The following is a 144,179-nucleotide window of genomic DNA, read 5'->3' as shown; positions in this document are numbered from 1 at the left end:
AGAATTTACAGTACAGAAGGAGGCCATTCGGCCCATTGAGTGCACCGGCTCCTGGAAAGAGCACCCCACCCAAGGTCAACACCTCCACCCTATCCCCATAACCCAGCAACCCCACCCAACACTAAGGGCAATTTTGGACACTAAGGGCAATTTATCATGGCCAATCCACCTAACCTGCACATCTTTGGACTGTGGGAGGAAACCGGAGGAAACCCACGCACACACTGGGAGGATGTGCAGACTCCGCACAGACAGTGACCCAAGTCGGAATTGAACCTGGGACCCTGGAGCTGTGAAGCAATTGTGCTATCCACAATGCTACCTTGCTGCCCTTGGTGAACCAGATGGGTCTTATGACTGTATGATAATTTCAAGATTATTGAGACTAGCTTGTATTCCAGATTTATGAATTGAATGGAGTTCCACCTCGTGAGATTTGCACCCATGTCCATTGTGCATTAACTTGGGTCTCCGGATTACTCACCCAGTGAAATTACCACTGTGACACCACATCCCACGATTCGTTCCGTTTTCTGTGTCAATTGAGTGGGTGGGTTAGTAATGCAATTTATATTGAAGGAAGACTTCTAGGAGACATCTGAGCCAGTGAAGATGGAAACGGTTCAGCCTTTTCTGCCGTGCGTATATTGCTCATGCCTCATCTATTTTAGAGGAGCATACTGAGGACAGCAACTTGGTAGGCTCGCAGTTTGGTATTCTCCAGTTTGAGCCACTGCGCCACACTACTCCACTCCACACACTATCCCAGCATTTGCAATGCTTGTGTCAATTTAAGTGATTGTCCATCAACAAAGAAAGGGACAGCTGTTGGTACAGGTATAAAATGCTGGATATCTGAAATGAAAGCAGCATGCTGAAATGACTCTCTTAGATAAGCAGCATCTGTGAAGAGAGAAAGCTTGATCATGTTACCAGTTGGTGAATTTTCACTGAAACTGGGGAAAAAGCTATGTAAAGGGTTTTGAGTGGGGTGCGGTGCAAGAACAAACATTGTTGTGGACAGGAGATATTAAATGACGAGGTTCTATTGTGCAAGGTCAATGGGAATAGGGCAAGGAAAGAAACAGAGAAGAGGTATCAATGGAAGGATCCTGATTAGCTGCCATCCAAAAGTAAATAAAATGGGAGGAACTAATGAGTCCAGGGGGGGAAGAGTGCCAAAAGAGGAGGTATTATTCTTTGCTTGAATTCCGCTTCTGAAAGGGTCAGAAGAAGCCAGGTAGAGAATTGAAATGACAAGCGACTGGGAGCACAGGGTCATGCTTGCCTCCCCAATGTAGAGGCAACCACACCTAAGTAGTAAATGCAGCATGCTAACTCACTCCTTCACCTGAAGGATTGTTTGGGGTGTTGGACAGTGAAAAGAAACAAGATAAAAGGGGCAGCTGTTATACATCTCCTGTGCTTGCCATAGGGAGGGGGGTGATGTTGAGCATGGTACATTGGATGTTCTGAAAATATCCCAGGCAACAATAGTTTACATTGAAGACTTGGGTTTTGAGGATGCTTCTGAAAGTAGAGAGAAATGCAAGCAAATTGAGGATATTTGGAGGATGCTGACAGAAACAGCATGAAGTCCCATCTGTGAAGGCCGTCTGCTGCAATCTTTTCTAATCATATGCTGCAACAGGACCGAGACAAGAGAGATTTGGAGAGGAGGATTGCTACTTTGAAACTGGTGGACAGAAAGGAAATTGGGCTAGGGCTAGTGAAGATGGACAATTGAGGGAAAAGTAGCTTTTGTTTTAAAGTACTACCAGTAATGTCATAACTAACAGGACTGTAAACAATAGAAAGCAGAAACAAATGAATATGAAATTCAATTTGGCAACGCTATTTTATTTTATGATTTCAAATGTAGTGCTATGAAATGTAAGTAGTCGACCTACAATTGTAGAAAGCAAATGTAATTTTTTTTTTTTTTTTACAATGCTATACGACTGATCTGATATTTTACGCTCTAGATTATTTATGTCATTCGAAATCCAAAGGACGTTATTGTGTCTTTATATCACTTTCAAAATTATGTGACATGCTTGGATACGCCATCAAGTTTTGAAGACTTTTTGAATCAATTCTTAGAAGGCAAAGGTAAATAATTCTCATTCGCCCACTAAATGGTATTTCTTGTTTGTTTGTTTTTTATCATGTCAGAAATTGTGGATTTGACTGATTCACGTTTTGCATGCCTCTCTGACTGCTTTTTGTTGATTGGCACTAAGAGTAGTGGGACAATTTGGAAGTAGCCCTTGTACATTCACAGGAAATGCCTCACATTCTTCTGCTTCCAAAGTTGAAAAAGCCAGTCATGTTGAGAGCTTTTTATTTGCTATCAGTCATCTTTAAATGTAATCCTTCTCACGGGCAGCACGGTAGCATTGTGGATAGCACAATTGCTTCACAGCTCCAGGGTCCCAGGTTCGATTCCGGCTTGGGTCACTGTCTGTGCGGAGTCTGCACATCCTCCCCGTGTGTGCGTGGGTTTCCTCCGGGTGCTCTGGTTTCCTCCCACAGTCCAAAGATGTGCAGGTTAGGTGGATTGGCCATGATAAATTGCCCTTAGTGTCCAAAATTGCCCTTAGTGTTGGGTGGGGTTACTGGGTTATGGGGATAGGGTGGCGGTGTGGACCTTGGGTAGGGTGCTCTTTCCAAGAGCCGGTGCAGACTCGATGGGCCGAATGGCCTCCTTCTGCACTGTAAATTCTATGAAATCTATGCCTTTTCCCTTGCGCACGTGCCGGTTGTACCCATATGATTTGAACATTTTACCTGCAGTCCGGTTTGTATGCCGAATATTGTTAAAATGATCAATTATTAAAGGTGGTGGACGAGATTCTCCGTTTGCCGACGCTGAAATCGCAAAACGCGATTGAGTGGAGAATGGGTTCCGATGCCAAAATCACAGCGGGCACTGATTTGATGCCAAATTGCGATTCTCCAACACCTCGTGTGTACCGGAATGCACGTACAGTAAACACCGTTTGCATATCGTTGGCAGGCCCGACCTGGTATTCTCCAGGGGCCTCCGTGATTCTCCTCCTCCAATGGACTGAGTTCCAGACGGCATGGTTCACTTGTGCTTTTAACAATCATGTGGTAGCTGATAAGGAAGAGAGAGGAAGTAGGACACCGAGACGAGCATCTGTGGGCTGCTGGACCGGACACTGGCTGGAGTGGGGGTCCTGCAAAGACCAGGGGAGCGGACCGACGGGGAGGAAAGAAAGTGTACAGGATAACCCCCCCCCCATGGGACTGGGGCGGTGCCCAGGCACGGACAGCCATGACCGCTGCCATCTTTCTGCGCATCCACTGACCACCCACCTTGGCCCCTGGTTCTGCAGAGTGACAATGGCCGTACGGATGCCCCCCACCTTCCCCGCACCGCACCTGATCGGAGTATGCGAGACAACAGCCACTCCCAGTGGCCATCAAGGCGATTGTCACCCTGAACATTTGCATCACCGCGTCCTTCCAGGCACCAAGTGGGGACCTGTCCGGGATCTATCAGACCTCGGTGCGCAGCTGCATCTGTGCCGTCACCCAGGCAGCTCAATACAACTAATTCAATGTGGACCTAGCCCACCAGGATGCCTGGGCAGTGGGGCTTGCCGCCATCGTCGGGTCCAGGGGTGATCGATGTACCCCTATGGGCACCTGCAGATACAGGCTGCTCTACACAAACCGAAAAGGGGCGAGGGGGGAAAAGAGAGAGATAGCTGAGTATGTCCAGGGTGGAGTCTCTTTTCTCTCTTTCCTTTCCCCCCCCCCCCCCAAAACGAGACTGGGGCAGTGCCAGGCACAGACCGCCATTGCTTCAGCTGATAAGGCAACCATCTTGCTACGCACCCCACTGACCACCCACTGTGGCCCCTGGTTGAACAGGGTGCCACCAGCCTTCGTGGTGCCGCCACCCGCCGGGGGGGCAACTTGCAGGCCACCCAAGGGCAAAGCCCACAGTAGCTACGACAAGGGGGTGCCAGTCAGGGGCTGTGGAGCATTCAGCTGGCATGGGTAGTGTCAGCCGATGGTATCCCTGGACAGGCACCAGGGCCAGAGGCCACCACCGTGCCGGGCACCTACCGGACCGGGGGGATGAGGGGACATGCAGGGGCAGGACCCGCAGTGCCAACCAGGGCCACCATGTAGCCCATTGGACCTGGTTGGGCATGGGGGTACACTACGCCAACGTGTCGGCCTTCTAGAACATGGATCATAGAATATACAGTGCAGAAGGAGGCCATTCGGCCCATCGAGTCTGCACCGACCCACTTAAGCCCTCACTTCCACCCTATCCCCATAACCCTTCCCAACCTTATTTTGAACACCCAAGGGCAATTTAGCATGACCAATCCACCTAACCTGCACGCCTTTGGACTGTGGGAGGAAACCAGAGCACCTGGAAGAAACCCACGCTGACATGGGGAGAACGTGCAAACTCCGCACAGGCAGTGACCCAGCGGGGAATCGAACCTGGGACCCTGGCGCTGTGAAGCAACTGTGCTAACCTCTGTGCTACCGTGCTGCCCATTAAGACAATGGATATTGGAATTCAACCACCAATGGTAGCTTTCTGCATCCCGCCAACCTGGGGATGCACTGAGACTGTGCAAGCTGGCGCTGTGAGAGGGGGAAGACCATGCAGCAGTGGAGCCTGGCCCAGAGCACCAGGAGGAAAACGGTGAGGATGGAGTGCCAGCTGCCCAATAGGCCGAATGGTACGAAGGTGTGCCACATTAGGCCTGGTGTACTGGCAGCGTCTAATCATTCGAGGACTTGCCGGATTGGTCATGCCAGAGACTCTGCTGAGCAAGGGGACAGTGCAACATATCTGCCAAATCACGTACCTGGCAACACATGGGAATGGGGAAGGACACCCACTCCCAGCGGCCAGCATGGTGACTGTCGCCCTGAATCTTTACGCCACGGGGTCCTTTTCAGGAGCTGAGTGGTAACCTATCATGAATCCCTCCGACTTCACTGCATAAGTGCATTTGCGCCACATGGGAACCCCATATGCCCGGTTGGCACAATCTGTCAATTTCAATGTGGCTGATGATGCCTTTCTCGGAGGCCACAGATCGACACGGAGACCTGCTACAATAAAGCCTGTGCTGCGACCAGAGGGTGACGTGCTGGAGGATGAACGACAGCCCACCCATTGGACACGTCCACCGAGGCAGATTGTAATGGTGAATAATGTGAATGAATATATACAGATTTGTCTCCATCCCCTATCACTAAACTGTGCTCTGCACCTGTGCTAACTTACTGCAACTTGTCAGCCTCCTTCAATCGCGAATCCAGCACGATTCCCACGGGAATCGATTGTATTCCACGTGACATCGGTGCGAGCCCCTTAACAGTAGCGGAGTCGGTCCTGGTGTGGTGCAAGTTTTGCTGTCGTGATAGTCCACGAATCGAATTCCGCGTCGGTGTCGACACTTGGTCTCAAAAACGAAGAATCCCAAATAAGTCTAATTTTAAGTGCACTGATGCATAGTGATTAGCACTGTTCCTTCACAGCTCCAGGGTCCCGGGTTCAATTCTCGGCTTGGGTCACTGTCTGTGCAGAGTCTGCACATTCTCCCCGTGTGTGCGTGGGTTTCCTCCAGGGGCTCCGGTTTCCTCCCACAAGTCCCAAAAGACGTGCTGTTAGGTGAATTGGATTTTCTGAATTCCCCCTCCGTGTACCGAACAGGCATCGGAATGTGGCGCCCAAGTGCTTTTCATTGCAGTGTTTACTTGTGGCAGATCATTATTTATTATTATCAATTTGTTATTGCATTATTACACGCATTATTACACACAGATTTCAACGGGTATTTTTTTAATGCTAACAGTTCTGATCTACATGAGCTATGGTCCAAGCTTTAGTCAAAAATGTAGATCCTAAACTCTTTATTTTTATTTATTTATATATATATATATATATATATATATATATATATATATATATAAATGGTTTGTAGGGGGTACTACAAATGTTGATGGACACATGCTCCAAATATTAGGTGGCTTGTATTTCCCATGGCCATATTTCCGGAAAACCAAGGCGATGGTTCTGGAGCAGGTCAAAACAGAATTTGCCATATATTTCATGACCTTGCCCATCGAACATAGTGCAGAAGGAGGCCATTCAGCCCATCAAGTCTGTACCGACCGACTTAAGCCCTCACTTCCATCCTTTTCCCCCTAACCCAATAACACCCCCCCCCCCCCCCCCTTTTGGCCACTAAGGGCAATTTAGCATGTCCAATCCACCTAACCTGCACGTCTTTGGACTGTGGGAGGAAACCGGAGCACCCGGAGGAAACCCACGCACACACTGGGACGATGTGCAGACTCCGCACAGACAGTGACCCAAGTCGGAATTGAACCTGGGACCCTGGAGCTGTGAAGCCACCGTGCTATCCACTATGCTACCGTGCTGCCCCGATGATCTCGTGTCATGAAGATCTGCATGCATGCAAATAATGTCAAATCTAACCATTCTTACCAGGTAAATGTACAGGCCTTATTATATCCAGCTGCTGGTTTACAGGAAAATAACTCTGGACAGAAGACCTGAGAAATTCTCCTTTTTTCTCGATCTCCATCCAACGGTGTTAAATGTCTAGTTATTGCATTCTGAAATTTAGTTTGTCATTTGTTATCATGCATTTTTTTCCTCCTAACAGTGGTATTCAGCTCTTGGTTTGACCATATTCAAGGCTGGTACACCCATAAAGATGAATTCAACATCCTGTTTATAACCTATGAGGAAATGAAGCAGGTAACTAGTAGATATTTAACCAAGAGATTAAAACCCTTATTTCTGGTGAAGCAGAAAGTACTGATAGATTTTGCCAAGATTGAGTTACAATTACAGGGGCATGAGGGAGGAACTGACGAAAATCGACTGGGAGCAGACCCTAGTGGGAAAGACAGTAGAACAGCAATGGCAGGAGTTTCTGGGAGTAATTGAGGACACAGTACAGAGGTTCATCCCAAAGAAAAGAGAGGTTATCAGAGGGGGGGGGATTAGGCAGCCATGGCTGACAAAGGAAGTTAGGGAATGCATCAAAGCAAAAGAGAGAGCCTATGATGTGGCAAAGAGTAGTGGTCAGAAGATTGGGAAGGCTACAAAAACAAACCGAGGATAACAAAGAGAGAGATAAGGAAAGAGGATTAAATTTGAAGGTAGGCTAGCCAGTAACATTAGGAATGATAGTAAAAGTTTCTTTAAATACATTAAAAACAAACTGGAGGCAAAAGTTGACATTGGGCCGCTCCAAAATGACGCTGGTAATTTTGTGATGGGAGACATGGAAATAGCCGAGGAACTGAATAAGTACTTTGCGTCAGTCTTCACAGTAGAAGACATGAGTAATATCCCAACAATTCCGGAGAGTCAGGGGGCAGAGTTGAATATGGTAGCCATCACAAAGGAGAAAGTGCTAGAGCAACTAAGAGGTCTAAAAATTGACAAATCTCCGGGCCCAGATGGGCTACATCCTAGAGTTCTAAAGGAGATAGCTGAAGAAATAGTGGAGGCGTTGGTGATGTTTCAACAGTCACTGGAGTCAGGGAAAGTACCAGAGGATTGGAAAATCGCTGTTGTAACCCCCCTGTTCAAGAAGGGAACAAGGAAAAAGATGGTAAACTTGCAGGTTGAGTCCGTAATTAAGAAAGCAAATGCAATGTTGTCATTCATCTCAAGAGGCTTGGAATATAAAAGCAGGGATGTACTTCTGAAGCTTTATAAAGCATTAGTTAGGCCCCATTTAGAATACTGTGAGCAATTTTGGGCCCCACAGCTCAGGAAGGACATACTGGCACTGGAGCGGGTCCAGCGGAGATTCACATGGATGATCCCAGGAATGGTAGGCCTAACATACGATGAACGTCTGAGGATCCTGGGATTATATTCATTGGAGTTTAGGAGGTTGAGGGGAGATCTAATAGAAACTTACAAGATAATGAATGGCTTAGATAGGGTGGATGTAGGGAAGTTGTTTCCATTAGCAGGGGAGACTAGGACTTCACAGCCTTGGAATAAAAGGGAGTCACTTTAGAACAGAGATGAGGAGAAATTTCTTCAGCCAGAGAGTGGTGGGTCTGTGGAATTTATTGCCACAGAGGGCGGTGGAGGCCAGGACGTTGAGTGTCTTTAAGACAGAAGTTGATAAATTCTTGATTTCTCGAGGAATTAAGGGCTATGGTGAGAGAGCGGGTAAATGGAGTTGAAATCGGCCATGATTGAATGGTGGAGTGGACTCGATGGGCCGAATGGCCTTACTTCCACTCCTATGTCTTATGGTCTAATTGGGTTGGGGAAATTAGACCCTCAGATTTTTGGTCTTCCTCGCCTTTGCCACCCAGAAAATTTGCACTCTGGGTTGCGGCTGGCAGTTGAACCAGTTCTAAATGGGAATAGGTGATTTTAGGAGTAAGTGAGGAAGAAACTAATGAATTTCCCTTTTCATCTTGCCAGCTAGTTCCTTCCTCACTTAGTTCTAAACTCTATCCTAACCAATCTGGTGGGTTTTATCTCTAACCCTTTCCCTTTCTATTTAGAACTTTAAAATTTTAATATATTGATAACTGCTGCTTCTGGACAATTGAATGTGAACAGCACATGGGAGCTCAAAGCAGCAACTAAGGTACTCTTATCCCAAATATCCACTTGATCAGACCCGTTTGATTCTTTCCAACTTCCTCCTGATGGTAAAAAATGATCTAAGTGTGCAAACCTAAACTTTACACCAGCAAACATCTTGACCAATTATTTGTAAAGACAACATAATTTGACAAACTCCTCTTGGTAGCCAGTAATGATGAGCTTTTTATCACTCAACTTCTGACCTTTTTCCCCCCTCCCGTGATTTACTTTCTACCTGGATTGTTTCCCTTCTACTGATTGCTGAAGCCACATTTAACACCATGAAAATCTCAGTCTTCAAAGAAATAATTCAACTAGCATTCTTTGGCAGTGAGGTTTATTATGATAAAGAAATTATCTTCTTTGATTCCATGACCACTCGTGTTCAATATATATCTCTTGTTATGGGCAGGAGGGGAATCAATTTAAAAGTTCCCTGGTTTCTCATCTCCCTACCTGTCCGTAAATAGAAGGGTGTTTTGTTTTGTTTTCCTCCCCAATCCTTCAGTATCAATGATTCAATCCTCTATTAATAACCCCATATCAAACCTTAAACTCACACGTGCAAACACAGGAAAGGGGTTTTGCAACATCCGCTCTTTTAACACTCCTCCAATAAAAGAGAAAGAAAGGGTGGTTTGGGGCAAGACCATGATAAAAGTATTTGTTATGGTTTGATGCGAGTCCAGAATCAAAAGTCTAATTGCGTATCCCTTCAGATAGTAGTTGGCTAACTGATGAAGAGTAATTTGTCTTTCCGGAAGTGAGGACTTTCTCACGATAGCAGAAGGCACATAGAGTTATAGAATTTACAGAGCAGAAGGAGGCCATTCAGCCCATCGAGTCTGCACCGGCTCTTGGAAAGAGCACCCTACCCAAGGTCAGCACCTCCACCCTATCCCCATAACCCAGCAACCCCACCCAACACTAAGGGCAATTTTGGACACTAAAGGTAATTTATCATGGCCAATCCACCTAACCTGCACATCGTTGGACTGTGGGAGGAAACCGGAGCACCCGAAGGAAACCCACGCACACACAGGGAGGATGTGCAGACTCCGCACAGACAGTGACCCAAGCCGGAATCGAACCTGGGACCCTGGCGCTGTGAAGCAATTGTGCTCTCCACAATGCTACCGTGCATTACTCGTGGAGTTACTCTTGAAGGCACAAGTTTCAATGTTTCAGTCGTTCAGTGTAAATGGGAACCCCAGACAGAACTCTGTTGCTCCCTGCTCGATGGTAAGATGATAGACAGCAACAGGCTGTTCCCTGAAGTACTGTTTCTGTTCAGAATTCAAACAGTGACTGGCCAAATGATCAGTTTCAACAGTTTATTCATGAATGGAACTCTGAGCTCAAATCTAGGTCATGTGAGAGGGTGGATTTGGGTTGACGAACGAGGCTCCTGGTTGAAGTCATTGTGTTTTGGAACAGGTAATGTAGCCACCTAAAATGGCTGATTCCAAGTATTTGGTCAAACCCCTATCTAAAATGGCGAACGAAAGCGGCTGATGGGAAAATCAGCCAACAGGACTCAAACGGACAGCTGCAGGCAGAACAGTGCATTCGGCTCTGGGGAAGTCGGCCCAGACCGATACCTGCAACCATTAACAGCACATCAACCCAGCCATCTGCATTTTAATCGGCCATCCCCGGGAACAATTGCTACAAATTAGCAATTGAAAGTCGATCCAGACCTCTCGGCGCCAGCAGTGGCTGAGACAAAAAGGTGGACGACCACCCCCCGAGCAAGGACTCGCCCCATTATTGGAGCATATCGAACCCAGTGATTGGGACCAAGTCCAATCACTTGGGACCAGGGTCAAGGTCCGCCCCAAGAGGCGAGAAGCCCCTAGGAGCTATAAAAATAGGGGCCAAGTTCAGATCGACCCTTCTTCTCCTACTCGCAACCTTCAAGACCCTTCGACGAAAGAACAAGTAAGTGTTACTCCAGTGATCGCTACCAGAGGTGTTCCAGACTATCGACCCGTACCAGCCTTTTTGAATCCCGCAGGCCAGACCCAATTCGATAAGCCATTCGTTTCCCTGACCTGGTGGGCCATCACAAATTAAGTATTGGCCTTTAGTGGTAGGTAATAGTCTAGAGGTAGTATTATTGTATAAGTATTTATTGCTGTATATAATAAATGATCGTTGATTTAACATTTACTAGGCGGTGTGCTGCATTATTAATCATTACTTGGCCTTGAACCACGTGGCGGTATCAGAAAGATACCTGGCGACTCGTGAGCAAAGGTGACAGAATTAGAGCTAATAAAACTAAGGCTAATAAGAGCAACATTTTGGCGACTCCGCCGGGACCCGATCTAGAAGTGGAAAACCACTCCGGGAGAACCCAAGAAACTTTGAATTAGAATCCAATTGGAAACAAAACAAAAACCATAAGTGTTCAAGCGGTTCTGATTAATAATTCACAATTCAGAAGTGTGTGTATGCATGCGAAACTAACAGGGTTATAAGGTAAAACTGATGGATTTTGTTGCGTCAAAACTGTCGGAAGTCTGAATTTTCAGAAATTAGCGCAAGCCGTACCCACATCTACAACACCACCTTAGCCCCCTGTTCCAAATTTAACCGAAGCAAGCAGATGGGAGAGATGACCATGCAGGCAATGCTGTTGCTCTTTTTAGCCTTAGTTTATTAGCTCTGATTATGTCACCTTTGCTCACGAGTCACCAGGTATCTTTCTGATACCGCCACGTAGTTCAAGCTCGAGTTATGATTAATAAGTCAGCACACCGCTTAGTAAGATTGAAATCAACGGTCATTTATTATATACAACAAGTAATGTTTACACAATAATCCTACTATCTATATAATAAACCTATCACTACTGACCAATACTTAACTTAGAGCCCACCAGGTCAGGGAAACAAATGGCTTATCCAATCGGATCAGGCCGGCGGGATTCAAAAGGCTGATACAGGTCGATGGCTAGGAGTCTTTATCGGATAGCGATCGCTGGATTCAAACTTAGTTGCCGGTTGCTGTTCTTGCGAAGGTCTCGAGCAGGCGAAGAAGGGAGAGAGAGAGCGAGATCTGAACTTGGCCCCTCACTTTATAGGGCCCAGGGGCTTCCCGCCTCCCGGGGCGGCCCTTGACCCTGAGTCCCAAGTGATTGGACTTGTTCCCAATCACTGGGTTCGATACGTCCAATTGCGAGGCGATTCCCCGATCATGGGGTGGTCGTTCACCTGCCTTTGTTTCGGCCACTGCAGGCGCCGACAGGTCTGGCCCGGTATTCAATTGCTAATATTGCAATTGTTCCCGGAGATAGCCAATTAAACTGCAGATGTCTGGGTTGATGGGCTGTTAATAGCCCTGAGTATCGATCTGGGCCAACTTCCCCAGAGCCGAATATGCTATTCTGCCTGCAGTTGTCCGTTTGTATCTTGTTACCTGCTTTTCCCATCAGCCTTTCCGGTTAGCCATTTTAAATCGGGTTTTGGCCAAATTAATCGGGAAGCAGCCATTTTACGTGGCTACATTACCACCTTGTGATCCTAACCTCCTACATGGCCACTACTCTGACCCTAGCTATGCACAAAAATTTACCTAAACAATTCTTGAGGGCGCTATGTCAGGCAGGGGCATGTATCAAAAAATAAAACTGGGAACCTCTAATTTTACCTCAATACGCTATACTCACTAAACATTGCATTATCCTATCTTCCTAAAACATACAACAACAATCACAACATTTAATATACTCTTTCCTAGCTTGGCAGTCAAGCTCAGGATCCTACATTTTTTTTAATGAAACGTTTTGTACATCTCTTTATTTATAGTAATAACTCAAGTGAATACTCTTTATTTTTTATAGGTCGCGGGGTCTGGTCATAGCCGAATATCGGGGATCCGATATACCGGGGTTCGAGCGCGGTACGCTTTCCTTTTCCACTTGCGGAGGCGCATGGTCTGTACTGCACAGCAGGGTATGGCCAATGCTAACAGTGCCTCAGTGATGTACGATAAGGAGTACCAAGTTATGAACTTGGCACGCCAGGATAATGCAGCGTGGCTGGTGACTGGGCCCTCGGTACTGCGGGGCAGTGAAACATTAACGGCAGGGGGGTTTGGAGTAATGGGGTCCGCGTTCCCGCACAACCAAATGTCCAAAAAGATGTTGAGCATGATGACCAAAGTCCTCATGGTTGTCTTTTCTTTTCTTTTTCTGTGTTCGCTGTTTTTCTCCGGTCTTGGAGCTTGTGGAGTTCTAGAAGACAACTACCTTGGTTTAATATCTGGTGTGTTAGTGTGTCTGTCCTTCTTGGGGCCAATTAAACCCTTCTAATTGGTCTCAATATGTGACTTCTCCCCCATTTTTTAATTTTTTTTTTTTCAAAACACATGTTTGGACACGGCACACTTCCCAATGGTGGACCAGTGCTAAGTTTAGCATCCAAATGTTCTAGGATGTAAATAGCATTTGGCAGCAAGCCAAAGGTTGCCTAAATAAATAAAACTATTTTTGAAAGGAAAAGGTCGAATGAGGTGCGTATGGGCCGAGACGGGTAAGATTTGGATGGAGTCCCCGGGTAGGACGGCTACCAATACCGTATGTCCCCTACCCGAGCGTTTTTGACCAACGGGGGGCGTCCCCAGGCACGGTGGGTCTCACGCCATTTCTCCACTGCCTGAGCAACCGACAAGGATGGACAAAAATGTAGTCATCATGGTGGGGTTGCTGTTCTGAATCTTCCGTCAAATCAGAAGAGCAGTTACAATCGGGTGTCTGATACCAGAACAATATCAGCTGAAAAGTGAGTTCCACTGAACCAGCGTCTGGTGTCGGTGGGTGTCTGAGGCAAGTCCTCAGAGGTTTCGGCAGAATGGGCGTGTGGCCACTGTGGGTGTCAGTAGGAAAAGTTAAAAAGTTCAGGTGAATGGGTGTGTGGCGGTGAGAACATTCTCCCATTGGACGAACAACATTAAACAAACATACAAACAACGGAAAACATTCTGCAGGTTCCATCAGGAAGGACAACACTTTTCACCAAGTGTCTCCTTTAAATATCATGTGGACACCTCAGTTCTCTGTTGCGAACAGGGTCGAAAAGGGGTTGGCGGCTTGAGAATCAGACCCGAGGTCGTCACCTTCTCACGGGTGCCAAACTCTGGAGTGCATTAGTGCGGAAAGGGCTGCGTGGTGTGAGTTGGGGCCGTCCTCGTCATTGCGGACGAGTCTGCAGGAGTTGTCGCGGTGCCAATGAGTGGTGTCGAGTTGGGTGGGGACAAAGTCGGGGTCGTCCGTGTGGTTCGGTGGTGTGGTTTATTTAAGTAAGTGATGAGGAAGGGGTCACTGGAGTCGGAGTTGCTGGGTGTGGGACCAGGATAGTAGGGAGGCGTGCTGTGCCTGTCGTCAGAGTCACAGTCACTGTCTGTGCTGCTGCAGTCTGTGGGGGTTCCGGGGCGGAGCGTAAAGTTTGTGGGTGGAGTCGGTGGCGAGTCCGTGTCTGGGCTGGACGTGGAAGGGGTGGGTGTGGTTACGTTGGCTGTGGGCGGGGTTTGGTCGGCTGCGTCAAGCATGACGTGGTTTGACTGTGCTCCATAAACCTTGAGCTGGTTTATGTGAAACCATGCAATCTTCCCATTTTGGTATTTAATTTTATATACCGATGGGCTTATTTTATCCGTAATGGAGTACGGACCCGAGTATTTCGGAGACGGAAATGTGCTGGGGTTATACACGGACAACATCACTTGTTGTCCTATATTGTACTCCGTTGCATGCACTGCCTTATCAAAACAGGCTTTACTCTGTTTTCTTTTAGTGCCCAGTTTAACAGCGGCTGCTAACTGAGCCGTTTTTACATTTGCGAGTAATTGTTCAACGGCTTTCTCATGGGTGAGGGCCGTAACTTCAGGGCTGGTTAGGTCTAAACCCAACAAGTACTCTGTCCCTTTCATGGGGCGTCCGGTCATGAGGGTGTTTGGGGTGAAACCTGTGGAGGTGGAAACAGTGTTACGCAAAAACATCAGCGCGAAGGGGAGGACCGAATCCCAAGTGGTGTTGTTCTGCTGGACCATTTTTCTAAGGGTGGTTTTTAGGGTCCGATTCATGCGCTCCACTATACCACTCGACTGAGGGTGGTACGCAATGTGAAATGTTTGGGTTATGCCAAATATCGTGAGGACGTTCTGCATGACCCGTCCCGTAAAGTGAGAACCTTGGTCCGATTCAATACTGCGGGGGAGTCCCCATCTTGTAAAAATGTGGTGGGTTAGGATTTTGGCAGTGGTTTTCGCGGTGTTGGTGCGGGCTGGAAATGCTTCCACCCACTTTGTAAAAGTATCTATGACCACCAGAACATATTTATAGCCATTCCTGCAAGGGGGCAATGGACCTATAAAATCGATCTGGAGGTTAGTCCAGGGGCCGTTAATGGGTCGGGTGTGGCTGAGATGTGCCTTTTTGGCATATCTATCTGTGTTGTTATGAGTGCAGGTGAGGCAATTCTCGATGTAATCTCTTTGAGATTAGGCAACCAACAAAGCTAGAGGGCATAGGTTTAAGGTGAGAGGGGGGAGATTCAGAAGGGCCCAGAGGGGCAATTTCTTCACTCGGAGGGTAGTGAGTGTCTGGAATGGGCTGCCAGAGGTAGTAGTAGAGGCGGGTACAATTGTGTCTTTTAAAAAACATTTAGATAGTTACATGGGTAAGATGGGTATAGAGGGTTATGGGCCAAGTGCGGGCAACTGGGACTAGCTTAATGGTAAAAACTGGGTGGCATGGACTGGTTGGGCTGAAGGGCCTGTTTCCATGCTGTAAACTTCTATGATTCTATGATGTCAGTGAGAGCGCTATACTGCTTCTAGGCCTCTACTAGATCTTCGATCCTAGTCTGCGCGACCTGAACTGCACTCACTGGCGCACTCACTGGGACGCACTCGGGGGGGGGGGGGGGGGGGGGGGGGGGGGCTTCCAAAAGTACCCATGCCTGGATCCTGCCTTAGCCAGCGCGTCGGCTTTTACATTTCCGGGGGGAGGAACGATGGTGGCGGCGGACTTTTATAATGCCAAAAGTCCTGTTCCTTGCTTTTCTCAGAAAATGGCGGAGTAATGGGGCTGAGGGGAGGGGTTTCCCATCCGCGGAAACAAATCCTCTCGTTTCCCAAAGGGGCAGAAATTCAGTGAGGCTGTTGCAGACGTATAGACTGTCTGAATATATGTCTGCTGGGCTGGGGAAGGAATCTGGGTGGTCTACAATGTAAGCAATGGCCGCAAGCTCTGCTGCCTGCGCGCCTAAGTAATTTTAATGCGATTTCCTCGAGGGCGCGTCCCTGCGCGTCCTCCACATAAATCCCACAACCTGTTATGCGTTGCCCATCCAGGATCGTGGAAGATCCATCCACATAAATCCTAATGGGGTCACACGTGTCCGGGTGAGGGGGGTTCTGAGATGGAGTGGCTAGTTTTCTGGGGGGTGTTTTGGCTATAAAGGGGCCTTATTATGGTGGGGCGAGATGATTTCACACTCGTGGGGGGTTCCGGGGTACTGTAGATTGTCCGCTAAGTATGTGTGAGTCTTTGTCCATTTTACTGTGATGTCCCGTCCTTGTAAGAGCAGGGTCCACCTAGCAGCGCGGATTTGGCTGACGGTACCATCTTTAAGTCGTCCGTCTAGTAAAAGTTGGGTGGGGGTGTGCTCGGTCAAAATGGTGATGGGGTTCAGTCCGGTAATGCATGAAGTACTGGACTGCCCAGAAAACTGCGAGCAGGTGCCTCTCACAGGCTGAGAATCCCTGCTCCACAGCATCTAAAATCCGGGAGGCATAAGCTACGGGTCTTAGCTGGTCGTGCCGTTCCTGCAGGAGCACGGCTGAAAGGGTGCGGTCTGTGGTCGCTACCTCTATGGCGTAAGGGGAAAGCGGGTCGGGAACTTGTAGTGCGGGGGTGGCTATGAGCGCCTGTTTTAGTGATTCCACAGCATCCGTATGCTGCGGAAGCCATTCCCAGGGGGTTCCTTTCTTGAGGAGGTCTGAGAGGGGCGCTGCCTTGCTGGCGAAACCGTCAATGTGGTTTCGGCAGTAGCCAACCAGTCCTAAAAACGACCGGAGGGCTGAAATGTGTTGGGGAAGGGGCAATTTAGCGACCGAGTCAATTCTTTTGTGCTCGATCTCGCGTTTGCCGTGCGTGATAATTGTACCCAAATATACCACTTTTTCTTCCAATATCTGGGCCTTTTTGGGGTTTACTTTACAGCCAATGGAATGTCGTAATTCCAGGAGTTCGGACAGAAGCCCAATGTGCTCTTCCTTTGTGTCTGTCTGCAGTAGTAGGTCGTCTACATACTGTGCCAGACATTCGGGGCGAGAAAATTTTGCTAGTCCATTTGCCAGCTGTCGGTAGAAAATGGAGGGGGAGTTGTGGAAGCCTTGTGGCAGGCATATCCATGTGTACTGCTGCGCTCTGAAAGTGAAGGCAAATTTGTACTGGCACGCCTTTGCCAATGGAATGGACCAGAACCCATTACTGACGTCCAAAACCGTGAAATATCGGGCATGGAGTCCCTGTTTGAGCATGGTCTTGGGACTTGTTGCAACGGTGGGGGCTGCTGCGGGGGTGACTTTATTGAGTTCCCGATAATCAATGGTCAAGCGCCATGATCCGTCGGGCTTCCTTACTGGCCAAATCAGGGCATTATTAGTTGAGGCTACCGATCTTAGGACACCTTGCTCTAATAAGCTTTCTATGACCTTTAGGATTTCTCTATCTGCTTCCAGGGGAAATCCGTACTGTTTTGGGGGTCTTTGGTCCGGTCCGGTTATTTGTACGGAACCGGTCATCCGCTCACAGTCTTGTTTGGGGATGGCGAATGCTGCCCTGTTCTTTTGCAGGACTGCCCTAACCTGTCAGTCCGTGCTGAGGGTGCTGGGGTTGAACCAAAACTTGCCTACTGCGCTAATTTTGTTCATATAGTCCCCTATATTGAGCGTTGTGGGGGCTCTAGCGGATTTCGCCATCTTCCAGACACACAGGTTGACTGGATCGAAAGAGCGGTGATGAGAGTTCATAAAGTCTATCCCCAAAATGTGCTCTGCTGTTGGGGGCAGGTCGACTAACACTACGGGGTGTTTTGTATTAATGGTGCCGATCTGGATGGGTACAGGGGCTGTGATGTGTCCCTGCTGTGAGTGGCCTGTGAAGCCGCTGAGGGTGATAGTGGCTGTAGTGGGCCACGTGTCCTGACCAAGGGTGGAGGAATTTAAGGTTGTGAGGGACCCTCATGTGTCCCAGAGAAGCCCGATCGGCTGTCCCCTAACCTTTGCTGCGACTATGGGTCGTCCTGACCTATCCCAAAGGGTATCGCAGACCCAGCTGGGGGAGCCTATACACCGTCAGTCCGTTCCGGTCATGTCTGTCTGATCGGACTGGGCGCTAACGCTATGTATGGGCTCGGCCTTTTTCTTATTGAGAGTGCCTGTCTGTTGGGCTCTCTGTGGTTTTTTTAGGGGCCTTGCATTCTTTGGTAAAATGTCCCAACTGTCCGCAATTGTAGCATTCTTGCGGTTTTGCTGGGGGGCTGCTCTTTCCCTCATTTACCCAGGCGGGGTTGTGGAGAGTGGTTCTTACTGCCTGCACATCTGCGGCGGCTTGGTTTTCCTCAGGGGTTCTAGCTGCGGGTTTACTGTGAGCCACTTGTTCCCAAACGCGGGACAATCTTTTGACCACCCACTTCTCATTTATGAGCCTCCTCCGAGGGGTCATAATTACTACAGGCATTCTGTCCTGCTTCCGTGGCATGAGAGATAAGGGTGCGGGTCCATTTGACCATATTGTCTGCGGACAAATGGGCACGGTCTACATTTTCGAAAACTGCTTCAAAGTGAATCCACAAGCGTCCTGCAAACGCTGTGGGGTGTTCAGACTTTTTCTGTCTGCACTTATTTAGACCGTCTACGGGGTCGCCCCGGTTGTACCCGATCGCATCCAGGATCGCGGTATGCATTTCTGCAAGGGTGCCTCCTCCTACATTCTGTGGGTCGGGAAGGGCTGCTGCGACCGATGGGTCTAAGCTGAGGACGGTGAGCTTTACCTGCTCTTTCTCATCCAGACCGTACATGGTCGCCTGGTGTTTGACGGTGGCAAAGAAATGGTGTGGGTCTGAAGCGGGGAGGAACGGAGTGATTTTTGGCACAAGCGTCCCGTAATTGGGTCATTGTGAGGGGGGGTGGAATATAAGACTTCCGCCTCGTCTGCTGTGGCGGTGCGGTGGGTTGTTACAGGGTTCATGGGAGCCTGTATTACCTGCTGGGTGGGGGTGCTCTCCTCCTTTGGGGTTTTCCCTGCGCACATGCTCCCTGAACATATCTCTGCGCTGTCTCTTGCAGTTCTTCCCAATCAGGGCTGTCTTCCTGGTCTAAACTATCCCCAAAGGTGTCTTGGAATCCCTTTTGGACAGAAAGCATTGCTTGCAGGTCTGCAATTTGCTTTCGGCACTTTGCATGGTCTAAGGTACTCTGCCTTTGTTCCGTGGTTGCAGTGTGGAGCGCTCTCAAGGCTGCCTTGAGATCACTACATTGCTTCTGTAGTGTCTCCACCCGCTTCTCCGTCTCTTTCTTAACCAGGATGGCATGCTGCGTGTCCTGATAAGCCTTCTCATACTGGGATTGAAAACTGCTTAAATGCGCCAGACAAGACTGGTGACCCCGTTTGGCGTCAGCCACCTCTACGTCCTTGGCTTCTAACTGCCTTTTCAATTCCAGGTTTTCCTTTTCCATTTCGCATACATCGATTTTACTCATACGGTGTATGCCTTCTATTTCCTTTCGGAGCGTCCTGACGACCTCCTCTGTGCCTCGCAATTGTGCCATGCAAGACATGATTGCCATCGGCTTGCGCGCTTTCGCTAAACTCTTTCTGTGAATCTCACTCATGTTCTCCCACCAAGTGTGCCCTATACTTCCAGGACCTGAGTCGTCGTTATTACAGAAACCGCTCCACGTGGGCCATCCTTTGCCCTGCAGAAATTTGCGAATTTCCACTTCCCAAATGGGACACTGTCCCACTCTAACGCTGCTGATGGGTGCGACCGCAAATTCTTCGGGATTCATGAGGCGTTGCATTGCCTGCATGGCTATCTCTCATCTGCTCGTTACGTTCAAATTTGGAACAGGGGGCTAAGGTGGTGTCATAGATGCGGGTACGGCTTGCGCTAATTTACGAAAATACAGACTTCCGACAGTTTTGATGCAACAAAATCCATCAGTTTTACCTTATAACCCTGTTAGTTACGCATGCATACACACACTTCCGAATTGTGAATCATTAACCAGAACCGCTTGACGCTTGTGGTTTTTTTGTTTTTGTTTCCGATTGGATTCTAATTCAAATTGTTGGGGTTCTCCCGGAGTGGTTTTCCACTTCTATGTCGGGTCCCATCTGGGTCGCCAATTATGTTGCTCTTATTAGCCTTAGTTTTAATTTAGTTCTAATTACGTCACCTTTGCTCATGAGTCGCCAGGTATCTTTCTGATACCGCCACGTAGTTCAAGCTCGAGTTATGATTAATAAGTCAGCACACAGCTTAGTAAGATTGAAATCAATGGTCATTTATTATATTCAACAAGTAATGCTATTCTCTATATAGAAACCTATCACTACTGGCCAATACTTAGCTTTAGGAAGGGCCCACCAGGTCAGGGAAACAAAAGGCTTATCCAATCGGATCTGGCCCGCGGGATTCAAAAGGCTGATACAGGTCGATGGCTAGGAGTCTCTATCGAGTAGCGATCGCTGGAGTCAAACTTGCGCTTTCTGGTCGATGTTCTTGTGAAGGTCGCGAGCAGGCGAAGATGAGAGAGAAAGCGAGATCTGACCTTGGCCCCGTACTTTATAGGGCCCAGGGGCTTTCCGCCTCTCAGGGCGGCCCTTGACCCCGAGTCCCAAGTGATTGGACTTGTTCCCAATCACTGGGTTTGATACGTCCAATAACGGGGCAATTCCTTGATCAGGGGGTGGTCGTTCACCTGTCTTTGTTTCGGCCACTGCAGGCGCCAACAGGCCTGGCCCGGCATTCAATTGCTAATATGTTGCAATTGTTCCCGGGGATAGCCGATTAAACTGTAGATGTCTGGGTTGATGTGCTGCTAATGGTCTTGAGTATCGCTCTGGGCCGACTTCCCCAGAGCCGAATATGCTATTCTGTCTGCAGCTGTCCGTTTGTGTCCTGTTGGCTGCTTTTCCCATCAGCCTTTTCGGTGAACCATTTTAAATCGGGTTTTGGCCAAATTAATAGGGAATCAGCCATTTTAGGTGGCTACAATACATAGCAACTGGTACAGTACGGCATGGTAGCACAGTGGTTAGCACAGTTGCTTCACAGCTCCAGGGTCTCCGGTTCGATTCCCGGATTGGGTCACTGTCTGTGCGGAGCCTGCATGTTTCCCACGTGTCTGCGTGGGTTTGCTCCGGGTATTCCGATTTCCTCCCATAGTCGGTTTCCTCCCATAGTCCAAAGATGTGCAGTTTAGGTTGATTGGCCATGCTAAATTGCTCTTCGTGTCCCAAAATGTTTGGTGGGATTACGGGGATAGGGTTGAGGTGTGGGCTTAAGTAGGGCGCTCTTTCCAAGAGCCAGTGCAGACTCGATGAGCCAAATGGCCTCCTTCTGCACTGTAAATTCTATGAAATTTATACTAATTCTGTATGACCACATTGGCTCCCACATTACACTACACTACCAATTACTGTTTTAAATCCAGTACATGCGTTGTCTGCCTTTGTAAAATCCAGTCTTGTGCCCTGCAAATACAGGGTTCCTATCAGTTTTTACCAATGGGGCAACTCCTTTACGTGTGAAAAGAAAAATACATCTTCCTCGTTGGGCCCTACCTCCTGGGAATGGTAATCTAAACATCACATCAGCATTACAATGATCTTCCAATCCGCCGTATTTGATGTTCTGCTGATAATTGGACAATTTGGGCTGCAGCTAAAGAAGATTTATTCAAAATAGCCACTAGTGGTTTAAGTTCTGTTTCAATTGTGAAATTACGACTAGTACGAGACCATGCTTTATATTCCAATTGAGCATAATTTTACTCACTGGTACTAAGGGTGCATGAGACAAATGAAATTGGTCTCTCCTCGTATCATTCAACACCAGCGATTGCAGCACCTATTCCATATGGAGAAGCATCACATGCTAGCTTAATCTCTTTTTGGACATTTAATGTACAAGCATTGTACCATTTATCAATGCTTTGTCCAACTCTTTGTCCAGTTCTATGAAACATTCTTCCTCAACTTCCCAAATTTGTTATGAATTTATTGTAGCCCCAAAATGATTTGAACTCTGATTATTCTAATGGTGTGGTGCATTTTTTATTGTTTGAACTTTAATCTTGGTAGGAGGTAATCCATCTTTGTGACCCAAATACAACTGTGTGCCTTCACCCACACCGTATGCATTTCCAAACGCTGGAGCACTTTATTCAGTTTTTCTTTGTGGGTCGGCCTGTTTTGAGCTCAAATAAGTATATCATCCAAATAGTACACTGCTCCCAGAGTTCCTTAAATTTGGCTCCATTCCAATAGCTGAAGAAACACCAAATAGCAGCCTAGAAAATAGACCTATATGACTTTGACTTGTGCAGATAGGTGTTTCGGATCTAATTTTGAAAAACATCCGACTTCCTGACAACATTGTAAACAAATATCAGATGGATTGCATTCCTGTACTAGATTTACCTTGTCACCGCACCACCATCTGACTTAAGCTCTTCCTATAGTGGTAGTACTGAATTACTCTGCTCTGCTCTACTTGGCCCTAATCCCCATCACCCTGACCAGGTGCAAAGGGTGATCCCCCTGACCCTGACCAGATGCAAGGGGCAGGATTCTCCACGTGAAGCGTGATAGATAATTGAGGAAAATAGAGGCCGGCGCTGGGCATGAATGCGTTCCATGCCGCAAGCCGGTATGGACATGTAAATTGTCCAGTAAACGCCATTGGCATATCATTAACGGGCCCGTGCCAGCAATTTCTGGGCTCCAGGCGATGCTCTGCTCTGCCTCTGCCAGGAGGAATTACCGATGGCGAGGTTCATTGTGGCATTTAAAATTGGGAAATGGGCGCCGTAGCTGCTGAGGGATGGAGAAGGGGGGTTTGCAAAGTGTCCAACATCACTACAGTTAGTGCTGCTTGCTGGGCGGCTTTGCCAGTATTTTGTGGGGGGGGGGGGAGAACTGGTGGGTACATGGAGAATCGCGGAAGCGGCATCATGCCAGATTTCCGGCGTGAACGGCTATTCTCCGCTCCTGTGCCGGGCGCGGAGGGTCGGAGAATCCCGCCCATGGTGTGAGGTTGGATGTGGATGAAGTCAGGCAATCCAAGCTAGTCCGGTTGGGAGGAGGATAGTCAGATGATAGCTAGGAGTCTCGGGGGAGTGATTTGGGTGTCAGTTGTATAGTCTCCCAGGATGTTTAGACTCGGTTCCCAAGGAAGTTTTATTGAAACCACCTAGGTAAGTCTGAACTGATGGAGTGTTTGACTCTAATGCAGGAGTTGGAGACATTTCGGAGTGTCCTTGGAAGCAAGGATCATTGCACATTGAAAGTTCACCCGTAGAACCCTGCAATGTAAAAGGAAGCCATTTGACCCAGTGGGTTTTCACCGATCCTCTGAAAGAGCACCTTACCTAGACCAACTACCCTGCCCTACCCCCATAACCTCACCTAACCTGCACATCTTTGAACTATGGGAAGAAACTGGAAAACCCACGCAGACACTGGGAGAAACATGGGCAGGGACCTGGGGCTGGATTCTCCACCATCGGGATGCTCTGCTTTGCTGGCAGCCCGGGGGTTCCCAATGGCGTGGGGCTGCCCCTCAATTGGAAACCCCACTGACCAGCTTATGAAACGGAGCATTCCACCGGAGTGCTGAACCATTGGAGCGGCAGGACCGAGAATCCAGCTCCTGGTGTTGAGGCAGCAGTGCTAACCACTGCGCCACCATGCCACGATTTCCATTGAGTTATTGCATTGAGACTTCGGGGTCCCATCGTGCATTTTGGGGTGCATCTGGTTTCTGACTATCTGGAGAATGGAAGATTTGTGCCAATGATCTCTGTCCCCAGTCTTTTCAATTCTTACTCTATTTTCTCTTTTTGAAGCATAGGGTACTACTATGAGACCGGCAGTAAACTGGCCTTCCTCTGAACCCGTGTATTGGCCTTGTATCCTTGCCTAGATTTGGGAGTTTCCCTAAACATCTGACAGTACAAGACTTTGCCTTGTATTGTGAATTATGTTTCCACGTGAAAATGCTTGTTCTAACTGTTACTAACCAGCTCCTTCCTAACAAGACTGGTTTAACACCCTACATTTACAATGTTGGTACATTTAGCATGCCGCTCCTTGTATGTGACTAGAACAGATAGACTTCCCATTGTGGAGATTTTTCTCTCCTTTTATGTTTCTCCAGCTGATGCTGACTTAGCCTCTGGTTCAGTGATTCGGGAATCCTGCCCCTGTTGCCTTTGTTTACTGGAGCTGCATCCACTGTTACTTATATTATATTGCCCTGCGAATTTCCACTGCACATTTTTGCACTTTAAATTGTTTGTCTCGACTGACCCCTCATTTAACCTGCTGTTGTTTTGACAACTATGCCGTGACTGATATTTCCTCCAGCTGGTGTTTTCTCTGTATATTTGTCTTTTGTTTGACGTGCCTTAGCTGGTTGACCCTTCTTGCTGCTGCAGTGCTTCATTCCAGATCATGAGGGGCATAGACAGAGTGGATAGTCAGAGGCTTTTTCACAGGGTAGAGGGGACAATTACTAGGGGGCATAGGCTTAAGGTGCGAGGGGCAAGGTTTAGAGGAGATGTACGAGGCAAGTTTTTTTTTTTTTTTTTATTTATTTATTTATTTATTTTTTTTTTTTTTTTTTTTTTTTTTTACACCGAGGGTAGTGGGTGCCTGGAACTCGTTACCGGAGGAGGTGGTGGAAGCAGGGACGATAGTGACATTTAAGGGGCATCTTGACAAATGCATGAATAGGATGGGAATAGAGGGATACGGACCCAAGGGATGTAAAAGATTTTAGTTTAATCCGGCAGCATGGTCGGCACGGGCTTCGAGGGCCGAAGGGCCTGTTCCTGTGCTGTACTTCTTTGTTCTTTTCTTTGTTCTATCATTGTGGTGTATTTTTTTTAACCTGGGGCACAATATTTGGATCTCTGCACTGTAGAAAGAATTCCCCTTTTTGGATCACTTTCTCCTTCCTTTTGGACCCACTCCACTTTTTCCAGGTTACCTTGTGCTCTGCTATATTTGGAGCTTAAAGAAATATATCTTGTGATTTAGCACATTCAGCCCTAAGACTCTGTACATTTGCACAATTACACAAATATATATTTCCTAATATCATGGGGACTGTTGTTTATCCTTTTTTATTTGAATGTTGAAGAATTACTTGTGGTGTTGGGCGTTCTGACACACAGATGAGCCAACATGGTTGTATATGGTACAACGCTATTTTATTTAAACTTTCTATGTTCAGTTTTGTCTTGATACTCTGCACGTGGGGATTCCCTGTTTGTGATCTTGTAACAGGTCTTGTCCGTGTCTTTGTCCCCAGACCTACTGTCCACTAGGTGTCGTGCTTGTGCTTTTATGTGGTTGCTGGCCTTGTGTGTGATTGGTTGTGGTGTTGTGTGCTCTGATTTGTCTGTTGGTGTGTCCATGATGTGTGTGTTTGAATATCATGACATTACTAACGATTCACCACATTTGCATGCTACAGGATTTAAGAACATCAATACAAAAGATGTGTGACTTTTTGGGGAAAAAGTTGGATGATAAACTTGATACTGTTGTGAAGCACTGCATTTTCAAAAATATGAAACTTAATCCAATGGCAAACTATGAAAATGTTGAAAACAAAAACTCAAGTGGGGCCTTTCTTAGAAAAGGTAAGAATTCTAAATATAGACATATATAGGTTAATTGGTCATTTAATTAGCACTCCTCACTGGATCAGAGGGTCAAGTGCTTGAGCAGATAATCTAGACTGACCATACTGCAGGAGCGAGGCATTATCCTTTAGATGCTTTAAGATGTCAGAATTGATATTTTAAAAGGATCAGGTCAAATGGTTTTTCCTGCCTGAACTGATCCAATTAGTATCTTCATCTGTACTTTCTCTATGTTCTATTTGGATTCTTATCCAATACTCAATACACAAGGCTAAGGGTGGTCAATGTTAGTTGGAGTGATATGAGATTATTTCACTCGGGAACAGCCCAGCATGAGGGCCATGGAATTTTGAACCTGACTTGCTATATACTTAGCACTAACTCCTGATTCGATGGAAGAGAAGGGTGTATTTCTTTTTTTTTTAAAGGTTGTGCTATATGTATGGATGTCCTCATTTAAACTTACAACAAAATCATGAATGTAGCAGAGTCCTGTGATGTAACCAAGCCCATTTTGCTTTTGCTTTTTAAAAAATCCCTATAAAGGCCCGTTTTGACCAGATGGTTAATCTGCTCAATCCTTCTTTCATCTCTCCTATTATCATTAAGACTTCTCTGACATCACTCTTTTTGCATCTCAAATGGAGACCTGCCCATATAGAGGGAAATGTAGCAACATTGCAGCAGGGGACCCACTGCAGTATTAAGAGGCAAGGAGGCATTGGGAGGGCAGGAAGCTCCTAATGAGGGAAGAGCATTTTGGAATTATTTGTGCAGAATCATAGAATCATAGAATTTACAGTGCAGAAGGAGGCCATTGGCCCATCAAGTCTGCACCGGCTCTTGGAAAGAGCACCCTACACAAGGTCAACACCTCCACCCTATCCCCATAACCCAGTAACCCCACCCAACACTAAGGGCAATTTTGGACACTAAGGGCAATTTATCATGGCCAATGCACCTAACCTGCACATCTTTGGACTGTGGGAGGAAACCGGAGCACCCGGAGGAAACCCACGCACACACTGGGAGGACGTGCAGACTCCGCACAGACAGTGGCCCAAGCCAGAATCGAACCTGGGTCCCTGGAGCTGTGAAGCAATTGTGCTATCCACAATGCTACCATGCTGCCCTTGAAGGACTTGAGCTAGTGTTTCTAGTCCCAGTGATGAGGGGCCATGAGCCTCTCCCTCGCCCCTTCATCCAATTACCTAGGGAGCTTCCTAACCAGTGCAGGAACCACCACAATTCTCACATCCCCTTAGGTTAACAAACTATGGGATCGTTGTCAACCCAAGGGACTATTCCTGTCCAAATATGACCCATTAGTCAGGATCATGCACCATGCCTTTACATTGCTACGTGTTGGCCAAAATGGGTCAGTTGGGGGAAACCTTTTTTCCTTGTTTCTTGATATCTTGCCTAATTTGGGTAGGATTATGAAGGGAAATAAAGCCTTTAACTTTTGCCAGATCGAGGAGCAGCTGAGGAAGAAATTAATTAGACTGCACAAAAGGCTATATTTTCGGACGATATCTGATTCCGGCAACATCATTATATTATGGGACAACTGCAGTCCATCTTAGCCACATGCTGAAGAGGAAGGATTCATTGGATGTTTTTTGGAAGAACCTCTGCAGGGTGGGAGGGGGCTGCGGGGAGCTCACCCACGTGTGAAACCTACTAACGGGAGAAAAGGGTTATCTAGAGAGCTGGAGCACTTGCATAAACTAATAAGCCAGAACGTCAGTTTCCTCCAGCTGTATGAAAGTGCATCATGCAACTTGGGCACAACAAGGTGTAAAATGCCAGTGGTGTGCACAATCTTCCAAAAGGCTCATACATTTCCAATTTGGTGTCTGCAGTGTTTTTGTGCTACAGAATCTACCTGTTCTCCTTTTTTACAATCTGACATTTAAAAAAAAAATAGAATTGTACATTCTAATTATTTTAATAATTCCAAAGTTGATCTTTCTTCTCTTTTTTTTTTTTTTTTCCCCCCCCCCCCCCTTTTTTTTTTTTAGGAATAATTGGAGACTGGAAAAATCATTTCACTGTGGCTCAATCGGAGATGTTTGACAGAATATTCCAAGAAAGAATGAAGGACTTCCCTTTGACATTCATCTGGGATGACTAATAACTAACAAACCAATACATTAATGCACATAGAAAGAGAATATGTATCTGAGCTTTAACCATAAACATGATGCCTCCTGTTTATACATTAATTTGTGTATCCAATTTCTTTCTGGCTCAGCTAGCTCACTCCTCTTTCTAAGAAATCTGCCTCGTTCTAATAATCAATTCTCATTTTCCATCAGCTCCTTCATTCCCATTCAAGGAGCTGGCTTGCCCATCACTCTCGCTCAAAAGAATATTGAGCTACAGGGAATGGGAATAATTGAACAACTCTTCTCAAAGCCATAATCAGCCATGCATTTCCCTCTCTGAATTCGAGAGCCTGTGGTCCAACCTTATCACTGCAGAAAGCTTTTATTGATCCTTAATTTCTAATCTTTTTGTGTGCACATTATTACAATTCCAACAGGGGCTAGCTTACTAAACTAAAATGCCAATATATATATTTTTTAATGTATTTGTAAGACTGGGGGGGGATTATTTTGCTCCAGGAGTGATTACATGAAAAAAAGGGGGCTTTGATATTTCTATAACAACTTTAAAAATAAACTTAACTTCACACCTGAAAAGAACAATTTACAATTACCCCTTAACACAACTCTACAGAAAAGAAACTTTCAGCTCTTAAATCACCTTAAAATTAGCAAGACATAGAGTGATACTTGCTTTATAAAACATGCTTGGCTCCATTTGGAACCTTTTCGGACTCTGGCTGAGTAGCTTCAAACAGTTGCTTCAACTAGATTGTTTCAGCCTCCCTTCAGACCAGAATGCTCTGCTTTAAAATATTATTACTTTTATATTTTTTACCGACCCTACCTATGGCCTGAGTCCGGCAGATTAGAACTCCTTCTCTGGCTCTTGCGCTCTCTCTCACTCTCTTGAACTATCTGGGTGGGGTGCGGCCTGCAGATACAGGAAGAGGCTTCCTTTGCAATTCCCAAGGCTAAGTGAGTATCCGGTTAGCTGAATCTAATGGCCCTCTGACATCTATCGGCCTCACTGAGCACACGCCAGTTGGACATCATTCAGTACTGGTCCCCACAAACGGGGACGGGGCGGGGGGGGGGTGGGGGCGGTGGGGGGGGGGCGGGGGGGGGGGGGGGGGGGGGGGGGGGGGGGGGGCTTGGCTCCCAGGCAATCTGAAGTCCCTGGGTGGTTGGCCTCCGGGCACGTTGGCACCCTAAAAAAGCTATCCTGGCAATGCCACCCAGGTGCCAAGCTGGCATTTTGCCTGGAGGTGCCCTGCCCATGTGAGGTGCGGTGTGACGGAGGGTTCGGTGACCACCTTTTATAGGTGAGTTGGGGCATTGGAGGGGTCTGGGGATGTCACGAGTAGCCTTCACAGTACAGGAAATGAGCTGAGTGCAACCTCTGGAGGAGAAGGCAGATATTAACTGTGCCGTTAGATAGCAGAGTCTTTCCGGCGCCTTTTATGTACCCAAAATCTCTGCAGATACCCAAGAGCACATTCACACCCCAGGGACCTCCCCAGTCCATCATCTGTGCATTAATCCAGACTGATAAACGCATTCCTTCATTAATTTCATCTTCTGACTGCTAAAAACACCCCAGGCTCTGTAAACAAAATGTTCCTTTTTAAAAAAAAAAAAAAAAAAAATACATGACAACTGCAGTCACAAACTAACCCCATGCTTTTAACCCATTTATACTCCAATTTTCCTAAAATCTTCCAATCGTCACAACATCTCAAGAGCTTGTACTCACTCACCAATATTGCCCTTCTCACTCTCTGCATCCTTAAAAATAAAAAAGAATGGGTTTTCCCAGCAGGTGCCATGCCCAATATCAATTATTTTCAGCAGTTTATGTCACCCTTGAAATGTACTGGCATTTTCTTTAAAGATTAAGGCGTGATGTGCCCAAATGGAAAAGAGTCCCATAGTGCATGCGATTAGCTTTGTGTTCCCTGGTGCATGGGAGTGCCGAGAAACATCATGCTATCGAACGGTCTTTTGGGTAGATTGGGTCCTTGGCAGAGAATGTGCGGCTGAGGCCGCACTTCGTCCTGTTTCCTGCACTGAGGAGCTCCACTCACCGGAACACCTCAGTGCAGGAGGGGATCAGGGCGCCATTTTTAAATAGCTTCCCATCTCTTGAACCCCCGAGCCCCAACTCACCAATAAGGAGGTCCTCAGGGGGCCCCTGATCCTCGTGCAGGAAAAATGCCAGGATGGCACTCAGGTGACACTGTCAGCGTGCCACCCTGCCCAGAGGGCAAGCACTGGGGGGTCTCCGATCCCCTGGGAGACCCCCACGAGTGCCGTTCCATCTGGTCCCTGTTTGTGGAGTCCAGCACTGAACAATGCTCGCCCGCAGTCTCCCAGACGAAGGTATTAGAACCCAACACTTGGATCGTGGGAGCATATATTAGAGTGAGATTAGCTGTCTCACTCTTAATATGCAGATTTGTTAATGTTATCCTACAAAGCATTCGATCTCAAGGTGTGTAAGATGGGTAGATCTCGGAGAAAGGATCTCCCGGCATCTACCAGCCGCACAGCACTGCCTTTCGTGCACAATGTGGCCGGGAGATCACGCCCTAAGATTATCATAAAGCAAATATGATGGTAAGCCCAAGGCAGAAAATGGGTTTCCCTGCACTGTGAATGAGAAACGGTCCTGAGATCTACGCGTCTATTTTTCCGAATCTTCCTTGTTTGATTAGAACCAGCATGACTGTCGCTCCCAATTAGGAAATGAATACAGAAACATGAAATGTTAAGCCATATAGCTCAGATTAAAACAAAATGAATAGATAGAAAAATAAGCATATTGGATCGAGAAGTCCAGTAAAAATAGTCTGCATCAATGATGAATTGCCTAGAAGCGGAGCCCAGGTATGATCCCTCTCATTTACTGTACAGATGTATGCATGAAGGGAAGCTCGTGGGATTCACTCGGTAATAGCTTGCCTCTTTGAGTGCGTGCCCCCCCCCCCCCCCCCCCCAAACATCCCCCAACCTCTGCTGGCAAGGAGGAGTACCCTCCCCCCACACAGGAATTGTGGTTCACTCCACACCCCCGCCTCCCCCAAAATCCACAGCACACATGCTAACGGGCAACCTGATCCCTCCCCACTGGTTTCCCCCCCCCCCCCCAGCCGACTCCCCCATTAGATCCCCTCCATCAGACAGTTCCTCACCACATCAAAAGCAGCTAAGTGCTTTGACTTCCTCTTTTTCATAGCAGGCAGAACTTAGCTGCCTTTGTGATGAGCTGCTGTAAATCATAGCATGAGTGTTTATAAATGTTGCGGTTTGCATTAAAGCAGGGTAATAGAAATGCATTCAAGCGTGAAGGAAAAGAGTAATAAAACTGTCAATCACTGGCTAATGCAATGTATTTGTGTGAAATTGAATGGAATATCTGCATTTCAAAGACTGTTGAGGGATTTCAAGCCCTTTGAAGTGTACTGGGCTTTTGAGCAAGCCTCAGACTCTTGTAAGAGTTGCTGCTTTGAACACTTCTGTCTGAGGCAGCAGATGTTAATGAAAGGTAAGTGAAAATACAGTGATGTTTGAACCTACTGCCTGGACTGATTTTCAGCTTTCAGGCAGGGGTCTCTGATTGAGGGGGAGTAGGAGTTGCATTGTGTAGGAGATGGGGGAACCTCCAATGGACTTTGGGGGTCAACTACATTACAGACTTGCCTCTTTGGTCCACCGTGTCATGGCGATAATACTTGCACCAATCCATACCCACATGAATCCCGGCTGAGGGACCTGATGCATCGAGGGGCCATGGGGAATCTGGCTTCTAGCCCGTTAATCAGACGCAATTGGGTGCAAATGACTCATTTGCATCCTTCTACTGGCACAGTGTGTGCAGCTTGCTGCAGGTGGACTGGATCTTTGGAAGGACTCGATCACATTTTTAGCCTGATGCTCAATTCCCTGCCAGATTGGGAACTCTGCTAATGGTGTTGAATCCATCCCCTGACAAGTATAGGGGCCATGCTATGAGTGGCAAAATGGTCCCTAATTTCCAACCATTCACAGCTTGGGTCATTCAACATGGTTTAGTGGTAACACTGGCTTAGTGGTAACACTGGCATCTGACAAAGAAGGTGATGGGTTCAGGTTCCATTCCAACGACCTCAGCACAAAATCTAGGCTAACATTCCATTGCAATACCAAAAGGAGTGTTGCACTGTTAGTAGTGATATATTAAACCTGGTTTCATCTTCCCTCTTAGATGGATATGCATGATCCATGATCTCAAAGAAAAGCAGGGAAGTTCTCCGAGTATCCTGGCCAATATTTAGCCCTCAGCCAACATCACTAGAACAGATCACCTGCTTATTATCAAATTGTTGTTTATGGGACCTTGTCGTACACAGATTTCCTACATTGCAATGGTTACATCTGTATGCTTATTTGTTCTGAACATGTGATTTAATTAATGAGACTGTTGTCAGTGTTTCAATTTTGCTCCATGTTGTAGAATCAAAGCAATTTGATGTATCTTTCATGCTGGGAGTTGTAATCGCATAAACCATGATTAGGCATACCTGCCACCTTGTAGTCATTACAATATGCTTCGTAAATAAATGCAAACATTTATCTCTCTGCAACTACAATATGGTCTCTTCACATTATGTCGTCAATTGTTAACACTCCATATGTACAACACTAATATTTTAGTCTCTACATATATTGTCAGTCACCAGTTTCCAAACTTATCCAAAGAATCTTGGTTAGTAGAAGTCATAGGTAGCCAATTCCAGCAGATTCTCATCTGCTCTCAGAAAAAGGGTGAGAATATTTTGAAGATAGCATTGCGGTTGCTTGGGAATCTGCATTTTAAAATGTTTTTATTCGACTGATGTGATAAAATGGCCAACGGCCTGAACCTTAGACCCGATACAGAATTGGACATTTTAAATTAAGAATTGGATCACAGACCGACCTGATGGGAAGTCAAATAGCTAAGCTTGAATATGCTGGGCAGAGACAGGTAGCTGGGGCATGTCTGGGCCTGTCCTGTAAACAGGACATCAGAAGACAATCAACCCCATTCAAATGGATCGATGGTTGTGGATTGCCTAGATAAAACCAGACTTTCTGGCATCGAGATTTCCCTTATATGGACAATGTACCTGAGGATGGACTCCTGTAAGGGAGGGGGGCAATAGGTAACTCCATTGGGTGTTGCAACCCTTGCCTCGTGACCTTTTTGGCTGAACCAGAGAAACCTCTAGAAGGTTAGCAAGAGGGGGATAAGAGGAGGCACCCAGAGACCCTCCCAAGACTCAACACAGAGGCAACAGAGAAGACTCAATGGCAGACCAGAGAACAGATGGACGAAGACTGTGAGATTCTTAGCAGATGAGGCTCCTGAGATGATAGAGGCTCAGAGTATTGGGCCCGCATGCAGCTCAATCAAGTCCATCGGCAGAGGTAGTAATAGAAACTTGGGCAAAAGATATTTTGGGAGGATAACTGTTTTGGTGTGTCAGTGAATAAATTTGGGTTGAATTGTGAACCTGTGTTTGTCCTTTGTTCATCTCGCAAATAAGGGCACCTGGGTAAAATGTTTGACTAATAAATTGGTTGAAATGTCTGATAATCTACAGGCAACATTGGCGTCCCTGGGAGGGCTTTGACAAGACGTGACCTAGTTGCTCTGAATTCAAAACCGCCAACCTTGTATTCTCCAGCACCCAGCCTGAGCCTGAACTAAGAAGGCAGTCAACCCACATAACTGCCAGGATTCAAGTGGGAAGATGAGAGTACAGGCATCCAACAGTAAATTGGGTTATAAACCAGGGGCGAAATTCTCCATCCCGCCACGCCACATTACTGCCCCGACCCGCCTGCGGGATGCTCCATTACACCAGCCGGTCAATGGGGTTTCCCATTGTGGGGCAGCCCCACGCCATCGGGATACCCCCGGGCGCCGGCAAAACGGAGACTCCCGCCGGCGGAGAATGACACCCCATGTGTCTGTAACACGAGGTGAACAAACTACGGAGTCAGAACGGGTATAGTCAAGGGTGTTGGGTAAACTCTGTGGGAGGGAATTTAGTGACAGCTGGACCCCTACTCTGTGGAGAATTGTGTCAGGGCGGCGTGGCGTGATTCGCGCGGCGCTACGCCAATTCTCCGACCTAGTGGGGGGGGGGGGTTGGAGAATTCTGCCCTCAATCTCTCCTTTAACCCGGTGAACTGTTTGTATATGGCTAACGGCCTAGATGAAGAGGTCTAATAGGCACCTTCTAATAGTCACCAACAGAAGAAGCCAGAGGAAGCTATGTAGATAGGACTTCCACCATCAGGGTGTTTGGATAAAACCCACAGACATAACGGATGGTCCAGGGCGCAAGGTACTCATTGCGAAGCACACACAGACATTTGCAAACCACAAACATGACTGCAGCATAACGAAAGGGGATAGAATCATAGAATCATAGAAGTTTACAGCATGGAAACAGGCCCTTCGGCCCAACCAGTCCATGCCGCCCAGTTTTTACCATTAAGCTAGTCCCAGTTGCCCGCACTTGGCCCATAACCCTCTATACCCATCTTACCCATGTAACTATCTAAATGTTTTTTAAAAGACACAATTGTACCCGCCTCTACTACTGCCTCTGGCAGCCCATTCCAGACACTCACTACCCTCTGAGTGAAGAAATTGCCCCTCTGGGCCCTTCTGAATCTCTCCCCTCTCACCTTCAACCTATGCCCTCTAGTTTTAGACTCCCCTACCTTTGGGAAAAGATGTTGACTATCTACCTTATCTATGCCCCTCATTATTTTATAGACCTCTATAAGATCACCCCTAAGCCTCCTACGCTCCAAGGAAACAAGTCCCAGTCTATCCAGCCTCTCCTTATAACTCAAACCATCAAGTCCCGGCAACATCCTAGTAAATCTTTTCTTCACTCTTTCCAGTTTAATAATATCCTTCCTATAATAGGGTGACCAGAACTGCACACAGTATTCCAAGTGTGGCCGTACCAGTGTCTTGTACAACTTCAACAAGACGTCCCAACTCCTGTATTCAATGTTCTGACCAATGAAACCAAGCATGCCGAATGCCTTCTTCACCACCCTGTCCACCTGCGACTCCACCTTCAAGGAGCTATGAACCTGTACTCCTAGATCTCTTTGTTCTATAACTCTCCCCAACGCCATACCATTAACTGAGTAGGTCCTGGCCTGATTCGATCTGCCAAAATGCATCACCTCACATTTATCTAAATTAAACTCCATCTGCCATTCGTCGGCCCACTGGCCTAATTGATCAAGATCCCGTTGCAATTCTAGATAACCTTCTTCACTATCCACTGTGCCACCAATCTTGGTGTCATTCTCAAACTTACTAACCATGCCTCCTAAATTCTCATCCAAATCATTAATATAAATCACAAATAACAGTGGACCCAGCACCGATCCCTGAGGCACACCACTGGTCACAGGCCTCCAGTTTGAAAAACAACCCTCTACAACCACCCTCTGCCTTCTGTCGTCCAGCCAATTTTGAATCCAATTGGCAACCTCACCCTGGATCCCGTGAGCTTTAACCTTCTGCAACAACCTACCATGCGGTACCTTGTCAAAGGCTTTGCTAAAGTCCATGTAGACAACGTCTACTGCACTGCCCTCATCTACCTGCTTGGTCACCCCCTCAAAAAACTCAATCAAATTTGTGAGACATGATTTTCCACGCACAAAGCCATGCTGACTGCCCCGAATCAATCCTTGCCTCTCTAAATGCTTGTAGATCCTGTCTCTCAGAATACCTTCTAGCAACTTACCTACTACAGACGTTAGGCTCACCGGTCTGTAGTTCCCAGGCTTTTCCCTGCTGCCCTTCTTAAACAAGGGCACAACATTCGCCACTCTCCAATCTTCAGGCACCTCACCTGTGGCTGCCGATGATTCAAATATCTCTGTTAGGGGACCCGCAATTTCCTCCCTAGCCTCCCACAACACCCTGGGATACATTTCATCAGGTCCCGGGGATTTATCTACCTTGATGCGCTTTAAGACTTCCAGCACCTCCTCCTCTGTAATATGCACACTTCTCAAGACATCACTATTTATTTCCCCTAGTTTCCTAACATCCATGCCTTTCTCCACCGTGAATACCGATGAGAAATATTCATTCAGGATCTCACCCAACTCTTGTGGCTCTGCACATAGATGCCCTTGTTGATCCTTAAGAGGCCCTACTCTGTCCCTAGTTACTCTTTTCCCCTTTATGTATTTGTAGAATCTCTTTGGATTCTCCCTTGCATTATTTGCCAAAGCAATTTCATGTCCCCTTTTTGCCCTCCTGATTTCCCTCTTAACTCTATTTCGACAATCTCTATACTCTTCAAGGGATCCACTTGATCCCAGTTGCTTATGTACGTCATATGCCTCCTTCTTCTTTTTGACCAGAGTCTCAATATCTCGAGTCATCCAGTGTTCCCTATTTCTACCCGCCTTACCCTTCACTCTAAAGGGAATGTGCTTACCCTGCACCCTGGTTAACACATTTTTAAAAGCCTCCCATTTACCAGCCGTCCCTTTGCCTGCCAACAGTCTCCCCCAATCTACCTCTGCAAGTTCCTGTCTGATACCATCAAAATTGGCCTTGCCCCAATTAAGAATTTTAACTCTTCGGCCAGGCCTATCATTCTCCATAGCTATCTTAAAACTAATGGAGCTATGGTCACTTGTCCCAAAGTGATCCCTCACTAACACTTCTGTCACTTGCCCTTCCTTATTTCCCAAGACGAGGTCAAGTTTTGCCCCCTCTCTAGTCGGTCCATCCACATACTGAATGAGAAATTCCTCCTGAATACACTCAACAAATTTCCCTCCATCCAAGCCTCTAATGCTCTGGCTGTCCCAGTCAATGTTGGGAAAGTTAAAGTCCCCTACTACTACCACCCTATTATTCTTGCAGCTATCTGTAATCTCCTTACATATTTGCTCCTCAATTTCCCGCTGACTATTTGGGGGCCTGTAGTACAGTCCTACCAAGGTGATCTCTCCCTTCTTATTTTTCAGTTCCACCCATATAGACTCAGTGCGCGAACCCTCGGATATATCCCCTCTAAGTACTGCCGTGATGTTCTCCCTAATCAAAAACGCCACTCCCCCTCCTCTCTTACCTCCTGTTCTATCCTTTCTATAGCATCTGTACCCCGGAACATTGAGCTGCCAGTCCTGCCCCTCCCTTAGCCATGTTTCAGTCATAGCTATAATATCCCAGTCCCATGTGCTCGTCCATGCCCTGAGTTCATCCACTTTGCCCGTCAGGCCCCTTGCATTGAAATAAATGCAGTTTAATGTAGACCTTCCTTGCTCTCTGCCCTGTTTCTAGGTCATGCTTTACACACTCTCCCTTCCTGCCTTTTGTTTCTGTCCCCACTCACTTCCTACATCGGTTCCCATCCCCCTGCCACATTAGTATAAACCCTCCCCAACTGCACTAGCAAACACACCCCCGAGAACATTGGTTCCGGTCCCACCCAGATGCAGGCCGTCCGATTTGTACAGGTCCCACCTCCCCCAGAACCGGTCCCAATGTCCCAGGAATTTGAAACCCTCCCTCTTGCACCATCTCTCAAGCCACGTATTCATCCTAGCTATCCTGTCATTCCTACTCTGACTATCACGTGGCACTGGTAGCAATCCTGAGATGTCATTATGGAAGGCCCTGATCCAAAACTCCAAAGTACAGCTTACCCAAGCAAGGTGAGGGGGAATTGGGCACAGTCATCAATAGTTTATTAAGCAGTGAGTTGCTTCCACCAAGAATGCTCCAGTTTGGCCGGTAACAAACCCGGACGGGTCATGGAGGCTGACGATTTATTACTGAGAACTGAACAGAACCACCCTGATCACAGCCCCCACAGCAACGACTAGCCCCAAAGCCGTGATGAAGCAGGCACTACACACCAAGTATTTCATGGTGCTGGACATCAGCTATGGCTTCTGGTCAATTCCCCTCGATCTGCAATGTCAGAGTTTCTCCCCGGTCAATCCCACACTTTGAAGTTTTTTCAACACTGGGGAGCTGGTGAAGACCTGCTCCTCAGAGACCGGGCTGCCATTTTGAAAGACTGCCCTGATCTTTAAGTGAGCTTGAGGGTCACCCACACCCCCACCCATGGGCAATGTCACCCCTTGAGGCACGATCAATTTGACTGGAGACGAAGTTGAATCCAAACTGAGGCTTTATTAGTATCAGATGTGTGGCCTCCCACAGCAGCTGATGAAATGGCTGCGAGCTGGAGGCCACGCATATTTATAACCCGGCTCCTGGGCGGAGCTAGCATGCAGGGGCCCAGGTGAACCTGTAGTGCAGGTTCTACCGTACAACCCTTCATATAAGAACACAGTGGTTTACCACATTCACCCCCTGTTAAAATTGAGTCCGGCGGAGGTGGTGGATAACTGTATATAATTAACCATCTTTAATATTAACAGAGCAGTAAAAAAAATGTCTCTGGTCACCCGGCGGGCCGGTCAGAGGTTCAGCCGGTCCGGCGCCTTGATGGTCCTTTGAGACTGACGAAGTGGAGCCGGCGATGTTGGTGGTGTAGTGGTTGAAGTTGACTCTGGGAGCGTGCCGAAATCCTCTTCATCAACGGGGGTGGGCAGGGGGAGGACGGACGGTCCTAGGGGGGGTGATGGGGGCGGCGGGGGAGGGGAGGGTGGCGCCGGGGGTTGTGTGGGGGCGGAACCTGCTGGTGCCAGGTCCCTGAGGGAGACGGTATCCTGGCGGCCATCGGGGAACGCCACGTAGGCGTACTGTAGGTTTGCGTGGAGCAGATGTACCCTTTCCACCAACGGATCCGCCTTGTTGAGCCAGACATGTTTACGGAGAAGCACGGTTCCCGGAGCTGTGAGCCAAGTTGGGAGCGATACCCCAGATGTGGACTTCCTGGGGAAGGCAAAAAGACGTTCATGTGGTGTACTGTTAGTAGCAGTGCAGAGTAATGAGCGAATGGAATGTAGTGCATCAGGGAGGACTTCTTGCCAGCGGGAGGCCGGGAGATTTCTGGACCGTAGGGCCAGCTGGATGGCCCTCCATACCGTCCCATTCTCCCTTTCTACCTGTCCATTTCCCCGGGGGTTGTAGCTCGTCATTCTGCTGGAGGCGATACCCCTGCTGAGCAGGAACTGACGCAGCTCATCGCTCATGAATGAGGATCTACTGTCACTGTGGATGTAGGCGGGGAAGCCGAACAGAGTGAAGACAGAATTAAGGGCTTTAATGACGGTGGCAGACGTCATGTCGGGGCATGGGATAGCGAAGGGAAACCAGGAGTATTCATTGATCACACTGAGGAAATATGTGTGTCGATCGGAGGAGGGGAGGGGGCCTTTGAAGTCCATGCTGAGGCGTTCAAAGGGGCGGGAGGCCTTCACCAGGTGAGTGCGGCTTGCACTCCGCACAGACCTGGCAGTCCTTGGTGATCGTCCTTACTTCCTCGACGGAGTAGGGCAAATTTTGTGCCTTAATGAAGTGGTACAACCGAGTGACCCCTGGGTGACAAAGGCTGACGTGCAGGGCCCGGAGTCGGTCTACCTGTGCACTGGCATATGTACCTCGGGATAGGGCGTCTGGGGGCTCGTTGGGTTTGCCAGGGCGATACTTAATCTCGTAATTTTAGGTGGAGAGCTCGATTCTCCACCGCAAGATTTTATCATTTTTGATCTTGCTCCGCTGTGTGTTGTTGAACATGAAGGCTACCGACCGTTGGTCAGTGAGGAGAGTGAATCTCCTGCCGGCCAGGTAATGCCTCCAATGTCGCACAGCCTCAACGATAGCCTGGGCCTCCTTTTCGACAGATGAGTGCCAAATCTCGGAGGCATGGAGGGTGCAGGAAAAGAATGCCACGGGCCTGCCAGCCTGGTTGAGGGTGGCGGCAAGGGCGACGTCCGATGCGGCGTGTTCTACTTGGAAAGGAAGTGTTTCATCTACAGCGTGCATTCCAGCTTTGGCAATATCAGCTCTGATCCGGGCGAAAGCCTGTTGGGCCTCGGCCGTCAGGGGGAAAGGAGTGGACTGGATGAGTGGGCGGGCCTTGTCCGCATAGTTTGGGACCCACTGTGCGTAATACGAGAAGAACCCCAGGCAGCGTTTGAGGGCCTTGGGGCAGTGGGGGGCGGGGGGCGGGGGGGGGCGGGGGAAGCTCCATGAGGGGCGAATGCGGTCGGGATCGGGGGGCCCCAGAACTCCGTTCTGGACTGCGTAGCTGAGGATGGCTAAGCGGTTTGGACAGAACACACACTTCTCCTTGTTATACGTGAGGTAGAGGAGAGTGGTGGTGCGGAGAAATTTAGCAAGGTTGGCATCGTGGTCCTGCTGATCATGGCCGTAGATGGTCACATTGTCTAGATACGGAAACGTGGCCCGCAAGCCGTACCGGTCGACCATTCAGTCCATCTCCCTTTGGAAGACCGAAACCCCATTGGTGATGCCGAAGGGAACCCTAAGGAAGTGATATAGCCGGCCGTCTACCTCAAAGGTGGTGTATGGCCGGTCCGATTTACGGATGGGGAGCTGGTGGTAAGCGGATTTCAGGTCTACCGTTGAGAAGATCCGGTACTGTGCAATCTGGTTAACCATGTCAGATATGCGTGGGAGAGGGTACGCGTCGAGCTGCGTGTACCTGTTGATGGTCTGGCTGTAGTCCATGACCATTCGGTTTTTCTTGTTGCTGGCCTCGATGACTCCCTCCCGAAGCAACCGCTGGACCACGGACCTGATGAAGGCCTTATCCTGGGTGCTGTACTGTCTGCTCCTGGTGGCGATGGGTTTGCAATATGGAGTTAGATTGGCAAAGAGGGAAGGAGGATCAACCTTTAGGGTCGCGAGGCCGCACACAGTGAGGGGTGGTAAGGGTCTGCCGAATTTAAGGGTCAGGCTCTGGAGGTTGCACGGAAAATCCAGGCCGAGGATAAGTGCAGCGCAGAGGTTAGGGAGGACGTAGAGGCGAAAACTGTTGAACTCTATGCCTTGGACTGTGAGCATGATCATGCAGTACCCCCGGATCGCTACGCGATGCGATCCGGAGGCCAGGGAGATACTTTGATTGGTAGGGTGTACCTTAAGGGAGCAGTGCCTTACCGTATTCGGGTGTACAAAGCTCTCGGTGCTCCCGGAGTCCAGTAGGCAGGAGGTCACATGGCCGTTGACTTTCTCGCTGGTGGATGCGTTGGTCAGAGTATGTGGTCGGGACTGGTCGATTGCCATGGATGCGAGCCGTGTTTGATCATCGGGTAGTGAGGCGGCCATTGAGTTGGGGTCCTGAAATGCCATTGGTATCCATGTACAGCGGGGTGGAGGTCCTGGGGATCACAAAATGACGGCGCCCATGGAACGCGCGTTGCGGGGGTGGAGCAACTTGGCAGCGCCCATGAAACGCACGTGTTGTGCGGGGGGGAGAAGATGACGGCGTCCATTGCTCGCACATGGCCTGGGGAGGAGAGGAGGACAGCGGCGCCCATTGTCTGTGACCGGGGGGGGGGGGGGGGGGGGGTGCGGGCGACCGCTGCCTGGCACACCGCTGCGTAGTGGCCCTTCTTCCCGCAGGCCTTACAAAGGGCAGCGCGGGCCAGGCAGCGTTGGCGGGGGTGTCTTTGCTGGCCGCAAAAATAGCATCGGGGCCCCCCGGAGATCACTGGCAGGCGCGTAGTGCAGGCGTATTGGGTGGGTAGCGCCCCCGCTGGGGCGGCTGCCTGTAGGGCCCATGAAGCGTAGGAGGAGTGGGCCACGCGGCTGGGGGCGTAGGACTGGACATTGCGCAGGGCGACCGTCATGGAAAGCGCTAGTGTTTTAGTCTCTGCGAGGTCACGCATGGCCCCTTCTAGGAGCCGCAGCCTGATAACATCAGACCCAATCCCAGTTACAAAAGCATCCCGCATAAGGAGATCTGAGTGCTCCTTAGCTGTAACGTCCTGGCAGTCACAGTCCCGCACTAGTGGGATCAGGGCCCTCCAGAAGTCCTCAATTGACTCACCAGGTAGTTGAGTACGCGTTGCGAGCGCGTGTCTGGCGAAAAGCGTGTTCGTCTTCTGCTCATAAATTTCTTTGAGACGAGTCATGGCATCAGCGTAATTGGACACATCCTGGATCAGCGGGAAGACTTTGGAGCTGAGTCTGGAGTACAATATTTGAATCTTCTGAGCCTCTGGAACAGGGGTCGGTGCCGTGTTGATCTACGCTTCAAAACAAGCTAGCCAGTGCTGGAAGTCCTTTCTGGCGTCGCTTGCGTGTGGATCCAGCTGCAGGCGATCTGGTTTAATCCGGAGGTCCAACTTCTAAATCTGATACTAATAAATTGAGGCACGATCAATTTGACTGGAGACGAAGTTGAATCCAAACTGAGGCTTTATTAGTATCAGAAGTGTGGCCTCCTACAGCAGCTGACGAAATGGCAGCGAGCTGGAGGCCACACATATTTATAACCCGGCTCCTGGGCGGAGCTAGCAGCAGGTGCCCAGGTGAACCTGTAGTGCAGGTTCTACCGTACAACCCTTAATATAAGAACACAGTGGTTTACCACACCCCTCGCAAACATAGGCATTAACCCCCCCACCAAGTGAGGACACCGCACTACAGGGTCACTGAGGTCCCCCTATTCAGGCCACCCCACTCCCCCTTGCAGCCCCCCTTTCAGGACACCCACCTTTAACCCCCTAATCTTTATGAGGACCTTGCATACCCACCCTTCACTCCCCCCACCCCCACCCCTCATACTCCCCTCATTCCCCCTTTCATGGGAATGGTCCCCCTCAGGCCAAGACTCTTGGCAGTGCCACCCTGGCACCTAGCAACCTGGCACTGACACCCAGGCATCTGGCAGGGCCCCTGAAGTCTGGAAGGGCAGCCCAGGCACCTTGGCAGTGCCAGTGTGGTGATGCCAAGGTGCCCAGGTGCCAGAGGGAGAGACAAGGGGCCACCCTGCCCTGTCCCCGACCACCCAGGGGTCTCCAATGGACTGGAAAACACCGCAGGTGCTGTTGTACAGCGCATGTTTGTGTGTGATGCACGATGAATTGCACAAAGACTAAAGTTGGATACAACTGTGGCTTTATTACAGTCAGATGTGTGGCCTCCTGCTGCAGCTGGCGAAATGGCAGGGCACTGGAGGTCATGCATATTTATACAGTTCTCCGTGGGCGGAGCCAGCCGGCAGGAGCTACCGGCGAACCTGTAGTGCAGGTCCTACCTTACATCTCCTATTACAGTGGTTCACCACATTCACCCCCTGTTAAAAATGAGTCCGGCGGGGGTGACGTGAACCTATATACAATGAGTGCAATTATGTACAATGGTAGGGAAAGAAAAGTCCATGTTGACGGTCCGGAGTCCGTCAAAGTTTCAGCCGGTCCGGTGCTTCGGTGCTTCGTTGGGAGCGGCGTAATGGTGGCGGCGAAGTCGGTGCTGGCGGTGGTGGAGGTGGCACCGATGGCGGTGGTAGCGGTGCTGATGCTGGCCAGTCATCGGGGAAATCCTCTTTGTCCTCTTGTGCGGAAAAGGGGAGGGGGGTGGGGTGCTCTGGTGGGGTCAATATTGGCGGCGCGGTGGGAGGTGGGGGGGGGGGGGGGTGCCGGGGTGGAACCAGACAGTGCCAGATCCCTGAGTGAGACAGTATCTTGGCGGCCGTCGGGGAACTCAATGTAGGCATATTGAGGGTTGGCGTGGAGCAGGTGAACCCTGTCCACCAAGGGGTCCGCCTTGTGGAGTCAGACGTGCCTACGGAGAAGGACCGGTCCTGGAGCAGCGAGCCAAGTCGGGAGCAACACCCCGGATGTGGACTTCCTGGGGAAGGTAAAAACACGTTCATGGGGTGTGTTATTAGTGGCGGTGCACAATAGTGATCGGATGGAGTGCAGAGCGTCAGGCAGGACCTCCTGCCAGCGAGAGGCTGGGAGGTTCCTGGACCGTAGGGCCAGCTGGATGGCCCTCCAAACCATCCCATTTTCCTGTTCTACTTGCCCGTTTCCCCGAGGGTTGTAGCTGGTCGTCCTGCTGGAGGCTATACCCCTGCTGAGCAGGAACCGACGCAGCTCATCGCTCATGAATGAGGATCCCCTGTCACTGTGGATGTTGGCGGGGAAACCGAACAGAGCGAAGATGGTGCTGAGGGCCTTGATGACGTTGGCAGATATCATATCGGGGCATGGGATGGCGAAGGGGAATCTGGAGTACTCATCGGCCACACTGAGAATGTACGTGTTACAGTCGGTGGAGGGGAGGGGCCCTTTGAAATCCACGCTGAGGCGTTCAAAGGGGCAGGAAGCCTTCATCAGGCGCGCACGGTCTGGCCGGTAGAAGTGCGTCTTGCACTCCGCACAGACCTGGCAGTCCCTGGTGACTGTCCTTACTTCCTCGACGGAGTAGGGCAGATTGCGAGCTTTGACCAGATGGTACAATCGAGTGACCCCCGGGTGACAAAGGCTGTCGTGTAGGGCCCGGAGTTGGTCCACTTGTGCGCTGGCACATGTACCTCGGGAGAGGGCATCTGGGGGCTCGTTGAGTTTACCGGGGCGATACAAGATCTCGTAATTATAGGTGGAGAGCTCGATTCTCCACCGCAAGATTTTATCATTTTTGATCTTGCCCCACTGTGTGTTATTGAACATGAAGGCTACCAACCGTTGGTCCGTAAGGAGAGTGAATCTCTTAACGGCCAGGTAATGCCTCCAATGCCGCACAGCTTCAACGATAGCTTGGGCCTCCTTTTCGACTGATGAGTGTCGAATTTCAGAGGCATGAAGGGTGCGGGAAAAGAATGCCACGGGTCTGCCTGCCTGGTTTAGAGTGGCGGCAAGGGCGATGTCGCTTTCTACTGGAAAGGCAGTGACTCGTCCACTGCGCGCATCCCGGCCTTGGCGATGTCGGAATGACTGGAGACCCTGTGGGCGACAAGATGGCGGCCCCCATGGTGCGCACATTGCGGGGGTCGGGACAAGATGGCGGCGCCCATGGTGCGCACATTGCGGGGTCGGGACAAGATGGCGGCGCCCATGGGGCGCACGTGGCCGTAGGCGGACAAGATGGCGGCGCCCATTGGTCGCACATGGACCCGGGAGGAGAATATGGTGGCACCCATTGTGCGTCTGGCGTGGGGGAGGAGGCGATAGCGGGCGCGATCGCAGCGACTGCGCAGGCCTGGCACACCGCCGCGAAGTGGCCCTTTTTACTGCAGGCTTTACAAACTGCAGTGCGGGCCACGCAGTGTTGGCGGGGGTGCTTCTGCTGACCTCAGAAGTAGCAGCGGGAACCCCCGGGGTGCGTGGATCGCCGTGCGGCGCAGACGTATTGGGAAGGCAGGGCCACGGCTGAGGAGGTCATCGGCGGGGCCCAGGAGGGGTAGGAAGGAGTAGAAGAGTGGGCAGCGCGGCGGGAGGGGTAAGATTGTACATTACGGGATGCGACCATCATGGAAAGCGCCAAGGTTTTTGTCTCCGCCAGTTCGAGCGTGGCCCCTTCCAGTAATCGTCCTCGGATGCTGTCCGACGCAATCCCCATCACGAAGGCATCGCGCATGAGGAGATTCGCGTGTTCGGCGGCCGTAACAGCCTGACAGTCACAGTCCCGGACGAGTGGAATTAGGGCCCGCCAGAAGTCTTCGATGGACTCACCAGGTAGTTGCGAGCGGGTGGCGAGTACATGCCTGGCGAAGAGCGTGTTCGCCTTTTGCGCGTAGTGTTCCTTAAGGAGTTCCATTGCTTTTGTGTAACTTGTGGCGTCTTGGATCAACGGGAACACGCTGGAGCTCAGTCTGGAGTACAGGACATTTATCTTCTGAGCCTCCGTTGGCGCGGGGTCTGCAGCCTTGATGTAGGCCTCAAAACATACTAGCCAGTGAGCAAAGTCTTTTCTGGCGTCGGGCGAGTGCGGATCCAGCTGCAGGCGATCGGGCTGATCAGCTGTAGCTTGATATATGAGTTTTGTTTCAGCAACAGGCACAGTTTATTGACTGCAGAATTGAAGAGACCGAGGGTGGCTTTGAAATCTGGTGCCGAGTGGACAATGGCACTGCAGCCTGTAGATCTTGTGTGTCTATGGTCGTCAGTTTAGTTTTGGCACGGAGGAGACTGAGGTTAAAGGGTTTTCCTTCTAGGTGGTTTTTAGTACTCACACCAGAGGGTAGTTGATCGTTGAAGAGGTGAATAGCATTACAGAGGTCAGAATTCGGTCTTGTTTGATCCTGGTTTGTGTTTTGAAGGTGTCTACTTTGATGGTGAACACAGTTTCGCCAACGGCGGAGGGTGCGAACAATGGGAAAACCTATTAACAATGGCGGCCCAAATTCTCCCGCCACCAGCCAATGCAGGTTGTCTCTCCCGCCACACAACACGCCCTGGGGGACATCTCGTCCAAAGAGTTCCTGGTGGTGTTTTGGATTTTTCCAGTAACAAAGACCAGGCCAGAGGTTCCTCAAGAAGATCTAAAGCCACACTGTGACTCTGGGAGAATTTCCTCAGTCACAGGAAGTAGGCAATTCAGGGGAATGTGTCAAGATTCTCTCTGGTGTGGACAGGAGAGAAATACCTCAACAGTTTCCACTGCACTTTAAAACCTATAGACATATACATATTGTTTGTATCCTCTGCAGCCGGGAAACCCTCGGAAGGTCGCTGTCAGCGGGACCGGAAGATCCCGATGACTGGAATGGCGAGAAAATGTTGGCATTTCTCGCATTAACGATCTGACTAATGAAATTGACTCAGTAAATAATGAGACTCTGAGAAATATGCTTCAAAGATTTGGATGTCCAAGAAACTTCATCACAATCTTGCAATTTCTTCACGATGATATGCAAAACTTACCGCGGGGTGGTGGAAAATCCCATCCATTCTACTTGGTTCAGTGTTAAGAATGTTCTGAAGATGTGTATTTTAATAATTAAAAAACTAAGCACTGAGCAGTGGCAGTCCCTCAGCGCAAGGAATCCAATCAGTAATAAAATATTCCAGGGGATATAATTTGCATTTGTTTTAGCACAAATGGAGATATTTTGTCAATGAGTTTGACATGAGAAAGTGAAATCCTGAACTGGTGAACATTTATGTTTCTACTGTAGGATTTGGTCAGTGTATATAAATGCATTGGCATCTTCAAACTATAATTTTTTTAAAAAATTTTAAAAATATATTTTATTGAAATTTTTCAAACAGAAATTTCCGTTTTTACAGCTTAACAAAGGAATATACTTTAAACATTATTTAAATAATATATTGAACTAACAACAGACTAGAAAAAAAAAGCAAATATCAACAACTAGCAAAAACAAAAACACAAAATAATACTTCCCCCCCCCCCCCTGGGTTGCTGCTGCTGTCCTTTCTGTCTTTTCATTATCGTTCCGCGAGATAGTCAAGGAACGGTTGCCACCGCCTGGTGAATCCTTGAGCCGAACCTCTTAACGCAAATTTTATTCGTTCCAATCTTATGAACCCTGCCATGTCGTTTATCCAGGCCTCCACGCCCGGGGGCTTCGCTTCCTTCCACATAAGTAGAATCCTTCGCCGGGCTACTAGGGACGCAAAGGCCAAAATGTCGGCCTCTTTCGCCTCCTGCACTCCCGGTTCTTCTGCAACCCCAAATATAGCTAACCCCCAGCCTGGTTTGACCCGGACCCCCACCACCTTTGAAATCACTCTTGCCACACCCTCCCAGAACTCGTACAGTGCCGGACACGACCAGAACATGTGAGTGTGGTTCGCCGAGCTTCCCGAGCACCTCCCACACCTGTCCTCCACCCCGAAAAACCTGCTCAATCTTGCTCCCGTCATATGCGCTCCATGTAGAACCTTAAATTGAATCAGGCTAAGCCTGGCACACGAGGACGAGGAATTTACCCTACTTAGGGCATCTGCCCATAGCCCCTCCTCGATCTCTTCCCCAGCTCTTCTTCCCATTTTCCCTTCAGCTCCTCTACCATCGCCTCCCCCTCGTCCCTCATCTCCCTGTATATTTCGGACACTTTGCCTTCTCCAACCCATGCCCCCGAAATCACTCTATCTTGGATCCCTTGCGTCGGGAGCTGTGGAAATTCCCTCACCTGTTGACTCGTAAATGCCCTCACTTGCATGTATCGGAAGGCATTCCCTGGTGGCAACTTATATTTTTCTTCTAGCGCTCCCAGACTTGCAAACGCCCCGTCTATGAACAGGTCCTTCAGCTTCCTAATTCCTGCTCGCTGCCAACACTGAAATCCCCCATCTATCCTCCCCGGGACGGACCTGTGGTTATTCCTTATCGGGGACCACACCGAGGCACCCGTCACTCCCCTGTGTCGTCTCCACTGCCCCCAGATCTTCAAGGTCGCCACCACCACTGGGTTTGTGGTGTACCTTTTCGGGGAGAACGGCAGCGGCGTCATCACCAGCGCTTTTAGGCCCGTTCCCTTACAGGATGCCATCTCTAGCTTTTTCCACGCCGCACCCTCTTCCTCACTCAGCCATTTACAGACCATCGACACATTGGCGGCCCAATAGTAGTCGCTCAGACTCGGCAGTGCCAGTCCCCCTCTGTCCCAACTGCGCTGCAGGAACACCCTCTTTACCCTCGGGGTCTTTCCCGCCCACACAAAGCTCATAATACACCTGTCTATTTTTTTGAAAAAGGCTTTTGTAATCAGGATGGGGAGGCACTGAAACACGAAAAGAAACCTCGGGAGGACCACCATTTTAACCGCCTGCACTCTGCCCGCCAATGACAGTGGCACCATGTCCCATCTCTTAAAGTCCTCCTCCATCTGCTCCACCAATCGCGTCAGGTTAAGTCTATGCAGGGTTCCTCAATTCCTGGCCACCTGAATCCCCAGGTATCGAAAATTCCTTACCACTCTCCTCAGCGGCAGAGCATCTATCCCCCTGCCCTGTTCCCCGGGGTGCATCACAAAAAGCTCACTCTTTCCCATATTTAATTTGTATCCCGAGAACTCTCCAAACTCCCTACGTATCTGCATTACCTCTGGCATCCCCTCTACCGGGTCCGCCACATATAGCAGTAGATCATCTGCGTATAGCGACACTCGATGTTCCTCTCCCCCTCTAAGCACCCCCCTCCACTTCTTAGAATCCCTCAGCGCTATGGCCAATGGTTCAATTGCCAACGCGAACAGTAACGGGGACAGGGGGCACCCTTGTCTTGTACCCCTATGTAGTCGAAAATATCCCGATCTTTGCCTGTTTGTAACGACGCTTGCCATCGGGGCACCATACAAGAGTCTGACCCATCTAATAAACCCCTCACCGAACCCAAATCTCTTCAGCACCTCCCACAGATAGTCCCACTCCACCCTGTCGAATTCCTTCTCTGCATCCATCGCCACCACTATCTCTGCCTCCCCCTCCGGTGGGGGCATCATCATCACCCCCAGCAACCTTCGTACATTGGCATTCAATTGTCTCCCCTTTACAAACCCTGTCTGGTCGTCATGTACCACCCCTGGGACACAATCCTCTATCCTTGTCGCCATCACTTTGGCCAGCAATTTGGCGTCTTCGTTTAGGAGGGAGATGGGCCCGTATGACCCGCACTGCAGCGTGTCTTTATCTCGTTTCAGGATTAGCGATATCGTCGCCTCCGACATTGTCGGGGGTAATATCCCCCTTTCCTTAGCCTCATTAAAGGTTCTCGTCAAAAGCGGGGCCAACAGGTCCATATACTTCCTATAAAATTCCACTGGAAACCCATCTGGTCCCGGGGCCTTCCCTGCCTGCATGTTCCCCAGTCCTTTAATCACCTCATCCACCTCGATCTGCGCCCCCAGACCTGCCACCTCCTGCCCCTCCACCCTCGGGAACTCTAGCTGATCCAGAAAGTGTAGCATTCCTTCTTTTCCCTCCGGGGGTTGGGACTTGTACAGCCTCTCATAAAAGGTCTTGAACACCTCGTTCACTTTCCCTGCTCTCTGCTCCATATTTCCCGTTTCGTCCCTAACTCCCGCGATCTCTCTCGCCGCCCCCCTCTTCTGGAGTTGTTGGGCCAGCAGCCGGCTCGCCTTTTCCCCATATTCATACTGTATCCCCTGTGCCTTCCTCCACTGTGTCTCTGCCTTTCCCGTGGTCAGCAGGTCAAACTCCGTCTGTAATCTTCGTCTTTCTCTGTATAGTCCTTCGTCTGGGGCCTCCGCATATGTCTTATCCACCCTCAAAATTTCCCCCACTAATCTCTCTCTTTCTTTACCCTCTTGTTTCCCCTTGTGGACTCTGATAGAGATCAGCTCTCCTCTAACCACCGCCTTCAGCGCTTCCCATACTACCCCCACCTGAACCTCCCCATCGTCATTGACCTCCAGGTATCGTTCGATACATCCCCTCACCCTTCCGCATACCCTCTCGTTCGCCAGTAGTCCCATATCTAGTCGCCAGAGTGGGCGCTGCTCCCTTTCCTCTCCTAGTTCTAGATCCACCCAATGCGGGGCGTGGTCTGCAACGGCTATGGCCGAGTACTCCGTTCCTGCCACCTTCGGGACCAGCGCCCTTCCCAAAACGAAAAAGTCTATCCGGGAGCATACCTTGTGGACATGGGAGAAAAAGGAGAACTCTTTACCCATCGGTCTGGCAAATCTCCACGGATCCACTCCCCCCATTTGTTCCATAAATCCCTTAAGCACCTTGGCCGCTGCCGGCCTTCTCCCGGTCCTGGATCCCGGACCGGTCCAGCCCTGGGTCCAGCACTGTGTTAAAGTCCCCCCCCATTATCAAGTTTCCCACCTCCAGGTCCGGAATACGTCCCAGCATTCGCTTCATGAAACCCGCGTCATCCCAATTCGGGGCATATACATTCACCAGCACCACCGCCTCGCCCTGCAGTCTGCCACTCACCATCACATATCTGCCCCCACTATCTACCACTATGTTCTTAGCCTCGAATGATACACATTTCCCCACCAATATTGCCACCCCTCTGTTCTTCCCGTCCAACCCTGAGTGGAATACCTGTCGCACCCATCCTTTCCTTAGTCTAACCTGATCCGCCAACTTCAGGTGCGTCTCCTGGAGCATAACTACGTCCGCCTTCAGTCTCTTTAAGTGCGCAAACACCCGTGCCCTCTTTATCGGCCCATTTAAACCTCTCACATTCCACGTGATCAGCCGGATTGGGGGGCCATTCACCCCCCCCCCCCCCCTCGTCGACTAGCCATCCCCTTTTTTAGGCCATCTCCTCATCCAGGTCCCACGCACCCGTCTGTCCCCCAGACGGCGCCCTCCCGCCCCGACCACCTCGTCTCGTACCTGCTCCCCCTTACACTCAGCAGCAGCAACCCAGTTAATCCCCCCCCTCCCGCTAGATCCCCCTCTAGCTTGTTTACTCCCCCCATATTGCTTCCGGAAGTCAGCTAACTCTGGCTGACCTCGGCTTCCCCCGTTCATTCTTTGACCTCCCTGCGTGTGAGGCTCCCTTCCTTCCTGCGCCCCTTTTCCCGCTATAATTTCCATAGCGCGGGAAAATACCCACGCTTTCCTCTCGGCCCCGCCCCTTATGGCGCAGTTCCCTCATTCCCCTTCCCTGTCCCTTTTTCCCACCGGCGCCTACATTTCTTCGTGTGTCTCCCATCGGGGGGGAGAAAAATTCCCCGTCCAACATTGTTATACAGTAGCCCTCCCCGTTCCCCACTTTACATTTCTGTACCACCACCTCGCTGCCTCTCTCCGAACATCAAATTCTCAAATCTAGTCCAGTTTCTCTTCTTGAATGAATGTCCATGCCTCCTCCGCCGTCTCGAAGTAGTGGTGCTTGCCCTGATGCGTGACCCACAGTCGCGCCGGCTGCAGCATCCCAAATTTGACTTTCTTCCTATGGAGCACCGCCTTGGCCCGGTTGAAACTCGCCCTCCTTCTCGCCAACTCCGCACTCCAGTCTTGATACACACGTATCACCGCGTTCTCCCATTTGCTTCTCCGTGTCTTCTTAGCCCAGCTCAGGACCATCTCTCTGTCCCTGTAGCGATGGAACTTCACCACTATTCCTCTTGGTGTTTCCCCTGCCTTTGGTCTTCTCACGAGGACCCGGTACGCTCCCTCCACTTCCAGGGGGCCCGTTGGGGCCTCAGCTCCCATTAGTGTATGGAGCATCGTACTCACATACGCCCCAAGCATCAGCTCCCTCTGTTCCTTCGGGGAGACCTAAAATCCATAGGTTTTTCCTCCTCGAGCTGTTCTCCAAGTCTTCCAGCCTTTCTATGCACCTCTTGTGTAGTGCCTCGTGCGTCTCCGTTTTTACCACCAGGCCCTGTATCCCATCTTCATTCTCAGCTGCCTTTGCCTTCACTCCACGGAGCTCCATCGCCTGGACCTTTTGTGTTTCCTTCAGTCCCTTGATTGCCAGTAACATCGGCGCCAGCACCTCTTCTTGAGCTCCTCCACACATCGTCGGAGAAACTCCTGCTGATCCGGGCCCCATACCATCTGGGCTCCATCGGCTGCCATCTTGCTTCTCCCTTCTCTTCTCTGCCGCTGCTCCAGAGGATCCTCCGTAATCTGGCCACTACCGCCGCTCCTTTCCATCCACACCCGGGGGGACTCCTTCCTTCGTCACCTCACACTGGGTTGGGTCGAAAAAAAATTCCGTTGGGGCTCCCGATAAGAGCCCAAAAGTCCGTTGGAACGGGAGGTGCCGAAACGTGCGGCTTAGCAGTGCATCGCCGCAACCGGAAGTCCTCAAACTATAATTTTGAGTACAAAGACAATATTTATACAATATTTATACAATTGTGCGCCTACAACAACAAATTAGACACTTTAAATTAAGGGACAGTCTTAATTGCAGCAAGGCAAGAAAGCCTGATAGATGTCTCTCAGAAAGGCTATTCAGTCAGGTAATGGAGGTCTCAAGCCTGAATTGAACACAGTTGTGATACATTTTAAATTATAAAATAGACCTTTCTGTAAAAATGAAATATGATTGTAACTAAGACATGATTTTAAACCCACTCTATTTATGCATATGAGTGGATGCAACAAATAATGACCTTAATTTATGCTGATGTGATGTCACAGGAGTGTACACTAACAGTGCATTTACCAAACTCATTAACTTCAGTTTCATACTGAAATTTCAGACATGTCCATCACCTCAACTAATCAGCCGGGTTCTTTGGTCCTGAGACTAAGTTTTGAAGCCGGGGCAGAATCATAGAATTTACAGTGCAGAAGGAGGCCATTCGGCCCATCGAGTCTGCACCGCCCTTTGGAAAGAGCACCCTACCTAAGCCCACACCTCCACCTTATCCCCGTAACCCAGCAGCACCAACCTTTTTGGACACTAAGGGCAATTTATCATGGCCAATCCACCTAACCTGCACATCTTTGGACTGTGGGAGGAAACCGGAGCACCGGGTGGAAACCCACGCACACACGGGGAGAACGTGTAGACTCCGCACAGACAGTGACCCAGCAGGGAATTGAACCTGGGATTCGTGGACTTCTATGACAGCAAATCTGGAACCAGACCTGGACCGATTCAATGACCGTTAAGGGGCTAGCACTGGCGCCACGTGGAATACAATCGATTCCAATGGGAAACAGTGGCGGATTCGCCGGATTCGGGATTGGCACTCAGGAGGCTGACAAGCTGTAGCCGCATATACACACTTCACTCCCCACGCACACTCATCCCAGCCAATAAGATGGCAGCAAGACGCGCGGCTCCAAGTTTCACCGCCATCGAACTGAAGACCCTGCTGGTGCCGTGGAGGAAGAGGCGGGTGACCCTTTACCCTGGGGTAGCAAGGAGGCTGCCAGCTGCCGCCACTAGCTTGGTCTGGGCGCAGGTGGCAAAGGTGGTCAACATCGTCGGCAACACCAACCGGATCGGGCAGCAGATCCGGAAAAACTGCATGGCTTACTCAGGGCGGCCAGGGTGAGTAGGCATCACTGTGCCCCTAGGACCAATCCCTGTCCCACAGACCGATAACTCCAACCTACCCTCACCCGGAGGGCAGACGAACCCTCACCCTGCACCACATGCTGGCACTCATGTCCTGGCCACTGAAGCCACCAGCTACTCACGTGGGCTTAATGCGTCGGACTATCTAACACTGCGTTTTCTGTTTTCCGCCACCCCAGGAGAAGGCCACGCACAACCGCTGGGAGTGGGAGAGGACGGGAGGAGGACTGCCGGACATGCGACCTCTCACCGCAGCTGGCAGAGGGCACGAGGCGCGGTTGGCACCAGGGCGGAGGTCGGCATCGGGCGAGGAAGTGAGACCCCACTGAGGGTTCCCCATGGCACGTGCTTCATCGCCTCACTCCCACCACCGCCCACACATGGACATTCCCCCACACCCATCACCACCTCCACAGTAACCCCACACCCACACCACCAACAGCACCAACCCTACATCCCCTCCCCCCTTCCTAATAGTCTCCCTCCCCAACACCTCTCCACTACCCCCACTGCCCCCCCCCCCCCCCCCCCCCCCCCCCCACCACCTTCCTCCCCGGCCCGTGGTCTAATCATGCGTCTTGTCTTGTGTCTTGCAGGAGGTGCTGGTGATGGAATGGACTCTTCTGGTGTCCCCCACACCCAGCCATAGCCACAGCCAGAACCCCGGGTGTCGACTCGTGACGAGGACAAGACCGATAGGGATGGGAGACCTCGACCCGCATTCCGAGACACCATGGAGCTCAAGTCCAGGATGACACTGATTTCCCATCACAGCTGTCTCTAACACCCTCCGTCATCCCAGAGACACTCACCTCGGTTCTGCACTTTAGTGAAGTGGCTCCTGGGGTACTATCTAATGTGCACCACATACATTCTCCAGTACAGCATGTGGGCGTCATCACTGACATGCCATGGGTCCAGGGGTGATCAATGGATGGTATGTTGCCCTATGAGCACCTGCAGATGACAGGCCGGGCATTTATGCATATAAGGCCTCCGTGCCAGCACAGATGCACATATGCAATGAGCTCTGTGAGATTCCGGACAGGTTCCCACTTTGTGCCTGGAAGGTCCCCATGACTAGTTGTATTCCAATATCTTTTGTCTGCAGGGGGTGAATGGCCAACATTTTAGCATGGTGCATATCCCCTGGGCCCAACCAGGTCCACCGTGCTACACAGTGGCCTCTATTGGCACTGCGGACTCTGGCTCTGCATGTTTCCCCCCCTTCCCCATCCCCACACACCTGGCCCTGATGGGCCTGGCATCATGGGGACTCTGGCACCCGCCCCTGCTGCTCGAGTCTCCCATCAGGTGCCGCTGCCCTTGCCAGCAGCACGCTCCCTCGCATGGACTGCATGCTACCCTGTCAGTGGATGGTGGCCGGTTGGGGGGGGGCAATGGTATGGCGGAGGGTGGGGGCTGGGGTGCAGGGATGATGGGGTGGAGGGTGGGGACTAGGGTGCATGACTGGTGGAGTGGAGGCACCCACACTGGCGGTGGCACTCTGCAGAACCAGCGGCCAAGGTGGGTGGTCAGTGGGGTGCGCAGCAAAATGGCTGCCATACAGGCCGTGCCTGGAGATCGTCCCAGTCCCGAGTGGGGGCCACCTCGGCCCCACAACCCATCAGTCACCCTTCCCCCCTCTCCGGCCCTGACAGGACTCCACCCACCTCAGCCAGCCCAGCCAGTGTCAGACCCGGCAGCCATCAGTCGTGCCACTACATGTCCTACTTCCTCTCTCTCCCTTGTCAGCCACGGCGCCTGTTTTCTGATTTTTTTAAAGCACAAGTGAACCTCACCTTTGGAAATTTACCCCAGTGGAGGCGGAGCTTTGCGGATGCCCTGGAGAATACCGGGTCATGCCCGCTAATGATATGCAAACGGCGTTTACTGTACATGGGGAGTGGAACGCATTTATGCCGCACTGCAAAATTGCGATTTGGCGTGATCCTGATTCTCCGCCCAATCGTGTTTCCCGATTTCAGTGTTGTTCGAAGGAGAGTCTGTCTTTTTATTTTAGTTACAAAGGCTTTAAGGAACAAAGGGAAAAGTAAAATCACTTTTTGTAAAGGTTATATTATGATTCCTCGAGTAGGATTGAGCTTTTATTGTTCATATATATTGCATTTTACTTTTCTGCCTAAACTGGATTTATTTTTCATAGTGTTAAATTCAGCTTCTCTTTTATCCGTGGTGGGAGCCAGGCTGATTATCAATAGCAGCTGATCCGCAAATGCTTCAAATTTTTAGTGAGGACGAAGAGTGAAAATGTACTCTGTGTTCGCCTTGAAATTCACCAGCAGAATATTTATGTTGCTCAATATTCCAAGGATATGTCACTACCACACCAGCCTCAACACCATCTAGCTTTACTTGAAACACAAGGACAATTTTGAGATCTTCGTTGGTAGATGTATGTATTTATTTATTTTTTAAAGATAGTTTCTTGGAGGTATTTTCAAATATATACATAAAAACAGAAAGACTCGAAGAACCATAACAAACTAACAACAATGTAATAACATGTCTAACACAACTTTACACAATCCTGCCTACTTCCTTCCCTTCATCCAGTGTAACCCTCACCCCCCTTCCGAGCAATGCGGGAGGGGGTTTGGAAGGAGGCCCGACGCAGGATTAACACATCCTCATTTTGTGCAAGATTAAACTAATGCAGTTTAAGGTGGTGCGCAGGGCTCATATGATGATGTCCAGGATGAGTCGCTTCTTCCCGGGGGTAGAGGACCAATGTAGGCAGTGTGCCAGGACACTGGCGAACCATACCTACATGTCCTGGGTATGTCCAAGGCTGCTGAGGTTCTAAAAGGTGGCCATGGAAACATTGTCAAAGGTTTTGGTAGCGGAAGTTGATGTGTTGGGTGTTCTGGATCACAAACAGGTCACCAACACTGGAAGTGGTGCAACTCTATTTTATTATAAGATTAACTATATTAACATTCTTGAACTGTGGGTAAATGCAATACCAGCTTTAACTGTTGACCCTTGCCTAGTCCTAACCAGGTGATGCACATGGTGAATGTCTGTGTTGCAGGCTGTGAGCTCTGTGCTCCGAGCTGGCTGCTACTAGAATGAGTGGGAACTCTCCTGTCCCCTGTCTTTATAGTGCGTGTGCTCTCACTGGTGATTGGCTGCGGTGTTGTGTATGCTGATTGGTCCCACTGCATGTCCATCATTGTGTGTGTCTGTGTCTGCACCATAATATACTGGTGTATATTATGACAGAAGTAACACTGAGCCCGTGGGTAGCAATTTTTGGAGTGTCGGAAGATCCTCAGCTGGGGAATGAGACTGATGCAGTGGCCTTTGATTCCCTGCTTGCTCGGAGGGGCATGGACCCCATCACCTCCCTTGGGGTGTCCAATGGCCTCCGGCTACTCCTTGGGACGGGGTTGCGGCTAGAGTGAGCTCAGGTCCAGGTCAGCCAGCGCCCAGGCAATGCCACTGGCACCCATAGCCATGGCCCTTTGTGATTGGGCCGCACTCTGGACCACTGCTGCAATGTTCATGTGGCCCTAGTATATGGCTGCCTGTGACGCGGCCGCCCTCTCCTGTGCTTCGGCCCAGGATATCCTAACCCATGGCCAATACCGTTGCACCCAAGGCCTCCACCATGGACTCCACTTGTGCAGTGTTGGCTTGGGTGGCACACATGGTTGGACTCCTCCAACTGCACCTGTTGGATGTTTGCTGATACTCCCCTCCTGATGGGACCGCCCTTTTCAGATGCCCGAGACCTGTCTGGATGGCCCTCGGTTCAGGCCACCCTCCAATCGTCCAGCACCTTGCGGGTTCCTACCTCCACATGTACCGCAGCACGTGTGTGGTGCACAAGATGGTGCCCCAAGAGCCTCTTCACTAAAGAGCCCAACCAAGATGAGTGTCTCCGGGGAGGTGGAGGATGCTGGCGACAGCAGTGCTGAGAGGAGTCCTCTGGGTTGTCGCGGAGTTGCGATGAGTGGCCCGTGTTGCCTGCAGGTCCCGCTTCATTGCCAGATGAATCTCTCGGTTACAGCCGGGGGTGGGGGGCCCTGCCCTGTCGCTGGGTGATCCTGCAAGACAAAAGACAAGATGCGTGGTTAGGTCACGGGTGGGTGTGGTGGAGAGCTGTGGAGGTGGGGGTGGAGGAGGTGGTGTGGGGTGGTGGGGGTTTGGGGGGGTGGGGGTTTGTGGGGGGATTGGGGGAATTGGGTTGTTGGAGAGGTTGCAGGGGGATGCACCACAAGTACCATAGCGATACCCTAATCCATTGGGGGCTCACTTTCTTCCTTGGTGCTGGCCTCTGCCTTGGTGACTGCCCGGGCCCACTGACTGGGTCCAACGTCCTCTGCTCTGAGGCAGTGGGAGGCTGCACACGTGTTGGGCCCCTTCACCACAGCCCTGGGGGATGCCTTGGCAGCCCAGCCTGTCAGTGCGTCCCCAGGGCTGTGGCGAGGAGGATGAAGGCCACCATTCCTGGTTGAATTCCAATTGTCTGCAGGGGTGAAAATCAGACATGTTCGCATGGTGCGTACCATTCTGCCCAACCAGGTCCACCAGCAGTCCCATTCTTCACTGCAGACCCTGCCCCACATGACCCCTCATCCCCCAATCTCCTACCCTCACACCCACCCCGGCTGTTCCTCCTGTCACTCTGCTCACCGCAAACCTGGCTCGCACCAGCTCTGATGCAAACCTGCTGCCCGTTCCTGCTGCCAGGGGTACCATTGGATGGCGCTGCCCAGGCCAGCGGTATGTTCAGTGGCCTCCGTCTGGCGCCCTCTTGCAGTGGCTACTGTAGGTGTTGCCCTTGGGTCGGCCGCTTGCTGCCCTGCTGGCGGCTGGTTGGGCCGGGGAGGGGGGGGGGGCGGTGCGCAGGGGAGTTGGTGGGGTGCAGGGTGTGGGATGGGTGGTGGGGTGGAGGTTGGGTGCTGGGGTGCGGGGGTGGTGGGGTGGGGGCACCCATACGACCGATGTCACTGTGCACAATCAGGGGCCATGGTGTGCGTTCAGTGAGGTGTGCAGCAAGATGGCTGCCTTGCAGTTCGCGGCAATGGCGCTCCGTGACTGAACACCCTAGTCCCACTCCACGTCCCATTCCCTGGTCACCCCCCATTGCTTTCCTCCACCCCTCTCCCCAATCCCCAGACCTGGCAGACCTCTTCCCCGCAGCCTGCCCTGCAAGTGTCAGGGCCGGCACCCATGGTCGTGCTTTTGCATGTTCTACATCTTCCACTCTCTCTCTCATCAGCCACGGCGTCTGTTTTCTGATTGTTAAAACCACAAGTGAAACTTGCCATTGGTAATTCCCCCTGGCAGAGACAGAGCAACGCGGAGGCCCCAGAGAATACCAGGTCTGGCCCGCTAATGATATGCAGACATTGTTTACTGTACATGCAGAGTAGAATGCATTAACGCTGCTGTTGAGTCACTAGAGTGGGCACAGGCCACGGTTTTGGCATCATGACCGATTCTCCACCGAATCGCATTTCACGATTCCTGTGTGGGTGGATGGAGAATCTCGCCCCATGGGCGGGATTCTCCGACCCCCCCCCCCGCCAGGTCGGAGAATCGCCGGGGGCTGGCGTGAATTCCGCCCCCACCGGTTGCCGAATTCTCCGGCACCGGATACCCGGTGGGGCGGGAATCGCCGGTACCCCCCGCCCACGGCGATTCTCCGGCCCGCGATGGGCGAATCAAACCACCTCTCTGACCGGCGGGACTAGGCGGCGCGGGCGGGCTCCGTGGTCCTGGAGGCGGCGCGGGGAGATCTGGCCCCAGGGGGTGCCCCCACGGTGGCCTGGCCCGCGATCGGAGACCACCGCCTCGGCCACAGCCTTCACCATGGCCGACGCGTAAGAGACAGCCCCCCCCTGCACATGCGCGGGGATGACGTCAGCAGCCGCTGACACTCCCGCGCATGCACGGACTTCCACCGGCCGACGAAGTCCTTTCGGCCCCGGCTGGCGTGGCGCCAAAGGCCTTTCCCCACCGGCCGGCGGCGCGCCAACCACTCCGGCGCGGGCCTAGCCCCTCAAGGTGAGGGCTTGGCCCTAAAGGTGTGGAGAAATCCACACCTTTGGGGCGGCCTGACGCCGGAATGATTCCCGCCACTCCATCCCGCCGGGACCCCCCCGCCACCGCTGGGTAGGGGAGAATCCCGGCCCATGTGTCTGATAGCTCTTTCAAAGAACAATCCAGTCAGTTCTGGTGTCCTGATCATTCCCATATTCCTGCATTTCTTCGTCTGCAAATTTCATAGATTTATTCATAGAATTTACAGTGCAGAAGAATATTTATCTGATTCAAATTTAAAGGCTACAACTGAATCTACATCCATTGGTGTATGTTGCATTCCAAATCCCCACCATTCAACTGGGAAATACGTTTTCCCTCGTGTTGCTTCCAGCTATTTTTCCAATCATCTTAATAATTTATCCTTTTTATTATTGACCCTTCTGCCATGAGAAATAGTTTCTTTTTATTAACTCCAATTATAACTCTATCAAATCTCCCTTTAACTTGCTCTGATCTAAGAACAGCCTAGTTTCTCCAACCTATTCACCTAACTGTCATCCCTGACAGTTAATTCAAACAGAATAGCAGTGTGCCATGGTTAACCGAATTCTTCAGATATGAACTCATAAATAGTTAAATATTAACTGTCCTTAAGATTTACAGACCACCAGTTCCTCAAAAGTTGTGGAGTTGAAACATGGCAGACGGCGAAAGTAGTATTCAACCAAATAAACTTTTCAACTACAAAGGTTGCAACCTGTCAAGCTTCCATACCGTTGAACGTTTGGATCAAATGGAAAATTACGATGTACGTGATTCTGATGTCTTTGTGGTGACTTAGCCTAAATCTGGTAAGTAATTAGAATAAGCAGAGGATCCAATTCATGCCCTTGAATTGTACATACCTCATACATTAGAGGAAAACATAATGATAAGTGTAATAGATATAGTGAATTAGTTTGATTTTAAAAATACTAGTACATAAACAAGAATTCCATTATAAATATAATTCTAGGCTAATTCCTGACTCTTTTTTGTTTTACAAAGGACCTACAAAGCTTGTCCTTATGATGTGTGCAAAGGTCAAACAGTTATCAGTATTTCAGCAGAAAATATCTAACATAGCACAAAAATGGTAAAAATTGATCGCTAGGCCTTGCAGGTCAGTTGCTCCCGCCAATCCTGATGTAGGTGCCTGTGTGTTTACTTTTATTGCCAGTGTTCTGTGGATTTGGACACCAGCCTAAATGAAGTAGTGTCACAATTAGCAGACAGCAACAAACAAGGTATTGTTGTTTTCCTAAAGAAGGCTATCATACATCTGTAAGGTTTGCTGTTCTCCTAAAATTTCTTTTGGAAATTTTCAAATATGAGAACAAAGTTAATAGATGATGTGATAGTACCAGACCATCTCCAGTGGTTTAAGGGTATAGAGTGAGGGCCACAGATACACGATTTCAAAATTATATATTTTATTCAGCATTTTGATAAAAACAAATCAAAGCAGAATCAAAATTATGCAGTATTTTAAATAACCAACCCCAGCCCCCCTCCCCCCCCCCCCGCTCCCTACTCTCACCATCTTCTCCCTTCTTGCCTTCCCCATTTTAACCCCCTACCCCCCTCTTGCTCAATCCTCCTTAAAGAAGTCAATGAATGGCTTCCAACTCCGAGTGAACCCATCAACCGACCCCCTGAGGAAGAACTTGACCTTCTCCAGCCTCAGGAATTCCATCATGTCACTCACCCATACACCCGCTTTTGGCGGCTCCATCCAAGTAAGATCCGTCTCTGGGCTATCAGGCAGGCAAAGGCCAAGACATTGGCCTCTCTCGCCCCCCTGGACTCCCGGATCTTCCGACACCCCGAATATCGCTACCTCTGGACTCGGGGCCATCTTCAGCCCAAGCATCTCAGATATTACCTCCACAAATCCCTACCAGAACCCCTACAGCTTTGGACATGGCCAGAAAATGTGGACAAGATTCGCGGGCCTCCCCGCGCACTGACCACACCTATCCTCTACCCCCTCAAAAAACTACTCATCTGCTTTACCGTCATACTACCATGTCAGGGTAGCACAGTAGCCAGTGGTTAGCACTGTGGCTTCACAGAGGCAGGGTCCCAGGTTTGATTCAACGCTGGTTCACTGTCTGTGTGGAGTCTGCACGTTCTCCCCGTGTCTGCGTGGGTTTACTCCGGGTGCTCCGGTTTCCTCCCACAACCCAAAGACGGGCAGTATAGCTGTATGTTCTACATACGTGCCCTGTGAAGTATTTAAAACTGAATGACGAGGACGTATTCACCCTCCACAGGGCCTCAGCCCATGTTCCGGCCTCGGCCTCCCCACCCAGCTCCTCCTCCCACTTGCATTTCATATCCTCCATCGGTGTCCCCTCTGAGGCACGATCAATTTGACTTAAAGACGAAAGTTGAATCCAAACTGAGGCTTTACTGGTATCAGATGTGTGGCCTCCCACAGCAGCTGGCGAAATGGCTGCGAGCTGGAGGACACGCATATTTATACCCCGCCTCCTGGGCGGAGCCAGCAGGCAGGGGCCACAGACGAACCTGTAGTGCAGGTTCTACCGTACAACCTCTAATATAAGTACAACAGTGGTTTATCACATTCACCCCTTGTTAAAATTGAGTCCAGCGGGGGTGGTGGTTAATTATATACAATCATGATTTTAATATTTACAGAGCAAAAAAAATGTCTCTTGGCATCCGGTGGACCGGTCAGAGATTCAGCCGGCCCGGGGCCTTGATGGTCCTTTGAGAGCAACGAAGTGGCGACGGCGATGTTGGTGCTCACCTGGTCGAGGCTAACTCCGGGAGCGTGCCAAAATCCTCTTCATCGATGGGCGCGGGCAGGGGGAGGACGGACGGTCCTGGGGGGGGGGGGGGGGGGGGGGGGGGGGGGTGTGTTGTGAGCGACGGGGGAGGGGGCGAAGGGGGTGGTGTGGGGGTGGAACCTGCTGGTGCCACGTCCCTGAGGGAGACAGTATCCTGGCGGCAGTCGGGGAATGCCACGTAGGCGTACTGGGGGTTTGCGTGGAGCAGGTGCACTCTCTCCACCAACGGGTCCGCTTTGTGGAGTCGCACATGTTTACGGAGAAGCACGGTTCCCGGAGCTGTGCGCCAAGTCGGGAGCGACACCCCGGATGTGGACTTCCTGGGGAAGGCTAAAGGACGTTCATGCGGTGTATTGTTAGTGGCAGTGCAGAGTAACGAGCGAATGGAGTGGAGTGCATCAGGGAGGACCTCTTGCCAGCGGGAGGCTGGGAAATTTCTGGACTGTAGGGCCAGCTGGACGGCCCTCCATACCGTCCCATTCTCCCTTTCTACTGTCCGTTTCCCCGGGGGTTGTAGCTTTTCGTTCTGCTGGAGGCAATACCCCTGCTGAGCAGCAACTGACACAGCTCATCACTCATGAATGAGGACCCCTGTCACTGTGGATGTAGGCGGGGAAATCGAACAGTGTGAAGACCAAATTAAGGGCTTTAATGATGATGGCAGACGTCATATCGGGGCATGGGATGGCGAAGGGGAACTGGGAGTATTCATCGATCACACTGAGGAAATATGTGTGACGATCGGTGGAGGGGAGGGGGCCTTTGAAGTCCATGCTGAGGCGTTCAAAGGGGCGGGAGGCCTTCACCAGGCGCGCGTGGTCCGGCCGGTAGAAATGCGGCTTGCACTCCGCACAGACCTGGCAGTCCCTGGTGATTGTTCTTACTTCCTCGATGGAGTAGGGCAAATTTTGTGCCTTAATGAAATGGTACAACCGTGTGACTCCTGGGTGACAAAGGCTGTCGCGCAGGGTCCGGAGTCGGTCTACCTGTGCGCTGGCACATGGACCTCGGGATAGGGCATCTGGGGGCTCGTTGAGTTTGCCAGGGCGATACCTAATCTCGTAATTATAGGTGGAGAGCTTGATTCTCCACCGCATGATTTTATCATTTTTGATCTTGCCCTGCTGTGTGTTGTTGAACATAAAGGCTACCGACCGTTGGTCAGTGAGGTGAGTGAATCTCCTGCCGGCCAGGTAATGCCTCCAATCCCGCACAGCTTCAACGATAGCTTGGGCCTCTTTTTCAACGGATGAGTGCCGAATTTCAGAGGCATGAAGGGTGCGGGAAAAGAATGCCATGGGCCTGCCTGTCTGATTGAGGGTGGCGGCCAGAGCAACGTCTGATGCGTCGCTTTCTACTTGGAAGGGCAGTGTTTCATCTACAGGGTGCATTGTGGCCATGGCAATATCAGCTCTGATCCAGGCGAAGGCCTGTTGGGCCTCAGCCGTCAGGGGAAACTGGGTGGACTGTATGAGTGGGCGGGCCTTGTCCGCAGTGGGCGGGACCCACTGCGCGTAATATGAAAAGACCCCCAGGCAGCGTTTGAGGGCCTTGGGGCAGTGGGGGAGGGGGAGCTCCATGAGGGGGTGCATGCGGTCGGGATCAGGCCCCCGAACTCCGTTCTGGACCACATAGCCGAGGATGGCTAAGCGGTTCATACTGAACACACACTTCACTTTGTTGTAAGTGAAGTTTAGGAGAGTAGCGGTGTGGAGAAATTTAGCAAGGTTGGCGTCGTGGTCCTGCTGATCATGGCCGCAGATGGTGACATTGTTTAGGTACAGAAACATGGCCCGCAAACCGTACCGGTCGACCATTTGGTCCATCTCCCTTTGGAAACCGAGACCCCGTTAGTGACACCGAAGGAGACCCTAAGGAAGTGATATAGACGGCCATCTGCCTCGAAGGCGGTGTATGGCCGGTCCGATTTACGGATGGGGAACTGGTGGTAGGCGGATTTCAGGTCCACCGTTGAGAAGACCCGGTACTGCGCAATCTGGTTCACCATGTCAAATATGCGTGGGAGGGGGTACGCGTAGAGCTACATGGACTTGTTGATGGTCTGGCTGTAGTCCACGACCATTCGGTGTTCCTCCCCAGTCTTAACCACTACCACTTGAGGTCTCCAGGGGCTGTTGCTGGCCTCGATGATGTCTTCCTGAAGCAACTGCTGGACTTCGGACCTGATGAAGGTCTTATCCTGGGTACTATGCCGTCTGCTCCTGGTGGCGACGGGTTTGCAATCTGGAGTTAGATTAGCAAAGAGGGAAGGTGGGTCGTCCTTTAGGGTCGCAAGTCCGCACACAGTAAGGGGTGGTAAGGGTCCGCCGAATTTAAGGGTTAGGCTCTGGAGGTTGCACTGGAAATCCAGGCCGAGGATAAGTGCAGCGCAGAGGTTAGGGTGAACGTAGAGGCGGAAGCCGTGAATTCTACGCCCTGGACTGTGAGCGTGACCATACAGTACCCCCGGATCGCTACGCAATGGGATCCGGAGGCCAGGGAGATTGGTGGGGTGTATCGTGAGGGAGCAGCGCCTTACCGTATCCGGGTATATAAAGCTCTAGGTGCTCCCGGAGTACAGCAGGCAAGAGGTCACATGGCCGTCGACTTTCACGCTGGTGGATGCGTTAGCGAGGTTATGCGGGCGAGACTGGTCGAGTGACATGGTGGCGAGCCTTGGTTGGTCGTCGGGTAATGGGGCGGCCATTGAGTTCAGATCTTGGAACGCTGGTGGTGTCTATGTCCTATGGGGTAGACAAGATGGCGGCGCCTGGAGATCGTGGGGGTTACAAAATGGCGGCGCCCATAGAACGCACGTTGCAGGGGTGGAGCAAGATGGCGGCACCCACGAAACGCACGTGTTGTGCGGAGGGGAAGATGGCGGCACCCACTGATCGCACATGGTCTGGGGGGAGAGGAGAAGATGGCAGCGCTCATTGTGACTGGGGGGGTGGGGGCGATCACGGCCACTGAGCGGGCCTGGCACACCGCGGCAAAGTGGCCCTTCTTCCCGCAGGCTTCGTGTACAAAGGGCAGCAGGGGCTGGGCAGCGTTGGCGGGGGTGCTTTTGCTGGCCGCAAAAGTAGCATCGGGTCCCCCCGAGGTTTGCTGGCTGGCATGTAACATAGGCATATTGGATGGGCTGCCTGTGAGGTCCATGAAGCGTAGGAGGGGTGGGCCGCACGGCTGAGGGCATAGTACTGGACGTTGCGCAGGGCGACCGTCATGGAGAGCGCTAGCGTTTTAGTCTCTGCGACGTCGCGCATGGCCCCTCCTAGGAGCCGCTGACGTATGATATCTGATCCAATTCCGGTCACAAAGGCGTCACTCATAAGGAGGTCTGAGTGTTCCTTAGCTGTAACATCCTGGCAGTCACAGTCCCGGACAAGTGGGATAAGGGCCCTCCAGAAGTCTTCTATGGACTCACCCGATAGTTGAGAACGAGTTGCGAGTGCGTGCTTGGCGAAGAACGTGTTTGTCTTCTGCTCGTAATTGTCCTTGAGTTGAGTCATGGCTTTGGCGTAGTTTGGCGCATCCTGGATCAGCGGGAAGACTTTGGAGCTGAGCCTGGAGTATAAGATCTGGATCTTCTGAGCCTCCGGAACAGGGGTTGGCGCCGCGTTGATATACGCTTCAAAGCAATCTAGCCAGTGCTGGAAGTCCTTTCTGGCATCGCTGGAGTGCGGATCCAGCTGAAGGTGACCTGGTTTAATACGGAGGTCCATCCTTTGAAACTGATAGCAATAAATTGAGGCACGATCAATTTGACTTAAAGACGAAAGTTGAATCCAAACTGAAGCTTTATTGGTATCAGATGTGTGGCCTCCCACAGCAGCTAGCGAAATGGCTGCGAGCTGGAAGGCACGCATATTTATACCCCGCCTCCTGGGCGGAGCCAGCAGGCAGGGGCCACAGGCGAACCTGTAGTGCAGGTTCTACCGTACAACCTCTAATATAAGTACAACAGTGGTTTACCACACCCTCCCAATCCATTAGTTCCTAGTAGGCTTTGGACAACTTCTTCTCCCCTATCTTTTCCTTCGACAGCACCTTGCCTTGCAACCCCAAGGGTGGTAACCCAGGTAAAGACGGCACCTCGCTCTTCAGAAAAAAAACCAACCTGCAGGTACCGAAAACAATTCTCCCTGGGCAGCTCATAATCTTCCTCCAGATCCTCCAATTTTGCAAAACCGCCCCCTAAATTGGAGGACTGAGAACATTAGTTGGGGGTGGGGGGGAGGGGGGGGGGGTGGGAGGGGGTTGGGGGGAGAGGGACTGTATGTGTTAATGGTGATTATGGGTCATTCCCGATTCCCTTTTGTCATTTGTTTATGTTAACATGCGGGTAGTTGTTTGGGGGTTTGTGGGAGGATGGGATCGTTGTTATTGATATGGAGATTGACATTATATTTGGTACTGCTTATTGTTTATTGTTGGTGGGTGCAAATTTGGGAGAAAATGTGAAAAAGGAGGAGAATAAAAATATTTTTAAAAACTGCCCCACACCTTCAAGGCCGACACCACCAGTGGGCTCATGGAGTGCCTGGCCAGCAAGAATGGCAGAGGCACTGTTAACAATGCCCCAATACTGACCCCCTCCCCCACTACCCATTTCTGAACCATGGCCGCCCAGTAGTAGTTCATTATATTCAGCAACGGCAGACCCCCCCCACTCCAAAAAAGCCCTTTTGACCCGCGGGTCTTCACCGCCCATACAACCCAGAGATCAGCGCATTGACCTTTTTAAAGAACGACTTCGAGGCAAAGTACGGGAGGTTTTGAAATATGAATAAGTACCTTGGCAGCACCATCATATTTACAGTCTGCACCCATCCCACCAACGATGGGATGAAGACCCCTTCATCTGCTGCATCAATCAAGTCAAATTTAACTTGTGCAGCTGCGCCCAACCCCACATCGCCTGAATACCCAGGTATCTAAAACTAGCCCCCAATATCTTAAACAGCAACTCCCCTCACCTCCTCTCCTGCCCACTGGTCTGAATTGGAAACACCTCACTCTTTTCCACGTTCAGCTTGTACCTGGAAAACTGGCCAAAGTCCTCCAAAATCCACATAATGGCCCAAATGCCACCCAATGGGTCCAAAACATATAACAGGTCGTCTGCGTACAGCAAAACCCTGTGCTCAACGTCCCCCCACACAATCTCTTTCCAATCCCTCGACGCTCTAAGTGCCATTGTCAATTGCTCTATAGCCAAGGCAAAGAGCAACGGGGAGAGCGGACACCCCTGCCTCGTCCCGCGATGCAGCCCGAAATAGCCCGAGTTCACCCACACACTTGCGACCGGTGCCTTGTACAGTAACCGGACCCAGTCAACAAACCCCTGCCTGGGTTCGAACTGCCGCAGCACCTCCCACAAATATTCCCACTTCACCCGGTCGAAGGCCTTCTTCGCGTCCATCGCCACTGCCACCTTCACCTCCTGCCCCTCTGGAGACATCATAATTACATTGAGCAACCTGCTCACATTCACTGACAGCTGTCTCCCTTTCACAAACCCCATTGATCCTTGCCTCTTGCCCCAGGACGCAGTCCTCAATTCGCAAAGCCAACAACTCATCAGCAACTTGGCATCTACGTTCAATAACGATATAGGACGTACGACCCACACTTATCCAGATCCTTGTCCTTTTTCAATATCAAAGAAATGAATGCCTGCGGTAGTGTAGGGAGGCGTTCCCCCCCACTCCCAAGCCTCATTAAATGCCCTCACCAGCAGTGGCCCTCGATCTCCCCCAAATGTTTTATAAAACTCCAAAGGGAACCATCCGGGCTGGGGCCTTCACTGCCTACATTGCCCCCATACTCTCCATCATATCTTCCCCAGCCCGAGTGGGGCCCCCAATCCTTGCACCAACTCCTTGTCCACTCTGGGAAACTCTTGCCCATCCAGGAACTGTTGCATTTCCTCCACCCCGGCCAGGGGCTCCGACTCATACAATCTCTTGTAAAAAGTCTCAAACAGCACATTCACCCCCACCGGGTCCAACATCACCCTTCCCATCTCGTCCTTTACTCTGCCAGTTCCCTCGCCGCCACCTGCTCCCTCAACTGGTGGGCCAGCATCCTACTCGCCTTCTCACCATACTCATATACTGACCCTCTGGCCCCTCTAGCCTTCCGTAGCTGCCCCACTGCCTTCCCCTTGGACACTAATCCAAGCTCCATCTGGAGCCTCTGCCTTTCCTTCAACAACGCTGCCTCTGAATACCATCTGTCCACCCTCAGAATCTCCTCTACCAGCCTTGCCATCTCTGCCCGTTCCAGCTTCTCCCTATGTCAGCAACCCAAACCCCCAAACAAAACAACAACCCCATCCCCCACCCCTATTTCTATCTCCTGCCAACCTCCCACTGCATTCCCGTTAACTAGCCCGCCCAGCTAGCATGGTGGCCCCTGACCAAGGCCTCCAAACCCCCAACCCCTCAGTACACTCCTTCACCCCCCCCCCCCCCCGCCCCCCCGGTCCACAATCACAAAGAGCATAAAAAGGTGCACTCACACTTGACCTTTCCTCACACAGAGGGCCTGTCCTCCGAACACCCCGCCATCAAAACCAAAGGAACATTTCCAGGGGAAAAGTTTCCCGAGAACAAAGAAATATCCTCACAAACTCCTCCAAAGTTCAATGTTCTCCTTCTCCTGCCAGCCCATCGTCCCTCGTGAACTCCACTGCCTCGTGTGGCGTGCCAAAATAATATTCATGCTTCTGGAAAGTCACCCAGGGGTGGGTCGGGCACAGCACCCCAAACTTCACTACCAGGGCCTTTCACAGTAACTTCATTGCAGTGTTAATGTAAGCCTACTTGTGACAGTAAAGATTATTATATTATTATATTATATTCTTGAAGAGGGCAACATTGACCCGGTTAATCCTGATCTCCTCTTCGCCAGCTCTGCATCCACGTGTTGGTACATTCGCAGCTCGTTCCCTTTCCAGGTATACTTCCTCGTCTGCCTCGCCCATCGAAGGATCTTCTCTTTATTCAGAAATCGGTGCAACTGCACCACCGGCGCCCTTGGCAGCGCGCCCTGTGCGCTCGGCCGACCTCCAGGGGCCAGTTAGAGGCTCGCCCTGTGCGCTCGATTGACTTCCAGGAGCCGCTCAAAGGCCCCCTCCCTCATCAATTGTTCCAGCATTTTGGCCACATACGTGCTGGCCTCTGCACCTTCGAAACTCTCGAGCATCCCCACAATCGTCAAATTTTGTCTCCTGGAGTGATTCTCCAGATCACCCACCTTCTCCTTCAGCCTTTTCTTGGTCTCCCGTATCACCCCCATCTTGGCCATCAACGAGGTCAACTGCTCCTCGTGCTCCCCCACCGCCTCTCCCACTTTCTGGATCGTCCAGCCCTGGGACTCCAGCCTCTGCTCCACTCCCTCAATGCCTGCTTTGATCGGCTCCACCACTTTGGCCAGGTCTTTCCTTCCTCTGCTGGACGAACGTAGCATTCAGAAATTCCAATAATTGTTCCGTTGACCGCTGGGCGGGCAGAACAGCTCCTTTGCCCTTCATCATCTTAACATGTGGCGAACCTCGAAGATTCTCTTGCTCCAGCAACTCTTTTCTTCTTGCCCCACTCCTCGTTTGTTGATCCATTCATTAGCCACACCAGAGGAGTTACACCTTCTCCAAGTACTCCTACACTTCTTCCCATCCAAAAACTTCACCCTTCACATGGGGAAAGGACCGAAAAATACCACCTTGAGCAGAAGCTACCAAATGTGCGACCGCTCACTACATGGCCGCCACCAGAAGTGATAGATACAAGATTGAGAATTATTGAGATTTAGAACATGGAGCAAGAGATAACTTCTTTACACAAAGGATTGTAAAGGTGTGAATTCTTTCTCATCATTAGTGATTCAGCCAATAACGACACCAATATTAAAATACAGATTGGTTTGTGGATGGAGGGAAAGGAGATGAAGGGATAACTGAATAGGTAGATAGACAGGCAGCAAAATTGTTTAATCACAGAATCTACAGTGCAGAAGGAGGCAATTCAGCCCATCGGGTCTGCACCGACCCTTACAAAGAACACCCTACTGAAGCCCACGTATCTACCCTATCCCCGTAACCCAGTAACCCCCACTTAACATTTTTTAGACACTAAGGACAATTTAGCATGACCAATCCACCTAACCCGCACATCTTTGGACTTGGGAGGAAACCGGAGCACCCGGAGGAAACCCACGCAGACACGGGGAGAACGTGCATACACCGCACAGATAGTGCCGCAAGCCGGGAATTGAACCTAGGACCCTGGAGCTGTGAAGCAACTGTGCTCACCACTATGCTATCGTGCTGCCCATAATGACTAGAGAGAACATATGCAGATCAGCAAAGTGGGCGGACAACTGGCAGATACATTTAACTGCATACATTTTGGAAAAATAAACCAGGAGCAAGAGGATACACTCAATAGAAGAACACTGAAACATGTTAATAAATGGAGAGACCTTGAGGTTCAAATACATTATTCCTTTAAAATCCAGTTGAATGACAATAAAGCCAAAAATCATTGCAACAACTTCTTCGCTTTCATAAATAAGATTATAAATAAGAGCAAATAAGTGATGATAAATTTAGACATGGTTTTTAATTAAGCTCCAGTTGGAATACTTTGTGCAGTAATGACTGACCCCGGAACATCAGGACCAGACAAAGTGTGCTGCACATAGATTTGTAAGAATGATACCAGATTCTGGAAGGACTGAGATACTGAGACAATATCCTCTGCAGTAGAAAAGGCTGAAGAGATAGAGGTATTAGCATTATGAAGGACTTTGACATGCTGCATGGGGAAAACATATTTCCTCTGGTTGAGGAACATGATAATAAATATAAATAATTATTTTTCATGCCATAGAGTCCATGGAGTCAGCACAGACATGATGGGTTGAGTGATCTTTTTCTGTTCTGTAGATTTCTATGGTCTGTTGTTCAATGGTCCAGAAAATAGGAAAAAGAAGAGAATGGCAAAGTCAAACAAACTCCGCCTCAAAAATTGTACTTTGTGTCATTATGTGATGACAAGTTGTATCATGTCATTTTTTTAGCCCAATTATAACTGTTGCCCTTTATGTTCACCAATTGTTAAACAAAGCTATCAATAGCTGGCCTGATCTTACTGGAGTTTTGTCGATCAAGATATTGAGGAGACATAAGTGTGGGCATGTGCAAAATTACCTAACAGCACATCTTTCGGGGCTTGTGGATGGAAACCGGAGCACCCGGAGGAAACTCATGCAGACGCGGGGAGAACGTGCAGACTCCGCACAGACAGTGACCAAAGCCAGGAATTGAACCTGGGACCCTGGCTCTGTAATGTAAGCCTACTTGTGACATTAATAAAGATTATTATTATCAACTAAAAATCTATGGTTCTGGCCACAATGGGGTATATTGCCATACCCATTACTTTCCGATACATATGCATCCTTGCCTATGTTCATATACACATGCATTTGCCTATTCGCAAATGTGCATGAGAATGGATTTTGCCTTTGTCCTCACATAATTGTGCCAGTTAAGGTTGTGATCATTCAGAAGAAAATGTTCCCAATGTTGGGGATGTATCTAAAGGATATCAAACCTAATGTGTAGATAGGAGGGAGGTTCTGGGACAGTTGGAAAGATGGAATACGTGAGCTTTGCATATGTTTGTGCACATTTTTCTGAATTGTTAAGTCTTTTGTCTGTTTATCTCACAATTTACTTTTAGAGTAGGGGGAGTGAAGAGCTGCCTGATAGCTGCAAGTCAAGGGAATGGATTTTGATGCCATGTATTTGGGGAGAGAATCTCTGGGGGAGTAAGTTAAAGGAGAAAAATTGCTGTAATATAACATGAAAGGGTCCTTCCTGTGAGTTCCTGTTTCTCCCCTGTTTATTCCCTTATTACCCCGTTCTTTAATTTTTGCCGTTACATTCATGATTCATGAATGATTTATGGGCATGTGTCTTTAGGGCAGCCTGTTTCTTTAATTCAAGCAGTAGGGAGCAGTGTCCTGTGTGGTGATATACATCACTGTGAGTACACAAAGGGTTAATGTACATACACTACACCTAGCTAGACACTAGAGGGAACACCAGAGACATGACACACAGACAGTCAACCAATGGGTCAGTAAGATAGGACACGACCAATGGGCATTCACGATACACACAGAGGTGACACTACCACAGGAGGGCATTACACCAACCCATATAAAAGGACACATCACACATGCTCAGTCTCTTTCCAGTGGAGACTCTCAGTGAGTACAGACACAGGGTTGATTGAACATCACTCCCACCACGTGGATTGTAGCAGACTGGTTCGTCAGTCTGAGTAGCTATAGCAGGATTAACAGTAGCATCGAATCCAAGTAGGAGAATTGTTAATAGTTTGATAAACGTGTTAAAGCTATCGCCAAGTCTGAACCTTCCTTTGTCAGAGTGCACATCAAGGAAGCAGCTTATGCTACAACAAGAGCATAACAAAACAGTCAGTGCCTTTAGTTCAAACAGAAGGTATCAGAAGGCTGTACTGTTTTAGACTGGTGATTGCATTGGCCAGTGGCAGTGATGACTCGGTTTGATTGATTTGGCTGGTGGCCAATGAATGGGCCCAAAAGGTTGCACACTGCCCAGTAATAGGTGGTGATTGGATCTGATCCTATTGAAATGTCAGAGCCACAAGCTTCAAGTTTGGTTTCACTTTTGATTCTGCAGCCTGGATGAAGAGTTCCAACTAACTCTCTCCAAAATGATCTTCTAACTAACCCTCTTCAGAAAGCCACTGTGGAGGCTGACTCTTTCTCTTCAGTAAGTCTGGGTGTCATTCTCTTGAGACTGCAAAGGCCTGAAGTGAAACCACACACTGAAGGTAAGGTTTGATGTAAATTAAAGTGTCTCTGCGGAAAGATATAGGCCTGAATGTGAAGCTCGAGCTGAAGGTCCAGTTTGATAAGAACTGAAGTATCTCTCCAGAAAAAAGCCTGCTGCCTCTGAGTACTGTGCTCTTTTCCTAAACTATCAGGACCCTGAATTAATGGCTCTGCAAAGACCATTACCAGCTTTGTCTTTGACCTTCATCCTTATTATTTTCACGCCATCGCACCCCCCCCCCCACCCCACCTCCCCTCCCCACCCACCTCCCCCCCCCCACCCCACCTCCCTCCTCCCCCCCCCCACCCTCCCCACCCCCACGCCTCCATGAAATGCGACTCACATTAACTGGAAGCATTTGAAGAGATTAGTTAATGACTATTCTGAACTCTTATTAAAACAAAGGCACAATATGGATGCAGAATATTATGAAGCACATTTACATGGATGGAGATCTACAAACAGAAGAGTGTGAATTATCCTATTCTGTAGTTCCCTGGCTGGAGTTTACAAGTAAGGAAAGTAAGACCGATGACCGCCCATCACCCCGTTTGTTTGTTACACATCTACCTTATCAACTGATACCAAAAGCTCTGAAGAACAAAAAGGCCAAGGTAAGATTTTATTCTCCCAAGGCCATATTGAAATTGATCTAGAGGCCCAAACTAAAGCAACATTTGAGATCAATATATGTATGATAGTCATTCTTTCATTCAAAATGTGCAAGTTCCAGATAAAGCTTCAGAATCATCTCTAGCAGAGTTTGTATTGGAACAGTCTCAAAATAAGGGGTTGGCCATTTAGAACTGAGGTGAGGAGAAATGTCTTAATTAAAAAGGATGCGATCGATTTTTGGGGAATTCCCTACTTCACAGGGATGTGGATGCTTGGTTGATTATTACATTCAAGATTGAGGTTGATAGATTTTTGAATATTAAGGAATTAAGGGGGAGTTGGTTGGGGGAGGTGTGGGAAGCCGGGAGATGGATTAGGAAGTGGGGTGGAGGTAGAAGATCAGCTGGGATCATGTGGTGGAAGAGGCTCAAAGTGTTAAATAGCCTAATCCTGGTCCTTTTGTTCTTGTTTATGTACTCTACAAGATACTAGTGGTTGCTTCTATAGCACATCGATAAACAGTTCTGTATTTTTGTTGATCAGCTGGATATCTACCAGGCTGAACTTCACCACTACATTTAAGGGTTTCCGAGCCAAGCTACTGAGGAATCCACCTGGAGGTTATCCACTTTGGTAACAAAAACAGTAAGCCAGGTTATTATCTGAATGGCTATAGATCGAGAAAGGAGAATGTGCAACCAGACCTGGGTGTCCTTGTGCACTAGTCACTGAAAGTAGGCAGGCAGGTGCAACAGCGGTAAAGAAGGCAAATAGTATGTTGGCCTTCACAGTGAGAGGATTTCAGTACAGGACCACAGTGAGAGGATTTGAGTACAGGAGCAGGGTTGTCTTCCTGCAATTATACAGGACCTTAGTGAGGCCACACCTGGAATACTGTGTGCAGTTTTGGTCTCCTAGATGTTCTTGCTAGAGAGGGACTGAAGCAAAGGTTTACTAGACTGATTGCTGGAATGGCAGAACTGACGTGTGAGGAAAGAGTGAATCGGTTCGGATTATATTCACTGGAGCTGAGAAGGATGGGGGGTGGGGGGGAATCTCATAGAACCTACTAAATTCTAATAAGACTAGACAGGGTAGATGCAGGAAGAATTTTCCCACTGGCAAGGAAGTCCAGGACCAGGGGCGGGATTCTCCGCAATCGGCGCAATGTCCACCGACCGGCGCCAAAAATGGCGCGAATCAGTCCGGCATCGCGCCGCCCCAAAGGTGCGGAATTCTCCGCATCTTGGGGGTCCGAGCCCGCACCTTGAGGGGCTAGGCCCGCGCCGGAGTGATTTCCGCCCCGCCGGCTGGTGGGAAAGGCCTTTGGTGCCCCGCCAGCTGGCGCGGAAATGACTTCGCCGGGCGACGCATGCGCGGGAGCGTCAGCGGGCGCTCACGGCATCCCCATGCATGCGCAGTGGAGGGGGCCTCGTCCGCCTTCGCCACAGTGGAGACTGTGGCGAAGGCGGAAGGAAAAGAGTGCCCCCACGGCACAAGCTCGCCCGCGGATCGGTGGGCCCCGATCGCGGGCTAGGCCACCGTGGGGGCACCCCCCGGGGCCAGATCGCCCGCGCCATCCCAGGACCCCGGAGCCTGCCCGCTCCGCTTTGTCCCGCCGTTCGAAAGGTGGTTCGATCCACGCCGGCTGGCGTGGGTTGACAGCGGCGGGACTTCGGCCCATCGCGGACTGGAGAATCGCCGGGGGTGGGCCCGCCGACCGGCGCGGCGCAATTCCCGCCCCCGCCGAATCTCAGGTGGCGGAGAATTCGGGACACGGCGGGGGCGGGATTCACGCCGGCCCCCGGCGATTCTCCGACCCGGTGGGTGGGTCGGAGAATCGCGCCCCAGGAGTCACAGTCTAAGGATATAGGGTAAACCATCTATTACTGAGATGAGGAAACTTTCTTCAACCACTACCACAGAAAGCAGTTGAGGCCCAAATATTGTGGGCGCAATCCAATGGCCAAGTTATGCTTGAAAAGCGGCTCGCTGTGGCTCACGTGGCTGATAAAAGACAGAAGACCCTGCTCCCCGGGTCTACTCAGCTCGCAATACCTCACGAGATCCAATGCGATCTCGCAAGACGTTGCGATGTAAATCCCGCCCACAATGGATGGGATCACTTTTTTGGCAAATTTGACAGTTAGTCTCACTCTAATGGGCAGATTCTCAAGGTACTTGAAGCTTTGGGATTCATCCCCCTTGCCTCGGAGACCACAGACGAGTGCCCACAAATGGGGACCAGAAGGACACTTATGGGCTTTTCTCAGGGGATCGGAGGCCTCCAGATCCATGCCCTTTGGGCAGAGTGGTGCCCTTGCACTGCTGGGAACCCTGGCAGTGCCAGATTGGCATATTGGCAGTGCCTGTCTGGCAGTGCCACCTGGTGCCAGCCTGGCACGGTGAAGGTGCCAAGCTGGTATTTTTTTGCACATGTGCGATCAGCCTGGGTGCCCTGGGGAGGTGCGGGACAGGCTGGGAATCCTCACACTGGTGTGGAGGGTTGTGTCAGGGATCGATTCAGGAGCCTTGGAGCAGAGCTCCCTTGTGTGCAAAACAGGGTTATGTGAGGCCTCGGCCATGCATTCCCCGCTGAGGCCCCTTATACAAAGCGAGTCCCGTTGTATAGCCATGTGCTTCTTGGCATTGCACGCGGCTAAACGCTCTCGCTAGGGGACTTTGTTCGCATTTTGTTCAATCAAGCCTTGTATGTTTTCAAGGAGTTAGATATTGGATGATCAGCTCTGATCATATTGAATGGCCAAGCAGCCTCGAAGGGCCAAATGGCCTACTTTTGTTCCTATTTTCTATGTTTCTATCTAACAGTTCTGTTTGTCCAATTCGGAAGGACATACCTCACTTACACGAGTCACAGGTTTAATGATGTGAAAGCTTAGGGATTCCCAACTATGTGCAAAGGTACAGAAGGTGTTTAACCAGATATCAGACTTGGTAATGTCACCCTTGCAACCTACACTCCTGTAATGACGCTCTTGCAGCACTCTTGTAACATAAACACAATAAATAATATCCGATTCAAATTCATCAATGCACCCTCGAAGGAAATAGCAAAGGTGAAAGCTGTTATCTTTAAATGAGCATTATCACGATTTACAATTGTGTTTTACTTGGCAGGTTATCTATGTGTACAGAAACCCTAAAGATGTTGCAGTTTCTTACTATCATTTTCATAAGTTTGCAAATTATTTGGAAACCCCAGAAAACTTTGGAGCTTTTCTGCAGACATTTCTGAATGGCCAAGGTAAGGTGGCATCAATTGCTCTCTTGCCTTCAGATCGGTATGCACTGTCTATATAATATATATATTTACACCAGCAATGTTGAGCCTGGCGAAAGTCACATTGGTGCATCTTATTCAAACTTTGAAGTGTGGAAAAATCTTTCCAATTTTCCTTCCAAATGACAGCTTCTTCTCAAATGGCATCAGCTGAAACAGATTTCTGTTAGTTTCTAACAATAATTGCCGTAGAGTAAATTTAGGTACATTTGCAGACCTACAGAGCTTTTTTAATAAACCTTGATAAGATATAAAAGTCCAATTGTACTGTAGTTTGTTGTGAAATATTGAACCTTGGAAAGGATTAAAGTGGATCAGCAATTTATTTCCTGACCCGTGATTCCCATTGCACAATCTTTATCGACAGTGACACCAGGTTAGCAGCTGGAGCCTGTACAAAGGTTAAAATCAGACGCAATTGGCTGCTCAGTGGAATGTTTACTGCAAATTCAGTTTTGCTAGACTTCTTCAGCAATCAAGTTCACTTAAAGTTCAATTTTAACCTATCACATTATTTTAAATTTTAAATTAGGGGTGGCACGGTAGCACAGTGGTTAGAACATAGACCATAGAAAAATACAGCACACAACAGGCCCTTCGGCCCACGATGGTGTGCCGAACGTTTGTCCTAGATTAATCATAGATTATCATTGAATTTACAGTGCAGACGGAGGCCATTCGGCCCATTGAGTCTGCACCGGCTCTTGGAAAGAGCATCCTACCCAAGGTCAACACCTCCACCCAACACTAAGGGCAATTTTGGACACTAAGGGCAATTTATCATGGCCAATCCACCTAACCTGCACATCTTTGGACCGCGGGAGGAAACCGGAGCACCCGGAGGAAACCCACGCAGACACGGGGAGGATGTGCAGACTCCGCACAGACAGCGACCCAAGCCGGAATCGAACCTGGGACCCCGGAGCCGCGAAGCAATTGTGCTATCCACAATGCTACCGTGCTGACCTTAACAACAAATAAATCTACACTATATCATTTTACTGTAATCCATGTACCTATCCAATAGCTGCTTGAAGGTCCCTAATGTTTCCGACTAAACTACTTCCACAGGCAGTGCATTCCATGCCCCCACTACTCTCTGGGTAAAGAACCTACCTCTGACATCCCCCCCGATATCTTCCACCATTCACCTTAAATTTATGTCCCCTTGTAATGGCTTGTTCCACCCGGGGAAAAAGTCTCTGACTGTCTACTCTATCTATTCCCCTGATCATCTTATAAACCTCTATCAAGTCACCTCTCATCCTTCTCCATTCTAATGAGAAAAGACCTAGCACCCTCAACCTTTCCTCGTAAGACCTACTCTCCATTCCAGGCAACATCCTGGTAAATCTCCTTTGCACCTTTTCCAAAGCTTCCACGTCCTTCCTAAAATGAGGCGACCAGAACTGTCCACAGTACTCCAAATGTGGCCTTACCAAAGTTTTGTACAGCTGCATCATCACCTCACGGCTCTTAAATTCAATCCCTCTGTTAATGAACGCTAGCACACCATAGGCCTTCTTCACAGCTCTATCCACTTGAGTAGCAACTTTCAAAGATGTATGACCATAGACCCCAAGATCTCTCTGCTCCTCCACATTGCCAAGAACTCTACCGTTAACCCTGTATTCCGCATTCATATTTGTCCTTCCAAAATGGACAACCTCACACTTTTCAGGGTTAAACTCCATCTGCCACTTCTCAGCCCAGCTCTGCATCCTATCTATGTCTCTTTGCAGCCGACAACAGCCTCCTCACTATCCACAACTCCACCAATCTTCGTTTTGTCTGCAAATTTACTGACCCACCCTTCAACTCCCTCATCCAAGTCATTAATGAAAATCACAAACAGCAGAGGACCCAGAACTGATCCCTGGCGTACGCCACTGGTAACTGGGATCCAGACTGAATATTTGCCATCCACCACCACTCTCCGACTTCTATCGGTTAGCCAGTTCGTTATCCAACTGGCCAAATTTCCCACTATCCCATGCCTCCTTACTTTCTGCCGAAGCCTACCATGGGGAACCTTAGAAAATGCCTCACTAAAATCCATGTACACTACATCCACTGCTTTACCTTCATCCACATGCTTGGTCACCTCCTCAAAGAATTCAATAAGACTTGTAAGGCAAGACCTATCCCTCACACATACGTGCTGACTATCCCTAATCAAGCAGTGTCTTTCCAGATGCTCAGAAATTCTATCCTTCAGTACCCTTTCCATGACTTTGCCTACCACCGAAGTAAGACTAACTGGCTTGTAATTCCCAGGGTTATCCCTAGTCCCTTTTTTGAACAGGGGCACGACATTCGCCACTCTCCAATCCCCTGGTACCACCCCTGTTGACAGTGAGGACGAAAAGATCATTGCCAACGGCTCTGCAATTTCATCTCTTGCTTCCTATAGAATCCTTGGATAGATCCCGTCAAGCCCGGGGGACTTGTCTATCCTCAAGTTTTTCAAAATGCCCAACACATCTTCCTTCCGAACAAGTATTTCCTCGAGCTTACCAGTCTGTTTCACACTGTCCTCTCCAAAAATATGGCCCCTCTCATTTGTAAATACAGAAGAAAAGTACTCGTTCAAGACCTCTCCTGTCTCTTCAGACTCAATACACAATCTCCCGCTACTGTCCTTGATCGGACCTACCCTCGCATTAGTCATTCTCATATTTCTCACATATGTGGAAAAGGCCTTGGGGTTTTCCTTGATCCTACTCGCCAAAGATTTTTCATGCCCTCTCTTAGCTCTCCTAATCCCTTTCTTCAGTTCCCTCCTGGCTATCTTGTATCCCTCCAGCATCCTGTCTGAACCTTGTTTCCTCAGCCTTACATAAGTCTCCTTTTTCCTCTTAACAAGACATTCAACCTCTTTTGTCAACCATGGTTCCCTCACTCGACCATCTCTTCCCTGCCTGACAGGGACATACATATCAAGGACACGTAGTACCTGTTCCTTGAACAAGTTCCACATTTCACCTGTGTCCTTCCCTGACAGCCTATGTTCCCAACTAATGCACTTCAATTCTTGTCTGACAACATCGTATTTACCCTCCCCCAATTGTAAACCTTGCCCTGTTGCACGCACCTATCCCTCTCCATTACTAAAGTGAAAGTCACAGAATTGTGGTCACTATCTCCAAAATGCTCCCCCACTAACAAATCTATCACTTGCCCTGGTTCATTACCAAGTACTAAATCCAATATTGCCCCTCCTCTGGTCGGACAATCTACATACTGTGTTAGAAAAGCTTCCTGGACACACTGCACAAACACCACCCCATCCAAACTATTTGATCTAAAGAGTTTCCACTCAATGTTTGGGAAGTTATAGTCACCCATGACTACTACCCTGTGACTTCTGCACCTTTCCAAAATCTGTTTCCCAATCTGTTCCTCCACATCTCTGCTACTATTGGGTGGCCTTTAGAAAACTCCTAACAAGGTGACTGCTCCTTTCCTATTTCTGACTTCAACCCATACTACCTCAGTAGTCTGATACTCCTCGAACTGCCTTTCTGCAGCTGTTATACTATCTCTAATTAACAGTGCTACCCCCCCACCTCTTTTGCCACCCTCCCTAATCTTATTGAAACATCTATAACCAGGGACCTCCAACGACCATTTCTGCCCCTCTTCTATCCAAGTTTCCGTGATGGCCACCACATCGTAGTCCCAAGTACCGATCCATGCCTTAAGTTCACCCACCTTATAACTGATGCTTCTTGCGTTGAAGTATACACACTTCAACCCATCTCCGTGCCTGCAAGTACTCTCCTTTGTCAGTGTTCCCTTCCCCACTGCCTCATTACATGCTTTGGCGTCCTGAATATCGGCAACTTAGTTGCTGGACTACAAATCCGGTTCCCATTCCCCTGCCAAATTAGTTTAAACCCTCCCGAAGAGTACTAGAAAACCTCCCTCCCAGGATATTGGTGCCCCTCTGGTTCAGATGCAACCCGTCCTGCTTGTACAGGTCCCACCTTCCCCAGAATGCGCTCCAATTATCCAAATACCTGAAGCCCTCCCTCCTACACCATTCCTGCAGTCACGTGTTCAGCTGCACTCTCTCCCTATTCCTAGCCTCGCTATCACGTGGCACCGGCAACAAACCAGAGATGACAACTCTGTCTGTCCTGGCTTTTAACTTCCAGCCTAACTCCCTAAACTCGTTTATTACCTCCACACCCCTTTTCCTACCTACGTCATTGGTACCAATGTGCACGACTTCTGGCTGCTCCCCCCGCCCCCTTAAGGATCCTGAAGACACGGTCCGAGACATCCCTGGCCCTGGCACCCGGGAGGCAACATACCTTCCGGGAGTCTCGCTCGCGACCACAGAATCTCCTATCTATTCCCCTAACCATTGAATCTCCTACAACTATTGCTTTTCTATTCTCCCCCCTTCCCTTCTGAGCCCCAGAGCGAGACTCAGTGCCAGAGACCTGGCCGCTAGGGCCTTCCCCCGGTAGGTCATCCCCCCCAACAGCATCCAAAACGGTATACTTGTTTTGAAGGGGAACGGCCACGAGGGATCCCTGCACTGTCTGCCTGGTTTTTTTCCCCCCCTGACTGTAACCCAGATATCCGTGTCCTGTACCTTGGGTGTGGTTACCTCCCTGTAACTCTTCTCTATCACCCCATCTGCCTCTCGGATGATCCGAAGTTCATCCAGCTTCAGTTCCCTAACACGGTCTTTGAGGAGCTGGAGTTGGGTGCACTTCCCGCAGGTATAGTCAGCGGGGACACCGGTGGTATCCCTCACCACCGACATCCTACAGGAGGAGCATGCAACTGGCCTAGCCTCCATCCCCTCTTACCTTACAGAATATAGCTGCCCTGTGGACCAACTGGATCTCCGCCCTCCGACTCTGCTCCCAGTCAGCTGCACTCTCTGTAAACTCCTGGCTCTCTTCTTACTCTTTGCGGAAATGTTGGAAACAAAATGAAAGGAGCACCTTACTCCCTCCTCACCTAACTCCCTCAGTCACCAAACTCTCACTATAGCACTCAAATGCACTACATTCAGCACTCCCTCAGTCACCAAACTCTCACTATCACACTCAAATTCAGCACTCCCTCAGTCACCAAACTCTCACTATAGCACTCAAATGCACCAAATTCAGCACTCCCTCAGTCACCAAACTCTCACTATCACACTCAAATTCAGCACTCCCTCAGTCACCAAACTCTCACTATAGCACTCAAATGCACCAAATTCAGCAAAATGTAGGGGATCACTTTTATACTGTGAATCTAGCCTCTGAAAACTGGCCTAATCCAATTAACTAATTAACAAGCTCCAGCTGCAAGTGCCTACAAGTAGAAGCTTTGTTTAAAGTTGATTGAAAATTCACCTTCTTCTAAACCAAACAGCAACTTTTAAGTTAATTAACTAAATAAAAGACTAGACTTTAGATAAAAATGAAGCCTTATACTCCCTCAGTCACCAAACTCTCACTATAGCACAAAAATGCACCAAATTTAGCACTGTTGCTTCGCAGCACCAGGGACCCGGTTTGATTCTGGCTTGGGTCACTATCTGTGCGGTGCCTGCACGTTCTCCCAACGTGGGTTTCCTCCGGGTGCTTCGGTTTCCTCCCACAGTCCAAAGATGTCTGGGTTAGGTGGATTGGCCATGCTAAATTGTCCTTGGGTGTCCAAAAAATGTTAAGTGGGGGTTACTGGGATAGGGTAGAAACGTGGGCTTCAGTCGGGTGCTCTTTGTAATGGCCGGTGCAGACTCGATGGGCCAAATGGCAGCCTCCTGCACTGTAAATTCTATTATTCTATGAAACTCACTTTTGAAAAACCCTTCCTGTACTCAGTGTACCTTAAACTTACTTTTAAGAGTGTCACCTCTGTGTGTGTCGCCCCCCCCCCCCCCCCCCCCCCCGCCCTTGCAGACAGCGGCATTTGAGGCAGATTGCTGTCTTGCTCGCCCTGATGACCTTGCTGGTCATCCTCTGTCCGGGAAACAGCAACATGTCTGGGCACTCTTCAGTCATCGTGGCCTCTGAAGATGATATGGTGACTGACAAGAGGAGCACAGGAGCTGCAGCCACCATCTGGAATAATGTGAGAGGAGCCCACAAAGACGACGGAAACCTCACATGCCAGTCTGTGGTATGCCTGTACCTCCCTGTTTATAATTGATGGCTGGGCACCTATCTGAGATACTAGTTTCAGCATCCATCTCTCACGTTGGCAGTGACCTCCTGAGGTTGTTGCCTCTGTGTGGGCTTGCAGGTCCGATTGCAACCCCAGGAACCGCTGATTCTGTTCCTGGAGCTTTTTCTCCATGAGAGTCGCCACTCTCTCAATGGAGGAGGATGTGCACTCTACCCAGAATTAATGCAGTGCTTATGCTTCACATGGCTTCCTCAATGGCATATAGACCCTCTGGGATCTCTGCCTGATCTCCCTGTCCATCCCATTGGACATCCAGCATCTACCGGCTGAAGGACGACTCCAGCTCATCATCTGCCTCGGACTCAACATGGTCCTCTGAATGCAGGAACACTGGGAACTCTCTGCCTCCTCCAGCTCCTCATGTGAGCCTGATGTGCTTTCACCACTGTGCACTACCCTCTGAGCTGGCGCACTATTGCCCATCAATGTGCCTGTATCAGCGCTGGTGATTTGTGCAGAGAGGGCACCTCCGTACCACCTCCTCAGGTGTCATAGATAGAATTTACAGTGCAGAAGGAGGCCATTCGGCCCATCGAGTCTGCACAGGCTCTTGGAAAGAGCACCCTACCCAAGGTTAACACCTCCACCCTATCCCCATAACCCAGTAACCCCACCCAACACTAAGGGCAATTTTGGACACTAAGGGCAATTTACCATGGCCAATCCACCTAACCTGCACATCTTTGGACTGTGGGAGGAAACCAGAGCACCCGGAGGAAACCCACACACACACGGGGAGGATGTGCAGACTCCGCACAGACAGTGACCCAAGCCGGAATCGAACCTGGGACCCTGGAGCGGTGAAGCAATTGTGCTACCCACAATGCTACCGTGCTGTCATTGGAGGATCCTGGCTGGCTCTGGAGGATGATTCATCTGAGAACCCAAGATAGTCAAAACTATAACTTTTTGCACAGTCAATGTCCATACATTGAGTGTCTTTAAGACAGAAGTTGATAAATTCTTGATTTCTCGAGGAATTAAGGGAGAGAGAGCGGGTCAATGGAGTTGAAATCAGCCATGATTGAATGGTGGAGTGGACTCGATGGGCCGAATGGCCTTACTTCCACTCCTATGTCTTATGGTCTACTACACAGTCTGGTAAGCCTGATATCAATGGCATCATTGTGGCTTTGTAATTGCTGAATCACTGGGACACTTTTTTTCAGAAATCCTTTTGAGGAATGAGACAACCCTACATTCTTTTCACTCTCTGCATCTCCCACAATGGGCAGCACAGTGGCACTGCTGCTTCAGAGCCATGGATCTGGATTCAAACTTGAGTAACTGCCTGTGTGGAGTTTGCACTTTCACCCCGTGTCTGCGCGGGTTTCCTCTAAAAGTCCAAAGCTGTGCAGGTTAGGTAGATTGGTTATGCTAAATTGCCCCTTAGTATCCAAAAGGTTAGGTGGGGCTACAGGAATAGGGAGCTCTTTCAAAGGATTGGAGCAGGCACGATGGGCCGAATGGCCTCCTTCTGTAAGGATTCTAATTTTTGTCCACTGGACTCTTACCTTCCCTCTAAAGCTCTGGCTCTCACGCCTGGAGAACCTAGCTCTGCACGCAGATGGAGCACCACATCATGCCACTGACCTTGGTTGCTACCTCTGCCCAAGCTTTCCTTGTTTAGTGCGATGGCTTCCTCTTGCCATCTTGCAGCATGAGGATATCCTATTTGGCACTTACTGCCTCAAGGAGAGTGGAGTTGACTGCCCAGCTGTATTGCAGTCCAGCAGGTGCTGCTGCCGTTATGGAGAGCCTCCCCTGTGCATCTAGCAGTTTGATACTGCCACCTTCAAACCACCCGCCAAGTCCCATTGGACCCGGTGCCTAGCACACACCCATCCGCCCCAGCCTCGCAGTGCCTTTGTCCAGATGTGTTTCACGCTGGCTGGATAGCATGCCTTTTGCTTGATCTCGGACAGTAGTGGAAAACGCAGCCTCTCTGCTCCCGTCTGCCATGTGCGCCCAACACAGGTAAATTCAGGGCTGCCCATTGTGGGAGCTGAGGAGAGTGAAAAGAATGTAGGGTTATCTCATTCCTCAAAAGGATTTCTGAAAAAGAGTATATTTCTTTAGCTCAATTATTTTATCCATTTAACAGTCCTGTCAAGGTTTCAAACTTTTGTTTTTATTATAGTGGATTATGACAGCTGGTTTAACCATGTTTGGAACTGGTACAATCACAGACATGAATTCAACATTATGTTCCAGTCATATGAAGAGATGATCAAGGTAAATTGCATTTATATTTGCCCCCAAGGTGAATTTTCGCGCCGAGCACCCAGGTTCGATCCCGGCTCTGGGTCACTGTCCGTGCAGAGTTTGCACATTCTCCCGTGTCTGCATGGGTTTCACCCCCATAACCCAAAGATGAGTAGGGTAGGTTGGTTGGCCATGCTAAATTGCCCCTTAATTAGAAAAAAGAATTGGGTACTGTAAAATTTAAAAAATGAGTTTTGAATACATATTTGCACCATCACTAAGATAATCTATTTCTGCCCTTGTAGCACGCCCAACACCCCCTCCACACTGCCCCCATCCACTAACTCTACCAACTCATCTGATGCTGAAACCCTTATGCGTGTTGTGACTAATCCAACACACTCCTGGCCAGACTCGCACATACTCTGAAAACTTGGTCATCCAAAATTCTGTTCCTGTGCCCTTACATGCACCAAATTTCCTTTCACGCAATACTTTTGTGCTCACTACCCTAGACTAGCTCCTGTTTCAGTATCGCAAACTTTAAAATTCTCCTCCTTGTTTTCAAATCACCATGGTCTCTCTCCTATCTTTGTCATTTTCACTAACCCCACAACCATATAAGATATCTGCGCTGCTCTACCCCTGGTTTCTTAAGGCCCTAAGGTCTGGAGTTCCTTCCTAAAATCTCTGCACTTCTCTACCTCTCTTTTTTCCTTTAAATTATTCCTTCTACTCTTTAACCAAGCTTTTGTTCACCTGCCCTAATACCTCCATAACCTCAATTTAAAAAAAAAATAATGCTGTTATGAAATGCCTTTGGATATTTTACTACAAGTACCAGACCCTTTACCTGGCATTTCAAATTCCGGAAGGACCCAAAAACAGACTACACTTGAAGCTGGCGCCCTGAGTAGCAATTTGAATAAATCCGTTATTCCTTATACTTATACATTCTAAGTACATGCTCGGCCTAAATGACCCAAAATTCATAAAATCCCCAGACCAGATCCGGCACACACCTGCCCCAAGCTTCCCAGATGCGAGATCTCGTACTTGTACTTTATGTTTGTTGTATAAATACAAGTTATTGTTACAAGTCGTATGAATAGTCATTTGACTATCACCCCAGAGAATTAAATTTTGTTTGTGTGAACCTTGCCCACCAACACTTGATGACATTTGGTGCATTTTGATTTAAAGTACTGTGCCTATTTGAATCTGAAAAGAACCTTAAGCATATTTCACAACAGCAGTGGCCATGTGAAGTTTAAAACTACCAATAACATTGTGGATGAAGGAGAATTAACTATTTGCATTATTCTGGCCAAAGTCACCAACAATTTCACAGTAACTACATTGCAGTGTTAATGTAAGCCTACTTGTGACACTAATAAATATTATTATTACATCCTCTGATTATGTCAATGGTCTATTATCCATCCATCCGGAGGAAACTCACGCAGACCTGGGGAGAATGTACAAACTCCAGTCACCGAAGGTAGGAATCAAACATGGGTCCCTGGCGCTGTGAGGCAACAATGCTAACCACTGTGCCATTGTGCTGCCCATCAGCATAATGGGCTGAAGCAGCTCCTATGTTGTAAACCTCTATAATCTTAGCACCCAACTGAAGTGTCTTGCAACATTCTTCTCAAGTTTCTGTAAAGATGCAACTTGTTGCAATATTTGTATTGCTTTTCGATGGAACATTGCATCAAAGTCCCATCTGATTTAAAAGCAAAATACTGTGGATTCTCTCTCCCAAGTTGCTGCCAGACCTGCTGAGTTTTCCAGTGTTTTCTGTTTTTATTCCCATCTGATTTGTTAGGTAAGGCTGTAAGATCCCATGGCACTATTCAGAGAGGTGAGGAATTCTCCATGTTCAGATCAACATTTATCCCTCAACCAAACATCATCACAATAGATCACCTGGCTGCTTGGATCCTTACTGTGGCTAAGCCAACACAAACTGGCTATCCTATTTTCCTGAATGATAGCAGTAACTGGATGGCAAAAGTATACCACCTAATTACAAATCATTTTGGGATATCTAATGGGCATCAAAGATGTACTTTTTAAACCAGCGTTATTAGCCTAGTTAATATATGTTGATGGAATGATTTAACAAACTTCTGATTTTAATATAGGCTTAGTGTAAAGGCTATTAAACGCTTCTACACTCAAGATGTTTGCACCATTGCTTTAGTACAGGCTTACATTTTGTGTTGTCATCATAGAATCTCCACTTCATTACCACCAGCCATCTCCAACCCTACCATTCCTGTAGGGATCTAGAAACAGATCTGCTTTTTTCAATCAATGCTTAGTTTATCTCATCATTTTGTCTAATTTCATTTTCTAGAACTTGTGTCTTCCAGTTGCATTATATTTACCTGTACCTGGGAGAAAGCACAAGTCTTCTACATCTGTAAAATGCAACACACTGTTCCCATTAAGAACCCATTGACATCTTTAATACATAATGACCTGCTTTATTAAAATACACCAGCAAGATTCAGGGTTGTGAAGGTATCAGCTATAACTCATTGCTTTCAAAGGTTTAGTCAATCATTTTTGTGCGTAGCACAGTGGTTAGCACTGTTGCTTCGCAGCTCCAGGTTCGATTCCTGGCTTGGGTCACTGTCTGTGCGGATCTGGTCTGCACGTTCTCCGTGTCTGCGTGGGTTTCCTCCAGATGCTCCGGTTTCCTCCCACAGTCCAAAGATGTGCGGGTTAGGTGGGGTTACTGGGATAAGGTGGAGGTGTGGGCCTAAATAGGGTGCTCTTTCCAAGGGCCGGTGCAGACTCGTTGGGCCGAATGGCCTCCTCCTGCACTGTAAATTCTATGATTTTTTATTCATTCGCAGGATGTGTGCATCACCGCCTAGGCCAGCAATAGCAAAGGAATAGTGATATAGCTCCAAGTCAGGATGATATGTGACTTGGGAGGGGAACTTCCAGGTGGTGATGTTCCCAGGCAACTGCCGCCCTCGTCCTTCTAGTTGATCAGTTGCTACAGCACATCTTGAATATGGTTTAGGCTGCTGCTCTGTGCATAGGTTGGTTTAGTACACTGGGCTAAATCGCCGGCTTTTAAAGCAGACCCGCAGCACGGTTCAATTCCCGTACCAGCCTCCCCGAACAGGCGCCGGAATGTGGCGACTAGGGGCTTTTCACAGTAACTTCATTGAAGCCGACTTGTGACAATAAGCGATTTTCAGTCCATTTCATAGGTCTGAAGGGAATGAATGTTTAAGGTGATAGATGGATTGCTAATCAAGAAGGCTTTGTCCTGGTGTTGAGCTTCTTGAGTTTTGTTGAACCTGCACTCACTCATTCAGGCAAGTGGAGAGTATTATACTGTACTCTTGACTTGTGCCTTGTAGGTGGTGTGCAGGCTTTAGGAAGTCAAGAGGTGAGCTATTCACTTCCAGTTCTCTTTCATGCACACAATGGAATACTAATTATGAATGTTCTTGTAATCTAGGATCTGAGAGTGGCAGTACTGAAATTCAGCAATTTTCTTGGAAGGTCTTTGGATAACAAACGTGTTGACACAATTGTGGAGCGCTCTACCTTTAAGAATATGAAGTCAAACCCAAAATCAAACTATGAAAATGTAGGATTTCCTATCTTCAATAATTCAGTTGCGAGATTTATGAGAAAAGGTATACATTTAGCTCTTTATCAAATTGATTAATTATATCCAACTACCATTAAAAGGCCTCCAAGTTTACCATTTAAAAAAAAAAAAATTATGGCCATTTTCTTGTTGTGGCTTGGGCATTCCAAAGTAGTGAGGAGTAAAGTGAATCATCCCAGATATTCACCAGCTCTAGAAGTAGCATTAAGAAATGCAATAGGAGACTCTTTTCAAAATTTTCAGTGAACAACGTTTATCTTGTACTGTCCTAGAGTTGCAGGTCAAAACTGACAATCTGATCACATCACCGATGAACAAACCTTCCCATCAACGGTTACAAAATATCAATAATCGGACATGGATAAGTTTGTGGCCCAAAGTTGTCCAGGACTGGCTTCAGAAGATGGCTATAACGGAAATCTAACAACCGTAGAGTGCTTATTAGCATTTAGTCCATTCTTGTCCATTGCCTAACTTACCATCTCTTATACTTTCTTTAGGGACGGTGGGAGACTGGAAACATCATTTCACAGTGGCCGAAAATGAGATGTTTGATAGAATATTCGAGGAGGAAATGAAAAACGTCCCACTCAAGTACACCTGGGAAATTAGCGACTAAAAGCGTTTTCTACAGCAATGAACACTGAGCATTCATTGCAAAGTGTTTTTTGACTTCATGGAAGATTCTGTAACAATTATACAAACTTATTTCACAATTGTTCATTCTTAATTCATTACAACAGGTCTGCAATTCATTCTACAAAATGTTATCAGGACAATTTGTTCCAGTAGAAAATTGTTTGAGCACGGTTTAGAAAAAACCTAGTTGACCTGCCAAAAACACGGAAATAATTATGAACAGTTGTTTTTTACAATATGGAAAGGTTATTCGAGGTCCACATTTACTTAAAGTAGTATTTACAAAATAGTGATAATCCACTGGAAAAACTTACCAATGTATAAGAGTATCTCGGCTGCCATGTTTATTTTGAGCAACAATTAATGACAAAAGAAATTGCTGCCAATAGTGAGCCAAGAACTATACATCAATACTAATAGGTATGTGCTCAAATTCAGATATTATAACAATCCAACTATTCACTGTGCCAAATACTGAAGATACCTACGTAATTACTTCAAACTTGCCACCCCTCTGAGTCCCAGTTCTTTCAAAGCAGTCTGCCAGAGATAGAGATGTGTATGTAATGGCCTTTTGAGGGAATGTATAAATTGATGCAAGATAACTGCAGAAAGTCTATGTATGAATGTCCATCCATATGTATAATAGCTTCGTAAAAGTGTACAAAGATACACCTGTACCTGCACAAAATGTAATGCTCGAGATCACAATAAACAAATGGAAAAATCTGCAAAAACATGATTCTCACCGTTTAGACAACTGAATTTCTTAATATACGAAGAAGGAGCAGTAGTTGAGCCTGCTCCACCATTAAATAAGATTGTGACTGATCTGAAAGTAACCTCAACTCTGCATCCCACATATCCCCATAAGCTTTCACCCTCTTGCTTACCAAGAATCTATCCACCTTTGACTTCAAAATATTTATTAATAATCTAATAATCTTTATTATTGTCACAAGTAGGCTTACATTAACACTTCAATGAAGTTACTGCGAAAGTACCCTAGTCGCCACATTCCGGCACCTATTCAGGTACACAGAGGGAGAATTTAGAATGTCTAATTCACCTAACAGCACATCTTTCGGGACTTGGGGGAGGAAACCGGAGCACCCGGAGGAAACCCACGCAGACATGGGAGAACGTGCAGACTCCACACAGACAGTGATCCAAGCCGGGAATCAAACCTGGAACTCTGTCGCTCTGAAGCAACAGTGCTAATCATTGTGCTGTCCCACAAACAATCTGCTTCCCTTTCAGGAAGAGAGTTCCAAAGACTCTCAACCCTCAGACAAAAACATTTTGCCATTTTAAATGGTCTACCCCTTCAGCTGTGACCCCTAGTTTTGGATTCTCCCACAAGAGGAAACATCCTCTCCACATCGAGCCTGCCAAATGCCGCTTACTCTTTTGAACTCCAGCAGATACAGGCCTCATCTGTCCAATCTTTCCTCATAACACAGCCCTCCTATTCAATGTATTAGTCTAGTAAATGTTCTCTGAACTGCTTCCAATGCATTTATATCCTTAAATAAGTAGGCCAATACTGTACACAGTATTCCAGATGTGGTCTCACTTGTGCTCTGCATAACTGAAGCATAGCCTCCCTACATTTGCATTCAATTACCCTTACATTTTCTATTAGCTTTTCTAATTACTTGCTGTACCTGCATACTAACCTTTTATGATTCATACCCCAAGACACCAAGAACCCTCTGCTCTGCAATCTCTCACCATTTAGATGTCTCTTTTATTCTTCCTGCCAAAATGGATAAGTGCACATTTTCCCACATTATTTTCCCATTTGCCAGATTTTTACCCACACCCTTAACCTATCTATACCTTTTTGTAGCCTCTTTTATGTCCTCCTCACAGCTTATTTTCCTACCTATCTTCGTACCATCAGCAAATTCGTCAACCACCCCTTCAATTGCTTCATTGAAGTCATTTATATAAATTGCAAAGTTGAAGTTCCAGCACAGATCCTTGCGGCACGCCACTCATTACACCTCGTCAACCTGAAAAAGACCCATTTATGCCTACTGTTTCCTGTTCGCCAGCCAATCTCCTATCCATACCAACATTAGCCCAAATACCATGAGCTCTTATTTTCCACAATATTTAATATGGCACTTTATCAAACACCTTCTAAAAATTTCTGCGCAGTACATCCACCAGTTTCCCTCTATCAGCAGCAAGTTACTTTGTCAAAGAATCCCAATAAGTTGATTAAACATGATTTCCCTTTCTTAAAACCATGTTGGCTCTGCCTAATTACCTTGAACTTATCCAAGTGCCCAATTTAATGTGGCCAATCCACCTACCCTGCACATCTTTGGGTTGTGGGGGCTAAACCCTCACAAACACAGGGAGAACGTGCAAACTCCACACGGACAGTGACCCAGAGCCGGGATCAAACCTGGGACCTCGGTACCGTGAGGCAGCAGTGCTAACCACTGCGCCACCATGCTGCCCCGTCCTTAATTAATCTTTTAGTCATCCTTTGCTATTCCTTACATCCTGCTCAATCTTCTGACCTTCCACTGAGCTTTGCACAAATTTATTATTTTTCTTTAAGTTTGACACCATCTTTAGCCTTTGTAGTTAACCACAGATGACATGTCCATCTCTTGTGACTTATTACTCATTAGAATTTAGTTATTCTGTGTATTCTTCTTTAATCATAGCCCTAACCCTCCTCCACAGCTGATCCATTGAATAGTTTTTAAAATAATTTTAGGAATTTATTTCAAGGACTTAACGTTTCTGACAATAAACATGTATTTCTTGTTATCCAGGATGAATTGTGTCAAGAATGCCATAGAAAAAATATTTACATAGCAAGCAATTCCTACAGAATGTTAACAATTATTCAATGCTTAATAAAATAAAACATCAACTTCAAATTGATCAGAATTTATTTGGCTTGCAATCCAATAATGAATAAGAAATGGAATTCCTATATTCAAGAAGCGGGGAGAGAACATGCCCAGGGAAGAATAAACCAGTCAGCTTTACATCACTGGTAGGGAAAATAATTAAATCCTTACTAAAGGAGAGAATGAAAGAAAATGAGATGTATAACAAATGGCTTGGATTTATAAAGAGAAAATATTGCTTGACCAATTGAACTTTTTGAGGAGGCAACATAGCATAAACAATGGTAATGCAGTCGATGCAATTTATGTGGATTTTCAAAAGGCCTTTGATAAGAACAAAGTTAGAGAATTTGGAGTCAGGGGACAAGTGGTTTGCCAGCTGGTTTCAAGACAGCAAGCAGAGAGTGGAAGTAAAGGATAGTTATTCAGCTTGGCAGCAGGTAGGATCTGCTGACACTACTGCTGTTCTAAAACATTAACGATTTGGACTTTGAAATCAAAAACACAACTTCTAAATTTGTGGATGTGAAGGATAATCAAATTACAAGATATTAATAAGTTTGCAGGATGAGAAAATAATTAGCAAATGAAGTTCAACACAGATAAATGTGAGGTAGTACATTTTGATCGGAAGGATAGGACGGTCACCAATCACTTGGAAGGTGTAAGCCTAGGTGGGGTAGAGGAACAAATGGATCCAAGAATACAAATACATCAATCATTAAAAGTTGGTTAGCAAGCCCATTAAAAAAAAAGAAACCAAGCATGAAGCTTCATTTCTAAGGGAATACAAATAGAAAAGTAAAGAGATTACGCTCAATCTGCTTCAGACCATGGTTAACCCACACCAGAGTAATCTATGCAGTTCAAGTCACCATATTATGAAAAGGATACAGATGCAGCGGAGAGGTTGCTGGGCAGATTTGCATGGATGATACCAGAAATATGTGGATATACGTATCAGGAAAGGATTCACAAATTTGGGTCTAGTTTCTTTTGGATTAAAAAAAAGAGGCGCTGAGGAGTGACCTAATAGAGGTCTTTAAAATTATACAAGTTTTTTTTTGAAAGAGTGGCTACAGAGAGAATGTTTTCTCTTGTGGGGTAGAGCATAACTAGAGGCCATTAATGCAAGACGGTCACCAAGAAATCCAAAAGGGACTTCAGAAGAAACTTCTTCACCCAAAGGTGGGTGAGAATATGAAACTCGCTACTTGGTTGAAGTGATCGATGCATTTAAGGGAAGCTTGACAAGTGCATGAGGGAGCAGGGAATGGATGGTTATGATGGTAAATCTTGATAAAAGATGGGAGATGGCTGGAGTGCAGCATAAACATCACATGTACTAGTTGGGCTGAATGACCTGCTTGTATGCCACACATCATATGCAATGCAAGAAGATATCAAGGAATAGTCAGGAAGTTTGGAACAATGACAAATGGAGGTCAATCCACCACAGTGTGCAGCAATGCAAATGGGGAGGGCAAACAAGACAAAGGCATACACAATAAATTATTGCATACTTTTGAAAGTGTAGACAAACAGCACGTCCACAGATTATCAAAAGTGGCTGTACAGGTAGATTAGGTCAAGATAGCTTACAAGATATTTGTCCTTTATTAGCCAAGGCATAGAGTATAAAAGGTTACATCATAAATACTAGTTCAACCACAATGGAGTGCTGCATGCAGTTCTGGTCACCATACTCGAGGAAGGATTTGGTTTCAGGAGACAGTACAGAACAGATATACAAGGATGTTGTCTGAACTGGATGGAGAACTTTAATTATGAGGAATGATTGGATAGACAAGGGCTGTTTCTTTGGAACAGAGGAGGTTGAAAGGAAACCAAACTGAAAGACATAAAATCATCAGGGGATTAGATAGAAGGGCCCTACGTCTCCTTGGTTCAGGGGTCATTAATCAGGGGCTATTTATGAAAGCCCGCCTTCTCAACCTTACTCCTCGCCTGAGGTGTGGTGATCTTCAGGTTAAACCACCACCAGTCAGCTTTCCCCCTCAAAGGAGAAAGCACCCTATGGTCATCTGGGACTGTGGCGACTTTAATCAGGGTCATAGATGGAGGGTAAGAGGTAGAATGTTTATAGGGGAATCAGGGAGAAACCATTTTGTCCAGAAGATGAGGATCTGGAAATCACTATCCAAAAGGTTAGTAAAGGCAGAAACCCTTGTAACATTTATGAAGTATTTTGATATGTATTTGAAATGCCATGACCTAAAAGGGTACAGACTAAGAGCTGGAAGGTGGGATCAGTGGAATGGCTACTTGTCAACTGGGGCAGATATGATGGGCCAAATAGCTTTGCTCTGTGCTGTAATCTTTTAGGATTTCTATGACTTCAGATGGGAGCTACTTAATACTGCTGGAAACCAGAAATAAAACAAAAAAATGCTAGAAATATTCAGGAGGTCTGGCAGAATTGGTAAAGAATAGCATTAACATTTGACTTGAAACACTGGCCTGAATCTTCCATGGAGTGACAATCTGAAATGAGTTGCCATGCCACTCCTACTTAGCTGGCAATGAAGCCGGTCCTTTGTCTTCTGGTCTTCCGACTGAGGCCAGATGAGAACAGTGTAGTGCAGCAAGTATCTCGAGGCCCTGTGCCGAAGGTAGCAGATTCAGAGGGAAGGAAGTCATGCCCCCTTTGTTATGGCACAAGCTGACACAAAGCAGGCACGTTTAAAGGTGCAGCCACTTTGAGAAGCCAGGGATAAGTGGGCAAGATTGGGTGTCAGGGTGAAGGGGCAGACAGCGGGGGAGGTGGTCATGTGGGGTTGGAGTGGATAGTTGGGTATAAGGAGCGGTAGTCTGGGTGAGGGTCAGTCAGTGGGTAGAGCATGGTGGGTCTGTACTGTAGTCATCCCAAAGTTAGAAGTGATTTCAATTCTTCTAACCTTTTCTGGGTACCGATTAGTGCAAGACATTCGGAATCATCAGAAGTTTGAGATTTATTTTGTAGTTTCAGATGAACTCCCCAGGCAATTGACTCTGCTTCTGTCTCTACAAAAGCTGCTATACCCGAATACTTCCAGCATGTTCCGTTTTTATTACGCGAGTTGTTTAACTTATATGATTGCAATTGATAAAAATTATTACCGTACTATATTTAAGGATGTCTAATAAAAACATATTACTGAAATAATGGCAAGGTTATGGCAATATTCCAGTAGCCTCAATTTGCTGATAAAACTTAAGACAGGTAATAAATTAGCTCAAGGCATCATGAGGAGGAAATGAACTGACTATTTATGAAAAGGAAAACATTTCAAACAAATCATTTCTGATTACATCCAAAATAGTTTTACTTCTGGAGAAAATTTATCGAACACAGTTATAGAAGCATATGCAAGGGCACAAAATTTTTAAAAGTCCATATTTTATGACCACTGCTTGATAGTTGCAATATAAAAAGTCACAGATGCTGTGGCTTCATCCTCACTCACTGACATATACAAATTCTGCCATTGTGAATGATACTTTTCACAAAATAATTTTATTTTTTTTAGGTACTTAGTCTTCTTCACTCCCCAAATCAGGATTATAATCTGGGTCATCATCATCATCTAATTCTAAATCATCCATATCTTGGAACAGAGATTCATCAACTTCCACATTGTTACCTGTTGTAAATAGAGATCGAACAGTTTTAGTCACAATCCAATCACATAAACACACAAAACAGTAATATTTTGGTAATGATTTCATATAGAACACTGATTTATGTCCAGTTAACCAAGCATCATTTTAAAATCGTGTCACTTGTTCTGTCATTATAAAGTATCAGAATGGCAGAGTCCGTACCTGCCTTGCTCCAATTAGAATACTTTGATTTAAAGGCAAAACATGGCTTGCCTGGTGACTGGAAAACTACAAGATTAGAATTCTTCCCCTGCCATGCACACACATACAGAGACAATTGGTACACACAAATCTTTACACTGCCATGCCAATTTCAAAGTTCAAACCCTTTTAGCATAATAAAGGTACCAAGTCAAAATATATGGGTATATGCTGAATGTTTGCACTGAGTGCTGAATGGTTTGTACTGAGTGCTGAAATTAGGTGCATTTGAGTGCTATAGTGAGAGTTTGGTGACTGAGGGATAAGAAGGGTTCATTTTTATCTAAAGTCTAGTCTTTCTTTTATTTAGTTAATTAACTTAAAAGTTGCTGTTTGGTTTAGAAGAAGGTGGATTTTCAATCAGCTTTAAACAAAGGTTCTACTTGTAGCTACTTGCAGCTGGAGCTTGTTAATTAGTTAATTGGATTAAGCCAGTTTTCAGAGGCTAGATTCACAGTATAAAGTTGAGCCAGATACAGTGCAGACTTTGTTTGCACTGAGTGCTGAATTTGGGTGCATTTGAGTGCTATAGTGAGAGTTTGGTGACTGAGGGATAATAAGGGTTCATTTTTATCTAAAGTCTAGTCTTTCTTTTATTTAGTTAATTAACTTAAAAGTTGCTGTTTGGTTTAGAAGAAGGTGGATTTTCAATCAGCTTTAAACAAAGGTTCTACTTGTAGCTACTTGCAGCTGGAGCTTGTTAATTAGTTAATTGGATTAAGCCAGTTTTCAGAGGCTAGATTCACAGTATAAAGTTGAGCCAGATACAGTGCAGACTTTGTTTGCACTGAGTGCTGAATTTGGGTGCATTTGAGTGCTATAGTGAGAGTTTAGTGACTGAGGAGTGCTGAAATTGGCATTTGAGTGCTATAATGAGAGTTTGGTGACTGATGGGAGTGCTGAATCTGGGTGCATTTGAGTGCTATAGTGAGTTTGGTGACTAAGGGAGTTAGGTGAGGAGGGAGTAAGGTGCTCCTTCCATTTCATTTCCTACATTTCCTCAAAGAGCGTGATGGGAGCCGGGAGTTTACAGGGGCAGCTGACTGGGAGCAGAGTCGGAGGGCGGAGTTCCAGTTGGCCCACAGGGCAGCTATATTCTGTAAGGTAAGAGGGGATGGAGGCTAGGGCAGTTGCATGCTCCTCCTGTAGGATATGGGTGGTGAGGGATACCACCGGTATCCCCGCTGACTATACCTGCGGGAAGTGCACCCAACTCCAGCTCCTTAGAGACCGTGTTAGGGAACTGGGAGCTGGATGAACTTCGGATCATTCGGGAGGCAGAGGGGGTAATAGACAAGTTGCAGGGAGGTAACCACACCCAAGGTACAGGACAAGAGTAGCTGGGTTACAGTCAGGGGAAAGAAAACAAACGGGCAGACAGTGCAGGGATCCCTCGTGGCCGTTCCCCTTCAAAACAAGTATACCGTTTTGGATGCTGTTGGGGATGGGGGGGAATTACCCACCGGGGGTAGGCCCAAATGTCCTATCTCTCACACGGAGTCTGGCTCTGGGGCTCAGATGGGAAGGGGGAAGAATAGAAAAGCCATAGTGATAGGAGACTCAATGGTTAGGGGAATAGATAGGAGATTCTGTGGTCGCGAGCGAGACTTCCGGAAGGTATGTTGCCTCCCGGGTGCCAGGGCCAGGGATGTCTCGGATCGTGTCTTCAGGATCCTTTTGGGGGAGGGGGAGCAGCCAGAAGTCGTGGTGCACATTGGTACCAACGACGTAGGTAGGAAAAGGGATGTGGATGTAATAAACGAGTTTAGGGAGTTAGGCTGGAAGTTAAAAGCCAGGACAGACAGAGCTGTCATCTCTGGTTTGTTGCCGGTGCCACGTGATAGCGAGGCTAGGAATAGGGAGAGAGAGTGCAGTTGAACACGTGGCTGCAGGGATGGTGTAGGAGGGAGGGCTTTAGGTATTTGGAAAATTGGAGCGCATTCTGGGGAAGGTGGGATCTGGACAAGCAGGACGGGTTGCATCCGAACCAGAGGGGCACCAATATCCTGGGAGGGAGGTTTTCTAGTACTCTTCGGGAGGGTTAAACTAATTTGGCAGGGGAATGGGAACCGGATTTGTAGTCCAGCAACTAAGGTAGCCGATGTTCAGGACGTCAAAGCGTGTAGTGAGGGAGTGGGGAAGGTAACACTGACAAAGGAGAGTACTTGCAGGCACAGAGATGGGTTGAAGTGTGTATACTTCAACGCAAGAAGCATCAGGAATAAGGTGGGTGAACTTAAGGCATGGATCGGTACTTGGGACTACGATGCGGTGGCCATCACGGAAACTTGGATAGAAGAGGGGCAGAAATGGTTGTTGGAGGTTCCTGGTTATAGATGTTTCAATAAGATTAGGGAGGGTGGTAAAAGAGGTGGGGGGGGGGGGGGGTTGCATTGTTAATTAGAGATAGTATAACAGCTGCAGAAAGGCAGTTTGAAGAGGATCTGCCTACTGAGGTAGTATGGGTTGAAGTCAGAAATAGGAAAGGAGCAGTCACCTTGTTGGGAGTTTTCTATAGGCCCCCCCAATAGCAGCAGAGATGTGGAGGAACAGATTGGGAAACAGATTTTGGAAAGGTGCAGAAGTCACAGGGTAGTAGTCATGGGTGACTTCAATTTCCCAAACATTGAGTGGAAACTCTTTTGATCGAATAGTTTGGATGGGGTGGTGTTTGTGCAGTGTGTCCAGGAAGCTTTTCTAACACAGTATGTAGATTGTCCGACCAGAGGGTAGGCCATATTGGATTTGGTACTTAGTAATGAACCAGGGCAAGTGATAGATTTGTTAGTGGGGGAGCATTTTGGAGATAGTGACCACAATTCTGTGACTTTCACTTTAATAATGGAGAGGGATAGGTGCGTGCAACAGGGCAAGGTTTACAATTGGGGGAAGGGTAAATACGATGCTGTCAGACAAGAACTGAAGTGCATAAGTTGGGAACATAGGCTGTCAGGGAAGGACACAATTGAAATGTGGAACTTGTTCACGGAACAGATACTACGTGTCCTTGATATGCATGTCCATGTCAGGCAGGGAAGAGATGGTCGAGTGAAGGAACCATGGTTGACAAGAGAGGTTGAATGTATTGTTAAGAGGAAGAAGGATACTTATGTAAGGCTGAGGAAACAAGGTTCAGACAGGATGCTGGAGGGATACAAGATAGCCAGGAGGGAACTGAAGAAAGGGATTAGGAGAGCTAAGAGAGGGCATGAAAAATCTTTGGCGGGTAGGATCAAGGAAAACCCCAAGGCCTTTTACACATGTGAGAAATATGAGAATGACTAGAGCGAGGGTAGGTCCGATCAAGGACAGTAGCGTGAGATTGTGTATTGAGTCTGAAGAGATAGGAGAGGTCTTTAACGAGTACTTATCTTCAGTATTTACGAATGAGGGGCCATATTGTTGGAGAGGACAGTGTGAAACAGACTGGTAAGCTTGAGGAGATACTTGTTAGGAAGGAAGATGTGTTGGGCATTTAAAAAAAACTTGAGGATAGACAAGTCCCTCGGGCCTGACGGGATATATCCAAGGATTTTTTGGGAAGCAAGAGAAGAAATCGCAGAGCCGTTGGCAATGATCTTTTGGTCCTCACTGTCAACAGGGGTGGTACCAGGGGATTTGAGAGTGGCGAATGTCGTGCCCCTTTTCAAAAAAAGGGAATAGGGATAACCTTAGGAATTACAGGCCAGTTAGTCTTACTTCGGTGGTAGACAAAGTAATGGAAAGGGTACTGAGGGATAGGATTTCTGAGCATCTGGAAAGACACTGCTTGATTAGGGATAGTCAGCACGTATGTGTGAGGGATAGGTCTTGCCTCACAAGTCTTATGAATTCTTTGAGGAGGTGACCAAGCATGTGGATGAAGGTAAAGCAGTGGATGTAGTGTACATGGATTTTAGTTAGGCATTTGATAAGTTTCCCCATGGTAGGCTTGTGCAGAAAGTAAGGAGGCATGGGATAGTGGAAAATTTGGCAGTTGCATAACGAACTGGCTAACCGATAAGAGGTCAGAGTGGTGGTGGATGGCAAATATTCAGTCTGGATCCCAGTTACCAGAGGCGTACCGCAGGGATCAGTTCTGGGTCTTCTGCTGTTTGTGATTTTCATTAATGACTTGGATGAGGGAGTTGAAGGGTGGGTCAGTAAATTTGCAGACGATACGAAGATTGGTGGAGTTGTGGATAGTGAGGAGGGCTGTTGTCGGCTGCAAAGAGACATAGATAGGATGCAGAGCTGGGCTGAGAAGTGGCAGATGGAATTTAACCCTGAAAAGTGTGAGGTTGTCCATTTTGGAAGGACAAATATGAATGCGGAATATAGGGTTAACGGTAGGGTTCTTGGCAATGTGGAGGAGCAGAGAGATCTTGGGGTCTATGTTTATACATCTTTGAAAGTTGCCACTCAAGTGGATAGAGCTGGGAAGAAGGCCTATGGTGTGCTAGCGTTCATTAGCAGAGAGATTGAATTTAAGAGCCGTGAGGTGATGATGCAGCTGTACAAAACCTTGGTAAATACTGTGTGCCGTTCCGGTCGCCTCATTTTAGGAAGGATGTGGAAGCTTTGGAAAAGGTGCAAAGGAGATTTACCAGGATGTTGCCTGGAATGGCGAGTAGGTCTTACGAGGAAAGGTTGAGGGTGCTAGGCCTTTTCTCATTAGAACGGAGAAGGATGAGGGGCGACTTGATAGAGGTTAATAAGATGATCAGGGGAATAGATAGAGTCGACAGTCAGAGACTTTTTCCTCGGGTGGAACAAACCATTACAAGGGGACATAAATTTAAGGTGAATGGTGGAAGATATAGGAGGGGATGTCAGAGGTAGGTTCTTTACCCAGAGAGTCGTGGGGGCATGGAATGCACTGCCTGTGGAAGTAGTTGAGTCGGAAACATTAGGGACTTTCAAGTGGCTATTGGATAGGTAAATGGATTACGGTAGAATGATATAGTGTAGATTAATTTGTTCTTAATCTAAGACAAAAGTTCAGCATAGCATCGTGGGCCGAAGGGCCTGTTCTGTGCGGTATTTTTCTATGTTTTATATATAGAATTTAATTATAACTGAAATAAATTGTGCTTTACCTTCTTCCAAGAACTGAATGTCGGATGTATCAAGGTTATGATCAGTTTCAAACAGCTGCTTCCCTGAAATACAAAAACACTGCTTGAAAATATTGAATCATTAAATAGAATAGTGCTGCATGAAGCCTGTTGCACTTACACTGAGCCTAAAAAAGGTACCCATTTAGTCCATTCTTGGAGATGCAGGAATATCTACCAAAAGGAGGGAAGACTGGGAACAGTCGAAAAAGCTAAAGAATCAAGAGTGATAAGATGTTTGGAAAGGAAGTTAAAGGAGGGTCTTAAAGGAGTGGAGAGAAGTGAAGAGGAAGAAGGCTTGGTATGGGAGTACTACACGTGGGCATCGGCAACTGAAAGCTACCAAAGGTGAGGTAAAGAATTTAGCTAGTTCAGGTTTCCTCCAGGTCGTGTAGCATATGAGGTAACTTATTCATTCCACTGTCTGCCCAAATCAAGGTATTTGACTCTGATCAAGTTTTTCCACAGCTGACATTTATATGGGCGGGCCTAACAAGCACATCTTGCCTTTTGGTCATTTTGGAATTAAACACACATTTACACAAACAGATCATGAGCCTGGCTTACAGCCACTTACTAGGAGTACAGGTGAACTGCCCATCAACCTATATGACTTGAAAGTGTCATAATATCCACGCATGAACATAATGAAGTGCAGACAGTCAGTGATTGACACACAGGATGACCAATAAGCACACAGCACAGTGCAGCCAATCACCAGACAGGATACTACCACTATAAAGCCAGAGGGCACTAGGTTTCCCGCTCTCTCTGGACCCAGCCACTGAGACAGTCAGAGTCCACGAGCTAGCACAGTGCAAACACCATGCGGTAACTAGTAAGTCTGGTCAGGCTAGTACAAGGTCTCCAGTCAGTTCAGTATAGTGTCGCTCCACAGTTAAATATGTATGTTAGTTCTGTCGTTCAATAAAACCGTGTTGGATCTTCTAGTGTTAGAGGTCTGTTTCTAGCTTCCCTGCATCGAGTGCAGTCCACACCGAACCTACCTGCCTAACACATCAGAAAGGTACTCAGGCGTTTACCCATTTGTAGCTTTCAAGGTCATCGCAGCAAGCCTTCCTACTACATCAACGTGCAGCCCCTAAGAGGGGATGGAGATTGCGAGAAAGAGAAACGGTGTATAGGGAGTTTGGCAGAGTTGAGATTACAGAGCGAGAGGTTTAGGAGATGGGGAGGAGTGAGGCAACATGGCTTTAAACACAAGGGTGAGAAATTTAAATTTGAAGCATCAAGAGACAATGTAGGTCAAGTGCAGGATAGGATACAGCCAGCAAAACTTTAGCGAAGCAGACATGTATGGAAGGTGGAAGACTGGCCAGCAGTAACTGGAGTAACCAAGTTTGGCGATGATAAAGGCGATATTAGTTTGAAATAAGCTGTTAAAGTAGAAATTATGAAAGTAGACACTTGGATTGGGAAAAATTCAAGTAAAATCAAAGTGTTTTCACATTCAAAACAAGTGTATCTAGCATACCTGTTAGTTTAACTTTTCCAGCTTGCTCCTCTTCCTTTTGCCGTTTTCTTCTGATTTCGGCCAACTCTGCATCAAATTTTGCTTTCCATGATAAGAAATTCTCAATTGAAAGAAGTGTACCATGGAAAATAGCCTATAAGAATGTGAAGAAAATATAGTTCTTTGAAACACTGCAGATGTTATGGATATTAGTGAATGAATTACACGCTGACTCAGAAAGTGACTAAAGAATGTTGAGAAAAAGAATGACAACATTAAAAAAAACTAAAAACTCTTCATTATCCACAGAGGAATTACAGCCCATAATACTCTTAATTTTACACATAAACTTAAGAATTCTTTCTCTTATCTTAATGAAACAAGGATTTTTTATTCCAAAATATATCCTAGAGCTGCTTATTATATATCAGTTTAGCTCTTGCAAAAGTGAATTGACTGGACTGCCCTCATACATTTAATTGTGGAGATTGCAGCATGGCCCTTTTACGACACAATTCTTCAAAATCTGACAAGTTTCTTTTGATATTCACACCAGCTACTAGAGAAGGCAAACAGCCAAAGACCAACATGATAGCAGCATTGACAAACTTGCCAATCGTGTTAACCATGATCAAATAATGTAATCGCAACCACTGGAATCTTTTTATTTCTACTAACTGGGTCACTACCTGTTTGCGTTCCTGCACATCAAGAGTGGGCAGTAAAGGGTTGTCAGCACATAGAACAACCCAAGTAGTGAATGCAAAACACGTGACAAGGGAACTGGATAAGTTCTTCTGACCAATATGGATGCGTAGAGATGGTCAATGCGATTTACATTTGTACCTTATGGTCATTATGTACTTGTACAATCTGTTCTTGATTAGGGGCGACTGGTGTTGTGCAATCAGAAAGGAACTGGTCTAGGGCCAAGGCTTACATCAACTTATTTTGATGAGCCTACAATGTGTTTACCCTCCTGTTATGAACCTCCTCCACCATTACCAGCCCCCCCAAACTCAAAGACCCCCAACAGAAAATCCCGCCCACCAATCACCCCCCCCCCTCCTCAACCACCACCACCAAAACAAACACCAAACGGTGACCAGCTCATTGAAGTACTGAATAAACAGCTGCCATCTCGGGTAGAACCCCTCAACTGCCTCCTCACGGTGTGCTTAACTTTCTCAGGATATAAAAACTCCTAAGTTCCCCTAGCCACACTGAGGCACTGGGTAGAGTAGCTGACCTCCACCCCACCAGCACCCACCTTCGAACAATCAGTGAGGCAAAGGCCAGGACAACTGCCCCACCCGTCTGCTGTTCTGACATCCCAAATATGGCCCCTTTGGACAGGGTGTCAGATCAATTTGTAGAATCGCCGACATGGTACTAAAGAAGGAGACCCAGAACCACATGAGCTTAGGACACAACCAGAACATGTTCACATGATTTGCCGGCTCCCTCCCACAAACCTCACACTCATCCTCCATTCGCGCAAACAACCTGCTCGTCGTAGACTTTGTCAAGTGGGCCCTATGCACTACTTTTAACTGTATCAGCCCTAATCACACGCATAAAGTTGTTGCATTCACCCTCCGAAGCGCCTTACAACACACACAATCCTCCAAATCGAACCCCAACTCCTCCTCCCACTTAGCCTTAACCCCCTCCACCAACACTGCGTCCTACCATAAATCCCCGATGTACTCATCCCTGCCAACGACAGAACCCTCTCCAACAACGGGAACGCAGGCACCGCAGGGAGTGTCAGAAAGTTATTTTTCACGAAATTGCGAACCTGTATCCCCCTGCGAAAGCCCAAATTTCTCTCCCAACTCCTCTAGGCTACCCTCCTTTTAATGCATTGCCGCAGGGAGATCTTTCAACGATCATAATTTTGGTCTCTCAGATTCCTTCTCTTAAGTCTTGCTACATTCTTTTCCAGCTACAAATATCTTCTCACATGCCCTCTCTTTAATCACATCTTTGGTAACCTCTTCAATGTATTTTACCATTATCTCAACAATGGGGCAGCACGGTAGCATTGTGGATAGCACAATTGCTTCACAGCTCCAGGGTCCCAGGTTCGATTCCGGCTTGGGTCACTGTCTGTGCGGAGTCTGCACGTCCTCCCCGTGTCTGCGTGGGTGGGTTTCCTCCGGGTGCTCCGGTTTCCTCCCACAGTCCAAAGATGTGCAGGTTCGGTGGATTGGCCATGATAAATTGCCCTTAGTGTCCAAAATTGACCTTAGTGTTGGGTGGAGTTACTGGGTTATGGGAATAGGGTGGATGGTGTTGACCTTGGGTAGGGTGCTCTTTCCAAGAGCCGGTGCAGACTTGATGGGCCGAATGGCCTCCTTCTGCACTGCAAATTCTATATCTATTTGACTCCTTTTTTTTTTAAGTAACTATACAAATGCAAATTGCTGCAAATAAATTCAAAGTGTTGGGTCTGAGGAAGGGGTATAAAATAAGTACATTGGTATACATAACATGAAAGGTAAGGAACAGAGAAAACAAGAGTTCAGAGCACAAGTCCCAGGAAATGATAATTAACTTGTACAGAGCATATGCCTGGGCCAACTGGATTACACTGCAGCCCTAGTAGCGCAGTGAACATTGTAAAGTACGATTATAAAGGGCAGTATGGTGGCACAGTGGTTAGCACTGCTGCCCCTCAGCACCAGGGACCCTGGTTCAATTCCAGCCTTGGGTGACTGTAGTTTGCATATTCTTCCCTTGTCTGCGTGGGTTTCCTCCAGGTAGTCTGATTTCCTTCCACAGTCCAAAGATATGCAGGTTAGGTGGGTTGGCTATGCTCAAATTGCCATTTAGTGTCTAAAGTTGTGCAGATTAGGTGGGATTACAGGGATTCAGCAAGAGGGTGAGCCTAGGTATGGTGCTCTTTCAGAGCAGACTCGATGGGCCGAATGGCCTCCTTCTGCAATGTAGTGGTTCAATGGTTCTGAGAGATTATTGAGGTATTGAAGATTCTAAGAGAATATAGATAAATTGAACTACAATTTATTTAAAAGTCAAAAAGTGGTTTTGGGACTCAAAATAGGGGAAGTGAACAGATGGATTTAACTACTTTATATCATGGGTGATGAACAAGTGAAACAATCTTCCTTGGCAGTTGTGGATGTAGATTGAATTAACAGTTTCATAGGGAACCAAACATATATTAGTAGAAATAATGTTATCAGAAATGAGCAACCATTTGTCGAGAAATGTTTGGACTGGATGCATGAATCAGAGTACAGATCCAGAATTTGATCTTCAAACCTTTTCAACTTCTTCAGCTTCTTTTTCTTTTAATAACTTTTCCTCTTCTTTCCGCCACTTGATTTGATCCACAATTTCATTTAATTTTTCTTGTACAGCTGTCACTAAAGTGAATATCATCACCATCCCAATGTTTTCTTGTATCTGAAAGAAAGACACATTGCACAGTGCAAGAACAAGATGAAAGAATGTAATTGTTTTCACCAGAACATATTTGACGGCAGAGATCACTATCAGACACAGATGCAAAATTTGAAAAAAAAAGTTGAGCTTTGGAAGAGAATTCAACTGCTGAAACTAATTAAGTCCTGTTACAAAACCTAATACACGTCATTTTCATTTTTAGTTGCCCTAAAGCCATGTGTTTTACTTTACGATTTACTTTCTTCTCATTCACCTTTTTAATCCATAGACGACGAGGACAAGACCAAGTACAAGACGGTGCTCCTCAAATTCGGCACACACTTCAGTGTTGAAGTCAATGAAAGCTTCGAAAGGTACCTGTTCCAGCAGCGCTTGCAGGGTAAGGACGAGCCTTTCCAATCCTATTTAACACACCTCCGCATCCCCGCGCAGTCCTGCGGCTACGGGCTCACCTCAGACTCCATGATACGCGACCAGATTGTTTTTGGGGTCATGTCGGACACCCTGCGTCAGCAGCTCCTTAAAGTTAAGCAACTAACCCTAGCGGCTGCCATCAAGACCAGTGTCTTGCATGAGAATGCCACCAGCCGGTACTCCTACATACAGGCAGCTGAAACGGCACGGCAAGGGCCCCATGAGGCGGAACGGGTCCAAACGATCGAACACCTCCCGGGCCATAGTCTGGAGGAGGGCGACCATTTTGCGCGCTTTCTGAGGCCTCCGCGCTAGTACGCGCCAAATGAGGGGATGGTGCCGTGGAGGAACGCGATGCGCAGTCCCGCACCACGCAAGACCGTACCGCGCATGCGCGGTGGTGCAACGAACGCACTGACGTCACGACGTGCGGCAACTGTGGCTCCGCACACTTAAAGCGACAATGCCCTGCAAAATCGCAACAGTGCCTACGCTGTGGCAGGCTTGGCCACTATGCTGCCTGCTGTCGAGCAGCCCAGCCTGCCAACTCGCAACGATTTACCCAGCCTCACAGGAATGTTCAGGCAATCCAACTCACCTTCACCGAGTCCGATCCTGACTTCATGCAGACCAGTGACTCCGAGGACAGGGAGTCTTTTCGAGTTACTGTCATAACCAAGAACAGGCTGTCCCCGAATCAAAAGCACCAGCCGCTGTTGGTGCACAGCATTGATCCGGACGACGAGTGGTGTGCCACCCTTACGGTCAACCGATCCCGGATCAGATTCCGTCGGGACACTGGTGCTTCCGCCAATCTCCTCGCATGGTCAGCATTTCAAACCCTGGGGGTCAAACCAACAATTCTTCCATCCAATTGCCAACTGGTCGACTATAATGGTAACGGCATCCTCGCCACCGGGTCATGCCAACTCGAGGTGACGCACAACTCGCGAAAAGTCACCCTACCCTTTGAGATCGTGGGCTCCTCAAAGGACTCCCTGCTAGGCGCACAGGCGTGCAAGCTCCTCAACCTCATTCAGCGCGTACATTCCCTCTCTCCAGAGAACACGTCTGACTTCAAGATGCGGACTTCAGGGCACAACTAAGTGCCATCATCACGCAACACCGAGATGTCTTCGAAGGCATGGGCACACTTCCCGACACATACAAAATCCTGCTCAAACAGGACGCCACGCCTGTGGCTCACGCACCTCGCAGAGTCGCAGCACTCCTCAAGGACCGCCTCAAGCAGCAGCTGCAGGACCTCCAGGACCAAGGAGTGCTTTCCAGAGTGACAGAACCAACCGACTGGGTCAGTTCCATGGTGTGCGTCAAGAGCCTTCCAGCGAGCTCCGGATCTGTATCGACCCGGAGGATTTAAATCATAACATCATGTGGGAGTATTACCCTATCCCCAAGCGTGAGGAGATCACGTGCGCGATGGCTCGAGCCAACATATTCGCCAAGCTGGATGCATCAAAGTGCTTATGGCAGATTCAATTGGACAAGTCCAGCAGAAAGCTGTGTACTTTCAACACCCCATTTGGCAGGTACTGCTACAATAGAATGCCATTTGGAATCATATCAGCATCTGAAGTGTTCCACCGCATCATGGAGCAGATGATGGAGGGCATCGAGCGTGTGCGCGTCTATGTGGACGACATCACCATCTGGTCACCACCTCGCAGTAGCATATCAGTCGCCTCCAACGGGTTTTTAAGCGAATACGGGACCAAGGCCTGCGCCTCAACAGAGCCAAATGTTCTTTCGGCCAGACCGAACTCAAATTTTTAGGAGACCACATCTCCCGGTTGGGTGTGCAGCCGGATGCGGTCAAGGTGGCAGCCATCACGGCCATGCAGAAGCTGGCGGATAAGAAGGCGGTGCTCCGGTTCTTAGGAATGGTCAACTTCCTAGGAAAGTTCATCCCTAACCTCGCTTCCCACACCACGGCTCTCCGCAACCTAGTTAGGAAGACGATGGACTTCCAGTGGCTTCCCGCCCACCAGTGTGAATGGGAGGAGCTCAAGGTCAAGCTGACCACCACCCCGGTATTGGCGTCTTTCGATCCTTCAAGGGAGACGAAAATATCAACGAACGCTAGCCAATCTGGCATAGGGGCGGTGCTCCTGCATCGAAATGACGCCTCGTCATGGGCCCGTTGCCTATGCGTCACGGGCCATGACCCTCACAGAGCAGCGCTATGCGCAAATCGAGAAGGAGTGCCTAGGCCTGTTGACCGGTGTCGACAAGTTCCATGACTACATGTATGGCCTTCCCCAGTTCACTGTGGAGACCAACCATCGCCCGCTGGTCGGCATCATCCAAAAAGACCTCATGACATGACCCCTCGCCTACAATGTATTCTGCTCAAGCTCCGGAGATTACCTCGTGTACACACCAGGTAAGGACCTGATCATAGCCGATGCTCTGTCCAGGGCAGTCACCACTCCGTCCGACCCAGAGGTTTGTTTGCCAAGTCGACGCCCACGTGGCCTTCACGGTCGCCAATCTGCCGGCCACGGATGAACGCCTAACCCACATTCGCCGAGAGACTGCGGCTGACCCCCTGCTACAACGTGTGATGCGCCACATGACTGACGGATGGCTCAAGGGAAAACGCCCGCAGTTCTATAATATTCAAGACGATCTGGCAGTCGTTGATGGCTGGACCGCATCGTGATCCCACACAGCATGCATCACCTGGTTTTAGGGCAGCTGCACGAGGGCCATCTCGGCGTAGACAAGTGCCGTCGGAGGGCCCAAGAGGATGTCTACTGGCCTGGCATAAATGAGGACATTGCCAACACGGTGCTCAATTGCCCCACCTGTCAGCGATTCCAGCCGGCCCAACCACGGAAGACCCTTCAGCCCCATGAGTTGGTCACATCCGCTTGGTCTAAGGTAGGCATGGACCTGTTCCATGCGCTCGGCAGGGACTATGTTCTCATAGTTGATTATTTTTCCAGCTATCCCGAGGTTGTATGCCTGCATGACATCACATCATCGGCTGTTATCCGTGCCTGCTAAGAGACCTTTGCTCGTCACGGCATCCCACTCACTGTGATGTCGGACAATGGCCCCTGCTTCGCGAGCCAGGAATGGTCTAACTTCGCTAACAGGTGCAACTTTGTACACGTGTTGTCCAGTCCCCTGCACCCCCAGTCAAATGGCAAAGCAGAAAAGGGCGTCCACATCGTAAAGAGGCTCCTCTGCAAGGCTGCTGATGCAGAATCCGACTTCTGCCTCACCTTGCTGGCCTATCGCTCGGCTCCACTGTCCACGGGCCTGTCACCAGCCCAGCTGCTGATGGGTCGCACCCTCAGGACCACTGTACCGTCCATTCATGTCCTAGACCTCGCTCCGGTCCTTCAGCGGATGCAACAGTCTCGCGCGCAGCACAAGGCGGCGCATGACGCTTGAGCAACTGATCATCCTGCTCTGGCGCCAGGTGACAGCGTCCGAATCCATCTTCCGGAGGGTGGCTGGTCTGCGACTGCTGTGGTTCTTCGGCTGGTGGCTCCCCGCTCATTCCTGGTTCGTCTGCCTGATGGCTCCATTCACCGCCGCAATCGGCGTGCCCTTCGTCTGGTTCCACGCTCGCTACGCGATCCTCCACCGGTGCCACGCCCTCCTGTTGTCCCTGACCAGGACATTGTAGAGCTTCCGGATACTCTGCATCCTCCTCACTTGGCCGTGGCCCGGCCCGATCCTCAGCCAGTGGCTCCTGACCCACCCTTGAGGCGGTTAACCCGAGTTTGTCGCCCACCTCAGAGACTGGATTTATGGGCCTTACAATGTTGGACTCAATGCTTTGTTCTTTCATCCTGTTTCAGCATTTCACTAGTTTGTTTATAGCATTCGTTATTAGTTTTGTTGCTGGTGTCACACCTTGTTTTTCTTTTCTCTGCGCCAGGCACCTTCCCGTGTATATAGACTAGCCTCATGTACATAGTTATGTAAATACTACACACACATGGTCAGATACACTCATTACACGTCATTTATTCTCACATAGGCACATGTTCTTTGTAAAAAAGGGGGATGTCATAATATACATCAGTACATTATGGTGCAATCACATACACACACTGATGGACATGCAGTAGGACCAACCAGCATACATAATACCGCAGCCAATCACCAGTGAGAGCACAAGCACTATAAAGACAGGGGACAGGAGAGTTCCTGCTCATTCTAGCAGCAGCCAGCTCAGAGCACAGAGCTCACAGCCTGCATCACAGACATTCACCATGTGCTGAGTGCCTCACCATAGCTTGTGATAGGAAAGGGTCCACAGTTAAGCTGGTATTGCTTATACCCACGTTTACAGTCTGTTAGCATAGTTGAACAGTTAATAAAATAGCGTTACACCACTTCCAGCATTGTTGGCTTGTTTGTGAACCAGAACTCCCAACACGACAAAACCCAAAAGAGATTTAATTTAACTAGGTATTGGAAGTGGTAAATTGAATGCAATTCACCAGTGGTACTTTGTTAGGGCTTTTCCAACATAAAATCCACACCTTAATTTACTTCTCAATTTGCAGTCTGAAAAAGGAAAAAGTAATGCAAGATTGTGCACAAGGAACAATAAAGTTTTATGTCCAGATGCCAAAACTTGCCCTCATGACTTTAGTTCACTTACCTGTTCATTTAATAGTGTTATTATATCTGCAACATCAGACTTCTGAAGATTCTCTTGCCCAATAATTTCAAAAATTGGAGGGTCATCTGGATATTGTTCTATGTATGTGAATTGGATGGTTGCTTCAACAGCTATTAAAAGACAATTATTGAATTTAACACTTAATCGGATGCAGTACCTATGGGGATTACAAATCAGCTCAAATTCAGGTTTAAAATAAAGTTTACCTGTGTACAAATTGTGAATATAGTAAAACATGATTTGAAAGCAGTTTCAGCTTCACACAAACTAAACATGAGGCAGGCAAATCCATTATTTTAGGCGAATTAAGATGTTGAAGCTGTGATGCGCTTAGCAACTAACAAAAATATCAAAGGAATCTCAGCATAACAGGCCATTTTGTCCATTGTGCAGGTGCTAGTCCCCTATTAGAGCCATCTACTCTGTTCCCATTTCTTGTTACTTTAAATATATCTCTAAAAAAATTGAATGTACCAACTTCTTAAATGTTGGCCAATTTGGCTTCAATATAAAGACATGACTATACAATTAAACATTTGTTTAAAAATCCTAACAGGAGGCTCGATTTTTTAAAATGTCCACTGTTAAATACTGACAACCAGACAAAGAACACACCCAAGGCTATAGAATAAAAGTCAGTTCTTTAGTTTATCAGTCATGTCAACTTACACCAACTAAATTTGTATGAATGAAGTAACATTGTAGCCAATATTGGAAATTTATTTATTTGTGCAACAGGTTTCTTTTAATAAAAACTAGCAGATCTCTCTCCCATGGCATATTCTGAGAGTTGGGGAATAAGTCATTTTACAATAGGATGATTCAGCCATGTACAATGTATTTGGTACAATGTGTGTACCAAATTTTGGTTGTCAAATATAGTATATTTCTTTTTAATTCTGTAAATACTAGCTGTGTTTTGGAAATAAAATACTCTATTTTTCTGCAAGAACTGTAAAGTCATTCTTTGACTGTACTTCATTTCTGCTTTAGTCTCTTTAGAGCCAGTTGGAATGAATGCATCATAGTTTGACAATAGGTGTGTGTTAAACAGTAGTGGAGAGGGAGGGAAGGGTCCTGTTGCAATGTTGCTGAGCTTTAATTGAGATTAGATTGGAGGTTTGAAAGTACTCTGAAAGGCAAAATCTAGTGCTTTGTAGCACCAGAAAGCAAAATGCAGTTTGGTTCGGCACAGCATATTCTGATGTTTCATAGCACATTACTAAGCTGCATAATTGATAGCACGGTGGCACAGTGATTAGCACTGCTGCCTCACAGCGCCAGGAATCCGGTTTCGATTTCGACCTTGGGTGACTGTGTGGAGTTTGTACGTTCTCCCTGTGTCAGCGTGGGTATCCTCCGGGTACTCGATTTCCTCCCACAGTCCAAAGATGTGCAGGTTAGGTGGATTGGCTATGCAAAATTGTCCTTGGGTGCAGTTACAGGTATAGGGTGGGGGATTGGGCCTAGGTGGGATGCTCTTTCAGAAGGTCGGTGCAAACTCAATGGGCTAAATGGCTTCCTTCTGCACTGTAGGAACTCAATGATTCGACAATGATTCATTGCATTATCTTTCTTTCATGCATGGGAACTCAAAAATACTTCCTCCCACTTTAAATACTGCATCTAAATTTAAACATCATGAAATAGTTTACAAAGGCAAAAGAAATTTACCATTAATCCATACATGAAGAACATGGTCTGAGGTGCAATTAGAAAGTAAATACAATAGAAGCTAGGATAGGAAGCCCGATCTGGAAAAACAAGCCAGCCAAAGTTCTGACAGGTCCATTTGCAGGATGCAGGCCGCCATCTAGAGGCTTGGGCAAGGAACTGCCAATTGAGACAATGAATAGCTCTTTCACAAAGCCCACATACATCACAGGTTGAACTTCCTTTCTGCTGAAAGATTTTGTCATTTAGCTGGAAAAGCTAAAAGAGTTCAAAAATATGTTCAACACTTTATGACAGAGTTCAGTAACTTCTGACAAAAGACATAATCCCAATTTACTGCAAATCAAGAGTGATGGATTGCGTCAAGGACGTGCAGTGTAAGGTTTACAAGAGCAACAATAAATGAACAATTGTAGCTAAAATTATCAAAATTATACAACAAGAAACAAACCCAAGTTTTGGCATGAAAAAAGCTCAGGCTCATCATGATTTATGAACACTATATGCTTGAAATTAGTTTTTTTTTAAAAAGTCGTTATTTCCAAATATTTTTCCTCACCTCATACTTGGCATACACCACACAAGACCTCACAGAGAACATTTTTAATGTAAAGGTGGTGGAAGAGAGGGATAGCGATTCCACTGTGCAGTGCCTTCCCCATAATGCTACATCATCATCTTTGTGATGCACTTAACGGTAGCCTTGTTTCCCAAAGAACTTTAGAAAATAAAACTTCACACTGAGTCACACAGGCAGATATTAGAGCAGATGCCCAAAGTTTGGTCAAAGAAGTAGGTTTTAGGAAGCTTCTTGAAAGGAGGAATGAGAATGGAGATATATATGGGGGGAATTCGACAGTGTAGGGCCTAAGCAGGTGAAGTCATGCCTGCCAGAAGGGAAATAGTTAAATCCTAGGATGCTCAAAAAGCCAAAATTAGCACAGATTTCTCGAGGGTTACGGTGCTGGAGATTACAGCAGTAGGCAAGGCTGAAATTATGGAGAGACTTGAAAACAAGAGTAAGAATTTAAAAATTGAGGCATTTGCTTAATTGGGAGCCTGTATAGGCCAGCAAGCATAGTGGTGATGGGCGAACAGGATTTAGGACATTGGCTGCAGAGTTTTAGATGACCTCAAGTTCGATTACACAGTGACATACTTGACCCCCCAAAAACATTCTGAATGGGAAAAATACATGGTCGTATTCTGGAAAATGTAATATGCAAATGCTTAAGAATGCTCAGTAACAACACTTAATAAATTCCAACTTAATTAACAAAAAGTCATGGCTATTTACTGTACTTCCATTTTCTGCCAATAACTATAGTACTTTTACAGTTCTTTAAGTAATTATCTTGCGATTCCCATTCACAAACCAATTAAAATTCCTTTCAGTCTTTTGTTTAAAAAGCTATTTAATGATTTGATTGGCAATTTTAAATCAAATTAATCTCAATCCAAGAACCAGAGTTATCATTAGAAACACAGACATTTATTAACCCTGGTTATCTACTTAATATTTTGTACACTTAATTTGATTTGCTACACTTCACAATCAGCTTTGGCAATCACACCAATATTCAGAAAATCAGAGAAAACATGGGTTTAATTTTTAAATTGTTACTACTTTATGCTACAGGTGTGTGAACACAAATTTAGGCCTCTTACAGTCAGAAACAGGGGAATTTATAATGGGGACAAAGAAATGGCTGACCAACTAAATATATACTTTTGGTTCAGTCTTCAGACAGGAGGATGCAAATAACATACCAGAAATGTTGGGGAACACGGATTTAGTGAAAGGGAGAAACTGCGGGAAATCAGAATTAGTAAGGAAATGGTGTTTGGGAAATTGATGGGATTGAAGGTCGATAAATCCCCAGGGCCTGATAATGTACATTCCAGAGTATTTGAGGAAGTGGACCTAGAAATAGTGGATACATTGGTGATCATTTTCCAAGACTATGGAACAGTTCCTACGGATTGGCGGATAGCTAATATAACCTCAATATTTGAAAAGAGAGGTAGAGAATAAACAGGGAACTATAGACCAGTCAGTCTGATGTCAATAGTGGGGAAAAAGCTTGAATCCATAGTAGAGCACTTGGAAAACAGAGGCAAAATTGGACAGCGCAGCATTGCTTTATGAAAGTGAAATCATGCTTGACAAATCTACTGGAATTCTTCGAGGATCTACATAGTAGAGTTGATGAGGGAGAGATTGGAATGGGAATGTATTGAGAAGGACAGTAAAATGGTTAGCACTCAGGAAACAAAGAGTAGGAGTAAACGGGTCTTTTTCCAAGTGCAAGCAGCGACTATTGAGGTACCACAGGGATCAGTGCTGGGATCCCAGCTATTCACAATGTATATAAATGGTTTAGATGAGGAATCTAAATGCAACATTTCCAAATTTGCAGTTGACACAAAGCTGAGTGGGAGGGTGAGCTGTATGGAGAAAGCAGAGTGCTATTTGGACCAGTTGAGTGAGTGGGCAAATGCATGGCAGATAACATGAATAAAAGTGAGATTATCCACTTTGGTAACAAAACAGGAAGGCAAATTATCATCTGAGTGGCCAAAGATTGAGAGAGGGGAATTGCAATGAAACCTGCGTGTCCTTGTTCACCAGTCGCTGAAAGTAAGCATGCAGGTACATTCGCGTACAGGAGCCCAGATATCTTGCTGTAGTTTACAGGGCCTTGGTGAGACCACACCTGGAATATTGTGTGCAGTTTTGGTCCCCTTATATGAGGATTTCTCAGATGGCAGGACTGCCGTATGAGGGGAGATTGAATCACTTATATTCGCTTGAGTTTAGAAGAATGAGGGGAGATCTCATAGAAACCTATAGGATTCTAATAGGATGGCAGATCAGGCGCAAAGGGCCGAATAGCCTACACGTATTTTTTTATTCTAAGGATATATTACAATGGCCCAGATTTTGCTGGGGCAGGGCATCTCATAGTGTTTATGTTATATATGGTTGTGCGCATCCAGGTTTTTAAAATATTTGCAAGTGAATCCAGGAGCTTGGAAACAACAGGTCAAACCACGTCACCCAAACCAATAAAATGAAAGGATTAAAAAATAAATAGAGACAGGACTGAGGAGAGTGACTTTGATGTTAAATTAGGTATATAAACAGAATATCTTTGTTCATGAATTGCAGAAAGTTGGTGTGCAGGTACAGCATGTAATTAAAAAACAAATGGAATGTTTTTTAAAAAGAAATTTCCAATTAAGGGGCAATTTAGCGTGGCCAATCTTCCTACCTTGCACATTTTTGGGTTGTGGGGGCGAGACCCACGCACACACGGGAGAATGTGCAATCTCCACACAGACAGTGACCCGGGGCCGGGATCGGACCAGGGTCCTCGGCGCCGTGAGGTAGCAGTGCTAACCACTGAACCATCGTGCCACCCTAAAAGGCAAATGGAATGTTAGTGTTTATTGCAAAAGGATTGAAGTGTAAAAGTAGAGAGGTGTTGCTGCAGCTGCATAGGGTGTTGGTGAGACCACAGCTAGAGTATTGTGTCCTGTTTTGGTCTCCTTATTTGAGGAAGGATGTGCTGGCATTGGAGGCAGTTCATCAGAATGATTCTGGGGTTTAAAGGGTTGACGTATGAGGAGAGATTATACAGTTTTGGCTTAGACTTGCTAGAGCTTAGAAGGATTCAAGAAGATCAGATCGAGGTATATAAAATAATAAAAGGGACTGAGAAAATATACGTAGACCAAATGTTCTACGTATTGTAACATTGCCCATGTGGGGCAATATTAGAACAAAAGGTCAAAGATATAGATAGGTTGAGAGATGGTAGATTTAGGACAAAGATGAGGAGGAACTATTTCTCGCAGAGGGTGATGAATTTGTGGAATTCGCTGCCCCATAGTGCGGTGAAATGTGAGACATTAAATAGTTTCAAGTAGATAGGTATATTTCTGATTTAAAAAAAACAGGTTAAAGGGATATGCGGAACAGGTACGGAGGTGGATTTGAGACCAGCAAGAGATCAGTCATGATCTGATTAAATGGCGGAGCCAGCTCAAAGGATTGAATTGCCTACTTCTGCTTCTAATTCCTCTGTTCCTATGTTCTATGCAAGAGGGAGAAAATAAAATCTAAACATTGCGAAGAAAACTTCAATAGCAATTCATACCGGCTGGTTTAGCTCAGTGGGCTAGACAGCTGGTTTGTGATGCGGAACAAGGCCAGCAGCGCGGGTTCAATTCCCGTATCAGCTTACCCGAACAGGCGCAGGAATGTGGCGACTCGGGGCTTTTCACAGTAACTTCATACTTGTGAAAATGAAAGGCTATTATTATCCCGAAGAAATATTATCTCATGTTTACTCATTTACATTCTGGGCAAGTGGGATTGATTGAGAGCAGTTAACAATTATTACAATTATCAGGGCACAGAGTTAAGACTCTAGCAAGTGTTAATGGGTAATTAATATACAAATACAGGAACTTCACAAAAACTGAAGGGAGGTTTATGTGAGATGCGATTTTCATGAAGCAACACAAAGAGCGCAATCCCTGCCACAAATGCTGGCCATTTGCACAGTAATAAGGAGAGCATTTTTCAGACGTTCTCAGCAAATTTGGCTTAGAGATGTAATCAAGGTGCAACAGGTTTATGACAGAATTTCCAGTTTGGAACAAGAATGGGAAACACCACCAATCTCCAATATACTTGAATCACCATCTATATAACGAGGTGAGGAAGGCGGCCCATGTAGAACTGGAACAAAGAACACAGATTTCCATTTCTATTATTTGGAGCAAGTGAGCACAGTCAAAAGGAGAAGTTGTTCAATATGAGTAAGTTCGGTCATGTGGAGGAGGGTAGTGGTGGATGGGGACTGATTAGGAAGAAACATGAATGGTCTTTGACCCGAAAGATTAATTATATTTTCCTCTCTAAAGTTGCTACTGGTCGCATATTTTCAGCAATGATTGTTTCTAATTTGTTTTTGTGTTAAAGCTAGGACTTGCAACAGATCATCCACATTCTCGTCAGAGTAGAAATAGCAGGATATATCGGATGAATACGTGGCTGAAGAAATGGTGCAAGAGGGAGGGTTTCAGATTCCAGGGGCATTAGAACCTGTACAAACTGGATGAGTTACACCTGGGCAGGACCGGGACTGATATCCTGGGGAGAATTTACTCGAGTGGCTAGAGAGGGTTTAAAACTAAAAAAGCCAGGCGATGGGAACATTATGCAAGGAGTCAGAGGAGGAGGTATTCAAGGACAAAAACAAAAGACAGAAAGGCAGAGTGATAGGCAGAGAAACCAAGGGCCAGAATCAAACAGGGCTACAATGAAAATATTGGGAGTGGGACAAGTTAAAAAAACAAGCCGAAAGGCTTTGTGCCTTAACGTGTGGAACATTCACAATAAAGCGGGTGAACTAATGGCGCAAATAGATGTAAACGGGTATGATATAATCGGGAGTACGGAGACATAGCTGCAGGGTGACCAGGGATGGGAACTGAACATCCAGGAGTATTCAGTGTTTAGGAAGGACCGACAAAAAGGAAAAGGCGGTGGAGTTGCATTGCTGGTTGAAGATAAAATTAACGCAATAGTGAGGAAAGATATTAGCCACAACAATGTAGAATCTGCATGGATCAAGCTGAAAAACACCAAGGTGCAAAAAACGCAAGTGGGCTTCTTATATATAGTGATGTTGGGAATGGCATTAAACAGGAAATTAGAGACGCACGCAATAAAGGAACATCTATAATTATGGGTGATTGTAACTTGCATATAGATTGGGCAAATCAAATGAGTCATAATACGATGAGGAGAAATTGCAAGAGTGTATATGCAATGGTTTTCTGGACCAATATGTTGAGGAACCAATGAGAGAACATGTCACCCTAGGCTGTGTAATGAGAATGGAATCATTGGCAAATCTGGTTGTGTGAGGCCCCTTTTGATGAGCGACCATAATATGATAGAATTTTTATCAAGATGATGTAGTTGATTCTGAGATTAGGGTTCTAACTCTTAATAAAGGAAATGATGATGAGGCTGAAGTTAGCTATGATTGATTGGGAAATGTTACTTAAAGGGATGACTATGGATAGACAATGCCAAACATTCACTGATTGGGATAAACATAAGAATGCCAAACTTCAAACTATCACAACGATTTATACTACAGAAGAAAAAGGTGCCAAAGTCAATTCTGGTTGGCTGAGGTGTTGCCATGGAGAAAGCAATAGGAACTCATGACCCCTTTTAGCTCCTTGCTGATTCAAAAAGGCACAAAATCACATCCAACAGTAGACTTTTAAATTGGAATTCATTAAAATAAAGATGCTTGGAAACGGGCTTGAATGAAGTTTAGGCCAAACATTAGGGAACCATCGCTTGAACCTGACCAAATTTATTCAGCTGTGGAAGCCCCCTCTGGGATTGAAGGCAGGAAAAATCGAGGCCTAAGTTGAAGCTGGTCCTCTACTACAACAAGAAATCTCAGCTTGATCCTTTCTTAGGAATAGAAAATCATCCATTCAGCTACATCTGCTGCATCACCCCTTCCCCTTGTTTCCAACTGCATCTTTCTCTGGTTTCTTACCTAACTTCCATTGGGTTCAGCAAGTTCATCCTGTCCATGAGATCTACCACCTGGTACCATAATCAAGTTCCCATGAACCTGTGCAGTACCTTCCCTCCCATCCTAATCCTCATTCTAGCTGATATTGTCAATGGTTCCCATCTTTTTTCGCATTATTCAAAATTGCTATCCCCGCCTCTTCAAGTCTCCATCCAGGGCAAACTCGCCAACACTGGGTGGAGTATCTACACTCATCCTTCTCGACCTCCCTCAGTCTTCAAAGTGGTCAACAACACCATGTTCCGTTACAACCCGTTTTCTGTTGCCAGCGTAGAACTGCCCTCATTTGGTTCCACTTTTACCCATTTGATCCAAGTTACAGCATCTCCAGCAATGACTTCACATCCTTCCTCTGTAATAGCTGCTCTAAAGCTTCCCACGGTTCGATCCTTGGCGGCCTCCTCTTCATTGTGTTGTATTTTGTTATCCCATTTGACCATGCTGAGCTTCCAACCCCATATCCCTTTTGACCAAAAGAAGCTACGCTCATTTCCACCTATATAGTGGCACCCACCTCTGTCATTAGCGGTTAGTGAATCCATCATCCATTCCTCCAGTTTAGAATATTACAATGCTCTGCATAAAATCCAGACCATCCAGAACTCTATGTCTGACACAAAGTCCCACTCGCCTATTGCCTCACGCTTTGTGGCTTACATTGAGCCCTGGTCCCCAAATGCTTAAATATAAAAAAAAGAACTGGAGAATTAAAAATGGGGGAAAATGTGCAAAAGATCAGCAGATATTATACAGTAAAGAATTTATTATAATGTACAATAATGTCATTAGTCCAATCCTAGAGAGATTTATTTAACGTGTTTATTTTGAACAATCAAAAGCCTTCAATTCTGTATAATCCAGCACACAGCAAATTGAAAGTGACTTCAAAAGATCCAAAAGGATATTGTCTAGCACTGTTCCACATTTCCGTGATTACAAATATGGAATCAGAAACACAACACACAACCAGTCAAACTTTCAATTTTATATTTATACAATATGAACGGAAATCCTGTGCAATACTCAATAAGATATTTAACCAGATGTATGCACTTACTTTCTTCATTTTCACCAGTGTCAGATGTTACTGTGATAGTGAAACTTGTAGGATTCTCCAACACCACTGGGAAAAAACAAAACGTTAGAAGAAAAGTCTAGACTACTATAACCAAGCAAGATACACTAATAAGCCAATAAAGCAGTTTGCACACATTTCTTTTTCCCCCATAATCTAGTATTAGCATTCTTTTATTCATTTTGGTTTTCCTTCTGTCAGTAACACTTTGCATAAAAGCACAGCTCACTCAATAATCCCAAAGGCTGGAGAATCAAGAGTTAAATCTGCACTTTAGTAAATCTCCATTTACATAGCACAATATGGTAGAGGATGCGCTATATTATAATCCTGTCACTGCTGACACTAATAGGAACGGTGTCAGGCATTACATGCTTACTCAGGCCACACTGCAGCCGCCGGCTCAATGATTAACTGCCCTCGAGGCATTTCTGGTTGGCAGAAGAGATTTGGAAATATTTTAGAGGGGTCATCTGTCTTTAGACCCAATGTCACTTTTCTTGCTTGATCAATGGCTATGTTTATTTTCAACAAGCTGAACAAGTGCAGGGTCTTCCTACAGAGCCAGGTTAGTTAGATCAATTAGATTCTTAACCACAGGGTCATGGCTTCAAGCACCATTTTGGATGATCAATTGTTTTTAAAGATTTTCAAGACATTTTTATTCTACTTATTTTTCTATCAGGTTTGCAGGGAGAAAATATCTACTGGTCACTCCCAGGAACTTTGTATTCACTGTTGGAATAAATATTTTTAAAAACAGCATTTCTTTATTCCACAATTTCAAAGACTTTACTCTAAATTATACTTGCCATTATAAATCAAATTTCATAACATCCTTCACAATCACTCAAATTTTAAAACTGAAGATAGATACATTAATAGGGGCAGCGGCAGGTTACCAGCATGGGAACGCGGGGCAGCGGCAGGTTACCAGCATGGGAACGCGGGGCAGCGGCAGGTTACCAGCATGGGAACGCGGGGCAGCGGCAGGTTACCAGCATGGGAACGCGGGGCAGCGGCAGGTTACCAGCATGGGAACGCGGGGCAGCGGCAGGTTACCAGCATGGGAACGCGGGGCAGCGGCAGGTTACCAGCATGTGAACTCGGGGCAGCGGCAGGTTACCAGCATGGGAACGCGGGGCAGCGGCAGGTTACCAGCATGGGAACGCGGGGCAGCGGCAGGTTACCAGCATGGGAACGCGGGGCAGCGGCAGGTTACCAGCATGGGAACGCGGGGCAGCGGCAGGTTACCAGCATGGGAACGCGGGGCAGCAGCAGGCTACCAGCATGGGAACGCGGGGCAGCGGCAGGTTATCAGCATGGGAACGCGGGGCAGCAGCAGGCTAGCAGCATGGGAACGCGGAGCAGCGGCAGGTTACCAGCATGGGAACGCGGGGCAGCAGCAGGTTACCAGCATGGGAACGCGGGGCAGCAGCAGGTTACCAGCATGGGAACGCGGGGCAGCAGCAGGCTACCAGCATGGGAACGGGGGTAGCGGCAGGTTACCAGCATGGGAACGCGGGGCAGCAGCAGGTTACCAGCATGGGAACATGGGGCAGCGGCAGGTTAAAGAGCAGGAACGCAGAGCGGTGGCAGGTTAAAGAGCAGGAGGGGAGAGCGGCGGCAGGTTAAAGAGCGGGAAGCAGAGCGGTGGCAGGTCAAAGAGCGGGAACGCAGAGCGGCAGCTGGTTAAAGAGCGGGAACGCAGAGCGGCAGCAGGTCAAAGAGCAGGAACGCAGAGCAACAGCAGGGCAAAGAGCGGGAACAGAGTGGCGGAAGGTTAAAGAGCGGGAATGCAGAGCAATGGCAGGTTAAAGAGCGGGAACGCAGAGCGGCGGCAGGTTAAAGAGCGGGAACGCAGAGCGGCGGCAGGTTAAAGAGCGGGAACGCAAAGCGGGGCAAGTTAAAGAGCAGGAACGCAGAGCGGGGCAGATTAAAGAGCAGGAACGCAGAGCGGCGGCAGTTTGAAGAGCAGGAATGCAGAGCAGTGGCAGGTCAAAGAGCGGGAACGCAGAGCAGCATCAGGTTAAAGAGCGGGAACGCAGAGCGGGGCAGGTTAAAGAGCAGGAACGCAGAGCGGCGGCAGGTTAGAGAGCGGGAACGCAGAGCGGCGGCAGTTTGAAGAGCAGGAATGCAGAGCGGTGGCAGGTCAAAGAGCGGGAACGCAGAGCGGCATCAGGTTAAAGTGCAGGAACGCAGAGCGGCGGCTGGTTAAAGAGCGGGAACGCAGAGCGGCGGCTGGTTAAAGAGCGGGAACGCAGAGCGGCGGCAAGTCAAAGAGCAGGAACGAAGAGCAACGGCAGGGCAAAGAGCGGGAACAGAGTGGCGGAAGGCTGAAGTGCGGGAACGCAGAGCGGTGGCAGGTTAAAGTGCGGGAAAACAGAGCAACGGCAGGTTAAAGAGCAGGAATGCAGAGCGACAGCAGGTCAAAGAGCGGAAACACAAAGAGCGACGGCAGGTCAAAGTGCGGGAACGCAGAGCGGCGGCAGGTCAAAGAGCAGGAACGCAGAGCAACGGCAGGGCAAAGAGCGGGAACAGAGTGGCGGAAGGCTGAAGTGCTGGAACGCAGAGCGGTGGCTGGTTAAAGTGCGGGAAAACAGAGCGACAGCAGGTTAAAGAGCAGGAATGCAGAGCGACAGCAGGTCAAAGAGCGGAAACACAGAGCGACGGCAGGTCAAAGTGCGGGAACGCAGAGCGGTAGCAGCAGTTTAAAGAGCGGGAACGCAGAGCGGTGGCAGCTTAAAGAGCGGGAAAACAGAGCGGAGGCAGGTTAAAGAGCAGGAAAGCAGAGCAGAGGCAGGTTAAAGAGCGGGAACGCAGAGCGCAAACCCAGTATAAAGCAGTGTTCGGAATGTCGCATGCTGAATGGAATCAAATTTTTCCAAACATATATACCAGACAGTGCCACCCTCAAGAGCCCGCCACTGCACTTTATGGATACCAGGGTAAGAGATCCTGTGGGTGGAAGAAAGGAGGACAATACGAGTATGTGTGTTTGCATGTCCACCTCATGACTCTTCAGCGCACCCAAGCCCAGAACCAGTGTGCTACAGTCCTCAAGTGTATCGAGCCCAACACTGGACAGATGAATCCAAAGAACAATTTTACTTCAGCTTCAAACAATCCTTGGCCCAGGTCCCAATGGGCAACAAGCTGATTCTCCTTGGCGACTTCAAGGCCAGAGTTGGAAGGGTCACAGACATCTATGGTGGTGTAATAGGCAGAGAGGGTAAGAAATTGCAAAACCAATGGTAGTCAGCTCCTTGAAAAATGCCGAGAATACAGCCTGGTCATAACCAATACCTTGTTCTGTAAGAGAGACAAGTGCAAGGCCTCATTGCAACACCCTCACTCCATGCACTGGCACCTGCTCGACTAGGTCATCATCCAAGTCAGGGACCACAAGGATATGCGTGGCACGCACAGCATGACTGGAGTCGATTACTGCTGGGTGAACCACAATCTAATCTTTCCTCCCAATGTAGCCCCAAAGCAGAGGCGGCAACAGAAACAACACCGCAGGAAAATCAGCGCTGAGGCACTTAAATGCGCTGATGAGAGCTCTATTGAGCCAGCACCTCACTGTCCACCTGATGCCTCCCGGTGACCCAGAGCATCCACAGTGCCTGGTCCGCCCTCAAGGGCTTGATAATCAGCATCTGTGAAGAGATGTTTGGTCACTCAACCAGGAAATAACAAAACTGGTTTGATGAGAACGACCAGGAGATCCAAGGGCTGATGAACCACAAGCGCAATGCTTTTCTTAACCTGGAAATTCAACCCAACTCGAGAGCAAGAAAGCAGCTCTACAGAGGGCCGAACTCCAGCACCCAAGGCCTCACTCTACTGCTGGCCAAGAATGGAAAGTGGTCATCACGAACAGAGAGGCACTCAGCACCCGCTGGAAGGAGCACTTCAAAGCCTCCTGAACAGAGACTCTGTCTTCAACATGTGTATCCTCGATTCCATTCTGCAGCATGTGGCCCACTACCATTTCAGGACAACTTCAACATGGCACAAGGTAGAAAAGGCCATCCGACAGCTAAAGAACAACCAGGCATCAGGAACAGTTGGATCCACTAAAACATGGCGGAGAACTAAAACATGCTGAAGCACTAAAACATGGCGGAGAACCACTATTGGCGGAACTTCATGATTTTATATCCCTTATCTAAAAGGAGGAGAGCATGCCAGGAAATCGCAGACTGTGTAATTGTGGCCATCTTCAAAAAAGGTGGCATTCCAACTGCAGAAACTAGAGGAATTTTCCTGCTATCGAAATCATGGATGGTCATTGAAAGAGTTGTCCTTAAATGCCTGTACGTAACTCCACTATTTAAAAAGGGATGTAGAGAGAGAACATGGAATGAGAAACCAGTCAGCCTAAGGTCAGTTGTGGGGAAAATACTAGAGTCCATTATGAGAATTAATAGCAGAGCACTTGCAAAGCAGTGGTAATGTCGGACAGAATTAGCATTGATTTACAAATGGAAATCATACTCGACAAATCTACTGGAAATCTTCGAGGATGTAACTAGTAGAGTTTGAGTGGGAGCCTGTGAACGTTGTTTATTGGATTTTCTGAAGGCTTTCGTCAAGGCCCAAAAAACAAAATTAGTGTATAAAATTAAAGCACATGGGATTAGTGTATTGAGAAAACTGGTTGGCAGACAGGAAACAAAGATTAGGAATAAAAGGGTATTTTTCCAAGTGGCAGAAAGTGACTAGTGGGGTACCGCAGGGATCAGTGCTGGGAACCCAACTACTCACAATATAGTAATTATTTAGATGAGGGAACTAAACATAATGTCTCCAAATTTACAGAAGACGTAAAGCTAAGTGGGAGGGTGAGCTGTAAAGATGCAGATACTTCAGTGTGATTTGGACAAGTTGAGTGAGTGGGCAAATGCATGGCAGATGCAGTATAATGTGGATAAATGTGAGGTTATCCACTTTGGTTGAAAAACAGGAAGACAGATTATCTGAATGGCTATCGATTCATAATGGTTCATGTGTGCGGAACTTGGCTATAAGTTTCTGCTCGGCGATTCTGCATTGTCGCGTGTCCCGAAGGCCGCCTTGGAGAACGCTTACCCGGAGATCAGAGGCTGAATGCCCTTGACTGCTGAAGTGTTCCCCGACTGGAAGGAAACATTCCTGCCTGGTGATTGTCGCGCAATGTCCGTTCATTCGTTGTCATAGCATCTGCATGGTCTCGCCAATGTACCACGCTTCGGGACATCCTTTCCTGCAGCGTATGAGGTAGACAACGTTGGCCGAGTCGCACGAGTATGTACCGTGTATCTGGTGAGTGACGTTCTCACGTATCCATGTCGATGACCTGGCACGTCTTGCAGAGATTGCCATGGCAGGGTTGTGTGGTGTCGTGGTCGCTGTTCTGAAGGCTGGGTAGTTTGCTGCAAACAATGGTTTGTTTGAGGTTGCGTGGTTGTTTGAAGGCAAGTAGTGGGGGTGTGGGGATGACCTTGGTTCCGCACACATGAGTGCGGCCTCAACCGGGACCTGGGATTCATGTTGCATTACATTCACCCCCCACCATCTGGCCTGAGCTTGCGAAATCCTACCAACTGTCCTGGCTGGAGACAATTCACACCTCTTTAACCTGGGGTTACCCCTCTCTCTGGATCTGTAAACACTTAATTAACTGCAAATGCTCGCATTCTAAGCATTGTCTTGCATCTTTGAATTTGTCGATACATATGTTTCTGGAATATACCTCTTCATTCACCTGAGGAAGGAGCAGTGCTCCGAAAGCTAGTGACATCGAAACAAACCTGTTGGACTTTAACCTGGTGTTGTAAGACTTCTTACTGTGCTCATACACCAGTCGTGAAGGTAAGCATGCAGGTAAAGCAGGCAGTGAAGAAGGCAATTGGTATGTTGGCCTTCATTACAAGAGAATTCGAGAACAGGAGCAGGGATATCTTGCTGCAGTTTTTTTTATTTGTTCTTGGGATGTGAGCATCGCTGGCTGGGCAGGCATTTCTTGCCCATTCCTAATTGCCTTTGAACTGAGTGGGCTTGCTAGGCCATTTCAGAGGGGGCTTATCGTCCCGTGGGTCTGGAGTCACATGTAGGCTGGACCGGGTGAGGGGAGATTTCCTTCCCTGAAGGACATGCTATCCTTATTCGATCTTAGATGTTTTTTTTACGACAGTCAGCAATGGTTTCATGGTCATCATTATACTTTTAATTCCAGATTTTTTTATTGAATTCAAATTTCAGTATCTGCCATGGTGGGATTCGAACCCGAGACCCCAGAGCGTTACCAAGGGTCTCTGGGTTACTAGCCTAGCGACAATATTGGTACACCACCGTCTCCCCAATCATACAGAAGCTTGGTGAGACCACACCTGGAATATTGTGTGCAGTTGTCTCCTTATCTGAGGGAGGACTTTCTTGCTCGAGAGGGAGAAAAACAACCGCTGATTCCTGGAATAGCTGGACTGAGGTATGCGGAGATATTGAGTCGGTTAGGACTATATTTGCTGCAGTTTGGAAGACTGTCATAGAAAGGTAGAAAATTCTAATAGGATTAGACAGGGTAGGTGCAGGAAGGATGTTCACCATGGAGGAAGAGTCCAGAACCAGGGGTCACAGTCTAAGGATATGGAGCAAACCACCCAAGACTGAGATGAGGAGAAATGTCTTCGCCCAGAGTGGTGACCCTGTGGAATTCTCTACTGCAGAAAGCAATTGAAGCCAACACATTGTATGTTTTCAAGAAGGAGTTGGGTATAGGTTTTGGGGCTAAAAAGATCAAAGTATATGGGAGGGAAGGCAGGAAGAATTTACCCGGTTGGATGATCAGCCATGATCATAATGAATGTTGGGCATCCTCGGAGAGCCAAAAGGCCTCCTCCTGCTTCTATTTTCTATGCCGTCTCTCTGGCCAAAGAGATCCTTCCAGAGTTCCAAGGTGAATTCCACTCACTAAAGGGCACAATGGGTATGATCTTCACCAAACAGCAACTACAAGAGGAATACAGGGAACAGCACCAGCCCTTGTACATGGCCTTCTTTAACTTAACAAAGCTTTTTGACACTGTCAACCTTGAGGGATTATGGAGCATCCTCCTCTGATTTCAGCTGCCCCCAAAAGTTTGCCATCATCCTGTTCCTGCTCCATGATAACATACAAGCCATGATCTTGACTAAGGGATCCAATACAGGCCAAGGTCACATTTGGGGTCATTGCACTGATGCGCTTCTCGATCTTTCTTGCTGCAACGTTCCATCTCACCCTCAGCAAGCTCCCTGCTGGAGTGGAGTGGAGCTAAACTGCATAACAAATGGGAAGCTGTACAACCGTTGCTGCCTACAGGCCAAATCCAAGCTCAATGCAGACAATCCTCGGAGGCAGAACTACAAGCCATCACTAACATCTTCATTGAGGCGTACAGGAATATGGGCCTTACACTAAACATTCAAAGAGAAAGGTCCTCGGCCAACCTGTCTCCGTCACACAGCAATGCCCCCAGTTATCAAAATCCATGACCAGGCCTTGGGCAACCTGGACCACTTTCCACACCTTGGGAGCTTACTGTTAACAAGGGCAGACATCGACAACGAGGTTTAACACCGCCTTCAGTGAGCCAGCGCTGCCTTCGGTCATCTGAGGAAGAGCGTTTGAAGACCAAGACCTCAGGCCTGGCACCAAGCGCATGGTTTTCAGAACGGTCGTGATACTCACCCTCCCATGGCTCAGGGAGGTGGACTATGTACAGCAGGCACCTCAAAACCCTGGGGACGGACCACCAGACGTGACTCCGCAAAATCATGAAAATCCACTGGCAGGATAGGCGCAGTATTCTCGCTCTGGCCAACATCGTCAGCACTGAAGCATTGACCACGCTTGATGAGCTCTGCTGGGCAGGCCTGACAAGAGACCCCCAAAACAAGTGTTCTACCTGGAGCTTCGACACAGCAAGCGAGCCACATGAGGGCAGAGGAAATGCGTCAAAGATAACCCCAAAGCTCCTTGAGAAAGTGCAACATTCCCACTAACACCAGGAATCCCTGGCCCAAGACCGTCCAAAGTGGCAGAAAAGTATCCGGGGAGGTGTTGAACACTTCACGTTTCATCACTGAGAGCAATCGGAGGCCAACATCAACAGGGAAAGGAGAACGTGGCAGTGCGTGGCCACCTGGGCACCCTACCCACACGCTCCTCAAACCACCATCTGTGACAGAGAGTGCAAAAGTCCACCATGTCAGTTTGAAAACAAAAGTTGGTATCAGTAAAAGTTGCCCTCTTTGTTGTAAGAATTTAATCAGCTCACTAATGTCCTTTAGGAAATCATACTGCTATCCTTATTCGAGCTGTCCGAGAGGTGACTCCAGTTCCACAGCAATGTAGATGACTCTTAACTGATCGGAGAAGCCACTCAATTGTATCAAAGCCAGCAATGAAACTAAGGATGGACAATAAATTATGGCCTTGCAGTGAAAATGTAAAATGAGTCATGAATACCAAATTCTCCTTTCATTAAAAGATTTTGGGACTTTTTAAAACTTGTATTCATGTTTCTGAAAAAGAAGTGAATTTGTTAATTTATAATTGAATATCTTCATAAGCCTGTGCATTGAATTCTTTACCCTGACTTTTCAAAGTCACCTGCATAGGAAAACAATAGTGAAGTGTAAGTACATTTACAGGGTTAGTAGACAGCTGTATAGTTTAGCCAGCTGTTATTAGGGTTTCTCTGCTTTGGTAGCATTGGGAATGAGCTGGGAAATAGAAACACTATGAAGGGTAAGCCTGGGGTGTCAAAAATGGGGATGGATTTTACTGGATAACTCTTGAAACCCTGATTGTACTTGGGGGATTCCAAGGTTTTAGAAATGGGTAGTTTGCTACGGTCAAACAGCAGCGTGAGTACGGGTTATCAGGGTCTTTCCAATTGCGGGTTGGGCAGTGGTTCAGAGGTTAGAGTGAGAAGGCAGCATCCTGAGATTTGGATTTACTCAACTCTTATTACCCACCCCTACGTTGGGGCACTGGGCAGCATGGTAGCACAGTGATTAGCACTGTTGCTTCACAGTGCCAGGGTCCCAGGTTAGATTCCCGCTTGGGTCACTGTTTATGCGGAGTCTGCATATTCTCCCCGTGTCTGCGTGGGTTTTCTCCGGGTACTCCGGTTTTCTCCCACAAATCCCGAAAGACATGCGGTTAGGTGAACTGGACATTCTGAATTCTCCCTCTGTGTACCCAAACTGACACCGGAATGTGGCGACTAGGGGCTTTTCACAGTAACTTCATTGCAGTGTTAATGTAAGCCTACTTGTGACAATAATAAAGATTATTATTAAAGAAGGAGTCATATAGCAGTGTTGAAAAGAGAGGGAGCAAGCCCAGGGAAATCTGGCATTCTGTTCATCAGTTTCTGGCTTTATATTGTTCTTAAGCTTTCATTATATTTGAAACACAGAAATCTATGTGGATTCAGACAAGACTGGAAAGCAGGAGTGAGCTGGCTGGGTTAAAATATGTAACAAATGAGCAGGATCCACTAAGGGTCACTCCCAGATTTAAACATTAGAAATTAGATGAAATAAATAGAGATGTTAAATATGTAGTAAGCATTTGAAAAAACCCAAACACAAGATGGTAGAGATGTTAAGAACTGCACCACTTGCATCGCCAAGATGTAACTCGGGAGCTGTGAGAATCAGAGTCAGATGAGTCAGAGACAAGTAATGGGGGTTCAATAATAATAATTTTTATTGTCACAAGTAGGCTTACATTAACATTGCAATGAAGTTATTGTGAAAAGCCCCTAGTCGCCACATTCCGGCGCCGGTTTGAGTACACAGAGGGAGATTCAGAATGTCCAATTCACCTAACAAGCACGTCTTTTGGGATTTGCAGGAGGAAACCGGAGCACCCGGAGGAAACCCACGCAGACACAGGAAGAAAGTGCAGATTACGCACAGACAGTGACCCAAGCGAGAATCGAACCTGGGACCTTGGCGCTGTGAAGCAACAGTGCTAACCACTGTGCTACTGTATAACAATGACAGGACTGTTTTCCATGAAGTGTGCATGATAGGCAAGACCTTAAATTAGAAAAATACTCGAGATCTCCTTTTGAAATATGGGCTAGAGAGCCAAGTCAAGCAAAATTTACAAAACATTTGTATAGATATTTGAGAAAACTTCTTTGTACAAATGGGAGCAGAGGGTCAACTGCAACACTTAAATCTAAACGCTCAATCATTTCATTAAAATTTGTTATTTGAAGCCTCAGTCCAGTTATTGAAGCAGACTAGTTTTATCTCCTCTCCCAAATGACAATCATAGCTACTACATTCTGCTGACAACTTGAATTCCTAATGAACAATCCAAGTGACTTCCAATGATGCTGCAGTTTTAATAGCTCAGCAGCACCACTAGCAGGCACTAATAGATAGCCTTTACAATAAGCTCAGATAGGTGAAGATGCTGAACTCGAGAATTGTTTTTTAAAATATTGATTTTGAGTGATGCTTCTAATGCAGAATAAAGTACGTGATGCTGATGCAAGATCTAGTGAGGGATAGAGTCATAGTTTACAGCATGGAAACAGGCCCTTCGGCCCAGCTTGTCCACGCCGCCCAGTTTCTATCACTAAACTAATCCCACTTGCCCGCATTTGGCCCATATCCCTCGATAGCAAGAGTGAATAAAGTAGTCACCAGGATGCAACTGGGGGGGACCAGAACAAACTTGGCAATAGGCATTATTCGAAGCAGATGGAGGTCTTGTGGTCCAGGGAGTATTGTCCCTTCCTGAGCTAGAAACTCTGGGTTCAAGTCCTACTGCAGGACTTGTTAGTCAGTGAAGGAGCCTTTATGACACAGCCAAGCAGGTTGATAATAAATTGCAAATTCTTCCAACACGCCCATGACAGTAAGAGTGGAAAAGATTCCTGGTCAGTCATTCTTGGTGCAGAATGCTCAAGCTATAACCACTCGTCTCTCTCTAACAGGGATACCTGAAGGACCTCACAGAGATGGTTAAGTACAAGAGGAGATCATGGCCTAGAGCGAGAAAAGACCAACGAGGGGCGAGTAGAACGTCCAAGTGTTTAATGAGATGTGCCATCTTGGGGCTTCATTCTACACACTCCTTTTCCTGCTCGCACCAGAACATTCAGTAATGAGTAATTTAAACCCAGTATAGCAGCCGCACATCACTGCTGTAAGGGTTAATCTTTGAGTGTTACAATTTCAATGTAGCTGTTCCCAAAATAAAGAGTACCCAGGATCATGAATTGCTGCACCTCTGCAGGGATTGGAGAAGACAGAGTTAAAAGTGCCGCTTGTCAGTAATGTTTGTCCCACTCCTTGCATGTGGGGTGTGAGTACCGCAGCTCCCACCGCTCCAGCTCCAGGCCATTCCCGCATGTCCGGATCGGGCCTTGGAGCTGGCACGGGAGACCGGCCCGGGGGAAGGGCTCAGAGACCGGTTCCCACTCCTCCCTGGCTGAAGCTGCCCGGGCAGAGGCCGCTCACCTGTGAACGAGTCCGGGTAAATGGATTCCAGCGCCTCCAGCTCGTTGCGCTGCTCCTCGATGTAATCGGTCATGTTGAGCGGCTGAGAAACGCCATGGAGAGAAACCGGGCCGCCAACCGAGAGCCGAGTCGTCGTCCTCACCGCGCGCACGTCCGGTTCGCTGGAGCGGTACGACCGTGCGCGTGAGCAGAAGGCAGGCGCGCGTGCGCCCTGCTGTCGGCCCGCTTACTGACTGCATCAAAGATGGCGTAGATCACGGCAGAGTCCTCCCAGCCCCGCACGAAGGAGCTCGGAGGACTTCAAGGGCATCTCTTGACAGCGGGTCTTCGTTTGAATGCCAGCTCTGCGCATGCGCAGTTTGACTGAAAATCTCTGACATGACTGAGCGATGGGCGGCGCTGCTCCAATCATCAGAGCTGGGCAGCAGCCATGTTTGAACAGGCAGACTCGCGCCAAAAGCACTGCTGCGGACCATTCGAATCTGTTCTGTATTCCACTGTGTCTCTTCATTCCAGCCTGTCCCCGTGGACCCCACTTCGGTCTACAATTTACTTACCAGCTCCTTAATCCTTGCTTGTTCTTTCCTTTTACACTGTGGGTGAAGAAGAGCAGCTCCGTAAACACTGTTTAACATTCCCCATGAATGAAATGAAAGTCGCCATAGTCCCAGAGGACAGTAGGCTGCTTGCTCTGCTGTGAGGGCTGACTGGTGGTGATTTAACCTGAGGGTCACCACTCAGCTGAGTGATGAAAGATAACCTCAGCCACTGTGGGAAATGAACCCATGGATGTTGGTGTCATAGAATCATGGAATTTACAGTGCAGAAGGAGGCCATTTGGCCCATCGAGTGCACCAGCTCTTGGAAAGTGCACCCTACTTAAGCCCACACCACCCTAGCCCCGTAACCCAGCAACCCCATCTAACCTAAGGGCAATTTAGCATGGTCAATCCACCTAACCTGCACATCTTTAGACTGGGAGGAAACCGGAGCACCCGGAGGAAACGCACGCACACACGGGGAGGATGTGCAGACTTCACACAGACAGCGACCCAAGCGGGAATCAAACCTGGCGCTGTGAAGTTGTAGTGCTAACCACTGTCGTGTTGCGGGTTCCGATACACAAACGAACCAACACGGTTGTAGATGGTACAACTCTGTTTTATTATTCTGTACAATAATAACTATTAACTTCTGGCCGTGGTTTGTACTTCACCAGCTAACCTGTGGACCCGGCCCTCGCACTATCTTTGTGAGGCACTCAGCACATGGTGTACGTCTGAGTGACACGCTGTGAGCTCTGTACTCTGAGCTATCTCCTGGTAGAATGAGCGGGAACTGTGGTGTTACCTGTTTTATAGTGCGTGTGCTCTCACTGGTGATTGCTGCAATGTGTGTGTGTGTTGGTTGGTCCAACTACCTGTCCATCAGTTGTGTGTGTGATTGCACCATGATATGTTAATGTGGATCTCATGACATCCCCCTTTTCACAAGAATATGTACCTACAAGGTAATAAATATTGGTGTGTACTGAGTGCATCTGAGTATGTGTGTGCAATATTTACAACATGTACATGAGGCAAAACTATATACATAAGAAGGTGTCAGCTGCAACAGAGCAACGATGTTGTACCACGAACAAAACAAGTGCAAACATCGAAGAGAACTTCTGGAACAACAAGAAAGAAACACGTTAACAGTATTGCAAAACAATTCAGTGAGTCCAATGTGCAAACAGGCTCATAAGTCCAGTCTATTAGGTGGGCGACAAATTTGGGTTGACCGTTAGGGTGGCACACCATTCATCGCCTGGATTAATGCTGTGCACTGGCATCGGCTGGTGGGTCCGACTTGGGGACATCCGGTTCTTGTTTATTACCGCAACGCGGAAGGGTTGCCGGTCATCGGTATCACCGGTCAGCACGTCGTCAGGGGATGACTCGGTGTATGGGGGCTGAATGGCCCGCACATCCCTGCTAGGCTGGCGGAATTGCGGAGCATTGGCAGGTTGAGCTGCTCAACAGCAGGCAGCGTAGTGGCCCATCCTGCCACAGCGGAGGCACTGTCGTACTTTGGCCGGACATTGCCGCTTTAAGTGTGCGGATCCACAGTTGCCACACGATGTGACATCATGGCGTTCGTTGCACCACCGCGCATGCGCGGTGCGGTCTTGCGTAGAGCGCGCCTGCGCGTCCCGTCACTCCGCGTCGACGTCCCCTCTTTTGGCGCGTACAAGCGCGGGGAGGCCTCGGAAAGCGCGTGAAATGGCCGCCCTCGTCCGGACCGCGGGCCGGGAGGAACTCGATCGACTGGACCCGCTCGGGCTCGTAGGACCCCTGCCATGCCGATTCGGCCGCCTGGAATTGGGAGTACCGGCTGGTCACGTTTTCATGGAGGACGCAGGTCTCGATGGCGGTGGCTAGGGTGAGGCGCTTTATTTTGAGGAGCTGCTGGCGTAGGGTGTCCGAGGTGACCCCAAAAACTATCTGATCCCGAATCATGGAGTCGGAGGTGGCCTCATAGCCGCAGGACTGCGCGAGGTTACGGAGGTGTGTCAAATAAGATTGAAAAAGCTCATCCTTACCCTGCAGGCGCTGCTGGAAGAGGTACCTCTCGAAGCTCTCATTCACTTCCACATTGAAGTGTTCCTCAAATGTTAGCAGGACCGTCTTGTACTTCGTCTTGTCCTCGCCTTCCGCGAATGCCAGGGAGTTGTAGATGTGGATGGCGTGTTGCCCCGCTGTGGAGAGGAGGAGGGCGATCTTCCTGGTGTCCGATGCATTCTCCCTGTCTGTGGCTTCTAGGAAGAGTTGGAAGCGCTGTTTAAACGGCTTCCAGTTGACGCCAAGATTTCCAGCGATCCGGAGCGGCTGCGGCGGGCTGATGGTTTCCATGGCGCAGGATGGCGGGTTTCTGAAGAGGTGCAGGTAGGTCTCACAGTCGCTGGCGAGTTTCCAGTCCTGGTATCATGTCGTGTTGTGTGTTCCGATACACAAACGAACCAACACGGTTGTTGATGGTACAACTCTGTTTTATTATTCTGTACAATAATAACTATTAACTTCTGGCTGTGGTTCGTACTTCACCAGCTAACCTGTGGACCCGGCTCTAGCACTATCTTTGTGAGGCATTCAGCACATAGTGTATGTCTGAGTGGCACGCTGTGAGCTCTGTACTCTGAGCTACCTCCTGGTAGAATGAGCGGGAACTGTAGTGTTCCCTGTTTTATAGTGCGTGTGCTCTCACTGGTGATTGGCTGCGATGTGTGTGTGTTGGTTGGTCCAACTACCTGTCCATCAGTGTGTGTGTGTGATTGCACCATGATATGTTAATGTGGATATCATGACAACCACTATGGCTATGCTGCTAACCACTATGCTACCGTATCGCTCTCCATCACAAGCCAGTCGTCCAATCACCTGAGCTAACTGACCCAACACTCCCTGGGAAACATTCATCGGCGTGTGCGCCACACAAGCAAGGTGCAGTGGAGAGGCATCATTAGTGTTCCACACACAAGGACCAGGTAAAGTCGCCATAGTCCCAGATGACCATAGGCTGCTTTCCCGTTTGAGGGAGAGAGCTGACTGCTGGTGATGTAACCTAAGGATCACCATACCTCAGGCGAGGAGCTAGGTTGAGAATGTGGGGACTTCATGAATAACCTCAGCTGGTAGGGACTAGTGCATGTGCACAGACAACTCTATTGAGTTGTCAACAGACGGCAGTGATACTACAGCACCCTGAGGGTGGGAGGTGAAGTGGAAAATGCAGATCTGAGTCTTAATTCATTTATGGATCAGTCTGGAATACTTGAAGTACATAGCCCACATTAGATTGGAAATCATTGCCTGAGTTTATTGCTAATGTTACCAATTTTTAGAATTTTATCAATTTTTGTAACCAATTTTTACAGATGCACCATAGAAAGCATCCTATCTGGCTGCATCACAGCTTGGTCTGGCAATTGCTCAGCTCAAGAAACTACAGAGTTGTGAACACAGCCCCGTCCATCACGTGAACCCCATTCCCATCCATTGACTGTCTACACCACCCGCTGCCTTGGGAAAGCGGGCAGCATAATCAAAGACACCTCTCACCTGGGTTATACTCGCTTCCAACCTCTTCCATCGGGCAGGAGAGACAAAAGTCTGAGAACATACGCTAACAGATTTAAAAACAGCCATTTCCCCGCTGTTACCAGACTCCCGAATGGCCCTCCTATGGACTGAATTGTTCACTCTACCCATCTTCTTTACTGTGGTAGCACTATACCTCATATGCCTCACCCAATGTCTATGTATTTACATTGTGTATTTATCATATGTCCTATGTTTGTCATGTGTGGAATGATCTGTCTGGACTATATACAGAACAATACTTTTCACTGTACCTCGGTACATGTGACAAATCTAAATTTAATGTTTATCTGAGAACTGGTGGCACTGAGTTAGCACTGCTGCCTCACAGCTGGGTACCTGGGTTTGATTCTGGACTTGAGTGGCTATGCTATGTAGAGTTTGCACGTTCTCCCCATGGGTTTCCTCCAGGAGCTTTCCTTCCACAGTCCAAAGATATGCAGGTTAGCTGGACTAGCCATGATCAATGCACGGGGATAGAGCAGGGGAATGGGCCCAGTTAGAGTGCTCTTTTGGAGGGTCGATGAAGACTCGACAGGCCAAATAGCATCATTCTACACTATAGGGATTCTATGGAATTTTAATAACATTCTGACTTTATTTCAATAAAGTAGTCTCACTGCTGAACGTTTTGCCAGTCCATTCCCTTAACAAATAAGGGTTCAGAACTCCCAAACACCAACAAATGGCACCCCAGATGAGACTGGCTTTCTGTGGAAAAGTCAGAGCCTGGAGGTAATGAGTTCAGTCTGCATGAATCTTGGAAGGAAAAACCTTTTTACACTGACCAGTGATCAAAGGCACTTACACTTATGTCATGATATTCAGATAAACAACATGGTGCAAACATACATACACACTGATGGACAGATCAACGGACCAATCAATACACACACAACATCACAGCCAATCACAGGCATGAGCATACACACTATAAAACGGGGAACACGACACTTCCCGCCCATTCCAGCAGGAGACAGCTCAGGGCACAGAGATCACATCAAGCGACTCAGACATTCACCATGTGCTGAGTGCTTCTCCAAGATAGTGTTAGGGCTAGGTCCACAGGTTAGAGGATAATGAACGAACCACAGTAACCGGTTTACAGATGTTATTATTGTTAGTAATAAAACTGAGTTGTACCATCCGCAACCATGTTGGTTCGTCTATGTAGCAGAGCACCCAACACGACATAGTATCAGGATTGGAACCCAGTAACTGTGAGACCTACCTACGCATCTTAAGGAATCCGCCATCCTGCGCCATGGACACCATCAGCCCGCCGCAGCCGCTCCAAATCGCTGGAAACCTCGGCGTCAACTGGAAGCTGTTTAAACAGCGCTTCCAGCTCTTCCTAGAAGCCACAGACAGGGAGAATGCATCGGACACCAGGAAAATCGCCCTCCTCCTCTCCACGGCAGGGCAACACGCCATCCACATCTACAACTCCCTGGTGTTCGCGGAAGGTGAGGACAAGACGAAGTACAAGACGGTCCTTCTAAAACTTGAGCAACACTTCAGTGTCGAGGTGAACGAGAGCTTCGAGAGGTACCTCTTCCAGCAGCGCATGCAGGGTAAGGATGAGCCTTTTCAATCTTTCCTGACACACCTCCGTATCCTCGCGCAGTCCTGCGATTACGAGGCCACCTCTGATTCCATGATTCGGGACCAGATTGTTTTTGGGGTCACCTCGGGCACCCTACGCCAGCAGCTCCTCAAAATGAAAAGCCTCACCCTAGCCACCGCCATCGAAGCCTGCGTCCTCCATGAAAACGCGACCAGCCGCTACTCCCAATTCCAGGCGGCTGAATCGGCATGGCAGGGGTCCTACGAGGCCGAGCGAGTCCAGGCGATCGAGTTCCTCCCGGCCCGCGGCCCAGACGAGGGCCGCCATTTTGCGCGCTTTCCGAGGCCTCCCGCGCTTGTACACGCCAAAAGAGACGTCGACGCAGAGGGACGTGACGTGCAGGCACGCTCTACGCAGGACCGAACTGCGCAACAAATGCCATGACGTCACGACGTGCGGCAACTGTGGATCCGCACTTTTAAAGCGGCAATGTCCGGCAAAGAACCAACAATGCCTCCGCTGTGGCAAGATGGGCCACTACGCTGCCTGCTGTCGAGCAGCTCAACCTGCCAACGCTCCCCAATTCCGACAGTCTCGCAGGGACGTGCGGACCATTCAGCCTCCGTACCCAGAGTCATACCTGGACGATATACAAACCGGTGATACAGACGACCGGGAAGCCTTCTGTGTTGCGGTCATTGACAGGAACCGGATGTCTCCAAGCAGGATCCACCAGCCGATGCCAGTGTCAATCCAGGTGATGAATGGTGTGCCACCCTAACGGTCAACCCAAATTCGTCGCCCACCTACTAGGTTGGACCTATGAGCCTGTTTGAACATTGAACTCACTGACGTATTATGCCACAATGTTAATATGTTTCTCTTTTTGTCGTTACAGGAGTTTGTTTTGATGCTTAATGTTTACACATGTTTTGTTTATGGTACAACCTCGTTGCTATGTTGCACCTGACACCTTCCTATGTATATAGTTTTGCCTCATGTACATGTTGTAGATATTGCACACACACATTCAGCTGCACTCAGTGCACATCTATATTTATTACCACATCGGCACATATTCTTGTAAAAAAGGGAGGATGTCATGATATTCAGATAAACATCATGGTGCAAACATACATACACACTGATGGACAGATCAACGGACCAATCAATACACACACAACATCACAGGCAAGAGCATACACACTATAAAACGGGGAACATGACACTTCCCGCTCATTCCAGCAGGAGACAGCTCAGGGCACAGAGCTCACAGCAAGCGACTCAGACATTCACCATGTGCTGAGTGCTTCTCCAAGATAGTGTTAGGGCTAGGTCCACAGGTTAGAGGGTAATGAACGAACCATAGTAACCAGTTTACAGATGTTATTATTGTTAGTAATAAAACTGAGTTGTACCATCCGCAACCGTGTTGGTTCGTCTATGTAGCAGAGCACCCAACACGACAACTTACACAGTGGTTAGCATTGTTGCTTCACAGCGCCTGGGACCCGGGTTCAATTCCAGCCTTGGATGTCTGTGTAGTTTGCTCATTCTCCCTGTGTCTGTGTGGGCTTCCTCCGGGTGCTTCAGTTTCCTCCCAAAGATGTGCAGATTAGGTAGATTGACCATTCTAAATTGCCCCTTAGTGTCCAAAAGGATAGGTGGAGTTACTGGGTTATGAGGATAGGGTGGTGGTGTGGCTTAGATAGGTTGCTCAGTCAGAGGAGGGGGGTGGGGGAGGAGCCGAATGGCTCCTGCACTGTAGGAATTCTACAATTCTAAGAATAAAATAAATCGCGGAATTCAATTTGAGACCAAGTGCAGTGGCAGGAAAATGGAAGCGTTTCCTGTTGTTGCGGCTGGTGGGAAAACACGTCACATCCTCCAGCACCAATATGGGTATTGTACACCGTATTTAGTGGCGGGGAAGGCTTGGATGACATGTACTCTGCCATCGTGTCCAGGCGCCATATTGAAACAGTGCTCCCGGAGATTCATCTTAACCTTCAGGAGGTTCACCTTTTTTCAATAGTGGTTCTCCTGTGTCTACATGGATTTCCTCCAGTTCCATCTGCAGATGCACCTCCCAACTCACTGCTGTGGTGTTCCAGTGTCTGAGGCGGCCTCCATCCTGAAGTCCGGAGGAAGCCCCAGGCCTTGTTAAGGTGAGTCCCAACACTTGCACGCATGTTGTTCTGAACGTGTTTCACATCAGCGTTCTTCCCCTCCAACATCGCTGAAAATCTGAGATTTCGGGGGCGGCGTGGTTGGGCCTTCATCTGCATCCCCTTAACAGGTTAGGTTCATACCAGTTTCAGGCGGGTTTTCAAACCAACAATGGCAGGCACCAGCAAAACATCCTGCTGAGAATTCACACCAGCATGAAACAGATTTCTGGTCATCCCGCCATATTCTCCTACTGTCACCATCATCGAACACACCAGCAGGGACTTGGGAGAATTCCACCCAAAGAATATACAAGAATAGATTAAGAATGGCTAAAGTTATGTCATTCAAAAATATTTAATGGGCGTTTGAGCAGAACCCAGTGTTTATCCAAGATAGGTTAAGCCGAAAGTTAAAAAGTGGAGATATGAGATGTTCATGCTTCTAATTTTCACTTTTGCCATCGAGATGATATTATTATTGGAAAGTGCACGAAAAAGAGTGACTGAGCCAACTGGTTTGTGATTTGGAGCTATGCAAAAAGCATATGACCATTTTGTTCTGCAGCAGCATGTGACTAATTTTAATGCCAGCGTAAATATGATTAAGGTCAAGAAGCTGGAAACTAGTTGAAACATCAGAAGGAGGAACGGTTCAAAAACAATGGAGATCTAAATGTAACCAAAACAAGTTGCTGAGAGGGGCAGTTCAAAAAGCAAAAGAAAACCTTCGGCATTAAAACCATCACTTAAGCTGATAGAAAATGCTTTCTGTGTCGAGAAAGTGCCTTTGGCGGCACAGTAACACAGTGGATAGCGCTGTTGCCTCACAGCACCAGGGTCTCAGGTTCAATTCCCGTCTTTGATCACTTTCTGTCTGGAGTCTGCACATTCTCCCCGTATCTGCATGGGTTTCCTCTGAGTGCTCCGGCTTCCTCCCACAAGTCCCGAAAGACGTGCTTGTTAGGTGAATTGAACACTCTGAATTCTCCCTCTGTGTATCTGAACAGGCACCGGAGTGTGGCGACTGGGGGATTTTCACAGTAACTTCATTGCAGTGTTAATGTAAGCCTACTTGTGACAAAAATAAAGATTATTATTAAGATGCGCAGAACGGAAATCAGGAGGAAAATAAATCAAGAACCCACCGCAACAGTTAAAACTCTATGAGACAGGAATTGGTGTTTTAAGGGAAAGGACAACTGGATTTTGTCTTCATTATTTGTGTGAAGATGTTGGAAGCTGCCTATGTCTCTTCATTTGTGTGTATATGTGCTTTTTTTCTGCAGAGCTAAAAGTCATTAACCCATTGTTGTCTGAACTTTATTGCAGCAAGCATAGGTTTTTTTACATGTTCTTTCTATAACGTATATTTTTGTGGCAAACTTTGTATCATATTTTGGTTGTGAACTACATGAAGCTGTGTCCCTTGAGTTTGCTGTAGATTTTTTGCACTTTAAATTCATAACCATTACAGGAATCAATCTTTCAAAGTTGCCTGAGAGTATAGTGTGGACTATTGAGTTTGTTTGTTCCAATTTGAGATTGTGCAGCGCCAGAATTGTAAAAATATTTTTAAATTTCGAATTAAGGTTGCTGGTTTATGTGTTCTTGTTTGAAATTTATTTTTGCAACTGTGGAAAAGAAACAGTTTGTTTTGTAAGAGATAAACTTAATCCGTGAACATGCCTGGCAGAAATCCAGTTTGAAATGTTCGAAACATTTGACTAGAGTTTAGAAAAACTGCAATTGTTGTTCAGTGTAAATTAAAGACAAGTCTTAAAGATCTTTGTCATATGAGGTTACACAGCAATCATCGGAATTTCGGAATTAGTACATTGGTTTAAGGGAAGAAAATGATAAATTAAAGTGATATGGAATGATTCTATCTCCCTTTTCATCAGTTGCAGTTTGCAAGATCATCGTGACTTATCTAAAAAGCTGCTCTAACTCTAGCTCTAAAATTGTTAAGTGGTTTATTTAACTGTGAAAGCAAACTTTTTGTTGGTTTTATTTTTCTATCTATAGTTCTATTGTCACGCAAAAAGGTACCTAAAGAAAAAGAGAATGATATAACTTATCTTTTCTTCTTAGAATATGTAACTGCTCTGTCTTGTGTTTAAGTTGAGAGTATTGAGGTTACTTAACCTGTTTTGGAAACTAGGGGTGAGATTTTCTGGCTGTTCACACTGGCGGGATCTTACGGTCCCACCAACAACATACTCCCTATGCAGGTTTTACAGCAATGTTCAACGGGAAACGGTGACAACAGTGGGACCAGACAATCCTGCCACTGGATGCTAGCAAGCCACCCTCTGCTGCTGCAGAACATGCTGCAAAAGAGGGAGGAAAATCCCACCCTAGAATTGCATTAGTGGCCACAGTGACATTCTAGTTATGTCAACGTATGTGGGAGTCTTTAATTCTGGATAATAAAGCTCACATATTTGAAGCTTGGCAATTCTGAATTTTAAATGATCTATGAAATGAACATAGATTATGAACATACAAATTAAGAGGAGCTAATTCGGCCATTTGAGTCTACTCCACCATTCAATAAGATCATGGCTGATCTGATTATGACTCACATCCCTGCATTCCCCCAATAACATTTACCCCTTGCTTATCAAGAATCTACCTCTTCCTCAAGTAGGTGGTGGAGATTTCCGGCAGTGGCAGTTGTAGTGATATTCAGATATCAATATACATGATCAATGTATGTAAATGTAGTACAGTCATTTCAACACTAGATGGCTCACAGTCAGATACTATAAGAACTTTTCTAAGTCAGATGATGATGTGATTCAGAACAGTGAACAAGCAAGACATAGAATAGCTAGAGTGAGAGAAGTTAGAACTAGTTTGTTACAATAGTGTATAGTTATATAGTTATCTGTATTGTTCTTTAATTCTTTATTGTTAGTTTAGTATTAAGTAAAAGGACTCACAGTTTATTATTTTATTACTCATTAAATAGTTCATCTTTCAACAAGAAGACTGTTGGTCATTTTATCATCCTGGTGGATTCAAGAATAATATATATATTTTAGATAAGTCATTATTTAAAATATAACAGCAATGAGCTGATCGGTCGCACACAAGGTGGCTCCTGCTTAGAGGCTTTGATTTTGGCCCTTTCTGCCCGGTTAATGGGCATTTTGTTTGTAAAAAGTGCAGAATAAGTGGAAGGAGTTAGTTTATCCTCCAAAGTGGTACATTGAGGGGCTACAACACCCGGCACAAGTCAAGTATAACCTTGGCTCAAGAGGTGGAGGATCCGCGTGGCGCAGCAACTGAAAAATATAGCAGAGTTGGGTGCATCGTATTCGCCTACCACACTGCCTGGGGAACAGTTGGTGGATTTTATTAAGGGGGAATTTCAGCATCATCGAAAAGAGATGCATGAGGACTGGTCAAGGCGATTGAGGGAACAGTAGCTGCATTCGGTCCAAGCAGCAGAATCTATGAATTACAGAGCTGCTGGAGGAGGGGAGGGAACGAGTGCCACGGACTATGTATCAAGGATGTTTTCAAAGCTGGTTGAGGAGGGGGTGT

At 47.8% G+C, this 144,179-nt stretch overlaps 3 protein-coding genes across 7 annotated transcripts in view; 2 read left to right on the top strand and 1 right to left on the bottom strand.

The window, feature by feature from the left end:
- Positions 1-32,357, top strand: part of LOC140410810 (amine sulfotransferase-like) — a 53,981-nt gene extending 21,624 nt beyond the window's left edge. For 2 of the 3 annotated variants that reach the window (XM_072499438.1, XM_072499440.1), the window contains exons 5-8: positions 1,986-2,112; positions 6,699-6,793; positions 25,444-25,612; positions 27,640-28,810. In XM_072499438.1, the coding sequence (XP_072355539.1) occupies positions 1,986-2,112; positions 6,699-6,793; positions 25,444-25,612; positions 27,640-27,752 (504 nt within the window). In that variant the 3' untranslated portion in view covers positions 27,753-28,810. Of the gene's footprint in view, positions 1-1,985; positions 2,113-6,698; positions 6,794-25,443; positions 25,613-27,639; positions 28,811-31,972 lie in introns of those variants that run through there. The other variant, XM_072499441.1, reaches the window with a different exon arrangement.
- A 27,966-nt stretch (positions 32,358-60,323) lies between these two features.
- On the top strand, positions 60,324-90,752 carry LOC140410811 (amine sulfotransferase-like). 2 transcript variants are annotated; one of them, XM_072499442.1, is made up of 6 exons: positions 60,324-60,510; positions 73,817-74,025; positions 77,165-77,291; positions 85,666-85,760; positions 89,221-89,401; positions 89,877-90,752. In XM_072499442.1, exons 2-6 carry the CDS (start codon positions 73,828-73,830, stop codon positions 89,993-89,995), a joined length of 720 nt encoding a protein of 239 aa, XP_072355543.1. In that variant the 5' UTR covers positions 60,324-60,510; positions 73,817-73,827; the 3' UTR covers positions 89,996-90,752. The 2 variants fall into 2 exon arrangements, with proteins under 2 accessions (XP_072355543.1, XP_072355544.1); XM_072499443.1 differs by having other exon boundaries at positions 60,341-60,467.
- Positions 90,753-96,141: 5,389 nt separating this feature from the next.
- Positions 96,142-132,948, bottom strand: rwdd1 (RWD domain containing 1). Of its 2 annotated transcripts, XM_072499446.1 has the most exons (7): positions 132,751-132,945; positions 121,213-121,278; positions 111,823-111,953; positions 106,617-106,760; positions 103,350-103,482; positions 101,837-101,899; positions 96,142-96,538 (listed from the first exon to the last, which is right to left on the bottom strand). In XM_072499446.1, exons 1-7 carry the CDS (start codon positions 132,821-132,823, stop codon positions 96,429-96,431), a joined length of 720 nt encoding a protein of 239 aa, XP_072355547.1. In that variant the 5' UTR covers positions 132,824-132,945; the 3' UTR covers positions 96,142-96,428. The 2 variants fall into 2 exon arrangements, with proteins under 2 accessions (XP_072355547.1, XP_072355546.1); XM_072499445.1 differs by lacking the exon at positions 121,213-121,278 and having other exon boundaries at positions 132,751-132,948.
- Positions 132,949-144,179: the final 11,231 nt, after the last annotated feature.

The sequence above is a fragment of the Scyliorhinus torazame genome, chromosome 4, assembly GCF_047496885.1.
Source record: "Scyliorhinus torazame isolate Kashiwa2021f chromosome 4, sScyTor2.1, whole genome shotgun sequence".
NCBI classification, from domain to species: Eukaryota; Metazoa; Chordata; class Chondrichthyes; order Carcharhiniformes; family Scyliorhinidae; genus Scyliorhinus; species Scyliorhinus torazame.
This window is presented reverse-complemented; position numbering and strand designations above follow the sequence as displayed.

Bases quoted from the DNA above. Each gene is read 5' to 3' on its own strand.
- LOC140410811 (XM_072499442.1), top strand. From the start codon at position 73,828: ATGCAGAATATTATGAAGCACATTTACATGGATGGAGATCTACAAACA. The intron at 74,026-77,164 runs GTAAGATTTTAT...TTTACTTGGCAG, and splicing joins TGAAGAACAAAAAGGCCAAG to GTTATCTATGTGTACAGAAA. The intron at 77,292-85,665 runs GTAAGGTGGCAT...TTTTTATTATAG, and splicing joins GACATTTCTGAATGGCCAAG to TGGATTATGACAGCTGGTTT.
- rwdd1 (XM_072499446.1), bottom strand. From the start codon at position 132,823: ATGACCGATTACATCGAGGAGCAGCGCAACGAGCTGGAGGCGCTGGAA. The intron at 101,900-103,349 runs GTATGCTAGATA...TTTGTATTTCAG, and splicing joins TGGAAAAGTTAAACTAACAG to GGAAGCAGCTGTTTGAAACT. The intron at 96,539-101,836 runs GTAAAGCACAAT...TATTTACAACAG, and splicing joins CATTCAGTTCTTGGAAGAAG to GTAACAATGTGGAAGTTGAT.